Source organism: Ostrinia furnacalis, unplaced genomic scaffold (genome assembly GCF_004193835.3).
Source record: "Ostrinia furnacalis isolate ACB-3 unplaced genomic scaffold, ASM419383v2 OfSCF2585, whole genome shotgun sequence".
Classification (NCBI taxonomy): domain Eukaryota; kingdom Metazoa; phylum Arthropoda; class Insecta; order Lepidoptera; family Crambidae; genus Ostrinia; species Ostrinia furnacalis.
Genome location: NW_021132824.1, coordinates 237,966 through 382,144, shown reverse-complemented (window position 1 = coordinate 382,144; position 144,179 = coordinate 237,966). Strand labels below are relative to the sequence as shown.

The following is a 144,179-nucleotide window of genomic DNA, read 5'->3' as shown; positions in this document are numbered from 1 at the left end:
CAGGGGCGCGTCGCTGGTTCATAACAAACATTAGCATCTTTTACACGCATGCTATAATTTCACTATTTTACTGTAACAATAAATAACGATTGGTCTCTTTGTAAACATACCACTATACGAAGTTGCTTCACGATTAAGTAAATTGGATGGTTTCCTAAAAGTATCAAATCAACAACAAATCTTTACGCGTGGCTACAGCCACATGGATTTGGGTTCTCAGAAAATTCCCAGTTTCCAGTAAGATACAGAATTATGTATGAGATAATTCTACTGTTGTTGAGTTTACAGAAATCACCTCTAAAACAAAAAGTATCTAAAATGCATGCATTTTATGTACTAATCATTGTTATTAATAATACAAACATACTTTTTGGCCAAGCAGCAACCCAATAAATAAGCGTCATTCTCAAAACGAATCACGGAATTAAATATGCTTGTCTTTCGACTCGCTCTAATTCCACAAAAGAACCAATAGAAACATCCAGAATATATCCACCAATCAAAACAAACGATTTCGCTGAATCTAATTGGCAGCGTTGACGCAGCGATGTCGCCGCGACAACGATACGAGACTGAAAAATTGGTTTACAGGAATTTAAAGAGACTTCTGGTGAAAGTTTATTTGACGTGCCGAGTGGGCGGTGCAAGTTGTTGAATGTTGGCGAGAATGTATTTTGACTTCCTATTTTCTTTTCTTTGTTTTTTTTGCATCCTCTAAAATATTATTATAATTTTAAAATTGTGACTGTGAAAATGAAAAAGTTACACGATTCTTTATAAATAAATCACATAACTCCTGAATTTGTTATTGCAATGCAATTACTGTAGGATAATCAGAATTTTGTAATATAAATTAAAGATTTTCGTTATTCAAAAGTACCTACTAAAGTCGTTTAGACTTTAGAACTTGCTCCAAAAGTTTACCGACGTATCAATAGTTCATTTTGGAAAACGAGATTATGTTTATACTATGAAAGACAGTATCATATTCAAGTTGTTACTTATTAACCATCACGATTATTCACGATATAAGGAAACTGTACTGCGCATTTTTTTATTATTCACTCGACGTTAATTTTTATTTATGCAGCCGCAAAAGTAGTGTTTATGATATGAATTTAACTGGTTTATGCTAACACCGCTTCCGCCCTCATCTCAAACCCGCCAACTTGCAGGGACATTCTATCACCCCGCTTATTTGACATGCCACTACACACGGTTTTCCTCGTAATATAGACAAACTGAATGTTTTTCACATGAAATCTCCGGGAATTCTTAAGTTTTCGACAGCTGACACTTTTATTTTCATTTGGCGATATATCGCTTCTGCGTAAGCGATTAGGCAGCTTATAGCGTTATAAGAGTGATTTGTGTTTCTAGTTTTGTTTGATATTTGTCGTGTTTGATGATTTTGAAACTGGATTACGGATTCCTGTAAGAATTTATGGAGTTATTGTTTTGACTTTGTTTTTAGTTGAGGTTTTTTATTTAGTAAAATAGATCAGAAGTCGGTGAAGACGGTTTCGAATTCGTTGATATATTAAATTGTTATAATGTATTATTAAGTCAATACAATTCCTTCCAGTATTTCCTCCTCCCGAATAAGCGGATTATACCTTCTGTAGCTGCCCTTAAGTCGTGTTTGTAAGAGTTTATACGGGTCCTAAGTGAATTCGCCGTTTACTTCCATCATGTACCTAAAGTACTCGCAAGATTTACGTTTCATTTTGCTTCTTGCTGTCTCATATGAACCTCATTATTAATTTTATAACATAAATTTTAGATACCTATTCCTAGTATTAGCTTTTTATTTCTTAGATAAAAGCATACTTATCGATGAACTTGTTATGCTATTTCTCATCACTAGTTAGGTAGACAATACCTGACAGAAAATCTTAACAAAAATCTAATTTTAACCATTCATGCGATAATGCTTACAACCAAAACTATCTCTACAATATTCAAAGCAATTTGCCCAACGATCCCTAAAAGGAAAAATCTTGCTTCCCGAGGGTTCATTGCAGACAATGCTCCCCAAATTGTAACGTGCAATTGATCCTCCGATGGAGGCGCGATAACGCACGTCCGCGCCGCGCGCCGGTAGACTGATGACTGGCATTTTTTTGGAGGGTGCGTGGAGGGGGTAGCTTGAGATTTGTTTTAGGGATTTAACAATAATTTCTGACAAAAGGGACGTTCTCTGTGGATACACGATTGTGGTGTAAGTGTATTTGTAGTGCTGTGATTTATACTTAAAGCGATATAAGAGTGTACTATAATAAGGACCTGTAGAGATGCAATAGAGGGATTTGACAAACAACTGAAACAACAGTAAAAAAAAACTCAAGTCAAAATTACAAATGAACAGCATATTTTACCATAATTTCTATCATAATAAATTCATAATAATCACCATAATAAATACAACAACCTTACAAAAGTAAAATATGAAAGTATGGTGAAAATTCGAACTTAATTGACAATCGATTATCATAAATACATTACCTATATGGCATAAGTAGAACATGATTGTAACTTGCCATCATCATTATTCGTGTAACAGAAACTTTGGAACAGTTTTTGACAACCGTAAAAGACTTATTATCTTTATCATAACACAATACAAGATCAAGCTAAACCGTCTTGGCCTCCCAAATCCAACACCATAATACCCTTAAAATGGTATTCAAAAAACAGTCGTAAGAATTTTGATTGAGTACACAAGAATGAATAAACGGTAGTAATCAACTCCGAATAAATGTCACTTGGAGCCGACGTGAATGCAGCGGGGAATCTCAATTAGACAGCCAAAGGGTTGGCGAAGTAGGGTCGACAAAACTGATTCGTTTAATTATTTAGCGAAGTTTTTAAGGCTACTTTATACCTACTTATTGAAGGATTTGACACACTGAATTCGTTTTGCGATTAGATCAAAGTGAACGCAGCCCGCATTAATTTGAACAATATTGTTTGACAAATCTTTATTTCTGACCCATGTTTTGACTTCTTCACTACATAGTATAAAACAAGTCGCTTTCGGCTGTATGTTCCTATGCATGCTTAGGTCTTTAAAACTGAAGGTATAATATTACATCTATACTTACTGCCCGTGCAAAGTGTTTATTTTACTCATGAAAAAAATCCAGTCACTGTGGTGTTACAATAATTACGCAAGTGTTAGTGACTTAAAACTCTACCCTTGAGAACGCCATAATGATAAATCACAATCCAGCTTTTTAATCCAGTTACTACCAGTTATCTCCTTGTGGATGTTGTTGCTGAGAGGTGGTCTCCATTCGAGAACCCGTTTACTCCACCTTTCGCCGGTTCTACGTCAGATTTGGCCAGCCCATTGCTTGTTACTGTTATTTTTATTTGCCTTATTAATAACGAAAATAATCTGATCTGTAATAACTGTAAAGTTATTTGCTTTTTACATGGTTTAAATTTCTTATTTCTACAAAAATCACATAGCTACCTACTTAGTATTTTAACGAAAACAAAACTTAACTATAACAATACCTACTTCTTTCCCGATTTTTTTATGCGTAGACATAGATGCAATTTTTTTACCAAACTTGACAACCCTAGCTTTAAGGGGCAATTTAACCCTGCCCATAGTGATGTCTATTGAAATTATTTTAATTGGCATTTTTTAATTTAGGCGACGTTTAGTTGTTCTTTGGGGTTCTATGGCAAACATGGACGAGGGTTGTCATACAACTTTGAATGGAGTTTGTGTTGGTTTTTATTAATTAATGCCATTATCATTTGGTGCGTTTCTTCTATGCCCTTGTTTATTTTTGTGTATATTTAGAAGCTAAACATTGTAGAGCTTTATGTAGTTATTAGAGAGATTATGTAAATTATACTAAAAAAAAGAAAGAAAGATTATACAAAAATGTATAATCTGATATTGTGCTGTACATAAGATCGCGTCACATATTTTATACATAGGTCAATAACTAAATCATCATAATATTTTACTAACACTCGTAGCTAAATCATCTCAAGCTTCTTATTTAGTGGCAAAATTAGCTATCTTAAAACCAAAAATGTATAATATTTTTGTTTTCAAAATAGCTTATTTATTCTGAAATATGTTGACGCTGTTGATTGACTAAAAAATTTTGATAGATGGTTGGAACATTTTTGTTATTTTAATTTTCAAGTATCTCTATTAATAAAGCGATCTGTTTCAAACAAGTAACCCCATAATCGATCAGCATGATAAGTTTACCGTCAAACTACTAACTACTACATACTAATCTGATTACAACATTGTTTACTAATCCACATAGCTTTGTGCCTAACCACAATTCGATCACATAACTGTGGTCGACTGTACCAACGTTGCGACAGTTATATCAAACGGTTGATTGAAACATAGTATATGTTTCAATACATAATTATATCTGTATATTACATATGAAATTGTAGAGCTAACCGCAGGCATTGATATGTCTGAAGACGTTAAGATTATGTTAACACGTTGGATGCCTGGGATTTGCTTCAAAATCAAAACACTCACTAAAGTAATTGCCTAATTTAGCTTTGAATTTGGTAGAGGAATCGTTTGTCATTTGTCTGTAGAAAATTTACCGAATAATCTGTTTAATCACGAACTATAGGCCCGTATTTGTCTGCATTTCAGTCATATTCAAAACGTAAAACCAGCGTATTAATTGGTAATGAAGAATCAGTAGGATTAGAAAAAGTTTTAATTCGTAAAAGAAAATAAAAGACATTCCTTTACATTTCTGAATAGGTTCGCATTCAAATGTTAACAAAAGAGGTTGAATAACAAGATGTTACTTTCCAAAAAGAAAAATAAATCTGTTTTGGAACACTACATACTTACTGTTCAAAGGTAAAACATGAGTAAACAGTTAATTTCAATATTTAATTCATAAGCCCCATTAGAAGTCAAGTCAGCCTCCCATTTTTACATCGTATTATTAGTAGCTCAGTAGCTCGTGCAATTCTGTAATCCGTTTTTACATAAATTAATCAAACATGATTTTAATAAAAACATAAATTCTTATGTCAAGTGTATATTAACACTTCAATGTCGACATCTTAATTTATTCAGTTCAATAGTTTTATAATAGCTTTCCAAGAACGTATAGATATCGGTATAAACCGATCGACTGATATGGAAGCCGTGATATCCTACGGAAAGGACCACCGACGGCGAGGGTATTTGCATAAAAATTCAACGACACGCGCCCTAATTGATTATGGCGGTGTACAGGCGAGAGGAAAATGCGTTAGTGAAAAATAAGTGGAAGTTAGTTTTATATTTTTTGGTTATTTTTTGGTCTTCCTGAAACATCATTTATGTTGTACAAGTGTAATGCCTATGGATCACGTTTTCGTTCTGTTGGTGCACAGTGAAAGGTTTCAAGTGACTGAACTGTCTTTTCGCATTTCGCTTTAGCAATTAGGAATTTAGGAATGTAGAAAACCATAATAATATTATACTCCTCCTAGAAGCTCTACTCTGACTCTTTCACAAGGTTCTTAGAGTGACTTACATATATTTTTTATTTATTTATTTAACTGCCTCGCAATATGACTGCCAGTTTCTTCTGATAATAAAATTATGAAAACAAACTTTATTAACGTTATTCTTTACGAAGTAACAACAACAAAGTTGTGCATCGTAAAACACAAATGGCTATAAAAATTCGTGCCATATTAAAATCTTAACTTTTTGCAAAGAAGTTATATTCTTAGTTAATTGGTGTATCTTCTCATCATTTACGGTCATTAAATATGTTGACCGATTAATGTTACCTTAATTGACTTGTACTGTTGTATGTTGATATTAATGTTATTTATTTTGAATTTATTTAATGTAATTTTTTGCCTTTTTGTCACAAATACCGCAATATTTGAATCTGAAAACCAGAATCCCTAACTACACTTTTAAGTAGTACTTGATTACTTACAGAGACATATCGGAAAGATTCAATTGTTATTGAAAAGGCTCCAAAACTGGACCGATTTGAAAAATCTTTCACCATTAATGATTAACATTATTTCTAATGAACATAGACCACTATTTATTATAAAACAAAGTCGCTTCGCTGTTTGTCTGTCTATATGTATGCTCAGATCTTTAAAACTACGCAACGGATTTTGATGTGGTTTTTTTAATAGATAGAGTGATTCAAGAGGAAGGTTTTTAAGTACGTACCTATAATACATTGTACCTGTGCGAAGCAGGGGCGGGTCGCTAGTAAAAAATTAATAAATTTCCTTGTTTCACCAATTACATTGTCCACGCGAGTGTACCGACACAATTAGACTAAGCGCGCGCGCCGTAATTGTCGCCGCACCTACGCACTCCGACGCACTTGTTTTATCACTTTTTGCTTCAAGCGCCAACCGTTTTAGGGTATGCAATTAAAAGGCCTTTAAGACAGTGTTCAAATTAAATGCACTTTTAATCAAATGCATTTTGGGCGTTTCTAATGCGGGTGAGGTCGTGAACGCTGCATGTGTCCATCAATTGCGAACAGAAAGTAAAAGTCTGTAATTAAAGGATTATACCTACTATATCTACGGTACTGATTATGTACCAACCTAGCTAATAACTAGAGAGCTTTAACTCTAGCATTTCAGATTTGACTGCTCTTAGTAAGATCTCAATCTCATAAAGCGTAGCAGGAAAGCGCTGGATGCAGGCCGCTTCGCCTAATAATCGCCTATCTTCAGCAGTAGATGTCCTATGGCTGAAATCATGATGAGGATGATGAGTCAAGATTTGTAACATGTAGGACGTTAAGCAATATTTTCATATAAAGCTCAATGTAGTAAATGAAGAACTAGCATCGGAAGCTCCTTGTGATTGACTATAAATTCCGGGAATTTGGTAAATAATAGAGCATAATATATCATAACATAACATGTTATTCCAATAGTTTACACAAGAAGTTTACCAATAACAATTCGAAATATTTTCCAGGAAACAAAGTTAATCTCATATTGTACTTTACTGTACTACATTAATTGTACTTTACCGTACAATATTTAATATTCGCCGCACGCCTCTAACTCTACGAGGCATTGTTCCTAATTTAGCATTCTATTTAAGCCTGTAACCTTATCCTTAGACACCACTTAAATTCACCCGATTGGGCTAATTAACGCTTAGTACCTTGATTATCGGGGCTATTTTCAGTCTTGATTAAGGCTGGCTACTGACTCACGATTAGAATGATATTGGAACAAAAGCCGATTGAATTTAACGATCTTGTAATGAACTGTAGCAAACTTATTGATGACACTGAATCGTCAATGTGCAATATTGTGGGCAAACAAAGTATAAAAATTACTTCAACCGCTACTGAGATCTATGATCTAGATAATAAATGCAAATGTAAATTACTCTCTTGTATTCTCTCAATCTACTTTGTCGAGGAATGAAATGGCTTATCCGCCATGCCATCACTTTTGAAAATAACATGCTAAAAATATTTCCTTACGATTGACTTTAAATAGCAAATGGAAATCTAGCTTTGATTTTTAATAAATACATTACATACATAGTGTTATTAAACGCGAAATAGAGTACGCGGCGCGGGCGCACAAACAATAGCTTTCTGCACAAAATCGTTCATGCAAATGGGTGTTGAGTGTGTCGCGCGCCTAATGCACTTCCCTCGTCGCCTTAAGCTGTTTTTTTTATTACAATTTATAATTGCACTCAGGCATTTAATTTAAATGAGCTTAAGTGCACAAGCATTTGTTAAGTTTTATTTGTGGCTGCATTAATTGTCGCATCTTTGTGCCTACTTTGGTGGTCTGATACATAAATGATGCTGATAATCTAAAATTAACAATTAAGACAAGATTTTCGAAAATATTTGAACCCCTATTATAATATGTTCATTGATTTTAAGGTACCAAAATGTTGGTTTGAAAGTTGGTTAGTTGTTTTAAATGCCATTAAACTCATCAATGTTTTAATTAATTATTAGCTTGTTAATATGAACTAAATCAGTATTAAGTATAGGAAACTATTTCTAGTAGAGACATCAGGGATTCCCCAGCTCTTTATTTTCTGGTCTAATTTCTATGACTCTATCAATTTAATGAGTTGTCAGGTCAAACCATTTTTGGGTTTTTCACACTCATAATCATTTCCCCACATAAAAAGATTAGGTATCTATCTACCTTCGTAAATGTATACATACTACATTGCACCCGTGCGATTCCGGATAACTAGTTATTTCATAAAAGCAACCAACCTATTTTATACAGGGTGTTTCTTGTAAGGTGTCAAGCCGAAGGCAGGTGATAGGTGAGGACTAGACCTATCGATTTCACCCCCATGTATGTTTTACGATTTTTCATAGTTTAGAAGTTATCGTTAATTTTGTGATTTTTTCAAATTGTATGACCTAGTAGGCTTTAAATTTTTTTCAACTTTTTTTTGGGTCGACTTTTCTCAGATTTCTTTTTTTTGACAGATTCCCTATTAATTGCAGATTTTTGAAAAAAATAATCAACTTCCTATCATTGATGCAAGATACAAAATTTTTGCTAGAAACATAAAAAATATGCTTTCAGCGGAACATTCTAAAATTTTCAACTTAAAAGTTTAAAAAAAAAACAAAATTCCATAGGTCCAAAATAATTTTAAAAACTGCGCAGTTTTCTGAACTTTCATAATAACACAAAAAAACATGTACTTAATAGGCCATTATTTTCTGTAATCGCTCCACTAAAGTGGTAAGTCGGAGATTCCGTTACATGTTTTTGACTTTCTTAGGACTAAGTAATGTTTGCAATCCCTTAAGTTTACGTTATGTAGAACACATTTAGAGACAATAACTGAACAGAACATTGTTTTATCCACAACGAGGAAGCTCTTGCCCTTCATCTGGTATACAATAGGGAATATGAAAATATTGATGAACTGCGGACAAAGCTGACTGAAGCACAAAACCAAATTAAAATGAAGAAGAAGGTTTTACGAAGATTTTTTTTGCGTCGTTGTCGAATGTGCATTCAGGTCAACGGCGGACATTATGAACATTTACTTTAAAATAAATCATTACACCCATTTTTGCTCTCTCTCTCTTTTTTTTTAACTTTTAAGTTGAAAATTTTAGAATGTTCCGGTAATAGCATATTTTTTATGTTTCTAGCAAAAATTTTGTATTTTGCATCAAAGATAGGAAGTTGATTATTTTTTTCAAAAATCTGCAAATAATAGGGAATCTGTCAAAAAAAAAAAACCTGAGAAAAGTCAACCCGAAAAAAAGATAAAAAAATTTAAAGCCTACTGGGTCATACAATTTGAAAAAATCACAAAATTGACGATAACTTCTAAACTATGAAAAATCGTAGAACATACATGGGGGTGAAATCGATAGTTCTAGTCCTCACCTATCACCTGCCTTCGGCTTGACACCTTACAAGAAACACCCTGTATATCAAAAACCACGCGTTGAAACATTGACGCCAAGCAAAACAGCAATTAGCTGGCTAGCTCATTGAAATGCAAAACGAAAATGCGCGTGAGCAAGCCCGCTCTCAACGCTGATTGGCTGACAGAACTAGGCCGCCAAAACGCCGCGCTGTGATTGGTCAGCCGCTTTCCGCTTGAGCAATTTGGCAGCGGACCAGGTGGGCGGGGCGACAGGAAAAACTAGTGTTACAACGATTCTTTAAACACATTAATAACTCATCGGTTTATTAGTGTGAATAAAATGAGATGGAAATACATGCGTTTGTCGACAAATTGGTTTTAAATGTTTTGAAATTGTGGAATTTTTCATTGGGTTTATTATTAGGTTTTCAAGAATCTTATTTTATGTTAACAGTGTTTGTAGCTTCATTATTGCTTCAAGGTATCGAGGAGATAATGTTTCATATTAAATGTACATGAAGTGAACACACTTCAACATAGTGAAAAGTAGATGAGTATTTCTCAAAAAAAATGTACGTAACGAAATAGTAGTAACGAAATAGTAAGGCCATAAGGCTTGTTATACATTGGCGAAATATTGTGAATGCTCTTCATTTATTCAATTCGAAATATTTGTAAGTATGCACCCAAATACGGGGTAATATTAAGGGGTTAGAAATAAAATAAGGGAGTAATCATTCATACTATTTTAATAAAATTATTTTTGTTCCATCATGTTTATCCATTTTGAGTCGTTCTCTGTAAGCTTTTTGCCTTTCGGCATTGGTTTTTGGTGGCATTCCTAAAAAAACAAAAGAAGTAATCACATAAAAACGTAATCTAAATGATTTGATAATTTTTTGCTGGTGGCACTTCTGTAAAGCAGATAGTATCCAATCCTTTTGTTATTAACGCTCTATATTTTTTGAAATAAATTAAGTAGTGAATATTACTATGCTTAGTCAGGTAATAACAGTATACACTCAGCATTATGTTGTACTTTTTCGTAACGTAACGAAATTCGTAAAAAACGTAACGAAATATTAGACAAAATGAGATCAGAAACAAGTATTTTTTTGATAAAATTTGTTACAGCAAATATAAAAGCTTACTAAATGTTCGTACCACACGTATTACAAAAAATGGTTAAATGAAGACTTACCGTTCTATATAAAATCGCTGATTTTACTGCCTGTTACGAAAAAGTAATCCCACAAAACACACACGTTTTCACTAATTTTCGCGATAGATGTTATGGCGGAGACGTCAGGCCAACAGCCATTCAGAGTGCAGCTATTGTTGTCCGTGTAAAATAAATACGGAATTGTTCAGAAACCATGGGAAAGTAGAAATAAATCGTAACTAAAGAGTAAATAACGAAATAGTAAATGAGAGCGACTCATTTTGTTTTTTTGCTTTAAATTGCCAATTCATTATGACACCCCATAGAAAATCAATTTGATACAGAAACTGCGATTACTGTAGAACGATAATACAAAGAAATTTACAATAATTTAGTTACGTATCGCATTTTATGAAACAAAAACACATGAAAAAGCTAGGGTGGCAAACAGATTTTTGTATGAAAGGTAAAAAAGGACTATTTTTAAAATATCTAAATATTTGGTAATAAGTAGGATTATAGCTATAATTCTTCGTTATCTTAAAGATTAATATTCATCCTTCAAAATTGTGTGTGTGTTTTTTTTGTGTGATGATTTATAAATATAAAACTTTTGAACTGTTTCAAAGCACACTTTTTTTTTTTCAAAATGTACATTTTTTTTGAGAAATACTCAGATAGAACACACTTTATTGTACACTACATAGGAAAAGACAAGGAAAGAAATAAATATACAAAGAGACGGCACAATTTAGACGGTCTTATCTCTAAAGCCATCTCTTCCAGACAAGCTACAGCACAGTACAGTAATTTCTTACAGATTTTTAAAGTTTCACCAAAAAAGTAAATGGGACGAGTTGACAAATGAAATATTAAATAATATTGATTTTCCGCAACTCGTCCCAAATGGGCCGTAGGCTTGTAATTCGAGTTGGTGAATTACTCATTTTCTTCAATTCTAGATTAAACTGCAATAAAGTTATTGTTTTCAGTCGATGAAATGCGTATGACGCTAAAACACGCTCGAATTAAAATCATTCGACATTGCACTAAATCTCAAATAAACACTAAATTACAACAATGTAACCCGAAGGTGTTCCTCCCACTCTCTCTCAGAATAGTCCCTCTTCATAATTCGTTGTTGCATTAACGTACAGCAGCAACCTTCTGTTGCAAAGTCGGCTTTATTGCAACTACATAAAACCCAGTGTGAAGCTTGAAGTGCCGTTTGTAAAGTGAACAAAGTGTTTTATTTAATAGCGATTGGTGCTGCGCCAACTCGCAGAAGTGCTGCAATACTAGCAGATATTGCGATACGGTCAAGATGTAGAGGACACTGGATCTGATATCTGTTTGTGTCAGCGGAACACTTTTTTGTTACAAATTTGCAACGTCGCAGTATTGCAGCCAAGATGGAAACTAGTCGACATATTTTGATGCTACGACTAATAGTGACCAAACGGGAAAAAGGAAACCGGGTATTACTCAAATAAGAATTATGTAGGATGGTATTTCAAATTGAACATTATTTAATTCAGATAAGGGCATTTATGGTGCAAAGTATGTAAAACGCTAAACCAGCACTTAACTAAAAGTTAAATCGGCGATCAAACCGTGTGACACAAACCTTAGAATAAACGAGTCAAAACGTTTTGACTATACTTACAATAATTTATTAACGTCCGTATTCACAAACATTACTGTGAGGTCTCATAGTACGCGTGGACGCACAGGGTGACACACGAACCAATCACAGAGCTCTATTCAACGCTGTGCGTTAGATTTGCTGCTTCACTTAAGCAAGAATCGTTTGTGAATACGGGCGTAAAAAGGTTTTATAAAAAAGGTTGGATGTTCATATTCGTTGTTCTACCTATTATTTAAAGCTATGAAGTGAAAGTTTTTCTTCTTTAAGCTTTTCAATACCCCATAAATTGTAGATTAAAATTAAATAGTTTTATAAAATTCAGATTTAATTAACATTTAGGTTTGTTTGTATAATTAAACCCTAAGTCTTAGGCTGAGTTGCTGAGTCGATAACCTATGCTTTTTGAATGGAGTTTGACAGATTTTTGACATTTTTTAAGTTAATGTTGCAACTCAGGCTAAGTCTCCATCTCCATTTTTTTATCCATGGCATATCCAGTAAAATCTTATTCTTCACCCAGCATATAAGTTGTCTAGCACAGCAGAACTACATCAGAGTGGGTTGATATCAGCCTCGAGTGCTCGCTTTGATGCCAATTCGATTCCCGGTGAGTGCGCAAATATGTATCGTCTCAAGTGGGTTGTGATTTTGATGTTCAGGCATTCAATAGTGAAAGTAAACATAATTGACTCTAATGTGTTCAGTTAATTCTCTAAGGCTGAGTTGCACCATCTAAATTTAACCGTAGCATAACCATAACCGGTGTTTAACGGACACCATCTTACTTTAACTTTGACAAACGAAACTCTATACAAAAAACACCGGTTCGTACGGTCAAAGTTAGGTGATTCAACTCAGCCTAAGGCACGATCGTACATTAACAAGTAACTATAACATAACCGGTGTTTTTAAGAATAAGAATAAGAATGCATTTATTTGCTTAAAACACGGTATATACAGATGTTACACAGAAAAATGTTCAGTCATTTCTTATGGAGTTTGACAGACTTTTGACGTTAGTTAAACTTAAAGCAAAAATATTTTTGTATATCGATAATGCAGTGAATAGTATTCATTACTTAATTAAACATCCGTAATTAAAATTAAAAATTAACCGAACTCACTAAGCCGGGCAGCCATGTTGGATCAATATCAAAAACCGCGGACTATCAAAATGCGAAATGCTATGCATGAATAAACTATGCACAGGTATTTAAATAACCATTTATTGAATAACTGACCAAGCGGTTAGACTCTTCAACAAATTGCCAAATAATTTAAAGAAAATAAATAATGTTAATATATTTAAAAGAGGATTGAGGGCTTACCTGCTAGATAATAGTTTTTATAGTGTGGTGGAGGATTTTTGTAATATGTTCTAACTTTAATTTGACTTATTTTATTGATTTATTGTTGTGACATTATTAAAATGAATTTGAATTTAATATGAACTAGAATGAATTTAAAAAAAAATGTGACATGGTACTTATAAGAAAACATTTTTAATTTGTTTTTTTGTTTTTTTAATAAATCAAAAGTATTTTTGATACGCTAAAAGAATTTCTAAATACAAATAACTAATCGTTGTGACTGGTTTTCGAAGTGGGTATGTACTTCTTTTGACTTTTCTCTGGTTGGGTTTCATTGAAGGCCAGTCTCTGTAAATACTAAATACAGGAGATGCAGTGGTGGGAACTGGAGGTGGGAACCCGTTTCGTTCGTTCGTTTCAGCCAAATGACGTCCACTGCTGGACAAAGGCCTCCTCCAAGGTTTTCCACAATGCACGGTCCTGCGCTGCCCGCATCCAGACTCTTCCCGCGACCTTTACCAGATCGGTCCACCTAGTAGGAGGCCTGCCCACGCTACGTCTTCCAGCCCGTGGTCGCCACTCGAGAACTTTTCTGCACCAACGGCCATCGTCTCTACGAGCTATGTGCCCCATATGGAACCCGTTTACGAAACATTTATTGGTTCCTAATCAATGATAGTAAATATTTTCGCTTCCGTCAAATTATGCATTATACCAGACAATAAGCTTTTCGCCCGCGGCTTCGCTTGCGTGGTCTGTTGGTCTTGGTTGTCTGTGACACTGACAGAAAAACTTCATCGCGCGCGTGCCTGTTTCGAAAACCGGGATAAAAACTATCCTATGTCCTTTCCCGGGATTCAAACTATCTCTATGCCAAATTTCATCAAAATCGGTTCAGTGGTTTAGGCGTCAGACAGACAGACAGACAGAGTTACTTTTGCATTTATAATCTCGTATTAGTACAGATTTAATTCCTGCACCCTATCGAGTTTAATACTCACCGGAATAATTTAAATTGGCACTCGCGTGTAACGAGTAGCTGAGCTAATGAGCTGAAATAATGTGGGAGCGAAATGAAATATTTTTGCGACCCCGCGCACCTAACACGAGGGTGTAGAGCTGCTGGAAGAACCAAGTAATATAGGTAGCTCATAACTGCGCTCAATATCAAATTCAACATTTATGTTGTAATTCAGCAGTAATAATTATATCCCTTCAAGTACCAGCGTATCAGACACATCAATTACCGCCTAGGGTCCATCAATAGGTTATCCAAAAAAATAGAATTTGTGTGCCCAAAATCTCGTCATTTGTGTTTTATTTGGATTTACGTAGGTGTTTCATAAGAGGAAACAGAGTCCCCGCGTGTTTCGAAGAGAGGCCGCCTGCTAAGAGCGTCCAAGGGAGAGGCTGCAAGCAATGCGGCTGTAGCGTGCATGCACGAACGACTCCTTTGACTCGCAGCGTGCCCCACTAAGCGCGACCAGAGAGAGGGACCCGACTGGTTTTTAGTGGGTAAGCCCTGCCATTCTGGCAGGGAGAGCCCCACATAACCAAAACGCGATTCCTTTGCCCACTTCATTCTAATTCTGTCTTATCAAAAATCTAATTTTACAATTACATTTTTATTTAGAGGGCTTAACGAAGTGTTTTCAAAAATGTTCTCCAATTATTGTCAAACGAGTATGTCAATTACTAATTTTGGTATAGCCACTTCCAGTCGGCCGTCTGGTGCCATACATCCGCAAAGCTTTTGATCGTTCATACAGTATTGGTATCGAGTAAAACAGATGGATTATTGGATATGATTCCAGATTCTCTGTCGGCCGAACGATATCATGATTAATTAATTGGGTATTGCTGTGTTTACATTTGTTGAACCGATGGCTAAAGGTTGTTTAAATTATTTTCTGTTGTGCTGTTAATTTTAACTGAATTATCATCTCAGTGAGTACACGAATTTCGATTTGTTAGTTTTCGTCTAGTTTAGTCGGCCGTTTGGTGTAGTGGTTCGATACGGACTATTAATCTGGAGGTAGCGGGTTCGATTCCCGCACAGTACAAATATTTGTGTGCATGAACATATTTGTTTGTATTGGACTGGGTGTTTTCTATGTATAATAAGTATGTATTTACAAAAAAAAGTATTTAAGTATGTTTATATCCTTTGTCTAGTACCCACCCATAGTACAAGTTTTGCTTAGTTCGGGACTAGAAGCGCAGTGTAAAATGTCCAAGGGTAATTTAGTTAGTGAGAGTTATGCCCGTTTTCACCATCAATCCCTAATTTTTAAGTGAACCCTATAACAACAAAATGCTTGTTATGTGTCATCATAGGGGTCACTTAAAAATTAGGGATTGATGGTGAAAACGGGCATTAGGCTCTTTTAATTGAGTGATGGAAAACATGTATGATTTTCTTTCTTTCTTTACTTTGTTTATTTCATCTCAATATGAATTACGATTTATCATTTCTCGTAGAGTACCTTACTGCGGGACTCGATTACCTATGCCATAAGAATATCGTAAGCTTACTTTTCTAATTTTTTCAACAAGTCTGACATGACAAGCTTTCCTTCTGCAATTTTCACAACCCATAAGATAAAAGAAGATGTTTTACATCTAACTGCTTTTTTGTGTTTGTATTATATTGAGTACTAGTGGCCGCCCGCGACTTCGTACGCGTGGATCCCGTTTTACCCCCTTCATCTATCTTACGCGGTTTAGATTTTTTCATACAAATGTTTTTTTTCCGCTAACTCCCGTTCCCGTGGGAATTTTGCAATATCCTGTTGTAACTAAGCTTCAAGTTTACTAAGGTACCTGCATGCCAAATTTCAAGCGTCTTTAGAGTTTTCATACAAATGTTTTTTCCCGCTAACTCCCGTTCCCGTGGGAATTTTGCAATATCCTGTTGTAACTAAGCTTTAAGTTTACTAAGGTACCTGCATGCCGAATTTCAAGCGTCGAACTTAAGCGGTTCAGATTTTTCATACAAAACGATTTTCCCGCTAATTCCCATTCCCGTGGGAATTCCTAAGTATCCTATAACCTGCCCAGGAGTATGAAGAATAATTGTACCAAGTTTCGTTAAAATCCGTCGAGTAGTTTTTGTTTCTATAAGGAACATACAGACAGACAGACAGACAGACAGACAGACAGACAGACAGACAGACAGACAAAAAATTTACTGATTGCATTTTTGGCATCAGTATCGATCACTAATCACCCCCTGATAGTTATTTTGAAAATATATTTCATGTACAGAATTGACCTCTCTACAGATTTATTATAAGTATAGATAGAAGATGTAAGAATTTGTCGCTTAAACGTATTTCTTGGGAATTATATTCTTGGGACTGAAACATTTGAAAGAATTTCCTCATTTGAATCGGTATTGAAACATTTGAAAGAATTTCCACGTAAGAAAAAACAGTAAACATGCTTTTTCTTCATATTTTTACCAATAACACGAATTATAGAGACAATAGCCATATTCTGGTAAAACTTTTCATAAAATTTCATAAGAAACCAGAAGTAATTTATGTAGAGTTCAGCTTTTTTCAAGTGAATCAACTTTGATGTTATTTTAGCTGTGTGTGAGATTTGAATTGACAACTTGGAAAGGAAAGATAGTAGGCACCAATAATTGATTAAATAAAAGAATACTGAGCTTTTTTCAGCAAAAAATCACACCACACTGAGCAGAACTTGTATTATTAACTGATAAAAAAAATCTTTCCCAATAAATAAACAAACCTGGAATCTCTATATCTAGAACACGTGGTTTTACCACTACACCATAGAGGTTAAATTCAACTGTTTGCTTGAGTTTGAGTCGAGGTTTGAGTCTTCACGGGCCTTTTACCGTTTTCCATTGCTTATACAAACCAAAACATATGGATTCTGATGTTTACACGCACCAATAGTCCTGAATAGGTGTATTTCTGAACTCTTGTGTGAGTGATTTAATCCCTCTAATAAAGTCCAGCGAAGCGTGCCACCATAATATCATCATCAGGGCTGCCTGGCGTAATCAAAAACGTTTTTTAAATCCAAATAATTTATTGCTTACTAAGTGAAAATTTCTAATGGTGTAAATTACATTACAGGAGCTTAAAAACTTAGTTACCTGAGTTCAGAGGTTTATCTAAGACATGATCAGTATTGATCAGCTTTTACGATAATGCATTTTATAGATAGGCTATACGCTCCAGTATTTACAAACATTACTATGAGGTCTCACAGTGCGCGTGGACGCACAGGATGACACACGAACCAATCACAGCTCTATTCAACGCTGTGCGTTCGATTTGTTGCTTTCACTTAAGCAAGCATCGTTTGTAAATACGGGCGACAGACTCAGTTATACAGAGCAAGCAGTACAATCTTGTAATACTGAATATGAGGTACTCTTGTATTATGAGGGTACATAATACTTTACTATTGAAGGTAAACGATATTTCTCACATTCAAAATAAAAGAAAATCACTTACGTAGTACAGTCAGCCTCAAATAGTTTGTGACACCCGCTCGTACGAGTGGAAATCGGAAAATATTTATTTTTATCCACAACGAGGAAGCAGGAGCTTTACCCGGAATCCTCAACCACGGAGGAACTGGCTATCTTACCTCTAACTGCTGGAACACAATAATGCTGTTAACATTGTTGTTATGGCGACAGACTTAGGTAAGATGGTGGTAGCTAGCCAGGCGGACTTAGAACAAGCCCTACCACCAACCAAACCGAACAGAAAAATCTGCCCCCACTGGGAATCGAACCCGGGACCTCTGCGTCTGAAGCTGGTGGTCTTACCACTAGACCACAGAGGCGTATTTATTTATTAACTATTGAAAACATTAAGAAACATCTTCCAATGCAATTGAACTTTCTTTAGCACAGTTCACATTAAAAACATAGATAAGTTCATGCTCATCCATTCGTTTTAAAGACAAATTGATTGAACCTTCACCGTCAATCGACTTAACTAGTCACGATCCGCTTTATTATGGATTAATCGATCGATTAACTATCTATTACGATTACTGAGTATCGATCATGCATGAGTTAATCACTTTCACTAAGGTTTTGAATGGAATGTGTAGGTGGTAGACTAGTTTACTTGGGCTAAATTAGGCACATTGACTTTCCGAGTAATCAGGGGACATTTTGGTAGACCACCATAATTTAAGCAACGAGTCCTGTCATACAATGTAGGTATTTTTTTTATTTGAGTATTTGCAGGACACTGTTAAAAGTTCCAATAAATAATTTTGTAGTATTTGTAGTAAGTAATAAGTTTTAATAGGTGTTTCAAATTCTTTAATGTGCTAGGGCACATTAAAGAGTTGCTGTCCCTAGCAGCTAGGGTCGCCAATGCCAGACCACTTGAACACACTTATATCTATTCAGCTTGAAGAAACTTTATTATTTCATTTAATGGGAAAACTTAATACCTATTGCTTTATTGCTTTTCTTCGTGGGTAGTGAGTTTGATCCCATCACTTAAATCATTTAAATCGCATAATAGCGAATGGAAAACTTTGTTGAAACTTTTGGGTTTCAATTATTTTTCATTGATACATTCTGTGATCATATCTTCTAGTTTTAATTATTCAACATTATAATTATCTGTAATAGAGGAACAAAACTTAGATAGAATATTTCAAAACAAAATGATTTAATTAATTAAACCGCATTTTGAATGTACGGACAACATATCAAGGCAAAAACTGTTGTATCTTATGTAATTACAAAAGAGGTGATTTTCCAATGAAAATGTACATTCTGATTTGCTGTCGACTGTACCAGGAAATCGAAATCGCTTAAGAGGCCAACATGCAGGTAATGATATCAAATAGAGCGCTTCCCCTCCATTCCCGTCTCTCTTACCCTCAATAAGAACAAAAGGGACAGCTGGATCATTGATTCTAGTTGCCTTCATAGGGCGAGTCGGTGTCTTCAATGAATAATTGTTGGATTAACAGACTTACCTAACCATCGGCCTAGATCGCCGCCGACTGAGATAAGCTTAGTGATGGGAAATTATGAAGTCGATGAAACTACTATAATTTCTAATTATGAGGTCGATGAAACTACTATTTTTTGCTTAGTTTCTAATCATGAGGTCGATGAAACTAAAATTTTTTGCTTAATTTCTAATTATGAGGTCGAAGAAACTATTTTTTTCGCTTAATTTCTAATTATGAGGTCGATGAAACTACTATTTTTCGCATATTTTTTTTATAATTAGATAGGTATCTAATGCAGTCTTCAATCCAATGTGTAAACCTGTGATAAGTTCACCAAAAGCTTTACGATCTATGCTTTCAGCTATGTTCTATCGTGATTTAAAGGGGCCGTTCAAGTATTACGTAAGCAGATTTCTTACCATTTTTTACCCCCCCGCCCCCCTTGTCATCAAAAGTAAGCAAAACACTTACCCCCTCCCCCTATGCTTACGTAAACATTTTGTTATAAATGTTTTTTATATTGTCATTTTTAAAATAGGAAAATTCATGAAAATATTAGGTTTAACTGATACACATGACATAGAGTAGGAACAAAAAAATATAATCAGAAACAAGAACATAACAAACATAATTGCATTAATTATGCATCAACATAAACACAAATTATAACTTTCAATGCTTACAATACTTAGTATCCAAACAAAACACGCGCGCGGGAGGCCGGCCTCGCGTATAATAATATTTTATGCGGACTACGACTCTCAAAGAAGAACGGTCACGCCCCATACAAAAAAAAACCAGACCCGACAGAAACGAGACATACCTCAGTTTTTTTGTTACGTCTTAATTAGTTAAATTATATATTTTTTATATTCGAAATCTATGTATAACACCAAAATATTACCCTTTGTTTTTGTTCAGGCGTTATACAAAAACTAATACAAAATGCCTATTTATTACCAAAATTGGTAAATGTTATGTACCTAAATGTCTATTACAGCTGCTATGGAATGTATCTAGGTGACCTGGAGATACAGCCGGATTATACAGGGTGGTTATACATATGGAACGATAAGTGATCTCACTCGATTATTTCTAAACTATACAAGATATCGAAAAACAAGTTACTGATTCTGAAAGTGCTTCACGAGCTCTTTCAAATGGTACCAATAAATAGGTTACAGATTATGGAAACTGGTAACATTGAATTTTTGGATTTGGTAACTTCTCGTTTCCACACTGTATAATCCGGCTGTATCTCCAGGTCACCTTGATACATTCCATAGCAGATATTTAGGTACATACATTAATTTACCAATTTTGGTGATAAATAGGCATTTAGTATTAGTTTTTGTATGACGCCTGAACAAAAACAAAGGGTAATAATTTGGTGTTATACATAGATTTCGAATATAAAAAATATATAATTTAACTAATTAAGACATGACAAAAAAACTGAGGTATGTCTCGTTTCTGTCGGGCCTGGGTCACAGATGACCGTTCTTCTTTCAATGGGCAATGTCGTCACGAGAGTTAATTATTAGACAAGTGAATAGCGCACGGTAATTTCCCTAATGTGCGGTAATTCCCCTAATCAGTTCTCAAAGCGAGTCATCATCATCATCATCATTTCAGCCACAGGACGTCCACTGCTGAACATAGGCCTCCCCCAATGCTTTCCATGTTGATCGATTGGTAGCGGCCTGCGTCCAGCGCTTCCCTGCTACCTTTACGATGTCGTCGGTCCACCTTGTAGGTGGACGTCCCACGCTGCGTTTTCCGGTACGCGGCCTCCATTCCAGAACCTTTCTGCCCCATCGGCTGTCAGTTCTGCGTACTATGTGCCCTGCCCATTGCCACTTCAGCTTGCTAATACGTTGCTCAAAGCGAGTGCCTACGCATATATGTATTATTTGCGGGAATCCCCGAAAAAACGTAAATAACTAACGATGACGTAATCATCATCTAGACCCCCCTACCCCCCCATGTCATCAAAATAAGCAAAACAGAGACCCCCCCACCCCCCCTTGGTGCTTACGTAATACTTGAACGGCCCCAAAATGCGTATTGAAAATTTCAGCTTTCATCCCAAGACCAATCAGAACTTCTCTACGAAATCTGTATAGCCAGTTAGTAAAATAGTTTTCGCAAAATTTCATCCCCTACTTGCTACTTTTTCATATTGCTTGATCGCTTGATTAAATATATATTTTGATTAATTTAATTTCAAGCTCAATTTCCTCACTAATAAATCTTACTACAATTTACTAATAAATACTTACAATAATTTAATTACATAAAAACTTTATCGACAACTCCCCTGTCCCCTCACTAGTCAAAAGCCGGCACTAATAGGGTCGTGTACAGTGATCTCGCGAACAAAGCGCGCGTGATATTGATTGCCGCCTCGTCGTCGGATAAGCGCAATATTAATAGTTGTCCGCGGTCGCTCAAATGGATTGCAGTTACGAGGCCTATGAAATTAACAGCTTAAAATCTGTTTTTGTTTGTCTTCTAAACGCTTAATATGTTTTACGTGGATGTAAACGTGATCAAAGGAAATCTATTTTAACAAGTAACAGATAAAACATTGAAATTGAAATATTTTTGAAACGATTCATTTTAATGTTAATACGATTGGCTCAAAATTAATATGATTGATAGTCCTAAAGTAATTTTAAATCAATGCACTTAATGTATTTTTTTACTATTCTGATAGTTTTTCAGACCGATGGATTGGTTCCAGATGATTATTTCACGCTTTGCCGAAATCATATTTTGACCAATGTTGGTCAGATCTTGCAAAATTTTCGTGCAGTAGCAGTAAACTGACGTCATTTGGCTGAAACGAAACGAAACGAACGAAACTGACGATCGACTTGCTGAATTTATTTATTTATTTATTATTATTCAATCATCTTACAAGCTAACAGAATATTATATTCCAAAGCGCTTGTAAGACTAATTCTTCATAGAATACCAGGACGTGGACGTCGTAATTTATTTACAGTATGTCTATCGACAAATATTATCGCAATGTCCCATCCCTAGACATCAGAGGCCAGCGCAATTAGTGCGCTTTGACATGTAACACATAACTGTATTGTATCAATCCCAAAACGGGTCGTCTCGCTCTAACGCAGGCGCGATCGTACTTCCGTCCCGCTCCCCCGGGGGACTAATTCGCAATCAATAATAATTATCCTTATGTTTGCAAGCAAGTGGATTGCATTGTGTGATGATATGGCGTGCTTAGGGTTGCCAGTTTAAAGATCGTTAGTTTTAAAGTTACTTGTCTATGGGACCATCAAGATAGAAACGTTAGGTACTTTTATTGTGTTGCTTCCATGGTGTTTTATCTAAACAAATCATCTTTTAACGCTAAACTAAGGGTTACTGTCTCTATAGAGAAAATTAAAAATAACGTCTCTTAACAAGTTTTTTCTTATCCACAACAAGGAAGCTCTAAGCCCTTCAATTTCTATCAAGTGAGATGACGGAAAGTGAAGATTAGGCTGATGGTGGAAGTAAGCTTCACCCTGAATCCACAAAAATGAAAGCTTCTCTTCTCCAATTGAAATAAAATTTATGAATTTCTAATAGAACGTTTGAAAGTAAATTAAGGACATTGAAGTCCGCCCATAAAGTAATCGATGTTTTTCGCGCTTGCCACTTCCTTCCATTTACGTCCAATATTGGCTTCCACACAGCCCTTTTCAAATCCCTATTCCAGCTATTTTAATTGCTCGCATTTCCGCGTTGTGACAGCCCTGCATTAGTCAGTGTGTCGAGTCAAATGTCACATGCTGCCGGATTAATTTGCGAGGCAATTACACGCGGGACAACCGGCTGTTGTGTAATAAGATAGCGGTGCCAGCCCTGGTGGAAGAGAGCTCTCTATGCAAATAATATTTGTCTCTATCTTTGCACTGGAGGAAAACGAACCTTAACTTCAAACTCCTCTTATGTTCTTCTGATTAATTTCGTTTGCGAGTCCAATGACAGTTCAACTTTCGCCTGGGACAAACTTGACCTTCACTCGTTGGGTTTTTATTGGCGGTCAAGCTGTAGATCCTGGCTACACAGGAGTTGCAGCGATGAGAACGACAAGTGGGAATAGTCTCAATATCTATGCAAAGAAGATATTATTCTTGTACATGTGACTTTGTAGACAGATGAGAAAACTGTAATAAAAGAGAAAGCTTTTGTCTTATGCGAAAATAGCAATAACACTTAAATTCCAATAGCTGATCCTTAAACAAAAAAGCTTTTTCTAAAAGCGTTCTAGCAGTGACCAAAATGTCGGTGAACTTACAAAAAAGCTTATCACAGACTAAAACAGAACCTTCTATTTTAAAATCGGTTAAAAATAGTATTTTTTCCTTGAAAAGGGTTACATAAAAGCTGGGATATTTAGAAATAAAGAGTACTCTATATTAAAAACAAAAAGTCTGGACACTAGTATTATGAAGTATGTATCTTCGATCAAAATGGTTCGGAAAGTAAAATAATATTGTAAATGGTCAATTAAGCCATGTCAAGCGGTTTAAGCGGTCACGATGTCTAAAAATGTGAAATAGAGATAGGAAAAGGTGAAAAAAATTAAGGGACACTACAAAATAACGTTCTTGTGACGCTACGAGTATTCTCGGAAAACTATTAAACTTTTGAACTTACTGAAACTGAATGTTTAAGTGTGAAAATCCTAATAAATTCGGTTAAGGCAGTCAGATAAACAAAGCTTCAAAATTATGGGTTTTGATGTTTTTTTAGCGGCAGGTTGAATAAAGTTTTACTTAAAAAAATGTGTTTAGTAGTTAGGTTTAGTAACTATACATCAATTTACAAGTACTAGATAACTAGACTATAGAAACTTCAAGGCCCAATACCTTTAAATTCTAAACAAAAGCACAGTTAATCCTATGCCAAATATGAATTAATCCCATCCTTATCGTCCACCTGTCACACAGCGCGATCTCATTACCGCGGCCATACATCAGCTCACACATCGGTTTAATTGCCGCGCTTCATAACATCATCCTAACTACAATAATTTACAAACACTGTAGTCTAAAACACCAAATAGTCCAGTCAATAAAGCATTATAGATGGAAAACTGTAGAACACAATTTCTGACTTCAGGACTTTATTTAGACTAGTTAGGAGGTGAACATAGCAAAAGTCCCCGCCCTTAGCCCTTGAGCCGGCGGGGAGAGGGGGGTTTAAAGGTGCCACTTTTCGGTTTTTCGCTTAATCCTCGGAAACTATGCGTCCTAGTGACATGACTACTTTGAACCAAAAAAAGCATATTCAATTTGCTACAGGTGAGATCGACAAGTTTTTCTATAAATTGTATAGTTTTCGCGGCATCTGCTCTAGAAGGTCTGTAATATTGGAAATTTTATTTTTGTCTTACATGTTCCCATCAGGAGAAAATCGACTAAATCAACATTGAGCAATCATTCTAGACATGCGGGAGCATGTTAAGCCTAGTTCCAGCGAGGGGACTACACCGTGCGTATATTTAGACGAATCACTTTGAGCCACTTTTGACTCCTCATCACTCAAAAACTACTGTGCATTAACACTTCAAATTTGGCTCATGTGTTGAGACTTGCAAGATATACATCAGTTTCAAATTTCATAAATATGCCTCAAACGGTTCTTTAGATATTGACGTCCAAAAATCTACATGTCTGACCTATAGACCAAATTCTAACCACTTCCAGATGACCTCGAAGGTTCAAATTTGGCATCCAGAAAGGTAGTTATGTAAATACAAAGGAACAAATAAAAAACCAGTAAATTTTAACATTTCACATGTGATAGATAGATAGTAGTGCTCTAAATATCGATTTTTGAACGTCAATACCTAAATAACCGTTTGAGGTATATTTATGAAATTTGAAGCTGATGTACATCTTGCAAGTCTCAATACATGAGCCAAATTTGAAGTGTTAATGCACAGTAGTTTTTGAATGATGAGGAGTCAAAAGTGGCTCTAATTGGTTCGTCTAAATATACGCACGGTGCAGTCCCCTCCATGGAACTAGGCTTAACATGCTCCCGCATGTCTATAGTGTTTGCTCAATGTTGATTTAGTCGATTTTCTCCTGAAAGGAACATGTAAGACAACAATAAAATTTCCAATTTTACAGACCTTCTAGAGCAGATGCCGCAAAAACTATACAAGATATAGAAAAACTTGACGGTCTCACCTGTAGCAAATTGAATAAGCTTTTTTTGGTTCATAGTAGTCATGTCACTAGGACGCATAGTTTCCGAGGATTAAGCGAAAAACCGAAAAGTGGTACCTTTAAACCCCCCTCTCCCCGCCGGCTCAAGGGCTAAGGGCAGGGACTTTTGCTATGTTCACCACCTAACTAGGCTAAAAAAAGTCCCGAGGTCAGAAATTGTGTTCCACGGATTTCTCTCTACACCGTCGTTAAGGCATTCATTGACTGGACTAAAAGCCTTTCTACTTTTATAATTGTGAACGAATTCTAAACAAAAGCACAGTTAATCCTATGCCAAATATGAACTAATCCCATCCTTATCGTCCACCTGTCACACAGCGCGATCTCATTACCGCGGCCATACATCAGCTCACAATATGCGTCACACATCGGTTTAATTGCCGCGCTTCATAACATCATAAGTAAGTACTAATGGATGATAATGTATGTAATTGAAACGGTTGGTCTTAAGGCTCGTTCTTATGGCAAGCAAGTAATGCAGGATCTCAGGACGTCTCAATAACACAGCTCTATTGGACTGCGATGGCTTAAATTGGTATCCGGGTCGAGAAAGCCCAACTCTCATCTCCACTTTCCTTAGTTTTTTCTATGAACACAATAAGTAGGTAGGTACTAGAAGTTTCCATAAAGACGTACTTCTTACCTTTAGATGTGGTCCAAAGTAACCCAAAGATTGGCGCTATTGTGACATGTGTAGCCCAGTATTCGTATATACTTCAGTGTCTTTTTGCATAGTCGCAAGACTTCGTTCCGTTGTCCAAATGTTATCGTGTTGTGTGTGACTTAGTGGCCAAAGACATGGCTACTTAGTAGGCCTATAGTTTACACCTCACTACCTTTGTCTAACTTAATTACGTACCACACAACCACCCGTTATATCCCAAATCTCCGGACGTATAATAGCACTACAACAATAGATGGGTATAGGTATGTACCACGTTCGATGTCGAATTGTCGATAAGTCTCCGGCTGGATTAAGACATCCCTTGGGCACAGTAGACGCCACTGTTCTAGTTAACTATGGGCAGATTATGTTGAGCTGCATTAGTGCAGGACTATCTGGAATCTCGGTAGAGGTACAGTCGATTCACATCAGGATCAGGATAAACATTTTTGGTGCAAATTAACCAACTTATTACCACTTTAAGATGTCATAGTAACTATTACCTTAGTTAGAGTGCCGTTGTCTGTAAGAAAATGAAGTGTTATCTTCACTCAATAATTTCACTCCAGAAAAAGAATTTCCAGGAGGTATCTATTTTGGGAGACTCCTTGTCACTAATTAACATAATCTTACAAATTCTGTTAAATCATAAATAGAATGATGACCATTCTCTATTATTTTGTTTTAATCAAACCTACACAAAAAATGGAAAAGAACGCAAACTTTATCAATAACGTCGTAGAGATTTCAATAATAGCAAACAATGATAAGGATATAATATTTATGATGCAATTTCGAATTCCAAAAACACGGGACATTCAATACAGCCACAGAATACATAATAGTAGCAACAGAAATTGCACTCCTTTGTGTAGGATCAGATGCCGACATTTTAACGGTAATAATAATAATGCGAAATATCCAACGCACATGGTGCATTCGAAATCGCACCTTACTACTACGCTCACAAGAGCGCATTTTTTTTGTGTTTAGAATTGATCTACGTCACCGCTCAAGCGTCAGGGTTGTATGAGCAAAGTAAAATAAATAAAAACTTAATTTTAAGAAGCATTTATTGTATTTACGATTAGAAAACTTTAATCTAGTTTGTATAATCGTACCATCTCTAAAGTACCTATTAATAAACTTCAGTGTTGCGATAATTCGAAATTAAACAAACAGTTTTAAAAGGTGTAGTGTCGGAAAATAGACACGGTGAAGTAAAGTTAATGTTTTTATTAGCTAAAATAATTTTTTTGCTATAGTTTTTTGTCATAAGTATTTCAAAATAATTTATTATTTAAAAAGTGTAGTTTTTTTTTATTATTTAAATCACTAATTTAATTTAATTATTATTCCTAAATATTAAAATTTTTCATTAAAAAAGAATAACAGTGCTGTTGGAACAATAAACCTTGATTGCGACTATGATCGACCGAGCGTGTATAGATACGCGTGTGCAAACAGGCGCGTGGCGGCCCGGACTGATTTGCAACTTGAAGTTGTCGCGCGCTGTAGGTAATTATCTCGGCCGACATAGGCGAGTGACGGAGGCCTGATACAGCCCGCGACCGTCCCCTCAGCATAACAGAATTATTGATAAAACTGTTTTTCGCTAGACATCATAAATGTTCACCTAAAATACCGCAGGCAATCCCGACCGCTTTGTGTTGAGTTGACATTTGTCGGTATTTTTTATCGATAAAACATTTTGATTCAAGTCTTGAGATGAATGAAAGTTATTTTATTTTGTGTATGGGGTGCGTAAGTGGCAATACGTACCTGTGGCACTTAGCTATATCAAAGAAACAAATATACCTACATTTTTATTATGTGTTGAATTTAAAAACCAATTACATATTACTAAAGGAAAAGCATGGCCAGGAGTTTAAACATTAAAATAAGACTGTTTTTGTATTTGTAAAGTTAAAACTTAGCACGTTAGTTTTTTATGTTTTTACCCGACTGCGCCAGAAGGAGAGTTGTTTAAATCCTTAAATAAAGATCCTTAATAACATCGTAAAATCCATACAGCAGTGTCCCCTCACTACCCATCTCCCGGGGGCCGGGATCGATCAGTTGGTAATTAACTGTTTGTTAACCGATACACCGGGTCTCTGCGTTGCTCCCTCCGACTGTTACGCACTCTAGTGTTGCAATTAAACTGTCGATATTATCGATAATATTCGTACACGTGTGCTAGACGTTGACATCCTTAATTATATTCAAAACTATTAAAAAGATGTTTAATTTTAATAAACTTAAATTCTTGTTTTCTTCTATTCCAGGTAAAAATATGGTTCCAGAACAGGAGGACGAAATGGAAGAAGAAAGACAACATATCCAACGCAGAAGTGGCAGAATTCAAGCAGCAGAAGCCGACAGAAGAGAAGAAGCCAGAAGAAACGACGAAAGAAGACCCGTTAGCTTTAGACATGTCGAAGAAGAACTGCAATAAGATTCTAAGTGAAAAATTAAGAAGTACAAAAGTAGTCACTCAAAGTTTGTCTCCTAAACCTAGAAAGGTAGAGAAAGGGGTGGTTTTAGAAGGGATATGCGACTCGAACGATATCGAAAGTAGGATTTCTATAACGAAAATTACTAATAAATTGTCCAGTACGGATTTATCCGGTGAATCTGGGAAGGTTTCAGTTAAAAGTTTCAGTCCCGAAGAAGTCAAGGATTTGAAATTCGACACTTTGAGTAGAGATGTTGAAATGTAGTTGTAATAAGGTGGGCACTGAGTTTTATTGGTTGAACACTAGGAGATGACTAACTTATTTTAGGATCCACATCATGGTTTAAATCGTTTCATCCACGAAGACGCGCCTCACCAATTTTTAAAAAGGGAAGCGCGGGGTGCTGCGAGTTTAGCCTAGGCGCAGACCACCGATTTTTTATTGGCGGATTGTTTAGTCGGGCAGTTAGTCAGTATGGGCATGTATGGAAGTGCGCACATTAGACCGATTGATTCTTTATACAAATTAGAATCGGGCCCAACTATCGGCCGACTAACAATCGGTGGTCTGCACTTAGGATTTATCCGAGCAATCCGAGCGTCATTATTGTGGTGTGCGTGTGCACTCATGGATAATTAGCGTGTACCGATAACATTCAAACATTAACGGAAGAATGGTGGGGCGCGTCTTATTGGATGAAACGATCTTTAATGATGTTTAGTCATAACTGATTGTATGTAGGCTTGTAGATAACTAAGGAATGATGAGTGCCCTAACTTAATAGAAAACGCCAAATTAAAGAGGAAATTGTAAACTGTAGGTTAAGTATAAAGATCTAACAGAAGTATATTTTAATAAATCGGATATCAGACTCAACTTGTATCAATTACAGCTCCTGACACTCAGCTGGAACCTGGAAGAGTCTAAGTCTTGAGCTGGACCACACGCCATTGCCTGCGTAGATATCCTAAAGGCTGTCAATTTCTATGATTATTACAACAGCTGTACATACGAGAGTCTTAAAACTGTCTAGAGAAACTAATTCGTGGTCGAATCATATCGTTTTGTGTTCAGTAAAGCTCAGTGTAGTAAGAACTATTCTGTGTTCTTAACAAATGTTTTATTTATTTAAGCCTGTGTGTACTCACTATTATTTTTTATTTTTGTCTAGACTGCATTTCACTGTTGCAATAGGTTTTAATTTTAGATTGAGCTTTTGCCAAGTATTATTATGAGTAGGTTCGTATTTATACCATTGTTAGCTTTTTTAAGCTTTGCGCGTTCAATAGTAACTGTTAACACTTGTGCAAACTGACTTGAAAATTTACACCAAAACTAATTAATTAGCCTAGGCGCAGACCACCGATTTTTAGTTGGCCGATAGTTGGGTCGGGCTGTTATTCAGTATGGAGATGTATGAAAGTGCGCACATTACACCGATTTGGTATCGGCCGATTCTTCATATAAATTAAAATCGGGCCGTGTTGGGCCAACTAAATGTCGGTGGTCTGCGCCTTGGCTTAGGAGCCGATCTTTCAGTCGTTTGATGCTTTTATTCATTATTTTAACTGTTAATACTGTCAAATTATTCTTACAGCTTAATAGTTAGATACATTTGGAGATTGGGATATTGGCCCATTTTCTACTTATTTGAGATTCGCTGAACATTTTTATGCGTTTAGTGAATTTTGAGTTTCTCTTTTAAAGTGTAAAGTGATTTATTTTGTAAATAGTAGTGTAGAGTTTTGATTTCGTGTGAGAATAAGAATTTTGTATGTTTTTAAGCTCATTGGTGTTACAAAGAGTCAGTTGATTAACGTTGAGAATGAAAACAATACATAATATTTGCTTAGTAGCTCAATAATACTGCAAGCCTTAATGTGCCCTATGGTCTACTAAAACTGTATTGCAATATTTTGCAATCCTACTTTGCAATATTTATTTGCTGGTTATTTATAAAAACAAAATTATACAGTGTGAGTCACGTTAAAGTGTACATATGAAAATAGATGAAACTAGACCTATTTTTATCGACAAAAAAGAGGTCAAAAAATTTTTGAGATTTTTTTTAATTTTTTTAAAGAATTTTTTTTCTTCCAATTACTTATTCTAAAGGAAACGTAATAACTTTTAAACTAAGTGGTATATCCTGATAAAATAAAAACAGTAATAATGCTAAATAACAGGCGATACTAAAAAAATACACAAAAAGGCCAACAAATAATAAAAAATGATACTTTTTGAAAAAAATCTGCTTTAAAATTCGTGTTTTTTTGGTTATTTGATAAATTTCTCCAAAAAATGCCCTTATAACAGGTGGTTTTTATTACTTTGTATTATTTTCTATCGTATTACCTTCGTAAAACCAAAAATCGCATGTCTCTATCCCTATCACAACGTTTGCAATGATCGTTTGAACTAAGCCTCTCCGGGCGCGCCATTCAAAGCTTCGTTATCAACGAAACTGAAAATGGCTCTCGATTTGTAATTTTGATAAAGACAAGTTAGATTTCAAATAAAAACAAAAGATTTCGAAGAAAAATAAGCATTTTAGTTAAAATTAAAATTGTCTCTACCTGTAGCGTAGAATAATGTTGTGGCAGGCCTTTGTTCAAACGTTCATAGCAAATGTTGTGATAGGGATAGAGACATGCGAGTTTTGGTTTTACAAAGATAATACGATAGAGAACAATAAAAAGTAATAAAAACCACCTGTTATAGGGGCATTTTTTGGAGAAATTTATCAAATAACCAATAAAACACGAATTTTAAAGCAGATTTTTTTCGAAAAGTATCATTTTTTATTATTTGTTGGCATTTTTTGTGTATTTTATGTATTTTTTTAGTATCGCCTTTTATTTAGCATTATTACTGTTTTTATTTTATCAGGATATACCGCTTAGTTTAAAAGTTATTACGTTTTCTTTATAATAAGTAATTGGAAGAAAAAAAGTTCTATAAAAAATTAAAAAAAAATGTCAAAAAATTTTTGACCTCTTTTTTGTCGATAAAAATAGGTCTAGTTTCATCTATTTTCATATGTACACTTTAACGTGACTCACACTGTATTTTGTGTTAGCAAGCAAATAAAAATATTATTTTAGTTTGAAAATTGTTGAACTGTTTTGTGTTTATGCAATCTGAATTATTTTCAAAGCTTCATTTTATAAGTTCATTAAAATTTTAATAATTATTTTTTAAATAAGTACTTATACTTACACTGAACGCATTATTACAGGTGTTGTTACAATGCAAAATTCGTCCCTATTTTGTGGGAAATAAGGACAACAACAAAGTCGAAATGTTACGTTTGAAGAACTGTTGTATAACTTCAATGCAATATTGAAGAGTAGAAAAACTAAGTACAAATATTCTCAAAGTACCTACGTAGGTACTAATTAGATAGTGTAGGTAATTTTTCTAAGTATGCTACTAGACAAGCTTACTTTACAATCGGTTTGAATTTTCTTTTTATTGAAATTGTTATACGAGCCTTAGTTTGTTGATTACATCTGGCTAAATGAGAAATAGAGAACCTTTTAAGGATTCATTTAAAACAACAATATTAGATAGAGTACAAAGGTGAGCTTAAGTTCGCTTAAGACATTAATGTCTTAAGGTTTTCTTTTTCAGTCAACTTCGAGACCATAATAATATAATATCTTAATGATAAACGTTAACTAAACGTGTCTAGTAGTTACACATAATTTTTCAGTAGGTATAAGGATGGAGGAAAAATAAAATTTGGACTTTACAAAGGCTGGATGTATCATAATAATTTGACGACAAAATTATTAATATAAAAGTATTTTTGATTGAAATAGGTCATCTTTTATACCCCTAGCTGTTACTGTAGTTAAACCAAAACTGACGCCCGTATTCACAAACGATACTTGATTAAGTGAAGCAGCAAATCGAACGCACAGCGTTGAATAGAGCTCTGTGATTGGTTCGTGTGTCATCCTGTGCGTCCACGCGCACTGTGAGACCTCATAGTAATGTTTGTGAATACGGGCGTAAAATTGTTTGCTTTTTAACTTTTTAATAAAATAAACGAATTTAGATGGCATTTTCACTGACAATTTGTGCTTGTATACGAGTAATATTAGTACTAATGTAAATGTGTAAATAGATAGATTAGTAAGTAGATTTCTTTAGAATAATGTGCAAAAAATGATTCTGGTTTGATATGAATTCAATAAATGTAAAAATTTTAATCTTATCTTTCATTTTACCAAAATATAAGGCAATGTTAAATAGTTAATTATAAAATACCTACTTGTCAATTGGAAGACACCGTGGTTTAGTATTCAACTTCCCAGGGCAGTCCAGAGTTCGATTCTCAGGATACGTCAGGACATTGTGAGATTGAATTAACTTGAAAAGAAACAAAATAAATTAATAAGATTAATTTTTTTAAAAAGTCATATTTTGATGGCGTTGCTGACTCTACATCGAAAATATATGACATACCTAATATTAAGATAATAATGCCCGTTCTTGATAAAGTACCTACTTTAATTGCTTTCGTTTCAAAACATCACAGTAAGCTGCTGTTACTTAGAAATGAATATGGTTGCCAAGTCATATATGTATGTAACTAAGCATGAATCTTAACGTATGAAAACAATTTCTTATAACAGTATTATAATGGTTGGCCACCCCTGCTATAAAGTATGACCATGCCACCTAGCGGCCAAAACAGAAGCTAGCTTGTACTTGTGCCACTGCTTGCAATTCCAAAAGCGCCATCTAGATGACTCGTATAGAAACATTACCTACAAAGTGTGCGGTGCGTTTATGAGAAGAGTGGTTGTGCTTGTGGGACAGTTTTCAGTTTTAGACACGAAACAACTGGTGGCGCTACACGACTTCTTTGTCGTAGTTTCAGGTATTATGTAGAGATGTCGCAACCAGTTTTTCAGGAGCAGTTTATAAAGTTGAGACTAATTATCTTACAATAATAAATATTATGTATTTAAGGAAAAAAAAAATTAATTAAGTTGTATTCTCCTACAAAATTCAGTTTGATTTTCAGGATATTTATGGTTTCTATGAAAATAAATTGCCTGAGCTGTTATAAAAATGTTATTTATAATCTAGGTTTAATTAACTTCAGATAACTTTTATGAAAATATTAATTTATGTTTGTGTTTATGATTTTCAGAAGGTGTCTACATGTACCACTTTTCAACTAACTTTACTTACAAACTACAAAAATTACATACTAAATGAGGTTTGTAGAGTTATTTTTTAAGAGAGTTGTGCCTTTGTATTTTCGGTGTTAACTTCATAATTAGCTTATAAAAATAATTTCTTTATTTTAATTATCCTATATAAATAATATAATTAAACGGTCTTATCTAAAAGATAAAGTTTATTTTCCAAAAATGACAACTTTTACAAGGACGTGTGACGAAAGCCCAAGGCTCTACAAATTCGTTAAAATTATAATATTTGTCTTAACAATACGTTACAAAATCTGAAGAACCTAAGCTAGGATGGTCATTATCTAGGGATTACTTTGTTCGTTATTTAGTGGGAGCGAGAAGGAAGATTTTAAGCGATGATTTGCATGAGTGTGAGCAGGATGGACGTTGAGTGGCGCGTCAATTTGTCCTGTACAGTTTCAGGGAAAAACAAACATCTTGGGTGTTTTGACCACTGAGACTTTGGACTTTTAACATAATCACTTTATTTGTAAAAATTAAAATTTATAAAATGAATTACTTTTTGTTGGTTAATACTTATAAAGAGCACTTTCACACGTCCCTATATTTTTTAGCAAGAACCCCTATCTCTATTGAAAAATATTTACTGAAAAAAAATCTCGCCAATTTCGTTCGTCGTCTAAAAAAGCAGGAAAGGACTTAGTTTTTTTAACGAAACACCTCATTTTCTTCAATATCTTTGTCATCTCTAACTTACTTATTTTTCTTTTTCAATTCATTGTGGATCCAGCGTGGCTTTTCTCTGGGACAAAGGCCTGCATTGGTTGGGTTTTTATTGACTGGCTAGAGCCTGAACACTGATCATGTAACAGTTAGAACAGATAGTGTAACTCATTATTATCCCTTATCCTTACGTTACACTCCAAACCAGAAAAAGTTGCAAGTTCAAAGTTTTCTTACTCACCCAGCAATACAAATGTACGAGCCGAAGAGTGATCGCCCGATTACGGCGCGCGCGAGATTAGCCCCAATTTTAAATTGTTGATTACTTTCGCCCCCGCCCCCTCTTCCCGGCTCTACGACAAATTTGGCAAGATTTGGATGTAGCCTGAGTTGAAAAGACACCACAGTTTGGCAGGTGAAGGAATTTCAGTTACGACCGTTATGTGTCTCATAAAGTATGACTGAAGTTCAGTTACAAAAAAATGTAATGATTGACTTTCAGTAGCATTTTCGCAGATTAGCCCAAATTTTAAATTGTTTAAAAATTTCACCCCCGCCTCCTCTTCTTGACAGGTTAAGAATTTTCAGTTAAGTAAGACCGTGTCGACGATTGCTGAAATTCAGTTGCACTAATTACGCCTAATTAAATTTTTGACTTTGAATGAAGTTTTATACAACTTCCTAAAAAATTTTGTGGTTTTTTCAAACATCTGCTAATCTCTATTTACCTAAAGTATTTATAAATGGATGTTTCTAGTAGCATAGTTGCGATAGATGATATCATACAAGAGAAAATGAGATCGTATGTCGAAAAGCCTTATTCTATACCTGTACACTAGTATTATATTATCTGTGCCTGTACGATTTCTCTTTTTCTCATGTCCAGGTGCAAGAGCCCTTTCTCTCATGCTTAAAATAAAATAATGTAAAAAAAAACAAAATAATTATTTTTTAGAACTATTCTTACTTCACTATAAATGAATTCCTGTAGGTACCATTGTAAAATTAAAGAAAGTGGCTTATATTTTACACCAACAAAGAATATTTTATTTTGTGAGCTGGCGGTTCTCATTAAGTGGTTAGATTCAGATCTCGTGAATGACAGGCGTTTAAATTTTAAAAAGCTAACTTGGAATATCGTTGGAGCAAATTTGGCCACGATATTGGATATTTTTTGGAGTTTTATACAAAAATACTGAAAAAATTCTTTTGGACATGTTTTTAATAAAAACGTCAATAATGTTGATTTTAGTTTTGGTCTGATTTTTAAATCATCGAATAACTTGTAAATTATAACTGTAGAGCAAAATCGGCCTATTGACAGTTTTTGTATGGAAATAAATGACAAAATGTCAAAATTATTTTTGTTATAAAAGATAATTATCCAACGGTTGAGAAATCAGCCCTAAAATTTGTGTTTTTTAACAGAAATAATAAAAAAGGCTTTTTTCAGCAATGACCACCATTTATTACGTGTTCAGGTCAAACTCAAGGTGAAATACTGCCCAAACACTTCCCGTAGTCCACTTATCCTGTATTTCCCCTTAAGAGCGATTAGGCGGGAAACAAGGGTTAGTTCGGGCACCAGGGGGCGCTAATTTGCGGCGGTAAATCTCGCCTGACCACGGTTAATAGACGCTTGTTTGTGTTGTTCTAATGGAAGAACATAATAATCTGCTTTGGTATTAAATGTAATGTAGAGCAAAATAAAAAAAAATCCAGCGTAGTGTGATTACACGTCTAAGGCTGAGTTGCACCATCTTACTTTAACTTTGACAAACGAAAAAATCTGTCTAACTGCATACAAAAAGCACCGGTTATTGTTACGGTTAAAATAAGGTGGTACAACTCAGCCTAAGCTTTTAATTTATGTAACTTGAGTTGACAGTGCTTCAGACTTAGTACTTTTTTTGTTTAATGGCCAATAAATAAACCGCTATAAACACTAGACTGTCGATAATGGCGCGTAAAAAGGGTTACTCGTGGGTTGAGTTGCACCACCAAACTTTGACCGTAACTATAACGATAACCGGGGATTTTTGTATGGAGTTTGACAGATTTTTGATGTTTGTTACAGTCAAAGTAAGATGGTGCAACCCAGCCTTAGTTTGATGTGTACCTTTTAAGGCATATTCAGACCTAAGCGGTATTCGCTACCGTCTGCGGCAGAGAAAACCCAGTGGGTATGCGGTAATAATACTGTTCAGACCTAAGCGGTATTCGCTACCGTCTGCGGCAGAGAAAACCTAGTGCGTATGCGGTAATAATACTGTTCAGACCTAAGCGGTATTCGCTACCGTCTGCGGCAGAGAAAACCCAGTGGGTATGCGGTAATAATACTGTTCAGACCTAAGCGGTATTCGCTATCGTCTGCGGCAGAGAAAACCTAGTAGGTATGCGGTAATAATACTGTTCAGACCTAAGCGGTATTCGCTACCGTCTGCGGCAGACAAAACGCTCTAGCCGCGGTACTTGATACTAAATACCTGAGCGAAACCCGCGTGGTATGACCTCTACCCACAGCGGCAGCGAATATCGCTCAGGTTTGAATAGGCCTTTACCAAGCAGGAAACATTAATCAACGAAATATTCTTGCGAAAAAAAAAACCCTTTTAATTTAAGGTTGATTTAATTGATTTTTTATTTTAAAATCAGTCTGGGTGTGCGCACTATAAAAATATAGCTTCATTAATTTATCAGCAATAAATAAACAAGTACGGACATACACTCGGCATCAAATAAATCGCACCTCCCGCGACAAGCACATCTCAAACGCATGCATCCCCACTTCCCACCAACATTAGTACCATTTGAAAGCCTAGTTCTAAACTTCATTTCATTAAAGGAATGGTTTTTACCCCAAAAATGTGTCTTTAGAAGGATCCAGAATCATTTCTTCAAAAATAGGTAGTTACGCTTGAGCCAATTTTTATGGCTATAAAACTGTTAAATTGGGGTTAGTTGCTATCCATCTGTTAAAAAGGACACGTAAGATCATTATTTGGTTATATAACCACAAAAATTGGTTTACTTTGTCCCATAGGTGAGCCCCAAGTGAAGCCTTTTTTCAAGTCACATTTATGGTACCTGTTAATTGTTTATAAAAAAATTAAATGTGTTTTTCTTTAAGTTTATTTATTGGGCTTTCAAATAACACTAATATTGTTGGGGCACCATGATTGTGTCAGAAGAAAATGTTTAAAGAAATGTTTAAACGTCGCGGAAGGTGCGATTTATTTGATGTTGAGTGTAGTCCTCTGTTGCGAGCCGTTTAGTTCGCAATAAAAGTAATCACTCTCGGACCAGTAATCGTCATTGTCACAATCACAATGTCGGATAACAGATGTCCGATGACTAGTGATGTTCTTTGTAACAGTCAGTTATAAAAATAACGATAAGAATGACGTACCTATGTATTTCTATATCTATTTAGCTAATGGACCCAGTTTTGAGGCAAAACAGAGATGATGAGATTATGTCGAAGAATAGTTTTGGATAAGCATTGAGTTTCTTTTCCAGGAATTAAAAGTATTGACAGGATATAAAAGGCTATTTGATTCACAGCTCTCAAAATGTTTTCTGCATTAAATAATGTGGAACTGTAACGTGTTTTTGCTTTAATGAGCCTTAACGAGTCTATAAACGAAACTCCTGCTCAAATTAAAGTTATTTTGTACCGTTTTATTCTTCATCCCATCAATAGTCTATTCACAACTCAAAGTTCGTTTTCTTCGCATGTAGAGAATCTACGAAACCCCAGCTGAAATTAACGTTATTTTGGTACCGTTATTTATCCTCCGTCCCATCACTAGTAACGTTCCCGTCAATTTGTCACTACACAATGCGCAAGAGTGTCGCAGCAGATGTGTGCAAATAGAGAGAACGTTTAGCGATCACGCTCGTTGGTTTTCGAGTCATTTTGCAGTCTATTTACTGAGGTATTATTGTTTATGAGCAATTAAACACGGTGATAAGTTATTTATTGACGATATTATGTTTAAACAACTAATTGGTTTAAGGGCCGGTTTAGAAGCAAATGACTAGTAGTAAAACGATAGAAGACATGTAACCATATGTTTTCAATTAACGAACGTAAAAAAATGATTCTACTCTAAATTGAATGAGAGGTTATTGGTACACAATGCTTATTTGCATTAAGTCTGCTACAATTACAATCCAATCGTGCAATAAAGTGGAAAAAATAACAGTTATCGAGTTCATCGGTATTAATTAAATTGTTAGATAGAGACCATCATCATTATCATTTCAGCCATAGCTTAACACCCTCCCACAATGATTGCCAGATTGGCAGGTTAGTAAGTAGCGGCATCTATGCATTTATAAGTTCGTCGATCCACCTTGTGAATTAGTGACAATTTCACTTTTAATAAATCTGCCTCCAAGATGACTGGTCGATAATCAAACAATTTCAATCAAAGATCAAGCTTACCTTATAAAATGCACAACAAACATGACTTCGTTGGCAGATTTAATCCCATTCAAACCTCACGTACGTAATCGGCTTATTTGTAATAGATCGGTTCCACTTTTCACCATTTGTCCCTAAACCATACACACCCACAACTTCATATTCCTACCTTTCATACCTTATTTTAACATAAACACGACTGATTTTCGCACAAAATATAACTTAGTCAAGTTTGTCACGGATAATGTAAAATATCAGCCAAATGTTATTGATACCAGTAAACCGATTCCCGAAATTCCGTAAAATGACGTTTTTTTGACACTTGAATGACAGCTCGACGCGTCATTTTGGCACAGTTGCCGCTAATCTGTCGGATTTGGCATTAATTTTATCCAATAACCAGATGGTTGGAGCTTATTAGCAAATAGAAAATGAGTTTAATCATGCAATAACTATAGTTTTTTATGGTTTGGAATGATGAAAAAAGCTTAAAACTAAGAGCAAACTTATTTAGTTATTAAGTTTCTAAAAAATTGCAGTTGCACAATACTTTTGATAGAGTTGTATAAAATCATAATCTTAATTCATGTCTTACACTGCAGAATGTTAACCCAGCAGTTTTTTTCGTCAGTTTTAGACTGAGTTGCACCATCTTACGTTAACTTTAACAAACGTCAAAAATTTGTCAAACTCCATACAAAAAACACCGGTTATTTTAAGTTACGGGTAAAGTAAGTTGGTGCAACTCTGCCTTGTTAATGTTCAAAAATTTGTGTATTCATAGTGAGTTTCTATTTCCTACGTGAAAATGCTTTTTTAAGTAAAATTGTAGTTTTTGTAAATGTTGTATTATTATGATACAATTTCGACCAGTAAAGAGAAAAAATATTTACTCCGTACAATCAGCACTTGACTTTTCCCCAAACTGCATTATTATTCCAAACAAACAATTATTTTCACCACTAAATTATCATGAGCTTCAAAAGCTTGGCAGTGATGATCGATTCTGAACCTTATTGTGATGGCATAAGCAGAGCTTAAGGCAGCTGCTGACCGCTTGGCCGTTAGTCCAGCTCAGTAAGTGAGACGCCGCATCATATTCTTAAGTTTTAATCTTTAGGGCAGGCTTACATGGCGCTTACTTTGTTTTAAAATTAAAGAAAAAAATCATGCAATATTTTTGGCACCTCATACATCCGTATTCCCAAAAATTACTATAAGGTCTCACAGTGCGCGTGGGCGCACAGAGTGATACACGAACCAATCACAGAGCTCTATTCAATTCTTCACTTAAGCAAGCATCGTTTGTGAATACGGGCTATAGTTTCTAAAATAAAATCTAGCATATAGATTTCATTTGGTACTTTTTCGAGTAAGGGCGAAGTTCGTAGCCGACTCTACCACACAGCCACAGCAGACGACGTGTCGTCACGACACTACTGCTGGTTTTTATGTATTTCTATGAAATTGCATTAGTTGCAGTGACATGTTGTCTGAAAGTACTTTACAGGAACTGACAGCTATTCAAGTAAACTGAGGACAAAATACTATCCAAACTGCAGCATAGCAGCCGAAACGTCAAACCGTGAGTACATAATGTCGCGTTAAGACTAGTGTCTTTCTATTTTAGTTAAAATATTAACCGTCGATTACATGCTCGAGTCACACTACCTACTTTGGACTGGGTTTTTGGCACAGACTTCGATTTCTAGGTTACATACTATTGACTTTTTTCCGATGCATGACTTAGTAACTCTGGGAATATTTTTAGTGCATGTGCATTGAAGTTCACATCTCTATGTAAACCCACGACGAACCGATTGCATATAGTTACTGCTTCGACCGGATCGAGTAAACAAATATATTTATTTAATAACTTTTTATTGCCTTAATCTGAACATAATTTACGCTGATAAGCAGCTCAAAAAGCGCTAATATATTATCATTTGATATTCTGTCCGTTTTGTTTTGTTGTGCCCTGCCTTTATAAGCCTCACGCGTGCGGTTTAAAAAACGATACGGTCTCATTTCGAGGTGGTTTTCAAATGAAGTCGGGGTTTAAGATAATATTTGGTGGCAGTTTTTAACAGCAAGGACATTAGGCACTAGCCCATGATTGCACAATCATGATTAAACCCTCCAAAGTCGACAAAATGAGTGCACCATTCAATGTGCTAGATTCTGACCTTGAACACGGCTTAGCTTTTTCAAAAAAGGGTTTATTGGGGGTAAGTATTAGTAATTAAGTATTATTATAGACTTATCTATGACATAATAATAATATGGAACCTTTTGTAAGCGATTCCAAATCACTCATAAAAGTAAGAAGTTTATAAAAAACACGACACAACGTTTGTACTGGCTAGACTAAAAGCTTGTTTAACTCGCGAAGTTTAGCATAAAAAATCTTTCGCATAAAAGTTCAAAGCTGCATCAGCTGTCAATTAAATTCCAGTGTTAAAAGACCGTCAGCACATCAAGCAAAACACAGTGCTGTTTTATAACATTGTATTACAGGTTATTTTGCAACAAACATGTATAGTCTGACTAGATTTTGCCCGCGGCTTCACCCACATGAACTTTAGTTTGTCACAGATCGTCATAAATTATAATCTATATGTTATTCTGCGGTATAAAGAATAATACTCTAAAGTTTCATCAAAATCCGTTCAGTAGTTTTTGCGTGAAAGAGTAACAAACATCTATCTAGACATTCCAACTTTCGCATTTCGCGTAGGATGTGCTGTACAGTCAAATCCTTCGGTACACCCAAAGTAGCCAAAAAGTTGACAACACAACCTTATTCCATTGTAACAAAGATGTGTTCGGAATTTTTTGGCTACATTGGGTGTCACGAACTATTTGACGCTGACTGTACAAGATCGTTGATGAGCAGCGGTTCATTAGAGCAGGTAGCGGGTTCGAGGCGAGATAAATGACGGCCATTGTCGGCTACCGGTCTTGAGCTGATCCCCGTTGTGAGGATGGAGGGTTCAGTAGGTTAAATTAAGCTTAGATGGCAAAAATTTTTGCTTTAGAATGATAGTCTACGGCAAAAAATCATACAAACTTTGGACCCCCGTATTCCCCCTTGGGGGATGAATTTTGGAAAATCCTTTCTTAGGGATTGGCTCATACGTGCCGTCATAATACTGATAGATTAGGCTAGATTTCTGCGCAATCTCTTCAGTGGGTTGAGCTGTGTGTTGAGTTTTTGAACCATATCAGCTGTCAGTTATTGTATTCCAGCGTAAGTACAGTGACATCTCATCAGACTAACATTTTTTGTTGCAAATTCGCTCCTATTACACCTAAGCAAGACCCCGTAGTGTTTGCCTTGATGTGCCGTCATCTGTACAAGATCGTTGATGAGCAGCGGTTCATTAGAGCAGGTAGCGGGTTCGAGGCGAGATAAATGACAGCCATTGTCGGCTACCGGTCTTGAGCTGATCCCCGATGTGAGGACGGAGGGTTCAGTAGGTTAAATTAAGTTTAGATGACCACTGCCATCTAAACGTACTGTTTCTAATTCAAAATGTATCGCTAAACAGTACGGCATAAATTGCTAGTTTAATAATAACTGTAATATTTAGAAGTGGTGAGTATGTCGGACTACAAGATCAGTTGTCATAGGTTCAAATCCCACGACATGTGGGAAAGATAGAATTAGTGGTATTAGTGCGATGAAGATGAGTAGTGTAAAATATGCTACTCTGAAAAGTAATTTATTGATACGATATATTTCATGAATTTTAATTTTTTTTTTAAATGACAGCTACAGTGTAACCATTGGCGATCTAATAAGGCGTGTTGTTGACAAAGATGGTCATTATCCATCATCATTATCGTTTCATTGATCTAGTTTTCACTCCAGAAGATTCCATTGATATTGAGGATTAATCTAACAAAAGTTCAATATCAAACATGATAGCAACAGTCTCATGTACCTCCGAATGTATGGTCCAAGGCGCTGCCCACCGACCCCTAAAGTTATGAAAAATAAAAGAGTCCCGGCCTTTGTCCGGCGGTGTATTAAATGTTCAAAGTCACAGCGGGTTTATTGACACGACGCATATTTTACTATATCTTTTGGGACGTAAGAAGTTTGGGACGGCCATACTTTTCTTATGAAAGGTGATACGAAATGGTAGGTGTTGGGATATGATGTAAAAGCTTTGTAAAGGCTTAATTGCAAAAAATATATGACTTTTATAGACTTGGAGGTAAAAAGTAGTTTTGATTTCCAATTTAGTTATTATTTTGTACAGGTAAACCATCAGGCCAATGGTAAAGCCTCAGGGGCCAATGAAGGATTTGGCCTTCATTGTCCCACGCTGGCCAGATGGGTTGGAAAGGGTGCTCCATTTGTCTTTGGTATAAGGAGAGGGTCTGATTCCTGCCCTGGACACTAAGGCTGGGTTGAACCATCTTACTTTAACACTGACAATTAACGTCAACAATCTGTCAAACTCCATATAAAAACGCTGGTTAACGTTATAGTTACCGTCAAAGTTAGATGGTGCAACTCAGCCTAAATGATGACCAGTAGGTACAGAAGCCGATATGCTTCTATTGAGTGAATAACTAACGGAGTTTCTTTGCTAAGTTTAATCTTGAATCTTTATCCTCATTCCAAAGGAATCGTTTAGCAATAGCTCATAAAAAGCATGTCAATTCATTGAAGATGTCAACTACCCAATTGAACTTTAAAGTGGAACCTGCACCTATTTTGACAACTTGACCTGCACAAGATCGTTACATTTTCCCACTTCATTTTTTTGACAGCTGTCATTGTTTCCGTGTTGTGATAGGACGAGCCGGTGCCATAACAAAATACTGTCACGTTGACAGATCAAATGTCAGTGTTTATACTCCACTTCCTGTAATGTTGCCACTAATTGCCTATTTCGTGTGAAAATTTATTGTTTAAAATGTTGTAATTTTTTCAGGACTGTTTTGAGAAAATTAGGCTGGGTTGCACCATCTTCCTTTAACTTTGACAAACGTCAAAAATCTTTCAAACTCCATACAAAAAACACCGGTTATCGGTATACTTTCGGTCAAAGTTAGGTGGTGCAACTAAGCCCTAGTTAGGTACTTTTTATTCAAACAATAATTTAAAAAGTACTTTAGTTATGAAACTGGGTTAAAACGCAAAATTACGCTTTCAAAAAAGTTTAATTGAAAAACTTATTGCTTTTATAACTTTTAATTAATTATCACCATTGTGAAGAAGTGAGAAAAGGATCAAACTTGACGTTAAATATCCAAATAACACCAACTGTATCTGAACAACTGTCAAAAACTACTTATTCCGCCGAATTGCCTTCCAAATCCGTTTAAATGTAGGGCAAATCGGACCAGCTGTTAAAAGTCATACAAAGCAATAAGCATCAAGATTACTTTCAAATCCAATAACAACCAATATACTGGAAAACACAATACAAAAGGTGTCACTGCAATTTGCAAAAAAGGACTATTTCCTATCGACAAAGCGACGAACCGGAAACTTAGTAACACGTCTGAATGGACCAATATTAATGGAGTTTTTTTCCAATTCATGGCAACACTAAATAGTGTAGTCCATTCATTCACAACTTCAAACGTCGCGTAAAATTATTGGAGTTTTTGTACGAATTTGGTACAAAAGGTACGTGATCTTGGGAGGTGTTACGTTATAATAGGTTTGGTTCGAGTTTGAGTTTATGATATTGATAAACATTTTGTGCCAGATAAGCACTTTGATCTTGTTTTGATATGATGATGAAGAGGAGATCATTGCCTCACCTTGTGAATTAACGAGCAAAAGATGCAGAAAGGTATTTTAATTAAGAACTCGAGCAAAAACTCCTGTTATTTTAATTTATAAACCATGTTTGCTAAAATCAAGTCCGTATAGATTTACGATCATTGAAGTTGTTGTCATGTCGGAAAAGTGAAATTATTTAGGTACATGATCGAAGCTAAATAGGCACATACATAGGTAGTCAAGGTGTGTGAAGCTTAGCATTTGAGATTTTAATAATAAAACTCATTTATAACGTCATGTACTAGGTATCTCAAAATTAGATGAATTACCTTACTTTAAATATTTACCTAAAACATTCGTAAGCAATCCGTAACCTACACACGTCATCATCCTTAAAAAAGTTGTCATATTAACGTTTGTCGTCAGTATCATCAAGCATCATCAATTACGCATTTCCACAATCATTAGTAGAAATATCCATTTCGAGACACAAAAACTACCCAAAAAAATCCGTCGCAGACAGCGTGGCACCGCTCAGACGCGTCAACGTTACGTTTACTCGATCTACAAGAAAAACAATACCTTTTTTCGAAACCATCACAAGATGTTTCCACTCAAAATCCAACTTTAAATCATGACCATAAGAGTTCTATTCAAAAACGTCACTGGAAATTTTAACTTGCCCAGAAATTTCGTTGACAAAAAATTTTCAACGCAGTTTCAACTCTAAACTGAACCACTAAGATTTATATTTGAGTTTAGGGGTGTTATTGTATCGTGGTATAGGTGTAATGGTATCCATTTAGCTGTCAAAAGGCAAGGAATGCCATTCACGGTAATGGATCGGTGTAGGAAGGAAGTTGCAGGTAAACTCGCAGAAAAAACAACTGAATGGTGCGCGCGCGCCGATAGACAGGGGGAGGGGCTGTGGCTTTTGAATTTTATTGGATAATTACGTGGGTTTCGGGGAATTTCGACTTTTTGATTTGGGTCTATAAACCATTTATAGGATATTGTAAAGAGCTTACAGCTTATCGTCAGGGTTTAATTTAGAAACCGGTGTTAGAGAATTAGATGTCTGAAATATCTGATAGTTTACCTTTGTAAATTCCTGTATTTAATCTCCAAAATGAAGCATTTATCTAACTAAATCCAAAAAATATTTAATAATGACCAAAGAACTGGAAGATTTCATGGCTGATAGGAAATCAGATAATATTGAATATTGTTGTACTGTTAGGACTTTGGTAAAACCATTTTAAGATGGGACCGTAACAGTAACGGTAACCGGTGTTTTTTTTAAGTTTTGTATTGTTAAAGTTAAAGTAAGATGTTTGAAATTGAAATGCAACCTTAGTCTTTGATTTGAATAAGTACATAAGTGCAGAGAGTATTTTGCGAGTTTGATTTGATCTTATTATAATGAATAATTATAAATAGCTATAAATTATTGCATAGCAAAGCACCTTTCAAAATCTAACATAGAGCAAGTTAGCGCTTTACAAGTAATGTCAAAGTCATACTTGAACATGCTGTAGATTCCCTTCCAAAATGACACGGTGCTCACATTTCTGAGTTTCTCAGGTTACACAAACATGCTCATGTATTGTGATCTGCATAGTGCATGGTGAGACGGAAAATGTGTGAGAGAGACGGAAGAGGCTTTGTAGCGGTCACTGCGAGCGCTAATGACGCCTGCATCATTTATTAAATTATTATGATCGGTAGTGATGTGTCGTGGTCGACGATTTAGTTTAAGAGAATCAAGATACTGAAAAGAAATACATCGCAAAGCAAACATTACATAGTTATCTGTTATTTGACTTTGCGAGTCTTTATCTATTATTTTAGTTTTTTTAAGTCTTAAGAAATGCTTTGCTAACTCTACACTAAAAAGTAAGGTCCATAAATGTGTCCAGTTGTCGTGGTGATTACCTACTTTTCTATCCCCACAATCTTTTGTTCGCCATCACATCACCAATTCAGCCTAGTGTTGGACGTAGCTAAGCTTTTTCCTAGGAGCGACATACACGATACGTACGATCTCCCACTTTTTTCATCGCACCCAACTATCCGTAGTACAGTTTTCCCACTATCGATAGGTCGATAACTTCTCTTGCCCCATCTCTAAACTCTGCCCATCAGCGCTACATTTGATACAAAGCCTATAGGTAATCCTTTTCGGCTACCGTTTCTCACCAAGTTTTTTATAGCCACAGATTATAAGTCCCAATCTATCTTACGTTCCCACCTTCCCGTGACCTCTATGGTTAAAAAAATAAGGTTGATTTTGAGCTTTTTATTGAGTTTTTACGAATGGAGTTATTATAGTTATTAATGTTGGATTTATTGGTGTTTTGTAGGGTAAATTATTATATACTTTTTGTGGGCACCGGACGCGGGTTGGTGTTTAATGAGTACCTCAAATTGAATTTGAGTTTATTAGTGTTGGAAAATATTACGACGGATTTACTTTATTTAAGTTGGATGAGTGTAAAAATATTGTGTGTTACAGATCTGTCCTGTTGAGTAAGTTAGTTTTGGGAGATCTATAATATTTTTACTGGGGTGTGGTAAAATAGATTTAAAGTAACGAGTGAGTCAGTTATTACAAGTGACATAAGCTCACGTTTTCACCGACTAATAAGGTACTCATGTAATATGTAGAGATGATGAGACAATTCATTCATTCACCATTTCAAAACTGTACTTTTTTAAACCAAAATGTTAACGAATATCAGCAGTCTTTTCAGTAGAGTCTTCAATGGTTTAAATATAGAGTTTATTTAAAAAGCTTTGTATGTTTTACCGTTTGGCGTGAAGGTTGTTTTAATAGGATGCCAATATTTTAGGGACCGATGACAAATATCTAAGTTTATTGTAAACTAAAAACTGGTCTTGACAGATTTAAAATGCGTACCTATCCTCTTTGCTTGGCGGAAAACGTTTTGTTGTTATAAGGCTTTTTTGTTAACTTATTAAAAAATCTCTTATTTTAAGTTTCGTATGAATGGGATGCATGCATTATGCTTGTTAGTAGGTCTTTGAAATAAATATCTGTATCAAATAGGTTGGAAATCGAATTCACTAAACTCAAACAACCATGTGTAGTTGTCCCGGCAAATGTCCATCAAAAAATATCCTCATAAAACTCCGTATTCCATAGAAGAAAATAATCATTTTCCCTTATTTCACTGTTGGCAAACTTCTCTAATGATCCATCCTTAACTTTACTCTGATTTCAACGAATATTTGGAAAAAAAATTCCACAAACCAATCAAAAAGTTCACCTAATCATTTTAATTGTCAATTTAAACTCGCAAGAAGTTGTTTACAAATAATAGCGCGAAAATTCCGCTTTTTACAACACCTTGCCCTAGGTCAGTGTTCGTATAAAATACAAGTAACACAACTCATACAGCCATACTGGTTTATTACTAATATTAGAGCCCGTCCAGCCTTTAATGACCACAATGACATAAATACCGAAGGATTTATTCGTGTATTTATTTATTTATGTGTCAATTATTTATTGCCCATCAGTCTGTAGGTCTTGGTTCTTTTTGGGAGAAATTGACGTTACGATCGATGTAGAGGTTGCTTTGGATTAGTATAAGGTACTTAATCTTTGGTATTACGTGTGCTCGTATTATACAAACGATGGGATATTAAGCTAGACAATTTGATATTTTATGCTGTGCTAATAAGTTCTATTTTACAACAAAAAGTAGAATTTGCTGATATGTACAAGAAGAGTATAATTAGAGCACTTTTTTAATGTACTTATTTATACTTAGTGGTTGATTGTGTTGCGTGATTTGCTACCTTGTCGATAAAAGTCACAAAATAATCGATAATTGTACTAAACTAATATTAGGTACTAGCAGTACTAGTTAGGTACATCACTTTTTGTAAGTGAGATTTAACTATAAATAAAAAATAAAATAAATCATTATTAAATAAAATAATGTTGAAACCAACCAGCTTTACCTGCATAGTTATATAATGACACAGTTTTATAACTCTACATTCTTATATTTACTCGAGACTTTGATGAAGTGAATTTATTGACTGTCCTCGTCTGTCGCAGTAACATTAATTAATAGACATTCAATTGTTTATTTCCTTAAAAAAACAAAAGCACACAACTCACGTTTTGATTCCTTGATAAGCCGGAAAAATGTTTGGGATCGTTTACACGTTTCGATTTTATTTAATAAATGGTTATGTAAAAAGTTCTTAACTTACTGCTGTACGGCGGTCAGGTCAGAATACTATGCCTGCATAAAAATAAAAACTTCTGCTTAAAAACTACCTAATCGCCTAGTTTTGCAGCTGCTTTTTAGTTCTTTTAATACTTACCTTGTTATAGACATTATGTATCATATCATTCCTAATGATGAAGATGACGTCAGATCTTTCGAAGCTTATTAAAAAACTTTTGACCTTATACTCAGGTAAGAAATAGTTAGATGTAAGACTACGTATACTTCGTCCGTTCGTTTCAATCTAATGCAGTTCACTATTAGACAAAGGCTTACCCCACGGATTTTTTAAACAGCCAGTCTTACGCTGCCCGCATCCAGGTGCTTCCCACGACGTTCACCGTCTTTAAATTCAGTCGTAATGTAATCGTGAGTCGTGCGGTCGGATCGGACGGTGTAACCTTCCCCCTCAGAGGTCCATATAGAGTACAAACCTCACTCATTTACATGTAATAAAAAGTAGCATTAAAGAGAACCCTTGATAAATGACGACTCATGTCTCCCTCGTTAAACGTCGTTATTTATGACATTTTAAAATGTTTTAATGCCGTGCTTTATCGCGAGACTTGTGATCCGTGAGGTATGTTTTTATGTGTCGATGGACGGACAATGGAAGATTGAAATCTTTTCGACGGGTTTACAGATTTTAAAACTCTACACCATCTGTTAACTCTGTTATCAGAACTTTAAGAGCATCTGTAGGTGTTTGGCAATGCCCACTCTGTAGTTTTACCTAAATAATTAGTTATGAATGAGTTCATCAGTCCAAGGCTGTCCAGACGTGACTCACACTCACTACCCTTGAATTGGCAGTCCGATACTGATACCGGTAGACTATTGTCGCTGTCTTTCTCCAAGACTATAATCCGGGCTTTTTCAAGGCGAGAGTGAAAAGGCACTTACAGGGCAGATATGTACCATCCTAAAGTGCATGCCACTTAAAACTAGGTGCGATTGTGGTCAAATACCTGCCTTGCTATGCATAAAAAAAGTAGACTCCGGATTGTTCGGACAATCATGTTGATTACAACCTGCAATAATGTCCTAGCCAAATTGGAAATGATAACACTTTTTATGTTTTGATAAGTTGATTTTACTCTCGAATCGATCCCAAAGCCTAATACTACTAGAACACAAAGGTATACGAATGAGTGTGCCTCAAAAACTCTTCATTCTCGTTTGTGCTTCAACCAAAGGTTGGCTGGCCATGAGTGTAATTTTATTATTACGATATCTTTATAATTTAATATCACTTGATAGGTACATATTAGTTTTATTGATTAAATAGTACTTAAGCATACTACTTAAGCAGTAAAATTATTTCATGTAGAGTCGTCAATTAAGGTAAAAATAATATTGAAAGACGTCATGATAAGCATGCATGCAAAAAGGAATAGGTTATTTTGACATCGAAAGAGTTCATTTCTTTACACAAAACTCTTTAAGTAGGTAATGTAAGTTAGTTTTGCATGGCAATCGAATACCGCACTTAGCCTCATGATTGCCCATTGTCCGCGATGTGTGGTATATCTTCCTACTCCAACCACCCCAAATCCCTCCAGAAAGCAAGCAGCCTGTCTAGGCCGCTATAGGCCTCCTGCAGCGACGATGGTGATCGAAGAATTTAGAAGGTAATGATTTATATGACTTTTGAAAGACTAAGCACATTTTGGAAGAAACATCGAAAGAAATAATTAAGGGAACTATTAATTAGGTACATTACGTTTAGTAGACGTAAACTAATTAAAAACATTCCTCCAGTCAATAGAGAGTGAATGAAGGCGGGCGGTTTACAGCCTCATAAATAGTTTAGTGGCAAATGCTTTATTGTGCTGGCTCCGATTGTGGCCCAATATTGAGTTGTACTGTCACTCCAATAGGTACATGAATCTCTCGATTGTCTCGACTCAGATTTGTGATAGTCCGAGAGAGGACCGTAAGAAACCCTACGTCATTTGGTACTAAGATAGTAAGCTCCATGGCACATGTTCAGAAAAGTTATGGTAAGCTTGGAAAAATAATTATTAAATTTCGATTTGGCCGAAAGTACAAAAAAATGGAAAAGTTTTGTTTGGCATAATTATTATTTTTTCCAAGCTTCGCACAACTTTTCTGAACATGTGCCATGGAGCTTATCTTAGTATCAAATGACGTAGGGTTTCTTACGGTTCCCTCTCGGACTATGAGGTTGATTCCTAAACTACCATTTGGGTTGAAAATAATAATAATAAAAAATAGTATAGGCCCTTTACAGGGCACTTTACACCTCAAATGTAGCTTGCTCTACCATCACTTTGATACAACATTTGCTGAGAAGAAGTCAGTGAGTTTGGTTAGACTTCAATAGCTTTCACAATGGGTAATCTTTTTGTTTTTTCAGTTAATAGCCAACACTGTGCGCCTTATTGGCTTTCCATGAACAATTATAAGCGAAATAGGTATAGGCTATAGAGCCCTAAATCCTAGTCAACCTTTGGGCTAAGCAGAAAATAGAGTAAATTGAAGAGCAGAAGCTAGAGCCAATAAAAGTTGATTGATATTTTTTTTTTTAAATACAAGTAAAAATCTTAAACTCTATGTATTGCGTTTTTTATAGGTTCGTAAATTAGATGCCTACATTAAATCGTAATCATATTTTAATTTTTATCCTCTCCTTACATAATTGTCTTTGTTCAAACCTTTATTTGTATTATAAGTAATACCCCGGCCATAATAATAGTTATGTCATATAAAACTTCGCGCTAAAGGACAATGGGCAAAATGGTACCCGGCTCCAATAGATATGTGTCTAGTATCGTTTGAAAGGTCTTACCAAGATGAACAACTTTTACTATGACCACCAGCCTCAGATCTGGTTGTGTACGAAGATATACATACTTTTTTGCAGAATGGTACCCGGCTCCAATAGTTATGTTTGTAGTGTCATTTGAAAGGTCTTACCAAGACGAACAACATTTACTATGGCCACCAGCCTCAGATCTGGTTACGTTCGAAGATAAAGATACTTATTGTGTAACCTAAGTATCATACAGTATGAAGGGGGACGCGCTCGCGGCAGGGCAACGACGAGATGGTCGGACGCGGTGAGGAAGACGGTGGGCGGGAGATTGCATCGTGCGGTCCACACAGCTTATGACCGCAGTCTGTGGAGGAACACTATCTGTGGTCGCGATCCTCATCAGTGAGGGACCGAGGAAGAAGAAGAAGATGTATCATATGTGTCCATCGTATGGTACTTAGGTTATGCGAGGCAGGAAGGGTTTACTGCTCCAGCATCCTTCCTTGACTCTATAATTATTGATGAGGATAATTGTGAAATAAATATTTTTATTTAAAGAAGTACTACCCCCATAAAAAGTTACACCTAGGAAGAACCTTGGATTAAAATGACATTTCCATACCAAATGACATTTTAAGCCAGAGTTCAACTAGGGTGTAACTTTTATTAATAAAGGGGTTAAAGTTCTATTACTTCTTAAGGGTTTTATTATGGGTTGCTAAAGCGAATAAACCCACAAGACCCAATAAGTCTACCCACAAGATGGACCGACGACCTCATAAAGGTAGCGGGAAGGCGCTGGGTGCAGGCCGCCACCAACCGGCCATTGTGGAAATCATTGGGGGAGGCCTATGTTCAACTGGACGTCCTATGGCTAAAATGATCATGATGATGATGATGAAAGCGAATAAAGGGCTAATAGCTTGGGTAGTTCATCGTAGGTATAATCCTTTCCTTTTCAATGCTTCTTTTAGTTATATTATTAGATTGTAGTCATAATACATACTCGTATTCATGGATGATTGTGTTATACTTTCATTATAATACTTAGTGGAATTACTGCTTTCAAAACGTGAATTAGAACTGGCCCCATAGCAGACATTTTCCTACATCTAAAGGCCTTTTAAAATATATATTGGTTATGGCTATTGGAGCGGGTACCACTTTCCATACATTTGTGCCAATCATCCTTTGGGTTTGTGGCCAAAACAACATCCCAAAGAGGCGGTATAATAAAAAAACCGATAATCTAAGCCATTCGTCTTGTCATTTGATTTGTGATATTCTTTGTTTCACGGCATTTTCAATCACATTTATTGGACCCCTTTATGGCCCTTTCCAAATGTAATTTTACTACTATTTTAATATACAGCTTTGTTTTTTATTGGTAAGTTTTATTGAGTATGGTTTAACAATCTGTGTAAAGATTTACATGGCATTATTGAGATATTCTCAGATTTCGGAATTAGATGATGAGGAAATCAGTTTAAAAACTAATGAAGTTGTAGTTTTATGTTTTTAATTTGTTATCACGCTCGATATCGTAACTTTAAGACAGAAAACCTGCCAATTTATTCCATTTACATAAAACAACATAACTTTAGTAAATAGTAAAAAAAACTGTTAGATAATGTTTCAACTCTTGTACTATTTACGATTTTAAAGCACCTGTTAGTGCTTATAATGATTCAAAGGCCCGCGACTTTTATCACAGTAAACATCATTTTATTACTTTAGGAACTTGGAGCTTTTGGAGCTTTTATGTCACCCTTTTATTTTGCGAACTTGACTGACACACTGCTGTATCATTTTACCTGACAGCTTCACTCTACCACCTGACTCACCGTCACCTAGAAAATGAAAAACGGCCCTAACCAACACCAAATTGACGGTAAAGAATGCATTTTTAATTAGCGATCGGTGGCCGATGTGGGTGAATGTGTAAATCACTGATGGACAGACGGACGGCCGTAAATCTTCGGAATCAAAGGCGTGTGTAAATGTATCGGACTTATTTCACAAGCGGAAGGGGCTTATTCTGGAAAGGTACTGTGGTTTGGCGAGATCGAAGCGACGCTGGAACGATTTCACGAGATTTTAGTTGGTAATTTGTAAGGACTTTTTGTAAAGCTTTTGATGAAATGTTTCTTACAAAATTCGTTGCTAAATCCACGTTATTCTTCAAAAAATAAACTCTCGCCTATCATCATCCATACCCAGTTTTCATTTGACACAAAAAACGCTGGATTAAAAGAGCTGAAGATTGAGCTTTATGGTTCTCCTTTGAAGTCAAGTATAAGATGTCCCACTTCTGGTTGAACCAACGAGCTTAAGAATAAAGCTCGCAATAGCTGTAAAAAAGCTGAAGAATATACTGTATGACATCTTTGTACCTATATTTTAAACCAAATCATTGTACCTATCATATTCATAGCAATAAATGAAAGATAGAAAGAGATTTTATTTAGTCCAAAAAGCTGTCTTACTTTTATGAAACTCCTTGATCCAGGTCTACGTCCAGCAGTGAACTGTCATTGACTGAAATTGTCATTTTCCAGAATACCCCTCCCAATCACAGTGTGTGGCCGCGAGCTAGTAAGTGGAACAGTTAATGCGGAGTGTCACTAGTATTTTTATGCGCCTAATCCAATGTGGGTCCAGCTTTATTTTACGGTGTTTTTACTTCTTTATTTATCGCCGGTCATCGCACCAATTAGTTGGATTGTGTAATGTTTTGCGAGTATTGGGAGAGTCGTTTGGGCCTAGATGAGTATTGTACGAAGTGGGTGGTATCTATTGATTTGTCAACGTTTATCATAATAAAGAGTTTTTTTTTGTAATAGAAAAGTCCACAGCTGAACTACAGTCCTTTTTCAGTCGTTGTGTAATTATTAAAGCTGTACGTCCATTGCAAGTAGACTTACTACTTATTGTAGCTTGCAATATACCTAAATGTTACTGAATGTAAGAACTTCTTTACTACTTTTTTTTTATATCCACAACGAGGAAGCTACAGTTTTACAGTGAGATCTAATTTTGCCCTACACGAATGTTTCTGCATAAGTTTACCTACCTAAAACTTGTAGCTGCTCTACTAAAACTTTTCATAATTTACCAAGTCAGTGCTAAATTAGGTGCTAAAGTAGAAATTAGAAACAAATCAGTCATTTACAAAATTACACCTGTTCTCAACATGTTTAACTCTGAAATCACAACAAAGTTCAGGCTGTATTACATAATCTTCCACCTTACAGGTAGCACGGCGTAAAAGATGTAAATAGCAGCTTCTAAATCCCAAGACCTTCCATATAAATCAGCAAGTACATATCCTTATTTCGGCGGAAATCTCTCGGAGCGTGTGTGTCGACACGCGCCGATACGGTGTGGCCACAGTACACGTTGGAAAAGTAAGTTCAATGCCTTTAGACAATGTAACATTGGCAAGTGATTTGTCATGCTAGATTTGAAAGTGAAGACTTAAGTGTCTAGACAAACCTAAAAAGGATTTAGGACGCTATTTGGATCAAATATGTAATTGCTCAATAATGAATAATAAATAAATAAATAAATAAATAAATAAATAAATAAATAAATAAATAATAATTTATTAATCATCATTTCAGTCATAGAACGTCCACTGCTGAACATAGGCCTCCCCAATGACTTTCACATCGCACGGTTGGTAGCGGCCTGCATCCAGCGCCTTCCTGCTACCTTTATGAGGTCGTCGGTCCACCTTGTAGATTGTTGTTGAAAGTTTATTGCCTCTTCATAATTCAAAAGGCATGGCGTCATCATCATAATCATCACCTGACTTTAGGAACACGACCGTCCGAAAATCAAAATCAAAATCAAAATGTTCTTTATTTGTTTAAACTAATTAAATTAGTTCTTGCAAATCGTCAAATGCTCTTAAGGAGCCTATACCTACATGTCTCATTCTTTTTTTGCCCTACCAGCGCTTCGAGACAAACATTTGGCAAGTGCTGAGAAGAAGCGCCGCAACAAACTCAGTCACCACTGTCTGCCGGTTTAAAAATATAATATAGTGGTCCTATACTCTACATTTTGCTGTCCTAAAAATTAACTTACCTGCTCGCTGAACGTCCTCCAAAGAAGATAGCTGGCCGCAACTCGATAAAAAACAGGATCTCGTGCTTTGTGGCGTTTACTACTTTCTTTTGATACGTTCTGCTGCTCTTCTGTTCTGACTGCTTTAGGGCCTCTTGGATAAAATGTTAAAATTGGTTCGGAGTTAAAATACTGTGTCCACCTGCACTGTGACATCACGGACATACTCGCCCCGGTTTAAAATGGAGTCATAAATAAAAGGTGGGACGGCACCTTATCGGTAACATGTCTGTTGCCAGAATTTGAGTGTTTTACAGGACTTTTTTCGTGTTTGCGAGATGTAGGAGTATCAGGGAGATATTTAAGACTTTCATATTCTACCGTCGCAGTCTTTTATAAAATCCTGGATTTTTCATCTCTGATATAAGATTTCTGTTTGTTGAACATTTTGGTGCTATATTTGAAATGGCATGATGCCTTACAGGTTTTCATAGTATGTTTCAGGTAATATTCGTATATGCTCATATTCATCACAACACTTAGCAAAAGTGTATTGGAATAATTATTAATGCATTATTATTATGATGTACTTATCCGCAGTATCAGTCAACATCCTTCTTAAATTTTTCTCTATATGACATTTTTTGAATTTAATAAACCATTTCTATTCGTATAAGAGCAACATAAATAATCTAATAAAATTCAGTCGATTAAAGATAAAAATAAAACACTTTGCCACCGCATGTAAATAACGCGAGCGCATAATTATCCTCCCCTTTAAACACCTCCGCTTCAAACTACCCACGATTCCTCCTATTCCGTCACAGAATAAAAATTAGGTAGCCCCTAGCCGCAACAAATGAAAGAATATTACCCTTGCATCCCCTCCTTGTATACCCCTCTCTATCACTTGCATCCTCTCTTTCTAAAACGATGTTTTACATGTAACAAGAAGCCGCATTACAAGGTGTCCTCAACACTGAAAATTATACTTAGATGTTGCATCTTAAGGTAGCTTTCAGTTTGGAGGTCTGGTTGCTATAGAGACGGAGGGTGATTTTTGCGATTTTTGCCTTAAAGCCTCATAGCTTCAAAGGTTTCCATTCAATGCGAGGGTATACCTACAGTAATAAATATCGGCGCGAAAGAATTGCGCTGGAGCGTCCCGTTTGACAGTTTTGAGAAGATAGCGCCGAAATATTGGGGTCCGAATGCTCCTTATCAAGTTCCGCGTGGTTTTTGATGTCTAGTGAATTTTGCGGGATGGGATTTTTGAGTAGAAATCTTTAACTGATTGTGGAACAGACATAAGTTCGCAATATCTGGGAATGAGTAATTAGTTACATTTATTGTTTATGGACTAAGGTCTTCCAACAAGTGTATTATAAAGTCAACTTTATTATGTCAGTTTTGTTACTGACGTTCTTGCCTTATTTTTCATTGTATTAGTTTCAGGCTGATGTCAGACTTCATGAGCCATCTAGGCGTCTGAAATGAGTCATTCAGAATTCGTAAAAGCTTTAAACTCATAATCGAGAATTTATTATGGTAGCATATTTAACTTGACTCAAGTCTGTAATCTAGAAGCTGGGAATTAACAAAGTGACTGACTCTACATGGATATGTAGGTAGCTATAAAGAAATCGGACTTAGAGCCTCTGAATACCCAATGGATTAGGAAAGCTTTTTGCTCTACATATTATGTTACCTCTACCTGTTGTCTCAGTATCTACTTTAGAGTTACTTTTGTCTTTTATTTTGCATTTTTGAACAAAAAACCGTGTTTTGTCATCATATTTTATAGAGAGGGATAAATAAAATGACATGCTATTTTTTCTAACCGTTTATTCCAACCACATAATGTAGATTTTCCACGCTCGTGATCTAAAATACTGTTTCGATCGAGATGGGTTTATACACTTTTATAAGCGTCCTATTTCAGATTTGTGCATAGATACATTTCTAAGCGATTCTGTATTTTTTGAAGCTCGTCGACTATTTTAACTTATGACAATTAGGTTATCTTTCACACAATATTTATATGAACATAAATGGCACGTAAAAGGAAAAATATATTTGTTTATACCTTTTTATTTATGGCTGACATTAAGTTTCTAGCTTCTCTATAATACATGTATAAAATTAACTGAAGTAAACAATTCGAAATTTGTGTATACCTAGGTATACTTATACATTTATACATATTTATACAATATTTTTGATGATATAGAAATCACTGGTATTGTGTGAAAGAATTAATTAAAATCCATTTTGGCTTTTATAGTCAAATGTGCTCCAGAAAATTCTAAATACATTATTATATCGGATTAAAATTAAATTATTTAATATTTTGTGTAAACATTGGTTTTGTAAACAAAAAAGTTCTGGATCACATGTGACGTCAAATGACTACATTCTCGCGTGGTCTACACTACTCATAGTCTTAGTTACAATAATTAAATTCGTTTAAATATTTATTTACACTTTATCTTAAAATTTACAATATACATTACATATTGCATTGCTCCGATAGCGGCAACATTAATACACTCGTGAATTTCCATGAAATAGTGTTAAATATTTACAAAATTATTACATAAAAATGTCGATTCGTAAACAATATTTTACAAAATGAAGGTATTTTGAAAATTATACCTATTAATTTAAAGTGAGAATGAGAAAGTTTTAAAAGTAGTTTACATTTTGTAAACAAGAAAAAATATTATGATTAAAGAAAGAACGTTACGTTATTAATTTTGGAATAAAATATAATACTTTAAAATCTAAAACTACTGTTAGGAAAATTGGCACCGGGAATTTAATGTTCATAATGTACAATATATTAAAATTACCACAAATTCATTAAAATAGTACCATGTAAAATCTAACGGTAATAAATTACTTAACGTATCACATGACTAACCGAACTATGTACAGTTAAAAGCTACATTATTCACATTAAAAATGATAGTACGCGAAGTTGATCGGTTGTTCGTCAACATCGTTGTTCAAGTCTTGTTCACTGTCCACCTCACTCTGGTTCCGTTCGAACTTGTGCCAGTTCGAGAGATCGCAGGGCGCGTCGTCGTTTGTTTCTTTGCAGAACGCTTTTGGCACGACGTATTCGTTGAAGTAGTCGTATTTGACGTCGCTGACGCAGTTTTCGGTGACGTGTGGTTCGGCGCGCGCGCTGACGTGGTTAGCGTCGTCGCTCGCGCTTCCACACGATCACTGGCGGTGGTGGGGCATCTGGTGTATGTGCTGGTGGTGCATGTCGAGTCGTGGTCGTTTGGCGTCGTCCTCGTCGCTGCAAGCGTCGTTGTCGTGTTGCTCCTGGTCGTCGCACTCCTCGCCAAGCTCTTCTTGTTTGCGTTTCGCTGTCGCCATTTCGGCCGCGTGCTTTTTCCGCCATTTCGTTCTTCTGTTTTGGAACCATACCTGCGGACAAAGTTTGCAATTTAGTCAAAATTAACAAATATTGAGCTTGTTTAACATTTTCATTTTTATGTCGGAGAAACATAAATAAACAAGTATTTGCAATGTATTTTCTCTGAAACCATATCAGTGAAAATAATAATGGTTCAATTACAAAACAGTTAAAATATAAATTCCGAGCCTTTTCAAAATATTTTCCCAATAAATCTGATCATCTTGAAAGCACATTAATTGCTTTCTCAATTATGAAACTACGAAAACAGCACCATCTGTTTTACTAGTAAATATCTCTTAGAAGAGTTTCTTAAAGGTATTAACTCAAATTCCACTATCATTTCGCGCAAACAGAGGTGCTGGGACATCGCAAAGCGGTATTACGTATCTGAGAGCGCCACTAAATTTCCCTGTGTTTGCGTCCCAGAAAGCCAAATATAAAGAGAGGAACAAACAATTTTCAGCGCCATGTGAACCTAATCTGTACGGGCGACATCATAATGCCTCATTAAATACCGCCTTTTAAGTCGCTACGCAAACTTACAGCCATCCCGTTCGCTCAGCCGGGATCTTGCTTCATTAGATAAGGACGGAGATAGTAGCCATGTTCTACGGTAATTAAGGGTCGTTTTGCAAATTACACGGTACTTAACCAGCCATATAACGGTCATTAATCAGAGAGCTGGGTGTTTCTTGTCTCGCTCGCTCTTGGGGGATTGGTTTATGCTGCGTCCTTTTCGGACGGGTCTTCCAGCAGTAGACAAGAGTTTAATTAGGTCATAAATACATTTTCATGATTAGAGCGCCGCTCAGTTGGTCGATGTTGAATATTTGGGCGATTACCTCGGGAGCAGATGTCGGTGTTATTAGAAAGGAATCTGGAGGTTAAAATTAGGTCGTCGGTCGTTACGCTGATAGCGTCGCAACTAAGGAACTGTATGTAGAGCGGACAATTCACACTAGATTTATGGCTCAGTGAAGATGGTAATGTTATAAACTAGCCTAGTTTCTGACTGTATTTGCAAATTCTCTCTAATCGCTCTATAAGGTTCTGGTGTAATTATACTTATTTAGCGTGTAGATTTTTCTGGCGGTAGCTGTAGCCTAGATCAACATTTGAGTGGCCTGTATTAAATGTGCACCCCAGCCACACAATGCTAATGCCAGCCGATGTAGAATAGGTAGGTCAGTAATAGTAGTATAGGAGGATTTCTCTTCAGTAGAAGAGTAGTGTCACATCCCGAAAGATTTATTAAACTTATCTAATTCCAACATCATTTCTTGTAAATGGAATTAAATTAAGCCCTTCGTCTTCGTCTTCGTTTCAGCCAAATGACGTCCACTGCTGGACAAAGGCCTCCCCCAAGGTTTTCCACAATGAACGGTCCTGCGCTGCCCGCATCCAGGGTCTTCCCGCGACCTTTACCAGATCGTCGGTCCACCTAGTAGGAGTGGTAAATTAAGCCCTACCCCATTAATATCCTCGTACATGTGGCATATGATTTACTGCGTCTGTACAACTCAAAACTCCACGAACTTAATATTATGCACTCCCCGATCGACTGTAATACAGTGTGAGTCACGTTAAAGTGTACATATCAAAATAGATGAAACTAGACCTATTTTTATCGACAAAAAAGGGGTCAAAAAATTTTTGAGATTTTTTTTTAATTTTTTATAGAATTTTTTTTCTTTCAATTACTTATTGTAAAGAAAACATAATAACTTTTAAACTAAGCGGTATATCTTGATACAATAAAAACAGTAACAATGCTAAATAACAGGCAATACTAAAAAAATACATAAAATACACAAAAAAGGCCAACAAATAATAAAAAATTATACTTTTTGAAAAAAATCCGCTTAAAAATTCGTGTTTTTTTGGTTATTTGATAAATTTCTCCAAAAAATGCCCCTATAACAGGTAGTTTTTATTACTTTGTATTATTCTCTATCATATTACCTTCGTAAAACGAAAAATTGCATGTCTCTATCCCTATCACAACGTTTGCAATGATCGTTTGAACTAAGCCTCTCCGGGCGCGCCATTCAACGCTTCGTTAACAACAAAACTGAAAATGGCTTTAGATTTGTAATTTTTATAAAGACAAGTTAGATTTCAAATAAAAACAAAAGATTTCGAGGTAAATTAAACATTTTAGTTAAAATTAAAATTGTCTCTACCTGTAGCGGAGAATAATGTTGTGGCAGGCCTTTGTTCAAACGATCATAGCAAATGTTGTGATAGGGATAGAGACATGCGATTTTTGGTTTTACAAAGATAATACGATAGAAAATAATACAAAGTAATAAAAACCACCGGTTATAGGGGCATTTTTTGGAGAAATTTATAAAATAACCAAAAAAACACGAATTTTTAAGCAGATTTTTTTCAAAAATTATTATTTTTTATTATTTGTTGGCATTTTTTGTGTATTCTATGTATTTTTTTAGTATTGCCTGTTATTTAGCATTATTACTGTTTTTATTTTATCAGGATATACCGCTTAGTTTAAAAGTTATTACGTTTTCTTTACAATAAGTAATTTGAAGAAAAAAATTCTATAAAAAATTTAAAAAAAATCTCAAAAATTTTTTGACCTCTTTTTTGTCGATAAAAATAAGTCTAGTTTCATCTATTTTCATATGTACACTTTAACGTGACTCGCACTGTATTTCCTAATATTAGACACCTACTAATGGTATCTTTACTGCCTAATCACCTCATTTTACTACACTCAAATAACAGAAGCGCTTCCAAAAAGCGAACAAGCGAATTCTACGAGGTTATGTTGTGGCGCGGGCCTTAACGATCCCTTGTAAATACAGCTTTATTAAATATTAGGTGCAGTGCTCATTGATGGGTTAAGCGGAGACGGAGATCTAACAAAAGAAGATAATAACTAATAATAGGCGCTTCTTCTCAGCACTTGCCAAATGTTTGTCTCGAAGCGCTGGTAGGGCAAAAAAATAATGAGACATAGGCTCCTTAAGAGCATTTGACGATTTGTAAGTACTAATTTAATTAGTCTAAACAAATAATATCTTTATTTTGATTTTGATTTTGATTTGATTTGATTTGATACTAGTAGATTCAATTAAAGAAGTGTAAAAGTTGAAAAGGTATAATTTTAGCAACAATAACAATGTTTAAAAAGTAAGGCAATGAGATTAATAGTTTCTGTAGTGCAAGTAGGCATAAAAAATAATTCCTGCTGCAGCATGCCAAAGCTCTTACTCTTCACCACTTCAAACAAAACGTTATGTTACGATAAAATCGATAGATAGTAGTAGAAATAGATGGAGTCCCGGGAAAGGATATAGGATAGTTTTTATCCCGGTTTTTGAAACAGGGACGTGCGCGATTAAGTTTTTCTGTGACAGACAAAATCCTAAAAAGGCGAAAAGCTAGTATAGGATAAAAAGAAAATATAATATTGAGAAAGATGCCTGCTGAAAATCAGCGTTGTGAGCTTTAATTTGAACTTTGTAGCTGTTCATTTGTACTGTCATTTGCTAAAATATCTAGTCTAAAAACCTTTTGTCTTTGTTTTGCGATATCTATTTCAAACCGCTACCTTTACGCTCCATATCCACACCCCAACACAGGGATTAGTGTTGTAACAACGCCTGTAACGATATTCCGATGGCGGAACGGCGTGTATATTAATTAGGCCCACGATAAACACCAACAATATCGTAAATACGCGCAATAAGGAATCCGCCTTTACAGGCGTGTTGGCTTGTAAACGTTGGTGTAAATTGAGAGAGTTAATTGTCAGTTACAGGTTTGTAATGATTGGGTGTGATTATGAGTCATTAAAACGTGTGAGCTGTTGAATGTGATTGTATTGTACAGTTTTTTTTGGATGGAGTAAAGTGTTGTTTCTTGGCTAATTTGATAAGGCATAGAAGTTAAAACACGTTTTCACACAATTAGTTTATTTCATCCAAGCTTATTTGTCTCAAAAATAGTATTATTTTGCGCGTTTTTTTTTATTTTAGCAATCTACAAGATTTGTTTGTTAGTAATAAGTTTACTGTTCGTACAGTATAAAATTAACACATTAAAATTATCGAGGAAAAAGCTGATGAAAAAGAAACGTCCCCAAATTAATTATCATAAAGCGAAAGACATTCCCGTCAAACTTCCAAAAAACCATAAACGTTGTGTACAGACAGACAGTATTAATAAATTCAGCGCAATATCGCTAGATGGCAATAAAAAATTGTGAGATTGTAACAAAACAAGACATCGTACGTTACACGCATTATCATTGCGCCATTTGCTTTTATTGCCAAGGAGTTGACGCGAAACAATGTTTTACGACGTTTTTCGATTTACGCTCTTTTTTTCGATGAAATGTGTCACGTCACTAATTATGATCGACGAATTAGGGCAACGTTATACCTTAAAAATAAAACTGTATAAAAAAATAATGTGAAATATTAATTTGTTACAATGGCGGTGCTTTTAAATATAGATCAACGATAAAAAATATATAAATAAAAAGAGATAAATATTTATAGAAAAAAAAGTTTGTTACTCGAACGCCGCATAAAATAATCGTCAAATCACAAATGACAGATATCCAAACCTATTGACAATAAAGACCAAGCAACACTATCAATTTTAGGTGGTTGCTAAATAAATTCTTGACTAGTTTCTACGAAGACGGGCACGGGACATTGCAATTAAAATTTAAATCATGCAACAAGGAAACTCCCTTCCAAAGTCAGCCATGTTTTCTTATACGCTAAATCGTCGACAGTCTCGACTATCAAATGATGCCGAAGCCATCTCGTCCATTCGATAAATAATATACTTAAACAAGTTGGCACATTACCTCGAGGGCTCCCGTGCGTCGAACAAACACAGTGACGTATGTTTATTATTATATTTACGAGCAGCCTGTATAACTTGCGACCCTTTCACGCGACGCCAGAAATATTATGACTAGTATTATTATTTTGCAGTCTTCCTTTATGTCCTGACTTACCCGATTCCCCTCTATTCAATTACTTAAGTGCTCCGCGCGAAACCGCGAGAAATATGTATGTCTTGCTCTAACGTATTGCGGCGTCGCGCTCCACGCGAGAGGAGGGTCGGTAATTATGTGTATATCTATTATTTTTCACAAGAAATGTCTGTAATAGCCCGATGGGGATAATACGCTTTCAGTGGCAGCGAATAAAACCGTCTTCGTCTCCCGCCATCTTGTTATTCGAATAATTAATTCGGATGAGTTGAATGTTGAGTATTATTTTTTATTGTGTTGTTGTTCGGCCATTGAATGGGAGTTGTTGAATTATGGTTATTAGAAAACAGTTGGGATACAGTGAGTGAAATGGACTCTGTGTCTATGGAAAATTGACTTTGGACATTCGTTGCTATGCGAGTATATTGCTGGCTGATTATTTTATCCAGATATTTAATGTGCTTAGATGGTTCGATAGAAGTGTCTATTCGTATGTATTATTAGAGTTTTTCTATTAAATCAATGTGAGAGTAAAGGCCTAGTTCGCCATTTGCCTCTGGTTAAATCAGAAAGAGTCGTGCTCCTACAGTGGAGACCAAAATAAAAAACCTGATTATTGATAACTAGCTTTCCGCCCGCGGCTTCGCCCGCGTGGAATTTTGTCTGTCACAGAAAAACTTTATCGCGCGCGTCCCTGTTTCAAAAACCGGGATAAAAACTATCCTATGTTCTTTCCCGGGACTCAAACTATCTCTATGCCAAACATCAAAATCGGTTGCGAGGTTTAAGCGGGAAAACGTAACAGACAGACAGACAGACAGACAGACAGACAGACAGACAGACAGACAGAGTTACTTTCGCATTTATAATATTAGTTGGGATGATGAAGATTAAATCAAAGCTCTACTGCCTATCTGAACTTTGATTTTCCTTCAAAACGCTCTTGTTATTAATAGTGTGTACTATTAATATGCTAAAAAATGGTTACTGAGATACTTAAACCCATTGTTCTTGGTTAATCTTCAACCTTTTTTGGGTAAAGTGGGAACATTTCCACCTATTATTAGGATCAAGATGCTCCTCAGCTGTCAATAAGGATGATAAATCAAACAACTCATCCCTCGGGGTGGAACTTCAACCCAACAGACGTGACTTGATTTTGTACAATAATAAGTTTTGGGAAAATATGGGCGGTGTTCTTAATTTTAGGAAAATTTATTATCTTTTCTGTGCAAATAATTTAGAAGAAATACTTTTATTTCGTCTAATACTTTGAATTTAAAAAGGCTTTTAGTTATGTCTTTGAGGGAAATATAAAAATATTGGTGACTTATTGCTATACAGAGAATCAGAAGAAAATAGAAGTTCGAAAGTACAAATCGTCTTTCATAATGAGACGGAAAATCACTTTGAAAGTGCATCTTATACAGTTGTGATAGATGCTATTTTGCAACAAAAATTCGTCTATCTATGCTTTAATCCGTAACATTATGGATGCAATAAAGAATTTAGTATTGAATCCAACACTGCAATTGAGGCATCTAATCCTATTGCAATTCTCCAAAATGTGACTATATTTTTTAAGACCTACTCTACACTATTACACTCTTTAATCCATCTATCTTCAGCTACATAAACTAAGACCTAAGATACGGCCACTCCAGATAGCATACCGAGATTCATAAGAAAATAGGAGTTTTCAGGATATAAGTAGACAGACTTTCACACAGTGCAGCAGTGGAGAGCCTAAGAAAATCAATCTAAGATAGAGCTAAGATGGCATCAAAAACGGGACTGTGCGTTATCCCACACTGTGACTGCAGCATCTAATGCTATTGCAATGGATGCAGTATATCAAGAAAATGCGTCTGCATCTTTAAAAAGTCCCACTCTACACTCTATATTCCATCTATCATTAGCTACATACCAAATCTCAAGTCCACAGATAAGGGCAGTCCAGATAGCACGTAACCCGATCATTAGGGCCGTGCACACGGGCATTAGCGCGACAAATCGCAGCGACTATTAACCGGGCAGAGGGTGCGATAAGTCGCGCGTGACAAATGACGCCTCTAATGATGTCGGGATTTGCGCCAGACGGACGGATTCAGGTGGGAAAAGGCGTAAGTTTAATTGCAAGTTTGTTTCTTTGGAATTAATGCTTGGAATGATATGGCAGAACAACTAATACAGAATCTTATAATGTTCATCAGGTTTGGATAGTTTGGACAATTTTAACTTATTTCAAAACTAGGTATAGCCTGACCAGGAACATAAAAACCCTGGCATAGAGGTGCGTCAATTGCATTTGATAGTGCAACACTGAGTACAGTCGTACCTGTGTTAAATTAATAGGCTAACTTTATGTAACGGGGTTCAGGATTACGGGCTAATTTGATATTTTAATAAATTAACGAAAAAATATTATTATAGGTAACCTGGTTTAAATAAATTAAATGAAACCATCAATCGAGCTAGTAGGATTTATTTTATTATTCATCAATAATCAAATTCAGAACTTGAATATTCAACTGCAATGTCTGCTCATGAACGCTTCAAACTCGGTACTTCTTTCCCAATTCCATAAAATTCAACACTTAGAAAGTGACAAAAATTTTTAAAATAGGTAGTTGAAACAAACCACAGCTAATTTTCATAGTGGACTGTACTATACGATAAACATGTCAGTCAATTTGACAACCTTTGTCGGAAACATTATTCAATGAAAATATTGTCCGAACCCTTAGTATTTCTCTTCGACAAATACTTTAACACATTGTGAACCACTTTTCTTTCACGACTATAAAAAGATTTTAGCAATTTAATTCACAAAATCAATTGCGCACATTTAAAATAAAGTTTGTTTACACTTTGACAGCAATAGACTGACATGCAAGGTGACATGTCAATGAAGTTTTCAGTTACTGTTGCCATTAAAAGAAATTAGTACCATTAGTTTTCCGCAACATGGCGAGGGTTTTTATGTTCCTGGTCGGGCTATAAAGTAAGTACCTACGCACGACGACACTCATATGCTGGATAATATGATTATGTAGGTGATGTCCACTCTAGAGTTCAAATGAGAACATCAAAACCCACAACCCGTCAGATCAGCGTAGTAGTGTAGGTCAAATCCTCCACTTGGCTCTGGTAAATTACCGAGGGTCGTGCTCTTGTAGTAGAGACTAAATGAACTGATGCTGATGATGATGAACTTTACTGTTACTCAATAATCACATTAATTTCATAATCACTCATTGCTTACTGCTCGAATGCTGTTGTGAACAGGTTCTGTTTAAATGTTCACATTTAAACCAATGTTAGTAACGATACTGTCTTTAAGGTAGATCACGCCTATTTAATAAGACACCTAGCTTATTGCCTTTAACACTAAATTCAAACAAAGAGAGTTCTTAATATTAAGCTTCCTAATAACCAAATGGCCCACGCTTCACATCATGGGAACCAATTGGCTTAGGAAAGCCAGACATATACCCATCAATTGGTAATTAAGGCCAGCGCCCTACGAGCAATGACGCTAATAACTAAATAATAATTATTAATAAGATTCACGCTTCAGTTGAGCGACGCTTTGGTGAGCAAGCGCCGGATTATTGCCTTTTGTAAGGCAAGAATTGGTGGTTTAAGTGAGAAGAATAAAGCGATAAGAGCACTTATCGCCTTATTCGATAGATTTTTTTTGCTTCGATAGAATGAATGCTTGGGCACAATGCTATATCAGCTATCTTAAATAATTGTTTTGTAATGTTTCAGCGATTTAATTAAGTTACTAGAGCGGTGAGTAAGTTAAATACGAGAGCTTCTTCATAAAATAGTTATCCAAATCTTTTATCTAAATATATGTAACTCAAAGGTGACTGACTGACTGACATAGTGATCTCGCACATGCCAAACCAATGGACGGATCGAGCTGAAATATGGCATGCAGGTAGATGTTATGACGTAGGCATCCGCTAAGAAGATTTTACGAAACTCCACCCCTAAGGGGGTAAAACGGGATCCACGCGTACGAAGTCGCGGGCGGCCGCTAGTACCTATGCTTATAAATGCCCTCTACCTACTCCCAATCACACTCCAAATGAAGATTTGAGAAAAAAAATAGTTGTTTGACGAAAAACAACCAAAAGTCGTCATTTAGGAACGCTATAAAAATTTTGAATTTGAAAGTTTGGACCTTCTTTAAACTTTTTAACACCTGCTAACTGCTTACAAACTGTACCTCTATAACGGCATTAGTGATTATGTTTTATAACTGCAATTAATATTGAATTTCGTGCGATTTCCTTGGAACTTGTTGGGCAATATTATTGAGTGTTGCCAGTTTCGCGGTTTCGCAACAGATTGATCTGAATTGAATGTGGATAATCTATCATTGTCAGTTAAATATTTACTGTTACACAATGGTTTACACTTTAAACTACTGTAATACGCGTTAAGTATCTATGTATATTATTACGATTGTAGTGGTCATGATATTCATATTTCATTCGATTAGCGGCTGCGTGCATTGAAATTTAATTATAGTATTTAATTTACCCACCTACTTTTTACTTTTAAATACTTACAGTCAAAAGTTTATTTTCTCAGTGGGGCATGAATACAATGAAGTTACTTTGTGTATTTGTTTTTTAGAACTAATCAAGTTAGTTGAATTCTCATTAATTCTAAAAACTGCAGACATCTATCTAAGCTGTGGCAGTATCCTCAGTTGTCAAAATGTGGATACTAACTAAAGAATACCAGAAACAATCGTGGTCATAAATTAATTAAAAAAGCATACGTGTTAAACTACAATTAAAAGTTTTTCACAAAATAGTTCTTCAATTCCAAACATATTTTCACCCATACCATAGGTAGTTTCCACTAAAAACAAAGAAAACTGTCAGAACAGCACGCAAAATTCCCGCCAAAAAAAAGAAGCCGCATAAAGTTTAGTTTTAAAAAACCGCACGGCCATATTTCACAGACTTCGTAAATATTAATCAACGCAAATAGGAACGCATCCGGGAGATGAAAAACCATCCGATACGGTGTTGCCATTGCCAATTTATTTTTTTTACTTTATTCGTTGGACAGTCGTTTTGAAGAATTTGTGGCCGATAGGTAAATTGGAATTGTTTGCTTGATCGATGGCCGTAGCACACTAATGGACCCAAAAAAACGTTTCATTTCATACAGGATACGTTTCGCCTGTTGATTGATGATTTTTAGATATTAGTGCAGTGAACTAGAGCTGTTACATGCGCTTATTTTTAGTGCAGCGGGATCATTTGCGTAAATACAGCTCTAGTTTTGATGGATGGTCTAGTGTTTTGACTCACTTTTAAAAAAATATTATTTTGTTTATGGAATCAGTAGTTTTTTCAACTGTACTGCGGTACTGCGTTTCCCTTTCATGATCTAATGTACAGTCAATAGCAAATCAGACTTATTTATGAAAACTACATAATTTTGACATTCAAAATTATTTAAATAGATTAAATAATCACACTCAAAATACTGACAAAATAAACATAATTGGTTAGATGAAAAATTTAAAAGGTTTCAAACAATAAACCTGAACTAGGTCTACCGAAGCGATCAAATAAATACTCGTAAAAGTTAACTGAGCATAATTCCTAATTAAAATACAAACAAACCGGCGCCGCAAAAAGGGTTAAATCAATAAACAAACGGGGGAGAAAAATAACAAAAAAAAACTTCATTATCCAAGTATCTCTGCCTCGCCATAAATCATAGAAGGATTAAGGGTTGCCGTTGCTAAAAATTTGGCGTTATTAAAAAAATTCATTTGCAAATTTGGTAAGACAAAGGATGGTATGGCGATAAAGCTGATTGTCTTAAATTTGGACTGTCCCCAGTGGGTGGTAACCCTTTCTTCAGTTTTGGAGATCCGTGGAAATGTTAGGAGAAAAAACTCTACTACGATGCACTATTACAGCAATTAAACATTTGTAATTATTCACATGATTTCTTCTACTTTTTACATGGTGTAGGTTGAGGCAAATTGAGACACTTTCAGAACGATAATAGCACAAACGTTTTACACGAATAAATTGAGAAATTATAACCATTAACACAAAAATATTTTGAAAGTGTATTAGAATTAGAATCCATCCAGATCAAAGCAGTTCAAATTGTCGGCTAAATGTAGAGCTAGTAATATTATTTGTAATTATTTCCATTTATTTGAAATTGACACCAAAAATCAACCTGATTATCTTGACAGCTACAAAAAAAAGCTAAATATACTAATTTTATTGTCATGTTAATATAATTTAAAAAATACGGTTATGTGTTTTTAAATACATGAAACTCTGTAAGTTACTGATGACGTTCCACTTTTCAGCGACTCGCTCTTGGCCGTTCTTTCCCAGACTATAAAAATGTTAATGTGCCACTCTTAGTGTTCTCTAAAAGGATTATTTTGTGGGGGTTGTTAGACATTTTGCATTTAAAATGGTCGTTAAATTATATTGACGACATTTAGCCTGTGCTCTAAAGAGATTTATGAAGAGAACTCTAGCGACTTCATTTCCTTACATAATGTCGACTGCATTTTATAATTTCCATGTGTGTGTTAGCTGTAATGGGAAATAGAACAGGCAAGTTGAAAAAAGAACTACTTTTTTTTGCAATTAAGCCATTTTTGGGCCAATCAAACTTATACTTAAAGTAATAGTTTCAAAGCATCAAAACATATATCATTTTACATTTGATTAAAAAGTAACAGGGTTTTCAGTGCAAGTTTTACATGTTGTTTTCCTGGATAGAATAGATAATGAAACAAAATTATAATTAAATAAATAGCACCAATGACAGTTAAACCTATTTGTCAAATTCTAAAGTCCGAAAAAACAATCAAGCATTTTCATGCGCACGACCAACCTGTTTTCATGACAGATGTCAAAATGTAATTTCTTCTTTTCTGGCTGCATTTGGCAGCAGCAGGTTGTTTGTAAATGAGATAATTATGTCTCATCAGTGAACTGACATTGATTAGCGTCAACTATTTTTGTTAGTCTTTTGTTTTTCATTCTTTTATTTTAACTAATGAACGACTCATTTGAATTCCTAATTTTGCCTACTCTGATATGTAGGTAGTTAATCTATTATTTCATGAACGCAGTAAACAGTAGGCACAACCCAAGTGTGTCTTCTCAAACCCAAAATGTTTATTGCCAGTTTCACAAACAACGGTATCACAGCAACAACCCCAAACCGCACAACATCCTGGAACTTTGCGAATTAAGAAAAAGTAATTAGAGCCTCCCTCCCACCCCCCACAGGACATAATTAAGGCGAATCTTGTTGTAATTTTGACGTTTAATTTTTTCCCCAAACTCACCTCGCCCTTATTAATTAATTTAGAAAGAGCACCCCTAAAATTTAATCTTTCGGAGACATTTTTTGTGACCGAATGAAACGGCGGAGATTTTTGATAGCAGCTTTTTTGTTTTAATTTGAAGTTACAGGTCTTTTGATAAATGGATTTGAACAGTTTTCTTATTAATTTTTTCACAAGTTCGGATTGCTTTTTTAATCTACTGTGAAGGTGATATATTCATTTGTTTAACAAACGAAAGAAGAGCAAAGGATAATCACTAATTAGAAAAAAGTCTCAAAATGTATAAGTACTTAATTCATTCTCTCTCTCTTCTTGAATTTGCTACACCCTTACTTTAACTTTATGTAGACTTATGTTACAATACAGTTGTAACTGTAAAAACGAGCCAAATATTAGATAAGACGTAAATGACAATTTAACTATGTGTCTTAATAATTCGTAATTAGGTTATTTAGTAATGTAAGAAACTTAAGATTTGCAATACCCTTACTAGGTCATAAGTTGAGACTTTTAGTTTAAGATCACCACCTATGTACACTTATGAAGCAATAAATGATTATGATTATGAAATATTAGTTTCGTCAATCAATGATGTCAAACTCTCCACATTTTCGTAAGTTACCTACATAAAACTCTATCCAGAGATTATTTTACGCACGCAATATTTGTTTGAAATAATGTCTACCTAAGTGTATAAAAAGCCTTATCTTCTTATACCCCTCAGTGTAACCACAGTCTAACTATAAACTGTAGACAAACATATCGCAACATTTACTGGCAATTTAAAAATGCACCCTACAACAGATAAGGCGGGCGGCTCAGTGAAAACATCCTTGTAATGCCTTAATTTAAATTTAAATGACACCGGCCGATACCATCGCGTCATTGCCCACTGTTGGGGTGATGGATCGGGTTTTAGGAAACTGTGTGCTTACCAAGAGTTTACGTCACTAGCGAGTGTGTCAAAAAATCTATGAAGATCTTAGTCCTTGAAATGAAAATAGCCACTAGGGGCGCTGTAAAATTTGTCATAATGTCACTTTTTATTCAGTCGCTAGCGAGGACAGCTATCGTAAACTCATGGTTAGCACATTCAGTTTTAACGTGGAAATACAAAACATAATATGCCAGTAATAAAAGCACCTCCTAAAAATCAGTGTCTTAAGATAAGAGTGAACTGATGTACTAACAGGGAAACTTTTTTAGGGCTATTTAATAATGTACTAAGTAATTGTTTCCTAATACATGTTACTAATTAAAATATTTCACGACATCAAAAATAACTTTAACAACCGTTAGTAATCGTATGCTATCCATTTAAGCAACTTAAGCCCCAATTCTCAACCGTAATTACATTGATACCTAATTAGAATAATTATGCGAAAACATTGCTATGCCACGTGACGACCATTTTAAATCTCAAAAAGCCCTGATCCTAGTTAAAGTTATCTAAAATCTGTAGCCGAATTTTAAAGTGAGGGTGCGTGTAATCCCCTCTTATCATGTACCTAAGCTAACTCATCAAGTAGGTATTAGTTGTGAGGCGCAGTCTGGCGACCATAGAGTTAAGGTTAGTTTGGTTTTACAAATCGAGTTTATGGTTAGTTGCTGATCTGTGGGTTGGAACTGTCAAGTGATATTGACAGATGATATTTCCGTGGTATCGCGTGGGATGATCTAATTTAAACTTATTTGTTGAGTAAAAAAACTAATTAAACGAAATAGGCCCCTCAAGGTCGAGTACAAGGTTTTTCTTTGCTGAAAACTTAGGTAAGAAAGTATCAAACTACTTTTCACTCCTCGTTCATGTGTCAAGTAGGTAAAAGCGGGAAAACCAGAGAAAAGAGAATACAAAACGGATTCACAAAAGAGACTCTTTAGTGAGAAGAAGGTTAATTAGTGAGTTTCTTTCGTAATAAAAAAATATATTTCCAGAAAAATCTCCAAGCCTTTTTTATGCACAGTTGTACCTATAAATTCAAATAAAACCCCTCCAAAAATCTCCAAATAGTCCATAAACAACACTGTCGCCGCGCCCATACAACCAATTACAGTTGCGGATCCATCAATAATCCCGAAAAGTCGCCCTATCCCCAAGGAAGCGATAGCCGAAACAAATTGAAAAATACCCATAAAAACCGCGTATCAGCCTGGATGCGGTTGGGCGGGTGAGAGATACGTTTGATAAGTATGTAATCTCATTTAAAAAATGTTGTATTTTTTTAATTGAGTAGGAAATAGACAAAATCATAAATATTTATGTGAATTTGTTTTAATCATAATTTTATAAAAGTTTTTGGGAGTTTGTCTTAGTGGAAATAAAGAAACATAAATTAAGAATCTTTTTAGGAAAATGCTTTGTTACTTTTGGATTTTCCTCGATGATAAATAGTAGAGATACCGTGACTCTGCTTATTTTTAATATTTTAGAGTTTAAAGATATTATACTGCGCATTTTAAAATATTTTTGTTCTTTTTCGTAAGGACAGACGACAGAGAAGAAAACGATATTTTAAGACAAAAATGTATAGTCTTAAGTGTTATTGACCGCACATTAAGTATGTTTAGTAATTTGAACCTTTGTTTTACTGTAATAAATTCTCCTCATCAAAGTATTCAATTAGAAGCAATCACAGATAAAAAGTAGATAAAAAAGTATATAATATCATTCGTTCATATTTATTCCCGATCGGATACTGGCAGCGAGTGTTTTATTTTTAATCCGCGAACGCTATAAATCTGCGCGGACAGAAAGCAACATGGCGGCGGTTTTTTGGCGCGAAAAAGAACCGCGGAAAGCGGGAATGAGCGGCAGATTAGGCCCGGATAAGTCCCTGTTATTAATGGACCCCAGATATACACGACAAAATGGATAACAAATGGATGTGTTTTAGAATTTTTTTACGTTTTTGTAGCGCCGCTTTTGGCAGGTTCGCGGTTTTTTAATGCCGGATAGAAAATAGGCGATTGGGAGTTGGTGAAATATTTGACTATTTAATACTTCTACAAATTAAAATTCTGATTATTTTATGTCATTGATTTCTTATTTCTTTGTCATTATTCATTTTCTCTACCTTGTTAATTGCTTTTATAATGCTAAAAGCATAACTTTTTAACTAAGCTAGGATCTTCATTCCTAAAGTTTCATCATCATCATCATCAACAGTCCATCATGCTGGAAAAGTTTACAATAAACTTAAACTTTTTAAGAAACAAAACATTTTTTTATTGGGATTTTTGAGTTCGTAATGCTAAAATAACTTCAACTAAGTATACCAATGTCTAGGTTAGTGGTTAGAGACCAGTGGAAGTTCGTGGGTTTGTATCCCAACTGAATTAGACGATCACATTTTCTGGAAACTCTTTTTAACTTTACATTTAATAACAATCATATTCCTGTCTGAGGTACCTAAAGCACCTATAACAAATAACATAACAACATAATCATACCTAACATCATCACGTTCACCTAAAGACCGGAATGCCTCGTAAAAAACATGCCGAGTCGGCAAGACGGTCACTGCCTACGAGCGACTGAACGTGTCATTTCTGTTTAGGGCTCCACGTAATAGACCATGGCGAAAAGACATAAACGTCATTGATTTTCTGCAAGAAGACTTTTTTAGACAGCTTTTCCACGTGCCTGTGACCAATAATCAGTATATTTTTAAGACCAAAAAAAGATTGTTTCTATACTCACTCTTTATACACCTCTCTTTTTACTCCATCTTTCGTAACTTCAGGTGAACCTAAGTGCTCTTGATTATCACTCTGAGTATTACAGCATTTTCCACTTTTTCATGAAGCTTCAGATTTGGTGAGAAAGCTTCGGAAAGCACGCTTGAAAATCGTTTAGAATTTTGATAGTAAATAGATACATACTCTTTTTTGCACACCACACAAAACTGACAAATAAATACAAGTTCGAAACAGAACAATTTAGGCAGCCTTATGGTAAGGAAGCGATCTTTTTCAGACAATCCAGGAAGAGGACTGAAACCACTGGTTTAAAATTGGTTTCAAGCGTTTCAAGGTTTTCTCTAAAAAACAAAACTTTACCATCAAACGGCTACACAGCCTCTACGATGTGTAGTCTACAACTAAGCACTATAAAGCGCTTTGAAGCAGTCCAAGCAGACGCAAGTTTTCCAATAACGTCGCTGTATAGTCGCAAAAACTTGGCTTCGGATATTGAAACAGTGGTTCGAGACTTTAATGATCGTTAGGATCTCTAGTGAAGGAAACGTTAACTTGTAGATTAACTAGTCGATAGTTATGTCAATATAATTGTGTACATGGTACGTTAGATATACTTAATGATACCCTAAGTATTTAAAACTTCATTTAAATCAATAAAATGAAATTAAATAGTTTATTCAGTACACATGCCCTTTCCAGGGCACTTATACACGTCCCAAAATAGCTTGCCATAATTACCACCACTTCGAAACAACTTTAAAGAATGGTGCGGAGAAGAAGTGGCCGGAGAAACTTCACTTATCAGCCTGTTAACCCACTTACTCCTACCAGGTGTTATAACACCGCTAAAAAGTAGTTCGGAATATCCTCAGATAAATTATAAAAAAATCGAGAATTTATTTACTGTTCCTTGTATTTTCTCTTCATTACGAATCAAGCTGTAATTGAGTATGTTCGATATCGCATATTTGCTTATTTTGTTAGTATTTTACTATTTTGAATTCTGTTATTTAGTTTTGTGCAAAAACGTCATATAAAAGCTAAGATATTTCATAAACTTGCTAGTAATACCTCAGATTATACTAGTTATTATTTTAGGTACTACTGTTAGCTACAAAACTATAACCTTATGTTTTTGAAAAGCTTTACATTTTTGAGACTTTTTATTACAAAATTACGATCGGTGTTTTAACACCTGGTCGCATAATCGACGTCTAACTTGTATATTCATTAAAAGTTTAGGCCACGATATAAAAGACCGCTGAGACTTCACGAAACAGTGGAAACATTAGAAAACATTGACGACAATGATCAGATACCGAATTACATAGCAATTTTACCACCAGAAAATGCTAATGCAGAAGCAACAGATGAAGATTCTGGTGAAGAAGACCACGTTACCTTACAAAATCTTCCAGGTTAGGCTACTTCCGTTTATCTAACTATAGTTACTTATAGCGTGTAAGTTTTCTATTACTATTTTTCGTGAATTACCAGGTTCTCAACTTAGAGCCGAGGCAGAAGTACAGTACGACAAGTCTTCTTCAGACAAAGAGGATAACATTCCGCTTTCTGAATTTTTTAAAGTAAGACGAAATGAATCTAATGATGCCTCCAATGCAGCTAGTTCTTCTGCCATGAAAGTACCTACCGCAATCACAATTATTACAACAATGCAATATAGTGCAAGTACCTTCTGTTAAAGTTTGTGCCAAACAATATTTATGAAGAATGGCGCCACAACCAGGGTCTACGGAGCTTAGATCCCTATGTACATACATAGGGATGTAAGCTCCGTAGACCCGGTAGACCCGTAGACGAGTACATACTACTGTACTTACGAGTACTACATGCAACTGACATGTAAAATTTGCAAGAAAAAATCAATTTGGTGTAAAAAATGCGCCACGTACTAAAGTATCCTGGGTTATGATTTATGTCTCCACCATCCTCCTACCTCCTCTGAATAAGATTTTGGTATTTTTTAAATAAATGTGTATAACTTACAACTCGTTTTTAACTCTTAAACCTAACAAAATCATAGTATAATTTTTTCACGTAGTAGTAGTCCATTCTCCGACCAGGTGTTAAAACACCACCCATTTTCCGGCTTTTCCAGTTGACCAAGAATTTTTCTAAAATTTTTCTGTGGATACTTGACCTCTATTTAGAAACATACTAAAAATTTATAAAAATTGACAAGGATAAAAAGTTTCAGGAGTATCTGGGTTAAAGATCATCATAGAATCTGAGATGAACAAACAAGTGTATTATTGACAAATATTTATCAACTACGTGATGCTAATACAACAAGCGCTCGAACCCAGAATACAATATTAAACACTAATACATTTGCTATGCTATTCATCATATAATGAAACAATACAGACGCATCATATCACGAGGATCGAGAAAACATAATCAAAATAAACGTATTCATTATTCGTTCGCAGTGAAGCGGCAATATATATTCATGAATCGATTCTATTCCGCAATCGAATAGATCGAGAAAGACTCGTCGTAATATCGATATGATGGCGCATCAAATTTCATGCGCCCGATATCTGCTGATCGCACACAGATTTTTTGTTTGATAGCCCGATTGTAAAACTTTGGTTTGGTTTATTTTTCAATTATTGTAATTTTTTATTGCCAGTATTTACGATAGCATTATTCACGTTAAGCGTTTTTGGATAAAACGAGTCAATTATGGTTTGATCTGATAACAAAGTAAAAACGCAATGTAAAAATAAATACTCTCCTATTTTGATTTTGATAGAACCTAAACAAAGAAGAAATAGAGGTAACACTAAAGTAACTAATAACACATACTGCATTAGGTTTTATTCTTTCATTCGTTCTTGAAAATAATTTCAAAAGTCACTCACTGCAAAACGAAAACTCTGTAAATAATAAAACAAATCCCAATAAATCGCGTCTCAAAGAACAAGAAAACGTAACAATAGTAACTTAAGCTACTATCGCAAATATCGACTTGTTACCGATGTTATACCGATAATATAACGATAATACAGCGATACGTATGCAGCCCGCGCGATCCTTTATTATTATTTCCACATATTGACTTTGCGTTGTCTATTTCGCCCCCCTTTCGCCCTGTTTCGTCCCCTGGTGGGGGAATGGGGGGAAGATGTAGTCGAGAAGTAGACACATGTAGCGGTCGGCATCGATCGGCTAATGCGTTTAGGATTGGCCCGGTCGTTTGCAGTCTGTGCCCAAGACACTTGTGCTCATTTTTTATATTGTAGAGAGGACAGTTTTTAGAGCTTGATTTTAAATTCGGAATGGTTATGTGATACTACTATAATTGAGCCTTTTCAAGGCGAGAGTGAATAGATAGGCACTTATTGCGGTCAAATACCTGCCTTGTTATGCATAAAAAAATTGTAAATTTCGACTAAAACGAATGAGTCGCAGAGCTACAACACTGTAGGTAGAGCAAAGATTTTGATAGCGTCTCTAAAATTGAACTTAAACGTGTTGGCAGTAAATATAGCAGTTTTAAGGTAAGATTTGACAAAGTTATCGGCAAATATCGTGAAGGTGAAGCCATAGTATAGAGGTTAATTCATCTTTGAAGTTGGGATGTAGGAGTCACAGCAATGAATGAACTTACTACTTGGCTGCCCTGGTTTTGTACCTAGCTATGAAGCCAGATGCCATTGTATTATAATATTACGTCATAGTTTCCCTTGAGATCTAAACCTACTTACTTGGAAAGTATATTCAATTACTTAGATAGACTGTAGTCTATTCTGCCGGTTATTACATAAAATACTAAAAGGTAGACTACCTTTTAGTAAATTAAATTTAAAAAAAAGATAGACTACCTTAAGAATACTAGTACCTAATTCCGTATTACCTCTATAATGCTGTCTATTACCCGTATTCCCAAACATACTATACTACGCTCAAAAACATTACTATGCACGCGCACTGTGACACCTCATGGTCTCACAGTGCGAGTAGACGCACAGGGTGACACACGAACCAATCACAGAGCTCTATTCAACGCAATGCGTTCGATTTTCTGCTTCACTTAAGCAAACATCGTTTTTGAATACGTATACGTGTAAGAGCTTTTGTAAGCTCTATGTACAGTCACGAAATGAAAAGGTTCGTCAGTTTTCAAATTGATTCCTTCAACGAATCGCGAGCACATATCACTTTTTGAAACTATGTTACAGAATAATCTCGAGTTAGAGAAAATAATCTTTAACTGTTCGTTAGTAAAGTTCAAAATTATTCAGATCAAAGTTGTTTGACGATTTAACTTGTCAAGAAGATTATTATTATTGATAAACTAAAACCTTCTTGTTGGTTCCACCTGCCATTATCTATTAAATAAAAAAACATTTTGTAACATTGCACTGATGGGATAGAAAAATAAACAAACAAAACCTTATTCGTTAGCAAACGTCATATTTATTTAAATGTTAGCAGAAATGTTTCTTGCACGGTTATGTTGGCAGGTTTGACTCTTACAGTCCCCAGTTCAAGCGAAAACCGACACTAAGGTGACGAAACTTTTCATTCTGCGACTGTACATAGAATTCCTTCCTGTACAATCAAAGTCCTTCAATCATCAAATACAGTCGTCAGCACATAATAACTTACATTTTGTTGCAAAATATTTTCTATTACGACTACATAAGGGCCATACTGTAGACATGAAGGAGACGAAGGTAGCGGAGGCATCATCGAAGGCATGCGAGCGCGGACACAATCGATCGCACATTATTCATACGAGACGTGTGTTGCGACGAACAGGGAATGGCATAGAGACGACATAAAATATTTTTTATTTATTTTTCACTTGTGGAGTGGAGGCCGCGTACCGCGAAAACGCAGCGTGGGACGTCCACTTACAAGCGGCGATGGACGCAGGCCGCTCTACCAACCGGGGAACATGGAAAGCAAAGGGTGAGGCCTATGTTCAGCAGTGGACGTCCTATGGCTGAGATGATGATGATGACGATGATTTTTCACATACATATTATGAGCAACGAGGCGGATGGCATAGATACGATAATGTTTTGTATATTTTTTATTCAGAAAAGTGTACTGCCTACTTTAAATGGGACTTTAAATGTCAGGAGTGAACTAACGTAGATATTGATAACCTCTGGAAAATTAAAAATATTGACTTACTATTACGTTACAGGAGACAGTCGAATTTTTCAGGCGGATTTTGAGTGAAAATTCATATTTGAGAATTTCCCATTAAAACTAGACTGTATTTTTTATTCGACCTAAGTCACGTTTGACCTATTTCACTTGATTATAAGAACTAATATAATTCTTATTAAAAACATCTTTCAACTTACGATTTTAAGTCATGCTGTCTACTCTACGCCACCTCTGTGATAAAACTACCCTACAAGACCGTAAGATGTTCGCGTGAAGACACGACACGAGATATTGTCTATACTTGTGTACATTTTTTGCTATGGATTTCAAATTCTGATTATCTATTCTATTTACATATAACTATACTAAGAATCTGAAAAAGCATTAGGTCATGAACTGATAGAGTTTGAAGATTAGTTAAGCGAAAGCTCTTTAGCTCTATTTTTCCCTTTTTTTCCTTTTTCTCTATCCATTCCGACTATATTGTGTAACCATTTAAATGGGTAAGTTTACCGCTTTAGAAAAGTACAAACAAAAAAAAAATTTAAATCTTACCATCGTGAATTTCAAATTAACTCATATCTTTCTCGGTATTCCAATTTTCTATTAGAGTCTTCAAATAACAAATATTAATCAAGCCCATCCAATTTCTAATTAAACTCGCAAGCCAAATCAATTAAGAGCACGTCAGTACTCGTGGCTAAACGCTCAACTCAACCGCGCCCGATAAAGATAGTTTTTATCTTAATACCATCCAGCTTAATATATCACTCGATATACTACAACACGGTTAATCTGTCCGTCCGTAACGCTTGACAAATGGAAGCCAAGGAATCAAATACGACCGATAATTATCTTTTGCTCACAAAGAAATATCGCATCTAAATCGTAAATGAAATAAATCGAAAATTGAGTTGCAACCTCTTTGCTGAGCTGTCAAACCGTTCTAATTTCGAATTTTAAATTTGAATTCTAATCAATCTAAATTAAACTTAAAATTACGAATGATAGAGTTTAAATTGGCGCGTAAATGTGGGTGTGGATAAAGGCAAGTGTACACGGATAGTCGGTTGTGTCAAATGATAATGATGGCGGGCGACAGGCCGGAATGCCGTTCGGTAGCGACTAGCGACGATTACATTAATGTCATTAGGTACACTAATGACTTTTTGAAGCCGCTGCAGAGGCGGCGTTTATGCTGTGATTTAGTCGGTGGAGTAGAGACGGTATATTAGATTAGGAGAGAATGTATAGACACCAATTGTTGAACGTTTTAAGCGTAGTATTTAGTACGAATTGTAGAGTTTAATTAACATTAACAAGGTATTAATTAGACTGAATATACATACATATAGCCTAGGACACCTATCCTATAGTTTGAGCATTATTGAGAATGAGCATGGTAGAATTTGAAAGATGTTTTTTCATTTGAATGAGCTTTATTAAGCTTTTTTCAGAAGTTTTTTTTAATGCGCTTATGCTTGTCTCAAAATAAAGTATTATAATTGCGTCCTAAAAGTGAAATAATATGAGTATAATTTACACATTTTTTACTCGATTATTTGGAGGGTGGACTTTGAACTCTTCTATTTACATAGATACAAACAACATTTTGTGCTATCCAAATTCAATGCGCGTCCAAAAATTCTAATTCCCATGGTCACCGTGATTAGATTTTTAATCAACGATTATGAACACACCTTTACAATTTAATACGGAGCTTAACTTTTTTTAATTACTGTCGCAGCGCGAAGGCATTACTTTATACGTCATTCGTGATTGCCCGCGCGCATGATTTCGTAGTTCGATTGATTAACGGGAGTGCGTATTAGGGCAATTGCTATGGGAATAGATCGTCTCAGATAAATCAGTGTGCCTACCATGAGTTTACGTTAGGTGTGCTCGCTAGCGACTGCGTAAAAAAATGACATTTAAATGTATGACATATTGTGCAGCGCCCCTAGCGGCTACTTTCAAGAAATAAAATCTTCATATAATTTTTTGACGTATTCGCTAGCGAGCTCACCTAACGTAAACTCATGGTAGGCACACAGAGCTGTTTATTGATGGAGATAAATTAAAGGATGTGTAGGCAAATTAGAATTGCTTGGTTACTAATTGGTTGTTATTATTGGTTAAGGTATACAGGCTGTTCAAAAACTAGGTGAGTCTTTAAAATTACGCAAATGATAAACTATGTTTTTTTCAACTTTTACCATCTCCAGTAACAAATTTATTGGAAAGCTATTGCTGTATACTCTGTATAGATATGTATATGTAATTATACAATAAACAGGTATTGTAACTACACTACAGCCCTCCAAAACAATTGGCAAAACGTAACAGTTGTAATGTCGAAAGGAATGCCTTTGCTCCGGCATTTTTTGTATGGAGTTACATATTGTCGCTCCGTGAACGGATTCAATTTTCGATTTGATCAAAAAGTGCCATTTGTCTAGCTAGACCTACAGATGTTAAACTAAGCCAGTGGGTCTAAGTCTAGACAAAGTGCAAATTATAATCGCAAACCAGTCAAAAAGTGGTCGAAAAGCCCCTTTTTTGTATGGAGTTTTGACGGATTCGATTTTCGATTCGATCAAAAAGTGCGTTTTGTCTAGGGGGGCTGATGTCACNGAGTCCGTTTTACTGTGATTAACATAAGATAATAAGGATAGACAACGATATGAGAGTAGGCCTGCAACATTAAAGTGATAGCTCGCCCAATCAGTCGATCAGCTAATCGGCTATCAGCTGTGACGACTGCTGTGAGTTGTTATGACGTGAGTGTAAACAACAAAAAAGTGTGCAGTGGTAGTGAGCGTTGTGTGTGTTGTGTCTCGTGTTCCTGTGCAGAATGAATACACTACAGCTTTGTTGTGTGAGTAAAAAATACAGCATGTTCCATTATGTAAGACGAAATGAATTTTTATTTTTGTTAGAAAATGTAACTTTGTAAAATCATTATAAAACACATACTCAAATTTGGTGAACTTGTTCAGTGTACCGTATAGATGCCCCCATTAAAAGGAATGTAGCTAGTTTAGAAGGACCCTGTACTTGACGACTACATGACGTAAGTGCGAGAAAATAAAAAAAATAACTGTTTAATGTAAAAGGATGAATAATGGTCTCATCTTTTTCTAACCACAAAGTAAGGTAACTTAAGCAAACATTGCCGAAGTAACTACACCTCCTTAATATCACCTCCTTAAAGTTAGGGAAAAATTCATACCCATTTCTAAAACCAATGTAAGTGTTGCGACAACATTAATGGCAGCAATTAATTGAGGCCAGAATTAAATTAATACAGTTCGTAAGAAGGATAAATCGCGGCGGTTCACTTTATCGCGACATTAATTAAAATATTAATTATTACCGTGTAAAGGGTTAAGTACTGGTGACAAAATTTGTAATTATAAATTTAATTACCTTTTCAAAAATTTGTAATTAGAGGGCTGTTTTCAGAAGGGTCCTGACTTGAAGATTTCATTTTATTTAACGTGCATAATATTATTTAGCTATATTTGGCAATTGTATACTTAATTGAATAAAGATTTTTTACTAAATAATTCTCAAGACTTTTTACTTGTAATTTTTTTTTATTTCATAAGTACTTTACTCGACTTTAACGTGTAACGTGTAATATAGTTGTTTATGTAAGCATCCAATTACTTTATAATTGTTTCTGAGTAAAGAGATAATATAAGTTTGTGATATTACAGTAAACGCTACATAATCGTTAAAATGTAGAGCAAAGCTTTTAAGAATCGAAATTGTATCATCAAATTGTTCTCCCTCGTTAAAACCACACAAATTTCGTTAGTCCCACTACAAAAGTTTGATTGCCATCAAATCCCGGTCGCCAAAAACGTCGAAACAAGCCGATATTCTAATTGTCCTTATAAAACGTTCCGAATAAAACCCTCAAATCTGGGCGATCAACAGTAATTGCTCTGCGGACGGTACTTTAAACCGGCACATAAGCTCGAAGACGCGAGCGACATCTGTCGGCGTAATTGAGGGATTAGGCAGATAATTGAAACTGTGCGAACGAGACGAAAACACCGAAACACAACGCGAGAAAACGAGACGGCAGACGCCACTCGACGCCGCCGCTCAGCGGAACGGTTAACAACGTGTCTTCTTGTATATTGTATTATCTTACGTTTTATGCCCTATTAATCTTGCTCGACTGTAGACGGATCACGCTAAACCAAATCCAACTTTATCTGCTACTCACTAAAGTTGAAATTCCGTTGGATGGCGACAATATATACAGGGTGTTCGGCTGTTTTCGGTGCAATAAATAATTGTTTTCGCGCGTAAAACTGGAGTTGTCGTTTAGTCGGCTGTCAGGGTTCGTCTGGTATTGTTTTATTTGAAGACGTTAAAGGTAATCTGGGATAACGAGCCGTTTGCAACTTCAGGGCATTCTCATAAACGCCTTGTCAGAATTGATGGATATGTCTGTTTGCATGAGTTTTCGCGCGGTTGCGAGATTTTGAGACAGAACACAACAAGGACTCATAGTGGTACTACGTGCGTATTATTGCACAGATCGTAGGAGACGTATTTTTGACAGCAATCCTACAAAGGATTGGCTGTTTCCAAAATTATAGTTTGACTAACTTTTTCCCACGGTTTTGCTCGCGTGAATATTTGTTTGTTAGAGCAAAACACTATCACGCGCGTCCAAAACCGGGATAAAAACCATCCTATTAAAATATCGATAAAAAATGTCCTTTCCCGAAACTCAAACTACTTATCTCTATACCAAATTTCATCGAAATCGGTTCAGTGGCTTACACGTGAAAGCATAGAAGACAGACTGCTGCATAATCGTTAAAAATAAATGTAGATAGACATTCATTTCAACACAATCACAATTTTCCTTGAAACTGTCTATGTATGAGACAAGAGCCTACCGTCTCTCTCTAGTGTAGCTTAAGCTAAATCCGCCTAATAAGGACATTAGAGAATGGGGCACGTATTTGCAAGAGTGTTTGAACTTCCAAGACATTTCACGGCGTGACGTATGGTTTTTGCTGCGAGTTATTGTCATGACTAGGAAGTGTTACGAACACCTTAATGCCATGGTCAATGTAGCCACCATTTTATTTGTAATTGTAATAAATTGCGATCGTTTTATACTTGAAAGGCAACGGTCACGATCTTTCTGCGTTTTTGTTTCCATTCCTTCATAGGTATTTCAAAAAGTGTCACGTTTAGAAGTCTCCGAACTAGCAACGACACGGATTTTCAGTACAAATTATAACTGTATAATAGAGTTTCAAGGAACAAAGCATTTGGAATAAGAAATCAAAACAATAGCCAGAGTCTTGTTTGGCAAGATTTTGGGAAGAAACTTAATCATTGATGATCTCATATACAATTAGGTATAACGAACATTGTAATAGACACCCTATATTTTATTTAGATATTACGCAAAAAGCCACCTGTTCAACCATTGATAAGATTTGACACCCTATACCATTACCACATAAAATGGATTAATAAATCAAACGATGAGAAATAGGACTACTGGTATCGATTAAAAATTCAAATCGATCAAATCCCTATCAGCTTATAGTTTCACTCGATTAAATATAATCGACTCACCGATTCTAAGCCGGAAATGTCAATCGTTGGGTGACAATAGTTAATTAAAACTTTAATGAGATTAACAGAGGTGTTTTTGTCTGTATATCGATAATTTAGCATTATAGACAGTGAATGGCTGATATAACCTATTCAAATATTGGAAATGATCGCTCGAAGAGTATTTTGGTGAGTCTTTTATTAACATAAGTCTAAATAGTTTCTAAGTGAATATTGTCATTTGAATTTCATTAATTTAACACAAAAATATTCTTGCTAAGAATCATTATTATAAACTTGGAAAAATCGACTGCCACACGCAAGCATAACTTTGTTAGTTCAATTCTCACTAGTTGTGGTTGTGGAAACGTTTGGGAAAGCCTGTCTTTTGGCTAAAATAATGCACACCTACAGCAAAATGACACATTTTCTTAGTTGATTCAGAAACTCACACAGACGATACTTAGTTTAATTTTGATTCAAGAATTGGTTATTTTAAAACCGCTTTAAACCGATTTAAGGTAAGTCTAATACGAGTTATCATTTTCGTATTATATGATTGTCATAAATCCGCTTTCCAAAGCCAACTCATTCCAAAAGACGTGCAATTCGAAACCTTCCAGAGTATCCCTTAACACTCGAGTTTCGCGAAATCCCTCAGGTTCCTTTGGAAAACAATAAACGAATAAAACCCGCAATAATAAGGCGCGAGCGTGATTGATACAACGGCGAATCCCTCGCCGACAACGCCATTTGCATTTTTATGAGAGCCGCCCTAGAAGCCCGCCCTACCGCGGACAGTTTTGAAGGCGGCTGTCGCTGTTTTGTATTTTTAGCATGTATTTGTTGAATGCACTGAATGAATACTAGTCGCTATAGTCGGAAGGAAATGTTGCAACTTTTTAATTTCATTATTATTTATTCACCAATCTCACTATTTTTCTTCTAATCTAAATCTAAAAACAAATATAAAACTCAAAGGTGACTGACTGACTGACATAGAGATCTATCAACGCACAGCCCAAACCACTGGACAAATCGGGCTGAAATTTGGCATGCAGGTAGATGTTATGACGTAGGCATCCGCTAAGAAAGGATTTTACGAAACTCTAACTCTCTCTCTAAACCCCTAAGGGGGGTAAAACGGGATCCAGTCGCGGGCGGCCGCTAGTCACAAAATATTTTTAGAAGCTTTGTAAGCATGAGAACAACTCTAGTAACCCGCCTTACTTGTGATTCAGACCACTTTATAATCGGCAGCAGTTTATTAAGTTTGTGTAAGATGTATTTGTTGAATGCACGTAGTAAATAAGACCACTTTTTCAATGGCCGCCCTAGTGACCCGCCCTATGAACACGAACAACTCTGAAGGCGGGAGCTGCAGTATGTATTTTCTTATTTACAGCATGTATTACTGAATTTACTGGATACTAGTTGTTATGAGAGCTGCCATACTTATTTTTTATTACACATGTAAGGTCTTAGGTAAAAGGTTTCGCAGTAGAGATGGATCACCTTATTATTTCATGTAGATGTTTGTCTGAGTTATTAATTAATATGGAACTATAGTTATTATCAACTCATTCAGGACTGCATCAACAAACCACCATTTATAGATATGAAATGCAAACCAAATCTCAAAAAGTCACGAAAATAAAGCTCTTCATGATTAAATATAAATGAAAACACCCAAACAATGAACCCATGTGCGTTTACCACATCATAAGTCCCTAATTCCCAATTATACGACACCAAAAGCACAATTACACCGCAAGCATATTGGGATAGCGTTTCAATAGCATCTGGCGTATAAATCCACCATTAGCGAAGGCTATTGTGATGTTAATGCAGCGGACAACAGTTGCTGCTTGATGCAGGAATAATGGCCACGAAGCCGACGACACGCCTGCTTCCAGTTTTGCGTAGTCATTTAGCTGATCAATTACTTTTTGGATTTGATTTACGGAAAGTTGATGTATTCCTAAATGCTAAAAGTCCGGCAGTGGTTGGGTTAAATTTGAAATCCAAATTTTTTCATATTTAGTGGCGGATTACCAGGACAAGGACCTATTGTGGCGTTAGAACTATCTCAATGTCTGTAAAGTTACGGAAACCTTGTCATTTAAAGTTTTATCTGCCAATATTTGTAACAAGGAGCCAAAGAATGGAATTACCTGCTTACGTCAATGATCATTGATACAAACTCAAAGCTTTCAAGTTGTGGAATGGCATCTATTGGACAAACTTGCTCTATTGTAGCCATTGTAGATCCCACCCTTTGGGTGATATTGTGATCAAGGATTAAGCTAAAAGAATGCATACTCTTAAACATTGTATCAAGTTATTAAATTTTTAGCGTTTGGAGTCGCATCTCAAACTAATTTGAAAATTATAAATAACTTGAAAAAATCGAACTGCCTAAGGCGGGAATTGAACCCACGACCTTCCGCTTTCCGGGCGACTGCTCTTCCAACTGAGCTACTTAGACACTGGATAAACCCGTCGAAATTTTCAAGTGTAATACGCTGTTACAGCCAGCGTTTGTTTCATCAATGTTAAGTATACCTACCCTACATCTAACAGAAATATTGTTGCAAATATTTAACTGTCAGTTAAGATGAAACAGCTCTTTTACATAGTTATTAAATTTTTAGCGTTTGGAGTCGCATCTCAAACTAATTTGAAAATTATAAATAACTCGTGGGTTCAATTCCCGCCTTAGGCAGTTCGATTTTTTCAAGTTATTTATAATTTTCAAATTGTATCAAGTTGTTGAAAAAATAAATAAAGCTTTAAAAGCTCCAGCTTTGATTTCGTTTTGAGAGCCACAGTTTAAGTCATCTCCGCTCTCTTATTCAGTTATTTACTAGTTATCCTAGATCGCGTGAAAAATCTTTGAATATGTGTCATGCGGGAGTGAATTTTAATACGTTTTATTTCTAAAAGATGCCTCGCCCTTGTAAGTTCTTCAATAAAGAAAATACAGAGCTTTTGACTATCTTTTTAAAAATAGTTGCCAACTATTTTAAAATATTATGCTGTCTTTAATCATGACATGATTATGCGTCGCGTATTAATATAGAATATTCTTTATTATTTAAGATTCTGACCTTTATGACTTTTATGATTTAATTGAAAAATTGTTTGTGATGTAGGTGTATTTTCTAAAAAATGCTTGGCCCCTGTTGGTCCCTCATTCATCCTGGCTGGCGTCGTGGCATCAGCTGCGCGTGATTGATCCCGCCACACATTAACACGATCATCCAGTGAATGCGGCCGGCCTTTTTAATGCGTATGCAATGACAGACATATTTCATAGAATAACCGAGGATTTGTATAAACCAGGAATTACTGTAACATACCAAAAGTGACTCTGCCTAAGGATTCTGAGTCATGAATTGATTTAGAAATATAATACTGAATTTCAAATGGAAAATACCTAATTCAACGGAATAAACAGCCTCATGCAGGTTTTAGTGTAAAAAAGTTTTACATTTAAGAATACCTACATTCTTTGGGCTGAAATTTTGGAGCTTAGATGCAGATCATTGCGATTAATAGCAAAAATGTAACAATGTTTTATCAGTTTCTGGGAGGAAACCATTTCTCACTAATTATACGTTACGGGTTGGAATAATTGACTCTATTGAACCTTGTAAACTACACTTTTATAAGTTTTTAAACCATTATTCCTTTAGTTAAGTATATCAACCAACTGAACCTAAATCCAAGCAGGCAAACTGCAAGCAAGTAGTAAATAAAAATAAATGAAGACACATCCCCAAGAAAAATACGGAACCATTCGGCATTATCACCATTGATTAAGTCAACAAAAGACCTGAACAATCGCGGAACGTTAAACTAATTTATAGACTATAAATAAGGCTATTGCAAGCGCTGCCTACCGAACCCTAAACGCTGTTAACGGTCCAATCTATTAGGACCCCACAGGGGTGTATCACAAGTGCTACACATAGGTAATTATTGGGCGTCAGTACTTTTCACTTCGGAGTTTTTATGCCTATTTCCTAATTCGATCTCTATCTATGTTTATGAAATTTCAATATCATTTAAAAAATGTTTAGTGATATTGTGTTATGAGCTTAAAATTTTAAATACTTTCTATTTTATTGAATTTCAAATAGTTGCAAAATGGTAGAAGACATTCCTTTACTTACTAATTACATTATTTCAATGTAATTGTTGAAAATGGCATATTTATGGCCATTATTTATTTATGTGCTAAAGTAATAAGTCTGTCGTAACCTGAAATGAAACAGTTGAAATTAGTATATTTATCAAATCTGTTAAATTATCGACTGACTTTAACAATTTAACTATTTTGTCAGGAAAAGATAAATTGAAGAACAAACATCGAGCTTTCAATTATTATCAATTTTTAATATTGAAAGACACGCTAACACTTTTTTCAGCCACTAAACTGTAATCAACTCAAATTCAAAGTACCCTCAAAACATTTCCATTTAGTGAAACCCATTCGACTAATGACGTCAATTAACGTTTGCTCACTTCTGTCATCAAGAATCGATGTAGAGCAAACAGTCTAACGACAATCAACTTTAAGCTCTTACAATTAGGTCCAAAATCACTTTTGATTATACCCAACAATGTCATTGGAAAAGCAGTCATATAGGTTAAAACATAAGGGTCAAATTCGAGTGTGATGATTGTAGGATCGGTAGCGGTGTATGGAAATGCCATCGAAGCCTGGTCGATAGATTTAGGCGGGAATTTAGGCGGATATATGTCATCGAATGTCAATAGAGGAATAAACATGGCGGTTTGATCATACGCGTTTGACAAATTGTGCGTTGGACAGATTAAAATTTACGGTATGTCAGATGCGAGCTATAAGCTTAGGCCGTATTTCTGTGGACGCATCAAACTTGCAACCGCTTGCTAGATAGAACAAATACAGCATCAATTTGTATGAATCAATTGCGCTGTGGGTACACCAAACTGGGCTTTAATAGTCCCAGAAAACCTCGCTCAAAACTAGATTCAATTTCAGTCATAGGTTCTGGCCTGAGATTTTTCTAAATATAAAAACTTAAACCTATCTTAAGACTACGCTACGGCATTTTAACTAAATGCGATTCTTACAGCTTGTAGGTTGTTCAATTAAGTCTTACCATAAAACTCAACTTTAAAAAAAAATAAGTTATCGCTCCATTACGAAATCCGTTCGTTACGAAATCACTGAGCATGGCTGTAATATGATCGCTCTATTTAGAATGTTTTGTTTGAAAGGAAAATTCTTTTTCATTTCAAGAAATTCACCTGTATTATGTAGAGGTACTACAGGGTATTATTATGGTTTCCGTAACATGTCCAAGTTTAAAGAACTCTTAACTAAAAATGTGATGTTCAATTTAAAGTTAGTAAGCACTATTTACACTTAGCTATCGGCACCAAAGTCAATCTAAGTCTAGGTCGCCGGGTGTAAATCCCCGGCAGCATGTCACACATGTCAGGCGCACGGGCGACATAATTAAACGACGCTCTCACCCTCGATGATGTTGCCACTATTTACTTACATGCACGTATGGTAGCACATCAAGGTAGAGTGGCATCTTAATGAATTTAAATTGGTGCGATTTTGCAACAAAAAAGTATAGTTTGATACTTAGGCTGAGTTGCACCACTTAAAGAAGAACGGTCATCTGTGACCCAGGCCCGACAGAAACGAGACATACCTCAGTTTTTTTGTCATGTCTTAATTAGTTAAATTATATATTTTTTATATTCGAAATCAATGTATAACACCAAAATATTACCCTTTGTTTTTGTTCAGGCGTTATACAAAAACTAATACAAAATGCCTATTTATCACCAAAATTGGTAAATGTATGTACCTAAATGTGTATTACAGCTGCTATGGAATGTATCTAAGTGACCTGGAGATACAGCCGGATTATACAGGGTCTAACAGGGTGGAAACGATAAGTGATCTCACTCGATTATTTCTAAACTATACAAGATATCGAAAAACTAGTTACTGATTATGAAAGTGCTTCACGAGCTCTTTCAAATGGTACCAAATAATAGGTTACAGATTATAGAAGCTGGTAACATAGAATTTTTGGATTTTGTAACTACTCGTTTCCACCCTGTATAATCCGGCTGTATCTCCTCCAGGTCACCTAGATACATTCCATAGCAGCTGTAATAGACATTTAGGTACATACATTTACCAATTTTGGTGCTAAATAGGCATTTTGTATTAGTTTTTGTATAACGCCTGAACAAAAACAAAGGGTAATATTTTGGTGTTATACATCGATTTCAAATATAAAAAATATAAAATTTAACTAATTAAGACATGACAAAAAAACTGAGGTATGTCTCGTTTCTGTCGGGTCTGGGTTTTTTTTGTATGGGGCGTGACCGTTCTTCTTTGACCGTAACTTTAACGATAACCGGTGTTTTTTGTATGGAGTATGACAGATTTTTGACGTTTGTCAAAGTTAAAGTAAGGTGAAACTCAGCCTTAATGTCCTGTTGAAACACTGATTTTGATGATAGTGTTTCTTGACTCGAGAGTTTTCGGTTCTATTTCTTTGTAAGGCACAACAAATGTAAAGTTACATTGTATGGAGGCAGAATATGTAGACTTTGTGAAGCTGTTTGTCTAAAAGTAAAGAATATAGTCATTCGTGCTTCGATATTAAGATTGGCATTCGCAAAGATTCCTAGAGACAGATTCTATCATAGATGATGTCAGTTTTTACAACCCGCACATGATCAAAGAAAATCTTCGCAAAATGAATCACCGAAAGATATGTAAAGGAATTTATCTGTATAGTTTATCAGTTTTATCATAATTTAATAGACTAGTTTAAAAAAGGTGTCAGTTTATTTGACCGATTGTCTGTGATAATTTTCATCATTACTGCTTTTAGGTATTGTCATTAGTTTAGATAGATAGCGTTCGCGGCTATAATATTAATTTAACATTACGAAAACGAATGACAATAGAACACAGAATTTAACACGTCTGCCATAACTATGACGAATTAGCGATAGCTTTAAAAACATCGCATCAGTGAACCCATTATGCAAACGAGATCGTCCGTTCGGAGCCAATCGCAAAAACGATCTATCAACGAAACGTTTTTCGTAAAAAGCGACGTCACTGCACTATCTAAACGCATCTCCATTCAATCCAAATTACATTTAAATTGCCGTTCAAAAATAATGCTCCCAGATTTTGCATTCACAAAGCTCTATTTTATCAAAACATTAAAATTAAATTATAGCGCCATCCATCAAAATAATTTAATATGCTCAAGTGGCGCCCTCTGCGACGAGGGTGCGTATCAATAGTCATCTACATGCGTTTAATGCCGTCCATCTTATCTCGTTAGCTGCGCACGCTCAGGGTAATTTAATTTGGACCGTATAAACATTTTCGTAATCACAGAAATGAGTTTTAATTGTGTGTTGGCAGTTTTTAATTTAATAACGGTGACGGGATGTTTTTAATTTAATAAATGTGACGATCACAGAAAAGTTAGGATAGGAGCGAGATTTTTAACATGTAGCGTTTTAGTAAGTTACTACGACATTCGTCGTTATTTATTTTGCCAATATTTAATAACATCTAGAAAAAGAACATGATTTTTCTTATAAAATATTCAAGGTTATAAAAATGAGCCAATTATTCATATTTATCAAAGCGACTCTAGGTACTTAGATCAGATGACGGCACATCAAACTAAACGCTAGCATCAATTCAGTTGTAGTAAAAAATCTGATTACCTGCCGACCGACTGCATATTTTTCAAAAGCTTAGATCTCAATTAGGCATTACAAGATCACAAAGCATACTGCAGTAAATAGTGCCTACGTTACTCAAACTTGAAACGCCAAAAATGTCAGACCCATGGGAACGTCGCAACTCCCAACAGTCCCAACTATGCGAACTAATTCGGCGCAGCTTTACAACGGCCATAAAAGGAATGATAACGATACATTCAGATTTGCATTTTAAGTACGCGCGAAGGAATTATGATATGCTATAACCGGGCCTGTTGTTATGACGGCTGTATATCAACAGTATAATAGCTGTAAAGTTTTAAGGCCCTGCCTTCGGTGACGAACAGACAGACTATCTAGATCAGTGGTTCTCAACTTGTATAACAAAGGTTCTAGTCTAAATTTTACGCATACTTGGATACACTTGTTACTTACATCTTCCTGCTGAATTTTACTATTCTTTCATGTTATTTTGTGCGCGTATTAATTTCTGAGAGTCAATCCAATTCTTCTCTGATCTTAATTTTAAACTTTATGAAAGAAATACTTGATTTATTTTCATTTTCCGTTTCTTCCTTTGTTGTTGTTCAGGTTACGGTGAGCTAAAATGTTTCCTTGTGCGTTGTTTCATATATCTCTTCTAATAATCTTGATGTAAATAGTTTGGGAATCGCTGATTTATATGATGCTGGTATTTATTTCAATAGTCGACTGAAATGTGGTAATTGATCAACTTAATGATATTCACTGGTTTATGACTAAAATATTAGCTTTGTTAATAAGAAGGAAATTAGCAGACATATCTTAATCAAGTCAAGATTACGCAGAATAAATTTAAATTACTTATCCTATCATTTACGTTGATGAAACAGACTTCACATTTTAAGATGTGAATTTTTTATTCACATTAAAACAAAGCGTGATAAACTGCTCCACTTTATTACGATTTCCCAAAATATTTTTATTGAATAAATAGTCGTCAGTCAACAATTAATTTCATTATGCATTCCCATTGCACCGGTGCAAGTCACATGTGTAAACACCGCACCCTCCCTTTAGCCATCCTGAGGGATTAATTTTATTGAATGCCAAATGAGCTATGCCAGGGGAATCATCTCGACCTACAAAGCTACATTACACATCCACACCGCTCTTAATTTCACCCCATAAAGTAGACTATCGTTTGACAGAAACGCTAATAACTTTGCAAGGTAACCTCCCGCCACATTGGCTTTTGAGCCCAATTTGTGAATGGAAGCACTCATTTGTTCGGCCAGTTAGTTGGCTATAAAGGATTATAGACCCATTTGTAATGGGCTGTGCAATTGTATGTGATGCTAATCTAAATCTAGACAATAAAGTTAGCCTAATGCTAAATGTTGCCATACAATTTAACACGTGTAATTGCTTGTTGCATTATTGACATAAACAAAACCAGTTTCAGTTTACTTTAGTTGTGAAGCAGTACAGAGATTAGGAATTTTAGTATTTTGAGCGCTACATGGATATCTTAAATGGATATACTCTCATTTCCATCTAATATTACAATACTCAAATCATATATTTTTGAGAAAACTACATCAAATAATGCAGATCGGATTGTAAAACGCTCCCAAATGTAGTTTTTGTGTTATGCTCCAGTTTGCTGTAAACATAAACCTATTATTTTTACGACGTATACTTAGATGATGTTATGATCATGTCTTCATTCACATGAAAAATGTAATCAAACATCGTAAAGTGTTTTTATGCCTGTCACATCTCAGAGCGCAGTGGGTCGGAAGATCAAATATTAGAGTTTCGCAACTGTTCACCCTGATGTATCGCGCATTAATCACGTATTCGCTTGATTTGGCTCCAACTTTCAGGACTGATACAATTTTATAGTCATAGTCATAGTCATATATGTTTATTGCATCATGTTGGTACATTTGGATCTTAAATATTAATACAGAGTCCCGAAACATGGCCCTGTAAGGGCATTGCAACATTATAGGTACATACAATATTAAAATCTAAATTATCAAAATAACAATATTACAGACAATTGCTTAGGTATATTTATTTATTTATCTAGATTTGAGATCAAAGAATTCTTTTAACGTGTAGAAACATTTACTTAGTAGCCATTCTTTTAATTTTTTACAAAACAAATTATCTTTTTCAATGCCTTTATTGAGAGCACTATGCGCTTTTATTTCTAGGGGTCTGTTAATGATTAAGTCTGAAAAGCTTAATTTAGCTACTGTTAGTTTATATTTACTTTAAATAAAAAAAAAATCGTTTATTGCTTTACTTTACCTAAACCATTGTTCAGTCTTCTTTATGATTGAAGCTTTGAACTTTTTTATGATCAAGTATATTTTTTCTACGACTATGTTAACAATTACGTCTGAAAAGCGTTACATAGATTAGCTACAGTTAATCCACTTTTGATTTACTTTAGCTGAACCTTTTTTCTATCTTTTTTATCATCTAGCTTTTGAAGCTTTTTATTATCATGTTCATTGTTTGTGTTTCTGTCTTTTTTATCATTTACCTAGTCTTTGAATCTTTGTATGGTCATGTTTATATTTGTCTTTTTTCGCGTTTATTTTCTATTTGTTCATGATGTTACTCAGATCGACGTGTTAAATGGCTTCAAACAAATACTGTCATCTTTAATACTCCTCAAGTTACGCTATTCGTTTCAATTCTGTACCAAATTGAACAGTTGCCTGTTAATGGTACATATCACTTACTGTAATGCGATTTGGGCAAACGAGTCATGATCTACGATGAGGGTGACTCTGGGGTGTTTCGCGTCTGATTAGTGACGCGTCATTACCTCCAAGTAATAATTACTGTTTCTTTTTAGGCAAAATCTTGGTTACAAATGATTGAATTCGCTCATAGTTTAAGAAAATGAAGAAAATCACGATAGATTCTCTCTCCATGATGTTAGACTTATAATGTTACATTTCAGATTTGAACCATCATAATCTTGTTACAGAATATGATAGATAGTCCAGTCATTATAGTAAGTTCACCTCGGAATTCGAGATACCCAGCTGTAAGTCTGTAAATACGTGTATATTGACACCCTTAAAGTTGTCTCAAAACCTACATATGGTAGGGTGTATGCAACTATTAAATTTCAAGGTCAACGGTCACAAAAATCGTTTTTTTGCGCTTTTTTTTTAAATATCTCATTTCCTATGGGTTTTTTGCTATTTGTATTTATTATCAATATTGTAGAATACTAAATTCTCTACAAATTTTGTTTTAAAACTTTTTTTATACGGTGAACCGTTTTCGAGATAGAGGGCGGAGAGCGCGCGGTCACTGCATCACTTCAGGTCTACTTAAGCGGTTTAGATTTTTCATACAAAAGGATTTTCCCGCTAATTCCTGTGGGAATTTCGGGAATTCCTTGTTGTAACTAAGCTTTGAGTTTACTAAGGTACCTACATGCCAAATTTCAAGCGTCTAACTTCCGTTAAGCGTTTAGATTTTTCATACAAAAGGATTTTCCCGCTAATTCCTGTTCTCGTGGGAATTCCTAAGTATACTATAACCTGCCCAGGTGTATGAAGAATAATTGTACCAAGTTTCGTTAAAATCCGTCGAGTAGTTTTTGTTTCTACAAGGAACATACAGACGGACAGACAGACACAAAAGTTTCATTGAATTCAGTCAAAAATTGAGTCAAATCATTCAATAAAGTGTTGATATCACCAACGTCAGATTTAAACGATCCGCCGGAACAGTTAAAACAAAATTGGCTGCACAACTGTACAGAAAATTCAATAATCTTTTGCTATGGCGAAACACCCAACAGCCCGTGACCACAGAGGGCTCGCCCTCCGGCAGTTAGCGAGGGGCGAGGACCACACCCCAATTAGTTTAGAATAAAAATTTGCCTTTTTACGCCTATTTTGCGTAGGGGTTTAATTGGAAGTGTCGTTGTTTATCGTTTGAGTGAGTATCAAATTATTTTAAAGATATTTTTATCGCATCATGGATTATTGACAACATTTTAGGAAATAAGGTACATTGTTTGTACATGGGTAAAGTAAATACTTGTCGTTTTTGTTCTCAGATTTCACTTGTACAAGCCTCTATTTTCTATGACCTCGTCGAGGAAGGTTAACACATTTTTTGACGATAACATTTGAAAAGAAAACATTTGGCATTTTGTTTTTCTGAAAAAAAAAATTGTGTTGGCAATATCGAATAAAAATGTGTATTTTTTACTCTAGAAACTAAGACTTTCTTCTTGTCTATGTGTGCAACGAACGTGTAATGTGCTATTATGAAAGTCGTCAATAAAATTGTGAAGGTAGCAGGGAAGCGCTGGACGCAGGCCGCTACCAATCGATCAACATGGAAAGCATTGGGGGAGCCCTATGTTCAGCAGTGGACGTCCTGTGGCTGAAACGATGATGATGATGATGAAAATTGTGAAATTCATCAGCGCCTATAATTTTATGATAAAGAAGCCCTGCTCTTTAAAAATTGAAAAACTCGTAGGCTATTGCCTATTAGTTATGTAGGAAGGTACTCCAATAAAATGAAAGCCAAAGTATCATCAATTTCAATGCGTTAAAAATATAACAGTAGCACATACCTCCGTCACCAAATGAGTCAGCCTCGTAATAAACAATGCGCAGTCGATACGTTCACATGTGGCGCGCTTTTAATCCTGGGGTTAACTTTGGACACCAATTCGATATACTCGACTATACTCATCCCTTTTGCTTACCCAGACAAGCCTATATGAGTGAGGGAGAAGGGTAGAGCAATACAGAAATGGTTTCACAGAGTAGACCCCTAATAGAGCGAATCGTTTGATTGCGCCGACTGACTAAGTGATTGACTTTTCAATCTGTATAATCCGATTACGACATTAAAGCTGCATGTCCACTAGATGCGCGATGAAATAGGGTATTTTTACCCACATTCACTTCTGTGTACCGTCCTTGCAGGCTCTATCTTCATAATGTGAGGGGTTTGATTAAGATAGGATTTTTATAAGCTTGGACGATTTTCAACAGCTGAAAAGGTACAAACTGATAGTGGAGGACTGGCTGGAATGAGTTTTCTTTATGATCGGCGCAATTGCACATTAATATAAAGTTCATTGAAGATACCTACTCGTAGATAGATAGACAATCTTCTGTAAATACTATACAAAACTGTCAATCACCGCATACACAAAAAGAACCGCACAATTCAGCCGAAAAACTCAAGAAAACTTAAACAAGAATGATGTCCAGTCACACATCATCATCAGGTCATAATTATAGTCTCCTCTCCACCACACTCTCCAATTTACGAGAGGTAAATGGAGGATTTGGCCCACACTGCCCAAGCCAGGCGGGTCTGATTTTCATGTCTCATTTTGTAGCCTTGCCTCCACAAGAAGATTCCTTTGGATATTCTGCCCCAAATAGGCTTGAAGTCTGTCCTATTCTGCTGGAATTACACAGTAAATAGTAACAAAAATCCTCACCTTAACTTGTGACTCTGTCATGCCAAGCGCGTACGCAAGCTTGGCTCTTTCAGGCCCCGCCAAGTACTTGGTCTGTTCGAAGGTCTTCTCCAGCGCGAAGATCTGCTGCCCGCTGAAGGTGGGCCTCGTGTGTTTCTTCTTGCCGTCCTTGTCTACCCCACCGGACTGTGCTGCGCACGCGCTTAGCGCTCCGTTGCTCACTGAAATAGAAGGATGATTTTAGAAAACTCCTGCTAGTAGTAGAAACTGGCTAACAATAGTCTGCCAGTTTCTACTACTAGCAGGGACGATTTCCTAGACTTTCCTAGACTAGAAAGGACGGTTTCCGCAGAAGTACATCTGCTTGTTCTGGCTATTGGACAACTTGTAAATTCATACTCATACATACTACATCAAAATTTGTTAATTTCTCATGTAAGTGACTGTAATGTTTTTAATGAGAAATAAATGTTCTTTAAACCTAAACCTAACTGTCACATTTATCTCAACTGCAGTATGTGCCTGGAGTTGCAGCTATGGGAACAAGAGGTGGAAATATTCCCGTTTTATAGGTATACCTACTGAGTTTTGTAATATAATGATGTTTTGAAATCATGAGAATTGTAGTTTTCATATTTAATGCTCTCAAACATAATCTCAACATATTAAAAAAAGTTCCTACAAGGTGTTTTAGAATGCCTCTTAAATTAATTTCAATTGCCTTTTATGTTATGGCGTTACATTATTTTCCACTTCTACGTTCAGTATGACAATAAACAAAAACAGTAACATTAAACAACCACAAATAGACTTCTATGCATTCTATTATTGTTGTACCTAGAAATCTTTACAATTACATAATCAAATAACAACAAGGCTGTATCCTACATCTTTACATTGCCATTTTCCAGCCCACGGACATAGTTATTTACCTATCGCAGTACATATCGTGCTCTCGGTACGGCAGCGAGAATCAAACGCCCCCCGCTATCATTACTCTCGTTTCATTTTTTCGCCACCCCCTCCCGAGGGCGCCACCGTCGCTCACCGGCTTCATCAAAACATTTAAACGAATGAAAAATACGGCAAAATAAAGCAATAGAATGCGATGGCTCCGAGTCCTGGTTTGTAAAATGTTGTTTTTATTCCGAATACGCTTTTGTCTGGGGATTTTTGTTGTCTCTTTGTTCGTTGGAATTGATATTGTGGTTATTTTTGCGGCGTAATTTTGTTACGTTTTGTTTGATTACTGTTTATACGTAACTTAGGCTGAATTTCACCACCTAACTTTAACCGTAATTAAAACGATAACCGGTGTTTTTTGTATGGAGTTTGACAGATTTTTGACCTTTGTTAAAGTCAAAATAAGATGGTACAACCCAGCCTTTGTCTGGATAGAGTTACAAATGGATTCCTATATTTTCTTTACATTATTGCCAAACTACATTAATATCTCCATTAATATTGATTCATGTAGGTCTAGCTGTTTTTACAAGATAAAATATATGTTTTCAATAAATTATACTACTATGGTTAACTACGGGGATGAGTTTCAGAAGAATACGACAAAAGTCATTTGCATAGGGCATACTCGTAGGTAAAGAGATACAACGTAGATAAATAAATAAGTTAGAAGTACTAAATATGGGTCATAAATTGTCTAAGGCAGTAACTCTCCCAGATACATAATTTATTATGTACAAATATACAATAAATAACATACCTCCCGGTAAAAGTCATATTAATATTAATGTACCACATTAACCCTATGTCTGGAATAGAGTTATTACTATAGCAATAAATTAATGTTTATGTTTTGCTAGCCACCAAAAATAAGAAATGGCTTCTTTTAACATAAATAATTACCTCGATTGCATGAATATTATCACGATAAGTCTCATAAGAAACATTGAAAACCATATTTATTTGTTGACTAACAATAATTTCAATTAATGAGTGTGTCCAAATAAAATTAAACCAGTAATTGAAAAGAAAAAAATATAGACAAACTAGAAAGCTAACTAAAGATTTAAAAAAACAACTGTAGATTTAAATTGAGTTCTAATTTCAAATTGTCAAACACTATCCATAACGAATTAAACTAATCCGCCTCGAGGACCAATGATCAATACTCTTTCACGTTTAACGGGCTGAAACGTTCGTTCGTTCACTGACCGCGCAAACTTATGAAAACACCGCCCGATCCACACCAAACCGGACTTTATTACGTACACCATAAAACTCGAATTCCATTTACTGCCAACGGACAACTTCCCTACATTGTTCTGAACACAGTCAACTGAATTTCAACGTTGTGAGTGTGTATTTAAAGATTAAATTCGCTCGTAGCTCCCGTTGTGGGTATTTGGAGTAAGTTTAGCTGTACTAAGTGAAATTCATTTGGTGACTGCTATAACAAGGCAATGTTTGTTGTACAATTGTGCATTACGTATTTACAGAGGGAATTTAACTTGGAATTGGACGTAATTCTGAAATGTACAATGTTTAAGTTTTGTTTTGTTTGTTTAGTTTTATAGGTAACGGGTATATCTATATATATAAAAGAAAGTCGTGTTAGTTACTCCACTTATAACTCAAGAACGGCTGAACCGATTTAGCTGAAAATTATCAGGGAGGTAGCTTAGAGCCAGGAGAAGGACATAGGATACTTTTTATCCCGTTCGAAATTTAAAAAAAGTCTGTTTATTTATTGCCATTAAGGCGGAACAAAGTTCGCCGGGTCAGCTAGTCTATATATATAAAAGAAAGTCGTGTTAGTTACTCCACTTATAACTCAAGAACGGCTGAACCGATTTAGCTGAAAATTATCAGGGAGGTAGCTTAGAGCCAGGAGAAGGACATAGGATACTTTTTATCCCGTTCGAAATTTAAAAAAAGTCTGTTTATTTATTGCCATTAAGGCGGAACAAAGTTCGCCGGGTCAGCTAGTTAGTAATAGATGCGTATGTAGAGCAATGGAGTAGACTTAGGCTGAGTTGCACCACCTTAACTTTAATCGTAACTATAACCGGTATTTTTGGATGGATAGGTATTGACAGATTTTTGACATTTGTTATAATTAATGTAAGATGGTTTAACCCAAGCTTAGAGAGTAGGTAGGTTTCCTCTAACATGCCTTTACGAAGCTTTATCTCTTACTAAATATTAAAAGTAACTGAAATGTCGAAACGCAGACATGACCCTAATGTCATGTTCATCGTTTATCTCATTACTTACGAAAGTACCCATTTGTTTGCCAAGGAGTCACACACAACACGGACTTTTTCCCCTCCTAAACAACAGATGATTTTTCTGTAGAGTCTCTATCAATTCAAAGTATCTTCACAACCAATCAATCTGGTCAAAGTCCTTCAAAAGACTTAAATATAAATTTAATTTAATACCATTTCATTTAATGTGCTAACTTATTTTTAACAAGACACTTTAGTGCTATTAATTTGGCCGCTATAAAACTTTACAAAACCATAACAAGAGTCATCGTGTTCTTGCCCTCAGTTCAGTGATTAATTTTAATTTCGCGAAATGAAAACAGATGGAGTCTTTTACAGCCTTTAATTTATCGCTGTAAGGCTTTAAATCTGCTATAAACTTATAAAGTGTCGGGTTTGATGTCTATAAACCACGACAGTGCCGAATGTGACGACCTTAATGAGAATAACGAAGGAATTGACCATATTACTGTTCCTTATTTTTATCGGTGTTAATACCTGGTAACTATCCATAATTGGTCGATATATCGTTTAATTACAATTAAAATGGTAAAAAGTACATTTTAATAAGAAAATATGACTCAGATTAAGATAATTTATCTTACGCGCCCTGTTAAGGTCATCTTTAATTATATTATCAAATGAATGAATTTTCAATGAAAATCTTTTCCCTGGCATTTTAATGCCTGTAAACTGTAAAGACAGGTGTTTAAAGAATATGTAGTTATTACCTATCTATTTATTACAATTTCATTTAAGTAATGTCATCATCATGAGGTCATTTAATGTCCATGAGAACGAGCCTCTCTAGTTACCAGAGGCAAATCAAATGGAGGATATAGCCTACACTCTCCACGCTGGCTAGATATTATAGTTTTGGGAGACATGTAATTAAATTAAATTAATATACATCATATATAAAATCTTGTTCATGTGATTTTATTTTCTATGTATTTTTAATACTAATTAGGTACTATTGACTAAGCTTATTAAGATTCTGGCTGCATTTCCTCCCTTAAAGCTTCTATGCAAGGGAAGACATTTTTTCGATTTTTTAATTACTTTAAGGTAACTGGTCCTATACATATATTAACTTGCATTATTATGTACTCTAATGCCCGTTTCCCTTAATCAATCCTTGTCCAAATCCGGATTTCAACTGTCAAAATTCAATCAGTTTTCGATCAAAAATCCACAATTTTTGATGCGTTTACACTTTAATATTGTTGAAATAGTCTTATAAAATATGAAAATGTAAAAACATCGAGAACCGTACATATTTTTACCAAAACATATTGTTTGACTGTTGACGGACGGATTTGGATTAGGATTGAAAGAAAACCAGCATTGTTAAATCTTAACCGTTCTTATAAGTTCTAATAACAGCCTATAATTTGTAGTACACAAATATACATAATATACCCCACTGGGGGTCAGTGGATAGTAAAAATGCGGCTGCACCCGCCGCCATATTGCGGATGCATAATGCAACATGATATTGTCCCACTGCGCGGAATAAATTTGGGTTTCGGCGAATTTGCTAGACTGTTACACTTATTGTTTCGAATTTGTTTCGGGAATATTTTTGTTTGCGGGAGGGCTGCGAGGAATAGTGTTTATACTGAGAAATTATCTTCGCAAAGCAGTGTAAAGCATTCGTTTTATGTATAGTTAAGTGCTATTTACAAAAAAGTCACTAATTTAAAACAATGGAATTCATCGTGCTTCGACTTTTCCAGATTGAGTATTTTGTCAGGTAGACTGCTTAGTTGATCTAACACAAAATAAGTGTTTGCAGTAAAATTAAACGTTATTATTTCTTAGGCATACGAGTATCAGATGCTTAAGGCGATTTATGAAGTAAGCTTAAAGTTAACAAGATATACCTACCTACATGAATATTGTATTAATGGATCAATTTTTGAAGACTTTACAAGACACCTAAACACCCAGATTTAATGGATGGTTCACACCACCAGTGAATTGCCTGTTAGATTTTGTGTAATAAATAAGAGGCTAATGATGTTAGTTATAAATCATCCCAATTGACTAAATATTCATTGATTTCAAACCAATTAAAATCTGAAATTTTACAGGTAATAAACCTCTTTCACAGCATCCTAACAATCAAAACAAAGGGTGTGAGATTTGATAACAAAATTAAGATAATCGTCAATTTGGACCCCTAAAGGGTTCCGCCAGCCCCGTGGCACTAAAACACAAAATAACAATTATATCTATACGGGGATAGTCCGGCAAATCTGTACTTCGGGGAGCTCTGTATTCGAGAGGTGTTTTTTGGTAGGGTGCCTGTAAGATGATGAGTTTTCAGGATCTCAGGCAAAGGCTTTAATGCAACAATTGCCTAAATTATTAAATGTAATCTCTGACTCAAGGGTTGGACATTATTTTGGTCTATTTCACTTTGATTGAATTTGATCACCCAGGTGATCAAAGCGAAATCCAAGCGACATTTTGTTGTCCTTTGGATAAGTCTACCTTAATCACCTAGGTGATCTTAGCTGTGTGATTAAAGGACACCAAAGTGTTGCCTAGAATCCACTTTGATCATGACAAAGTTGAAAAGACCATAATTTTACCCTATTTGTCCACCCATATTATCCATATTTGTTGAAAAGCGTGGATGTGTAGTGAAATAGGTTCTCGAATGGAGACCACTTCTCAGAAAATGTGAAGTAAGAAGACGCCCTCCAGCTTAAAGGTTTTTGGGTTCATCCGCCATCTGTCTGGTCCATGGCTGTCCAAGTTAAGTCATAGAAGCTTTATTTTTACAATTGTTTTTGCTAGAACCTTCATAACATTATAATTATCAAAGGTCCAAATAAATCGCGAAACGGAGCTTCAAATGCGCAGCCATTATTTAAATTGTCCATCATTGTCCCATTAAATGCACCCGCGTGGTCACCTCGGTGCAGCCTCAACCCCTTGGGGGACGGGGTTGGGGGCGGGACCCCTCGTGTCTCAATTTGTTCGTATAACGAGGAGCAAACTACACGCACGCATGATCTGGTGGACATTTTGGATTTTTGTTTTGAACGTGTGTTTAAGGTGTAAATGGAAGAAAATTTTGAGGTAATGAAGGCGCTTTTAGCATTGATGATAAAGGCAATGATAGCTTATTAGAAACCTATCAGTCCGTAAACCTGTTGGTTGTTTTAACTCTGGCGCTCTTGTTTGTGTGTAAATACATAAGACATTGATAGTACATATGTATTTCTAAAACACGATTACTAAGGTATGATATGGATTTCTTCATTAACATTAAAATATGCAAATACAAATACTAAATTAGTTTATTCAGTACATAGGCCCTTTCCAGGGCACTTACACGTCCCAAATATAGCTTGCCCTACCACCACTTCGGGACAAAATATGGGCTGATGCTGAGAAGAAGTAATATGCTTTTGATTTTCCAAATACTTAGATATTCTGAAGTTTACTCCCAGTGAACTAATTTTCAACTACGCACCTAACTCCCAACCGCAAATATTTAACTTTCCTTTATACGATGCGTAATATAATAACACAGTGAAAACTCAAGTGAATACAAGGGAGTGCGGTCTCTCCCCCTCCGAGGCATTTATTCGTACACGATATAACAAAGATTTTGCTAACATGATGCTGTGTATTTGTTAGAATTCAAAAAGATGACCTTCTGAGTCCTTTGTCAAAGTAGAGATTTGATTGACAACAACAACAACAACAAGCAGCCAACACAAGCTGGCTTGAAGATTTAGTTTGGCTCAAAACGCTCAAAGGCTATACTCAGCATTAGTACGAAGGTATTAAGTTCTAGGAGCGCTTTAGGTAGGAACTTTACGTTTTTCCTATAACAGTGATCAGTTATCTCTCCTCCAACTAACTCTGCCCCTGATAGTTGAAAAGGAGCATTTAACACAAACACAGCTAAAAATTACCCATTTAAATTATTTGAAACTTTTTTATATTCGTTATTATTTGGTGTTAGATGCGCCTTTTCAACTATCCAGGACCGAACTACCATTCAACGTTGACCAGTGTGTACCACCTGGTACTGTTAGAGAAGGTTGAAAGAGTGACCTTTATTTTTCTATTCAACCTAAAGACGTCCATGGTTGGACAAGGCTTCCCCCAAGTATTTCCGCAACAACCGGTCCTGTGCTGGCCGACTCCAGGCGCTTCCCGCAACCTTCTTCAGGTCCTCTCTATAAACTGGGAGATCTGCCAATAGGTATTACGTGTTACGGTGCGTGATTTCTACTTATTTTACTTCTACAATTTACTTGTTGATTAGATGAACATTTTCGGAAATTCTATTGAAGTTACAGTATGTATACTTAATTCGATCCTGCCTGAGTCATGAAGAACATGCGGAGTCCATGAAGCACCTACTATGCAAATGCGACGAGTGAGAACTATGATGAGTTTCCTGGGGTCGGCGTATCCGTCACCAGAAGACTATAGGTACCTCTCACCTAAGCACTTGATTAGTCTTATAGATAGGATGAATGAGAGAGAATAAAGGTAAAGAGAAGCCCAAAAGAACCCAATGGGTCAACGTGTACTGCGCTTATGAGCGGCCCTGAACAAGATAAGATATTTCGATCCTCGATTGTTTGAGGAATAAACAGCGTATGTCTCTGGCAACCCTTGGAATATTCGCAGAATTGGATCCATTGAAAACTTTGCCCTTTGCGGTGACATTCCCACATCAGCTTTAATTGTTCGCGCGAGGCCTTAACTTAGGCTCTACGGTTAACAAACGTGTGTTTGTCTGAACTTCGAGAGCTTTTTGGAAAACTTTCAGCCGTTTATTGTTGAGATAATCAAGCGAATTGCTTAGAAGTTCGAAGTGACTTGTCATAATAATTGTTTGGAATAATTATACGTTATACACTAAATTGGGAATGTAAAAAGTTACAGGATTAATTAAATTAATCATGAGACGAGTCATCAATAAAGACTAAGTTTTTTTAGTTCTTCTATCTCTGCTAGGTATATTAGGCAACTCGTCATGATGCTTATCTATATATATAAAAGAAAGTCGTGTTAGTTACTCCACTTATAACTCAAGAACGGCTGAACGGATTTAGCTGAAAATTGTCAGGGAGGTAGTTTAGAGCCGGGAGAAGGACATAGGATACTTTTTATCCCGTTCTAAATAAAAAAAAGTCTGCTTATTTATTGCCATTAAGGCGGAACAAAGTTCGCCGGGTCAGCTAGTAAGCTATAAGTATACCATAACGGAGGTAGAAGAATTTAAAAAACCTACAAAATCTTGAATGGTCACACAAAACTTGACGTTTAACTTAGCTCTACATGGGAGAATAACACACGACATTTTGCATTCTAAGCAACTGCTCTTATGACAAAGCTGATCCCCATGGGAATTGAAACCATCACTAAAAACATCACCAAGCATTTCTATTTTATACGATCCACAGTTCCAAAAAAAAGTGTTTCTTTGACGAACTAAAAATACTCGAGTGAAGCCACTGGCGAAAACTATATCAACTATCCCTAAGGATAAAGCCTGTATCGGACAGGAATAATATTGTAAACAAACAATCTAATCGATGTTGAGGTAAGAAGGTACGGCGCATGCGTACTTATACGGTGAAACAATGGCAGATAGCATTATCTGCTTTCTGCCCAATAAAAATATTTCCCTACTTGAGGAAACTCCGGTTTTCTTTAGTCGACTTCCAACAATAATAAAAAATATCTCTCCCTTGTATCCTATTTTGATAATTTAACGATAAAAAATAGACGCAATATTCGAGGAAAGACTGAATTCGTTGAAACCTGGAAAAAATAAAGAAAATTCCCTAAAACCTTTAAAACTCTCGTTTTATTTTTTTTATTCAACTGATTTACAGAACGAAATTAGTCGACTCTACCAGTGCTATTTGTGGCTTAATAAATAAAGTTTCGTCCATAGTTAATTTTGTAAAACGATAATGACTAAATTTTAGTTTGTAAGCATCATTATTTTTCATTATAGGCTCAGTCTGCTTTTACTTTCATTACATTATATGTTCAAAACACATATTAAACGTCACCACATAATCTAAAATTCAAATTAACGCTTCCAATATCAACTACAGCCAAATAAAGCCATCGACACACGAACATCATGTCTACATTCATGACACGTCGGCAAAGTATTGTAATAATCGTAGCGTACAACAATATTACGCACAAGATCGCAGATACCGTATCACGCGCCGTATGGCGCCGACACGCGGCACACCTGGCTGAAGATAACGATAGGCCGCCTGCACACGGGCGATATGTCGCTGCGATTAGTCGCGGTGGAATAATTGAATAGACTCAAAATAGAAACACAGCAACGTCGTGAAATCTTTTACTCTACAAACTAGATTTATTAGCAAAAAAGTCTTCTCTGGGAGCTGAAAAATAATACATTGTAGGTAATAATAGTTTGATGCCAGTTTATGTAAAGGAGAAACTAGTAAGTAGAGTTTGGAAATAAATGTTTGACTTATAATTTCATTGTAATCGATGTGGTGACTAAACATGTAAGCGCTTTAGGTTTTCTGTAAGCTTATTATGTTGCTCATTAAATAAATAAATAAAATAAAAATAAATAAAAGGCGCAAAATCCATAAAGAAAAATAAAAGGCGCAAAATCCATAAAGAAATAAAGTGTCGTTTTCTTTCAGTTAAATAATAAACATTTGCTGAAAAATATAATTATCTTCAAATACTTACTTACTTTAACAACGTTGCTGGACAAAACAAACTTTTCATTGTTTATTTATTACCACACTATCCTATAAACTGGTAAATAAAAGGCAATTTTCCGAAAATTTTCCGACCAAAAGTCGCAAGTGTGCGAGCAACCTAAACTCGTCGACCGCGAACGAGCGTTATCCTGGCGACATTTGTTCATAACCTATATTGAATGTAGCGGCCGCATCAAAGGAAAACCCAGCAGTTTAGGGAATTTATAAACCTGTATGGAAATTGAAGATTTCCACTTGTATTTGATCCAGCTGGCTTGTTAGATAGATTTTATTTTGGTTAAATTTGTTATAGATATCTGTATCCTTAGCCTTCTAAAGGTACCTACTGAAAGCCATAGTTGAATGACCATTCTAAACATACCTTTAGTTAGACGATAGTAATGTAGCTAGAGAGACAATGTAATCACATTAGTGATAACGAATATTGAAGAAGTAATTATTTATCTATGCTACTTTTATCGCGTAATTAAAACATGTAGGGGTGAAATGGGGGATGAAATTTTTTTTATGTGATTTTTTATACAAATTGTGAGAAATTTAGCTCTACCAACTACTTGTATACGACCTCAAAGAATTAAAACGGTCATCTTTAAAGATTTGTAAAACAGCCACGCTCACCGCATGCCACTCCAAAAGTCTCACGCCCGTTTTCACAAACATTACTATGAGGTCTCACAGTGCGCGTGCACGCACAGGGTGACACACGAACCAATCACAGAGCTCTATTCAACGCTGTGCGTTCGATTTTAAGCAAGCATCGTTTGTGAATAAGGGCGAAAATGTACCCGCTGTTTGCCATAAGTAAGCCTATCTTACTTCTACCTATTATCATTACATACAAACATAGACAGTCTTTCTGTCCGTCCATCGTAGTTTTTGCGCCATCTGACAGCGGTTATAACAATTTAATAACTGAGCAAGTTTTTGTGGGCACATTGTTATGACTATGGAACTTGCTACTATCTGCGTAAGTTTTGCTGATGATACGCAATAGTAATGATATTATGCGATAATGTAGAGTTCGAATTGCTTCCAAAGCCACATTTATTTATTTTTAATTGATTATTAAAAGCACAATTTGCTGGTGTGTGCTAAAATCTCAAGTTCATTTTGTTTTAACTAATAACACAGAATAATAATAAGTAGGTACACTAAAAGTAAAGCTATATGGTAGTACATTTCTACTTGTGCTATATTATCATGCCCATATTATTATTATGGGCAATTAAGCAGTTCAAACTTGGAAAATGGTGTTTTAATTGATGAAAAGCAATGGTTCTAAATACCTACTGCAGTATTGTATGCCATGCCTCAAAATAAAATTATTTGTAGCTACTGATTTTGATTGCTGAGTTACGAATATTATTGCTTTGAAATCAATAGTTATTAGGTACCTATTTATTTTATCAAAATTAATGATAACTTTACATGTGACTTAGTTTGTTGCGGCGCTTCTTCTCAGCACTTGCCAAATGTTTGTCTCGAAGCGCTGGTAGGGCAAAAAAATAATGAGACATGTGTCTATAGGCTCGTAAGTACTAATTTAATTAGTCTATACAAATAAAGATAATTTTGATTTGATTTGTGATTATTCTTGTATTTACACTTTCGCTGCTTTTTGATAGCATATCTATGTTCTTTAGTTATATTTTCAGGAGAAAATATACAGCTTTTAATGCTTATAAAAGCCTCCACCTATGCCTGCGCTTATCTATTCAGATTTGAGCATTCCACGCATCGACCCCATCCGGATGGGGTTCCATAATTTTATTAAAACGCTTTAGCGCCGTTCCACGCAATCAGACACCCCATCGAGCCTTGGGGTTGAATATGAATTTGTTTTGATGGAAATGCGTAGTATTTCCACAGATTTATAAGGTTTACTTGGATTTGGCCGCTTTCAATTGTTTTGCTTGATGTGTTTTTGGAAGGAATTATTTGGTTTTCATTGTTAAAACCAATGAATTACAATGAAATTACTTCATACACTTTGGAACTTATGAACGTCAAAAAACATACAAAGAAAAAAAGCCAAAGGTTCTTTACGTGTCTTATCTTTTGGACCCTAGACCAGAGACAAAATTATATGGCAAGTGCTGAGAAGAAACGCCGGAACAAACTCAGTCACTGACAGTTGCCAGTTAAGAAAAAATCTAAATTCGGGTACAATAAATATTATTATGTAAGCCTTACCTTCGCGTTGCATTCAGTTTAACGCCCGTATTCACAAACATTGCTATGAGGTCTCACAGTGCGCGTGGAAGCACAGATTACAGGGTCACACACGAACCAATCACAGAGCTCTATTCAACGCGGTGCGTTTGATTTGTTGCTTCATTTAAAGCAAGCATCATTTGTGAATACGGGCGTAAATCTTACATCAGTTTAAACACAAAATATTATATAAATATAATAATAATAATAATAAATCTTTGGACAATTTCACACAGCGCCAGCTAGCCCCAAAGCAACTTAATGCTTGTGTTATGGGTGCTAGCTTAACGGATATACTACGTATATACTTTTTTTTTCTATAAATACATAAATATTATACATAGTCACACCCAGACCCGTCACAGAAATTAAATTATGTACTCGTACTTATATGAATGAAGCAGATAATAATACTCTGAGCGTAATCAAAAAAGAGAACATTACGCGCATTTTCAGTGACCGAGAGATACAGCTGAAAACAAAGATGGCGGCTTGGGGCTGCTCTAGGGTTTGCACAACACAAGTTATCATTTTAAAGTTCATGAATTTGTTATTTAATTACGAATTTTATTGAATGTGTGAATGAATATCATATTATTTCTTTCATAAAAGCAATATATTGAGTTTTTTTTTTGGCAAATAAATTAATCAAAACTGTATTAAATAATAAAAAATGGTACTCACTGAAATCCCATGTACCTTAAAACAAAAAAGAATTCATGAAAACAAAATTAAAACGTGTTAATAAATAAAAAAAGATGTCTAACAAAATAATACAATATGAATCTATGTTTTTAGTAAAATGTTTTGTGTTTCTTTCTATTATTTTTAAGATTGAAGTTTTATACTATGTTTTGTTTCATTACCTAAACTGTGCCATTTTAGCTTAGACCCTTGATTGAAATCATCACCTTTAGGTTTACGACAAAGACTGTTTATTTAATATGTACTTAATATCTAAATTTTTAATGTTTTATGAGTTACTTTTGTCTTTTTTTTCTATGTTCTTTTTTCGTTTTTATAGAAAAACAATTATTGCGATGAAAATCATAGGATTGTTTCCTTTTAATCATTTTGACTGTGAGACACAGCCCTGCAGCGTAAAGTGTAAAACTGCGGCGGTGTTGCGTATTTCTTCATTTAATTTCATTAGGCGCGGAGATTGCTCTCGGCCGTAATAATAATTGCTGGACCAAATTGTTTAGCGTTGTGTTTCTGTTTTAGACGTTTTTGAGTACATTGTGTTTTCCTAGAGACCTTACAATACACCGTAATTTAACTGTAGGTACATTGAATAGTATGAAAAAAAATGGGTGTAATAATCGTCATAAGATGGGGATCCCTAATAATGAGGTAAGTGCATCAGGGTTCCACTTTTATGTATAACAATGTATGAGTTTACAACTTATTAATGTTTGATTTTATGAGGTAACAACTACGAGTAGGTCATTAGTTTCTGACTAGAAGTATATGAGCCAACATAAAAGCTTTAGACATAGCTTATAATAGGACTCTATTATCTATATCTAATCTAGGTTGACGTGTGCTTAATGTAATCATACTGTTTTTGGTCAAGTCTTGTGCTCTAGTTAGAGACTTAAATTAATAAATATTTAAAAAACTCAAAAGTAAAATTCAAAGCCTTTGGTATTATTATGTACTTATCTACGTTAACGAATCGGCATTTGGGAAAATTATTATCAAAGTACATTACCTACTTTATTTAGTTTTAGTTTTGATATCATTTTCTTGATGTTGTTTTATGTCGCTGAATAAAACATTTCATTCATTCATTAAAAGTAATTATATTGGATGAAATAAATATGAATAACTTTAATTATTACTAGGTATGGATTATCCGACCTTAATCCACAATACATGAGGTGCCATTGGGCGTTGAGTCCAAACGACACCCACTGGGACCGGTCCCACCCACATCCCACACTTTTTGGCTGATTAAATAACAAATTGAAATGTAGCTTTAATTGCGTCATTTTTACTGTATAGATATGCAACAAGGTGTACATGTACATATCTACTCGTACTTATGACACTTATTTATCTCTTTTTTTCCTTTGTATTTTCAGTTTTGGTATTATTAATTAGTTTTTTTGGAAGGAGAACAGGAAATGCAATGAAATTAATATTAAATTATTCAATTTTAATATTACTCTATTAATGGCTGATTTTTCAACCGTCGGATATCTTTTAATTGAAGAATAATTTTTGGCACATAGACTGTTTTAGCATGAAAAATATGTCAAAGTAGGTACCAAGTTTATTCTTCAGTTAAAAGATATCTGACAATTGAAAAATCAGCCCTAAAACTTTTTGCAACGTTCCTCAATCAGTCATTTTAAATCATCAATCTACTCAAAAACGCGACTAGATACCTATCAGCCAGTTTGGCTGAAAATAAAAAACAGTTTCAAAATTAAACTTTTTTTAACGTAATGTCATTTTCCTCATACGTTTAATTTTTTTTCATCTGCTCACAAAACGCAGTTGCAGAACTGGCCGAAAACAAAAAATAAAAGCCGTTATTGAAAGCGGCGTTCCAAAACTGCATTCAAAAACTGAAATTTTAATTGCTGCCAACATATGCAGCATTTGGCGTGGGGGGAGGGGGGCAATCATACATGCCCACATCCCCACCCGGGCGGGGTAATTAAAAAAATGTGTCTCACTTCATTCCGGCCAGGGCTACCAACTGTCCCAATTTATGAGGACAAATTGTTTTAGAATTATTTTTTAAACTCCATTTAGAGGAATTTTCAGTAATATCTTCTTGCTCTATGACAATTAATTGTTAAACTATGTCGCATGTTACAAACCATTATTGTGTGATTTTACTGCGTTGTTCGTGGAAAAAATAACAATGTCCTTTTTAAATGTCAGTGATTTATTATAATATGCTGTAATTCGTATTTGTATTAAATTAAGGCATAAGAGGAATAAATACACAAATATAGCACTTATTTTTATAGTATTTTTGAACGTTTAATGTGTACTGGTATTATAATATCTGTGGTATAAATAAAATACTTAAATCGCAGACTTTTCTACTTATCATTTTAGTTATTTATACATATAATAGCTGTAGTGTAAATAAAAATATTTAAATCCCAGACTTTCCACTTATAATTTTTTACTTAAAATGTTTAATTTGCATAGCAATAATTTAATTTTATCTTGTGTGGCAACCCTACCCGACTGCCCAACTAATTAATGATTGGGCCAACCCTGCAAACGGTTTGGGATTTTAATAATTGTCTAGCGTTCTTTGGGGCCAGTGCTAAATACGGTTTTTACGGGCCGCAGAGACCCAGCTTCGATTCTCCAAATTAATATTTGGAGTTTTGTTTCGGTAAAGGGTGTTGGTATAACTGTTGTGTAATTAATGTTGGACTTTATAAGGGCTTGGGTTTCATTGTTTTTCATAAAATTAATATTGTTTAAGTACATAAATACTGCTGTACAGAAAAGTCTTAAGATAGTGGTGAGAATTTTCTTCTATTTTTTGAGTTGTCACATACACTCAATCAGACTAGGAATCTGAATGAAGTATCTACTCGCTAAATTAAATAATCATTTTTATTTTCAGGCAAAGATTCATTCAAGCCTATAATATCTAGGAAGCAAAACACTTAGGCTTAGTTGCACCACCTAACTTTAACCATAACTATAACAATAACCTGTGTTTTTTGTAATATAGTTTGACAGACTTTTGCTGTTTGTTATACTTACAGTAAGATGGTGCAATCCAGCCTTAGTAATATTACTCTATGTGTGTTAGAATGGAGATTTAAACCACAGACTCGGAATCATGAGCGTTCCAAGTCAATAATCCTACGGTCCAAGTAACCTAGCATTATCTCAAAAAGTATAAAAACACGAGCTTTTCTTAACTCGTTAGCTTTACATCAAACCCTACTGGTTTTTCTAAGCTATCTAAATGTAACTGTCAAAAAGTAATTTGTCTTTTTCAGTTGTTTAATAAAAGAAAGTAAATAATTAAGTTTATATCCGTTATCTAGTATAGTTACGGCAATTCACGAAAGCGTGTTTATATGTGTGGAGGCTTGCTACTATTCGTCTATCAAAAGTTTTGATAGACATTACATTATCGTTATGTGCATGTACACGTACACACATAAGTAAGCTCACTCTCCTTCGTGAGTACTTAATATTACAAGCTTAACTTGGGACTAGACGGCGCAGTGTAAAATAAAATAATATATTGAACTGCGTTCAAACATACTACTCATAGTTATACCACAACTTCATACAAAACTATAACATCAGCAACAGCATTATTATCATTCATTAAACATTATTACCTGATCAGTTATCAGCTTATCAGTTAATAAGCGGAGGGACGCGTTTATTAAAATCACCGTCCATCCGTGGCGAGATATTATTAATTAATAACATAATTTGCTTTGGGTTCCTTCTAAAAGAGGTAAAAATTAATAATGATAAATTAATCAGGTTAGAAATAATCGTTTTTCTTGCGTTCATTTTCATAAGGGGTTGAATTAATGATGACATAGAACAGTTAGATGAGAATTTAATCGGAAACTCGCTCTACATTAGAGCGCATTTCAATTATTTCGAGGAACTTCAATAAAATAAAATAATTAAATATGTGTAAATTTAGTTTTTCTGAGACTGAAAACTGCGTTTCATCCATTCGAAAAAAAAACATTACGGTTACCATGTCTAAATAGCTGTTACAACACTTGCGTTTATTTAAATGTCTGATACTCTCGTAATCTTTAATAGATGTCTCCTGTAATGTCCCAAATACAAATATTCACAAAATACTTAAATTAGATTACGAATATAATTCAATATTTTACGTAAAAGTATGTGAACCGTAACAGTTCGTATTTTAATTGATCGATCGGCACGACACAATAATTGCAAGTACCTACCTTGAAAACGTCAATTACTCGCTATCTCAAGCACCAGATTACAGGAATTACAGCTGTAATATTGTGGCGCGGTTTAATAATATTACATTCCTGGATTATGTCGATATTGACGGAGCGAAGTCGGTGATAGTGATAAGCAAATTTAATTGGATAGAAAAATTAGGAATATGTGTGTACATAATGTGTACCTACTTGTTACTTAATTATTTAAATTTTCAGTAGATTTTTGGGTCTGCGACTTTTTTTATCATAAACTAGCGGCCGCCCGCGACTTCCCGTTTTACCCCCTTAGGGGTTGAATTTTGCAAAATCCCGGCTTAGTTTTTAATAATTAGTTTCTGAGATTTCGTGATTAGTGAGTGAGTCAGTCAGTGACCTTTCGCTTAGATTCTTTCTGAATTTGTTATATTTTAACATCAGCAGGGATTGAAAGGTCGCTAGCTTCAGCAATGCACAGACAACAGTTGATAGAGCTGCACTGAACTGGTTACAATTAAGGTTGTCAAACTTAATAAGCCGCTATGGCATAAATGGACTGACACGACGTACCCTCTGAAATAACGTGCCTATAACCGTGTACACATTTCGTATTTTATATGCCTAACTTAATTTCTAAATCGCAGTTTTTGAGTTTTGTAATCGCAGCAAAATAAAAAAAACAAATGAAAATATACCTAAGTATATTTTCTATAAAATACCGCTAACGGTATTTTTATTCGAGTTGTATTACTTAATAAAAACATAATAAAAGAGCAAACCCAAACTCGTATAGGAATTGCAGATTCCGTCGGCCCGACTCTACACAACAGCGCGGCAAGATATCACAATGTAAAATATCATATACATACATTCATCGATAACAACAACCTGAGCTAACAAATTCACGTTTCTTATATTAATTGATCAAAATCAAATCAAATAATTTTATTTGCAGAACAAAATGTCATGATAATATAAGAATAAGTATCAGAGTCAGTTTCATTTATTTTCTTATTATTATTAATACAATAATATTTCATCATCACCATCATCATCATTTCAGCCATAGGACGTTCACTGCTGAACATAGGCCTCACCCAATGATTTCCACAATGGCCGGTTGGTGTAATATTTAATTTTATTGATTTGTTAATAGAAAATCGTGAACAATGGATGAAATATTTGTTTTAATTTTATTTTTTTTAATTAATAATTAGCCCCTCCTTATTTAAAAATGACCGCCACATGAGTTTCTTTCTACTAAAAATTATTTGTATGTAAAAATTCAAATAAATTATGTAATCATAAATCGTTTTTGGCTTTTTAATGTAAGCTGTAGTTGGCAATTGTTCATTGTTAAGCAATTCCAACTTTAACGTAAATTAATAAAACTATGTTTTATCTTCAATGACAATACCTTATTAGAATTTTATCTTGTTATCTATTACTTGACAATAAAATATGTTTTGCATAAAATATTGTTGACCAGTCAAAATACTCACAATTACTTATTACAAATTGAACTTAAACTCGTAGGTATTATCTTTCCGACGGCGGCGGCGGCTGGGGCGGGCGGCAAAGCGAGCTTTTTAAAGCTTGCGTATTTTATTTATTACCTAAGTATTGGTTTTCTTTCCCATTTAAGCTTTTAAGTTTTATTGATTTTATACCTTATTTAGCATAAAAAGTGTCAATAAGTTTATTTAACCAAATGTTTTCTCATTATCTCGTCATAATTACAATTTAACAAACGGGGTTATTAAATTACGTATTATAAGTTACAAATACAACAAGTGTTTTTCAATACCTGTTTCATAAATCATTAAAAAAGTCAATAATTTGTTATTATCTTGATCTTCAAGACTTCTAGCTCGTTGATGTCTTTTTCAAAGTTGCAAATTAATTTACTATTTTTAACAATAAGTTTAATTAATTAACTAAACATAAAACACCTAATCCTAAAACTTTAACACCGCTACGACTATGTCAAAGTTTGTGTACATTTGACTTTTATCATTACAACAACAAGCCTGTTATGTCTCTTATAGATTCATTGCATTATAGGCAAGCTATACCTTGGATTTATGGTTGGTATAAAGGCAAAGTACTCACTAGACTGCAACCGGTCTCTCCACGCCATCGGATTGGAGACCAGCCCTTGGAAGCCAGGCCAGTAGAGCGGCTTGTGCTGAAGGTAGTGCGCCATCCCCGCCGCCGCAGCCGCAAGAGACAACCGAGGCGTCAACAGCCCAGCACCCACGTTAGATCCCACTGCTGGGCGCGACAGTATATGGTCAATCCCGTGAGGATTCGGCGCTGGAGGAGGCGCCTCCGCCAAAGAACTCAGTGCCGCCAGCGGAGCCCCAAAACCACCCTCCAAACCCCGCGACATCGGAGGCGAACCACGCAATTCGGACATATTCGTAGTCACAAACCGAACACACGCTCCAGCAAATTAAAACATCTCGAATACCGAACGGCGAACGTTCGACCACTCGCGCGCCGCGACACCAAATGAAAAGCGAGCTCCTGGGCGCAAACAAAAAAGTGAATTGAGAACGCCCAGTCAATCTAAACCTTATATCGCTGACGCCGCCCAAAGATGAAACACGCACAGAAATACGCTCCTCTCGCTCCTTCTTGTATCAGCCAGATAGAGACAGACTGCTCGTGGTGTTAACACGAGAGCGTAGATTTAACGAATCGCTATTTGATGGCGCTTCTTGTCTCTTTATAATTAAGTCGGGTGCAGTTTTTGCGGTCCCCCCGCGCGTGCATTCCCCTCTAGCGTCCGCGCTAAAAACTATTATGCGATATAATAAGGCAGTTTATTTTGAAACGATAATAGCAATAATGGCCGGAAGGATCGTTTGTCGTCGTATAATTTATGTGACAAATATTTTATTAATTGACAGCGCCGTGAATGGCACTCGAGGTCGGAAGGAAGCGAAACACCCATTGAATTAGAGACATCTGCTGGGGTTCTGAGATCGTGTAGATTTTATGCTCCATTACCACATATTGGTGTATTAAATTAATTGATATGTACCAGTCAATTAATTTTAAAAAGTACTTACTACAATAAATTTTAATCCAAGTTTCATTAAACTTTGTATTAAGTAGATTATTTTTTACTATTACAAAACTTCGTGACCGTATTTTTTAGTTATCTCTGTCTGTCTTATGAACTTAAAAATGTAAATCAGTAAGTACTCAAGAAAAGATTCAATCATTGGTGTACTAAATGCTGAAATTCGACCATTCACAGCTATGTTTTCCTGTAAATGAATGAATTATCTGATCTCCTCGTATGTATAAAACTCTATCTCTATGTAACAATCTTAATTTTTAATTTAATATCTGCCCCTTAAATCTACTTTACATACTGACTCTTTATATTATTTAATCTGAATCAAAAACACGTTACAAGATCAAGATAAAATATAAAAAAATATTAAATACACGCCTCAAACCAGTTCCATCCCCAAAGTCATAGGAAATGAGACTCCATTCACACATCCCATCAAAACACCGAAATCAATTAAAGAAACTCGGTATCCGGTCCATTCATGACCAATCCCATACAAAAAATGACCAAACCCATACAAAAAACTGCCTCAGAACAATTTATGCTCGAAAAATATGACCACAGAGTTTATCCTAGTTTTTGACTTTTTTTGATGATGGTTTATGGAAGCTTATTGGGGTAGTCATAGATTTGTTTTTTAATTCTAGGATTATTTTCCTCACTTCAACAACAGAGTACCTAATTAACTGTGGTATCGAATGAGGGCTGATTCCTCAATATTAGTTACCTCTTTCTGCTTCTTTCTTCCTTTCAATGAACTCTTGGCCATTTTATCAGACGTCAATTATTAAATTTTTCAAGCAAAGGAAAATCAGTGGTAGTTAAAAATCAGTCCAAAGCATCTTTTCTATATCTGGATGTAATTTTTATGAGTTGATAGAGAAAGAAGTTAGTTACATTTCGTCAAGCTAAAGCTCATGCTGTATAACATAAGCATCTTCCAAGCCGTCAATTGTAGAGCATACTATACATACACTCTTTAGAAAAATATTTTAACAAAGAAAGAACAAAAAAAAACATTTTACTTGCACAGATCAACCTGTCTTCAAAGAAAGAAAAGCCTTTATTATCTGAGGTCAACCTGTCTTCAGGATGTAAAAATCTATTTCATTGATCAAAATCGGTGATTTCAAATTACCTTGAAATAAAACTAAGGCAAGTCACTGCCTCTATGATTTATGTAATGTGGGAAACACATTAATTTTTAAAATTAGCTTCATACATTTTAATGAGCGCACACTACGTAATCAATTAATAGTTAAAGTCAACAACTATAGCTAAGATTAATGCCAATAAAGCTTAAATACAGGGTTGCAACTAGACTATGTACGGATTGTAGCACATCAAGCTAAATACTGTGGCACCTTAACGTGTTGTAATACAGGGTATTTTCCAACAAAAATGTATAGTTTGATGTGCCTACACATACGTTTATCAACTGTCAATGTTTGCCGCACAAAAGTCAAAATCCATTGAGGGTATCAATTACTCCCTTCTATTGACGCAGTCGGGTAAACGATTTGTACCGGCCGGATGTGACATAATACCGCACTACAGGACGAGGTGGGGCCTCAGTGTGAGCGGGAGATATGTCAAAAAGTCGTGTCAAGCTTAAAGCTAAGAAAAGACGTAACTAGCCAAGTTGATAGCCAAGAAAATACGGGGCTGGGCAAGATTAAAATCAAGAAATGACAAGCTGGCCATGTTTAGAGTTATAATAATTATAAGCCATATGAGAAAGAGGCTCAAAAACTGAACTCCGACAAACGTTTCTTCGTCATTATTTAATACTAACTGGACTTTACTGAGACACTACCCTACTCTAACAAAGGTAAAACGCCTTTGTCCAAGTTCAGTGGGTAAGCTTTTCTTACTGTTAAAACGTAACTACTGTCTTGTAGGTTGGTAGGTACACCTAATTAGCAACTTAAACTTAGGGGTAATATTTATTTAAGGGTAAGACAAAGTTCTAAACAACGTTTTGTTATCCAAAATGGTATGAAATCCTAATTAATAACAAGTAAACTATTTTAAAGAGGATTTCATCATCGAGTTGTATCAGTGCCCATGCAGTAGTACTTAATTTATTATTTTAAAATGTTTTTTTTTATAATCTATGCTCGTGTTTAAATAGTTTCGTGCTCTATTTCATAATACAGACCTTCGCTCGCCTGCAGTGAGGCCCCACCTCACCCTCTTCCCTACAAAGGGTGCGCTGGCCATTCATCCCGACATCAATTAGGGACACCTTTGCTTTGTCCCGATTTTATCATCGGTCTATTATAAGCTTATGATAGGGACATCTTTTGTTCAATCCCCACAAACAATTTTAAACTTTATTCACAACGAATAAATCTTAATTACGTGTGTGATGGAGTTGGATAAACAAAATTTAATTTTGATTAATCCACCACCGTTTAATTTAAAGAAGGATTAAATTATTGCGACAAATTACCAATTTGTCTGTAAGTACTTTAATTTAATAAAGGGATTATGTAGGACGTTAATTAAAAGAACAAATTAATATTATCATATAAATAATTTTCATTTTCAAATGTTTGTATTTAAGTAGCAATGAAACAGGTTTAATATGAAATGGAATCAAACTCAAACAGACGGCTAGAAAGCTAAAATCAACAGCTTTAAAATTTTATCTCTACAAAAAGCACATAACGAACTTATTACATCGGAACTCCCACCACATTTAATTCGGAGAACGTATTGCGGCCTCCATACTCGCGAGCTCCAACTTTAAATGCCAATAAAAAAATAGATTCAGAGCTTCAGGAATGAAGAATCGACTCCCGTAATCTACGATATAGAGCGGGACGCCGCTAGCGGCTGATAGAGACATAAAACAAATGCGGCGCTCTGATTGGCTGTTAGAGATTAAGCCACGCCCTCCCCACCCTCTTGCGCACGTGTTTTTGTTGCACACACACGATATTCGGACTTCGCAGCGAGCGGACGTGCCACATCTATGAATGAAACTTTCATGAATTTACGTTTCCATTTTGTACACAATATTTCATGTGAACATTTTATATTGGAAGCTGATAGCAACGTTTGGGATGTTTCCGTTGTTTGTCTTGGTAGGGTGACTATGCTAGTGTGAGGATAAGGATTTATTTAATAAAGTTTGGAATTTAAGTAAATGCAATAGAGAACGTGTTATAATAATATATTTCAACTAAGGCAAACTAACATTAATGATGAACAAATAGTATGTTTTTATATCACCGACTCTATTCATGTAAGTAGGTACTGTCAACTTTATCATGGGTACCTAATTAAAGAAAAAAGGTATCACACTGTTAAGTAATGATTTATTTCAGACCCGGGTTGTCTATTTTTTAACTAATTTTAAAAATGGTCTCTCTTAACTATAGCTAATGGCTGCAACAATATACTGCTGCAATATACGGCTTAAAGTGCTTGAGATCAAATTAAAACTTATGGTCATTAATTTTGATCCTTTAATATTAACTAATGACGTATCTGACAAAATAATCACACTCACTCGCCCTACAAACCGTGTTAAATTCGTCACTTCGCAAACTGCACCATCTGAGCAGTTAGTTTTTAATCTCCAAATGCGAGCACTAAATCAAATCAATCGCCTTAATATCACTAAACAAACTAAATTAAATCATCCGTGCCCTACAATGACTCGAGGGTGCCATAATTATATTATTTGGGGTGCCATACACCCCTGTATTGACAACGCCGTGACCGTTATTATTAAATAAATTAAATGGTATTATAACGCTCCATTTACTTTCAGTTTTGAAACATTCGGCTAAATGAAATTGAGTGTTTCGTTATTCTATTCATTTAATGTAGCGATGTTAATTTAATTTTTGAGATGACACCTTTTTAATGGGTGTTTGTAAAATCTTAATCAAGGGTAACGCCAATAAGTAGTTAGTGTCAAATATTTAGAGTAAAATAACGACAAAGTGCTTAGTAAAATTATTATTACAGGTATAGTACTTAAGAGAGTAGTTCTTACAGTAGTAGAGTGGTAGGGGAGACCGAGGAGAGTTGAGACATTGACGATTTTTTAAAACTTATTAACTACTAGCGAGCTCGTAGCAGTGCGCGTTTTTAGTTCAAGTCTCGAACTAACAAATACGTGCTGTTGCGAGCTTGCTGATAGTTAATAAGTTCCAAAATAATCCTCAACGTCTCAACTCTCCTCTGTTACAACTCTCCTCGGTCTCCCCTACATTACAGTGAAATAAGTGCTAAAATAATAACTAGCTGACCCGGAGAACTTTGTACCACCTATGTTCATTTAAAATAATGTAGAATTCTAATGATAAAATATTTTTTCAAATTGGTCTAGTAGTTTCGAAGCCTATTCAATACAAAAAAAAACAAACATTGAAATCTTTACTTTTTTAATATTAGTGTAGGTAACAAAACAAAGTAGTGGTTAATAAACATATTTTGTCACTCAAAGTTGGAAAACTCCTAGTGGTTGAAATAAGCGAACGGAAATCAAAAGCACACTTTAAAGTAAGTACTTGCCGACAAACAGTGAGCTAGACTATGAAGTTTAAAAATATATATTTTACCAACAATGAGCTTTTAAGCTCCTTGCATTATGTATTGTCGAACTCTTTTTCAATACAACAATTACTTACATGATATTCAATCACGATTTCAAGACTTTTACTACATAGCATAGAGTTTTGCTAGAGTTCAAAAAATTAAATGTATTAGAGACAGAAAAATATTGCAGCTAACTGAAATTTTTCTTCCATACTTCAACCACGAATAAGATTGTTGTCGATGGATAAATATCCAAACAGAATTATAACAAAACGCAAACAAATCTGTAATACCTTCCATTGAAAACAATCTCAGATTTCCAACCTGTAAATAGCCCGCAAATAATTTCGTTACAAAAACATAAATACACCCTGCTTCTTTCATTTCCTCGACCCATTGGGGCTGTGACTGAACCTTATGTGGTGGAGATAGGAATGGATTTAGAGGAAGAAAGCAGGAATGAAAGGTGAAATACAATAAACATGGTACACAGGTGTATCGGCGGCTATTGGAAAACTTGTAGAATTAACGGACGCTGCGAAACAGGGGTCCGAGGGATGAGGTAGGTGTAAAATTTGTCGAGTTGTCGATAAGATTAAAACCTTCCTCAAATGAAAATATTTTCTTTTTTATCAACAACGAGGAAGCTTTTGGCCTGCATCTCAACTGGTGGAAAATGATGATCAAACCGAAGGTTGGAAGCGAACATCACCCGGAATCCTCAACCACAGAGGAACTGGCTAGCTTACCTCCAACTGCCGGAATGCTTGTAGTTATAGTGACAGACTTAGGGCTCTAAATAAATAACTAGACACAAGACAATAGTTTTTCTATTGCTGCCTAATATTTTTACTAGGCACTAATTCAAAACCTAGGTCTTTAAGGCCCAATTCGATCAAACTTTTATCCGAGAATAACTCTTGGTATTTAAGTAAATCAAAATGTAGTCAAAATGTCGAATAAATGACGATCTATTCTGAGATTAATATTTATTTACTCTTGTTTGGTCGAATCCACCCTAAATCATTTTAACATTATTTGATGGTTTAGCATGGATAGATAATTATGACTGTTGACATGACAACAAATTCTGCATCTCACTCTTGAGAGAGTGAGAAGCTTCACAAGTCGATGCCAGCAACATTCCTAAAATAATTATATTTTTCTAAAATACATTTTTTCTTGTTTCTGTTATCGACAGTTGGAAGCCCACACCGCCTCAAGCGAGTGCAACACCTAAACATTAATTTTATAGCTCACTAGTGATTTCCCGCGGAGTCGCTTACACCTCTTTATCGGGCACCTGAATTAAAAACAATAAATTGTTCACCGAACGAATGAAGCCAAGTTTCGATTAAAAAAGTTCACCCACTGTTTATTATTTCAATAAATAACTCGATATTAATAAACGACTGTTGTTATGTAAGAAAAGTTTGAGATTAAATATTTTTAGGAATATGTATTATTATTGGAGACAGTTTTTAATGTTTTGTAAAGGTTGACATGGCAAAAGGTTATTAAAAAATATTTCGCTGTCATCCAACTTACACAGGCATGCAAAATTTCAGCTCATTGGGAAACCGAGAAGTGGATCAATTTTAAGTTGCAAGATTTGACGACACTAGACATGTAAAGTAAATAAAAACTTGTAATATCAAACCATTTATTTTCATTGCTAATATTATTATTATGTCATAGATGCACTGTGCTTAAAATATCAAGCAGTGTCAAACAAGCAATGGTGAACGGTTAGAAAATCATCATCATCATCATTTCAGTCATAGGACGTCCACTGCTGAGCATAGGCCTCCCCCAATGCTTTCCATGTTGATCGATTGGTAGCGGCCTGTGTCCAGCGCTTCTTTGCTACCTTTACGATGTCGTCGGTCCACCTTGTAGGTGGACGTCCCACGCTGCGTTTTCCGGTACACGGCCTCCATTCCAGAACCTTGCTGCCCCATCGGCCGTCAGTTCTGCGTACTATGTACCCTGCCCATTGCCACTTTAGCTTGCTAATCCATCGGGCTATGTCAGTCGGTTAGAAAATATTGAAAGTAAAATGTCTGCTTTCAGTACAAAATTAAAACCGAATTCATACGGGCAAAACCTAGGGCGGCGACAGAAGCTAGTCCATAAATATAATAACACTGACAATTATAGTTTAAAACAATAACAACAATAATGTCCACCAGAACAGCTGATGCCTAACGACCCTCCATCCCTACTCAGTCGTTCCAGCAATTAACACCAACTAATTATGAGTCGTTTGAGATCGCGATAGCCATTACACTCAGTTTCCATAAATATGATAGCCATTACACTCAGTCTCCATAAACATGATGGCCATTAGAGTCGTTTAGTCTAAATAGTTTGGTCAGTTGATCCTCAGAACTCAACAGCTCGGTCAGTTTTGAGAAAATCTAGATGATGCCAGGGTTATCCCTGTATATCTGTTACGGCTAAAGATAGGTGTGAACATAAACTTAAGATTAGCCGGCTAAACTTAAGTTTATCTTCGACGAGGTGTTAATGTTAGTTTCTTCTATCTTTAGCCGGCTAAACTTAAGTGTAACCGCAGACCCCTGGCTAAAAATGTAGAAGGAAATGGAAAAGGAAACAATGTTACTATTTTGACACGAAAACTTTATTAAGAAATAATCACTTTCATTACACATACTTTTATGTAGGTACCTATGTAGGTATTCAAAATTACAATTATTACAATAACAAAATATTTATTACTTAAAACAATATCTACCTAATCATTAAAATAAAATAATAAGGAACCATTTGGTCATTACAGAATCTTCTGTAGGTATTTAAAATTACAAAATAAAACTGCGCGCGCGTTGTCTCCCCACCGCTCCCTCAAGCCCTCCGCCGGCCTGGCGCGCCCATCGAATACATTTTTAGCCGTTTCGTTTTGGCTAATGTGCACATTAGCCGGCTAAAGATGGAATATCACGACGCAAACTAACATGTTATCGAACTTTAGCTGCTTCTCGAAGATAAACTTAAGTTTAGCCGGCTAATCTTAAGTTTATGTTCACAACTATCTTTAGCCGTAACATATCCATAACTTTATAGTTATGAAATTCAGTGCCCGTTTTCACCATCAATCCCTAATTTTTAAGTGACCCCTATGGTGACACATAACAGGCATTTTGTTTTCATAGGGGTCACTTAAAAATTAGGGGTTGATGGTGAAAACAGGTATGAGTTGAGTATATCTATCTAATTTATTTAATGTTTTCAACCGTGTAAGTTGCATAAATTGCAACACTTTGTACATATTTCTGTTATGGTGAATATTTTTTTTATTATTATTTTAATATTAAATGCTGTTGAGTTTCTTATTATATAAAGCAAATAAATCTAAATAAAGTAGGCTTTATTTTTATAATATGTTAAGTACAAAATATGAAATATGTAACGCAATGTTACTAAAATAGAAAGCGTGAAACCTAGCTTTCGAGTACCTAAAGCTCAACATAATAATAATATGTAAATAATTTATTACAAGATATTAAAATATTTATTTTTTGTTCCACTAGTATTTGAAGATCTTTGGCTATTAATAGATAAACCAAACTTTAAGTTAATTAAACTCTACTCTTTACTCTGAACACCTGTGTAAACTAAGGCACCATGAATTGCTACTGAACGGAAAAAATACCGACTCATTAAGCCTTTAAAAAAGGCAGAACAATTTAAATACCTTGGACATCTAGTGACCTCTGATTTGAAGGATGATGCGGATATTGAAAGGGAGCGCAGGGCACTGTCTGTGAGAGCAAATATGATTGCCCGTAGGTTTGCTCGCTGCTCAGTGGATGTTAAAATCACTCTCTTTAGAGCTTTCTGTACGTCCCTATACACGAGTAGTTTATGGATAAATTACACTAAAAAGCAGTACAGTGCCTTGCGTGTCCAGTTCAATAATGCCTTCAGGGTGCTGTTGGGGCTGTCTCGGTTCTGTAGCGCGTCCGGGATGTTTGCCGAATTCGGCGTAGATTGTTTTTACACAACGATGCGAAAAAGGTGCGCATCCCTGGTGCGCCGGACCTGGGGGAGCTCAAACAGTATCCTGAGGCTATTCTCTGAGCGTTTTGACTGTCAGTACATGAATCATTGTTGCATGATTCATGTGCTGCCTAATTTAAAATAACCATGACATTATTGAAATTATTATTGAAATTAATGTAATATGTAAATTGTAATGTTGGATTATTTTATTGATTTATTTAATTTAAAATTTTAATGTAAACTAACCTTAACTAATATGATCCCAATGTGATTGAAATAAATATTTATTTATTTATTTATTTATTATTAAACGCATAACATTTTTTTACTAATCTACAAAAGGAACCAATCAAGTAGAAGAAGTTACAATCACGTTACATTGCAGTTTTCTACACTAGCAAAATGTTTAACAACACAATAACAATAAAAAAACCTTATCAATTTCTTTATCACTTGCGAACTACTTTTTTATCTCATCAAGTAGCGATAAACTATTGATTTAAAATTTTGTACATGCTAACACAGTCTTCGGTAGTATAGTGGTCAGTATCCCCGCCTGTCACGCGGGAGACCGGGGTTCGATTCCCCGCCGGAGAGAAATTTTTGTCATTTGTTTTTTATTGTAATCTTCGATTTTGAAAAATTAAACTGTCATTAAAATTCTAGTTGAGACACTGAATACTTTGGAGCAAGATTTTATAAAATTATTTTTGTGATACTAGGTACCTACTTGATGAGTCTTGGGTAAATATCAATATGTAGACTTTCATGAAGGTAAACGTATTTGACTTTTTGTTCTAACTTTACGTTGACATTAATTTATCGAATCTAATTGAGTTTTATCAATGCGTACACTACAGTGCCATCTATTGACGAGAACCTAAAACTTAGTTCCTATACTCAATTTAATATATTTTAAGTATTAACAGAAGCTATACATTTATAAATACACTTCGCAAAACGACCATTTTCAGTATAAAACAAACATCCAACTAGCATCAACTAACACCATATTTTCGTGGACGAATCTAGAACGAGACATTAGCCGAAACCGCCCCGTAAATCTTGTCAATTAACTGGCACTTACCCCCTAACCCCCTAAGGGGAGGGGGACAAATTGAATTTGTTTGACGTTCTCTTAATGTTAAGGCGCTGTTGTTTGCGAAATTAGTTTGTAGAACAAGCGATAATCACTTGTTTCGATGGCTCGGAGTTGCAATTGATGGTGTTTTTATGGCGTAATTATGAATCAATTAGGTTTATTTCAAAGGCTTACACAAGGGGTTTATATTACTCACTACATAAGAACTACTACTTGCCTTAGAATAAATATTAATATTGGAACTAACTATGAGTAAGAACCTATACAAAACTATGGTCGTCACCGTCATAGCAGAACGACGACAGCTCATCAAATTAAAAACTGTGTTATCATATTTATGAAGTTGTAAATAGGAGCTATTTTGCAGCATAACTGACTATAATATTTATTACCGAAATCATGTCTCATGGTTAATTAAACATAACTTATAATAACTTATAATTATGTACTTATAATCTATTGATGTAGATTACAGTTTAATTTTCTGTCGACTCTGCATACTTGTCTGCTTAGTGCAGGACTCTGAAAATATCCGTGTAAATTTTCAGCCAAATGACGTCCACTGTTGGACAAAGACGTCCCCCAAGGATTTCAAAGACAACCGATCCTGTACTGCCCGCACCCAAGTACTTCCCTTTGCGACCTTCATCATCGTCATCAGATTAATGCGACAAAATATTATAAAGAAAAATAACCATTCACTATTACATGATAACAATGTAGGTAATTATCTAAACTTATGCCTCTAGCCTTTATCATAGGGCTTAAATTATAAAAACTGCCAGTCCCAAAAATCTCAATATTTTACCCAATGAAAATACAATGTGTACGTTAAGTAGCAACTCCCCGAATCCCATTACCATCTTTTCACAAAACCATACTCTTTTTGGCCACTTCGTATGTTCAAGGGGGGAGTGGGGATAATGGTACGAGACGATTAGCAAATGTTGTTACTGAACGTGACAGGATGTGGCCGGAAGTGTTAAAAGAGTAGACAGGGGAATGGATAGAAGGGGCAGTATTTTAAATTATAATTATTTGTTCTGGCGCTTTTGCTATGGGATCCAAATATATTATACAGAGAATACCCGTACCTAATATAAAATTGAGTAGTTATAATTACGAAACCTTTGACATTAAAAATAAGGTGTTTTGGAATTAGGGGCAAACGGGTTTAACGTCGTTGAAGTGACAATACCTCCTAACTTTAGTATTTCTGTGGCAGTGGGCAGGGCACAGCGTTGGGGCAGAAAAGTTATTGAGTGGTGACCACGGGCCGGAAGACGTAGTGGCGGCCTCCCACTAGGTTACACCTTTTATGTATATTTTTGCTTCACATAGTTATCTCTGGCTTAGAATTGAAAAAGCAGGCCAGTCTATACATTTTCAGCTCTACATCGGCAGACCAAAACCGTCGATCTTTACATGGCAGTAATTCCCAAATTGCAATTTACGGCGGCGGTCGCACGCGCGTCTTGCCGGCGCCGGGCGGTTAAAACACGCCGGTTATTTACTACGTGGTTATAGTGAAGTTTCTTTCTACAAATAGAAGGCACTATAGGACTTTTGTTTTGTGACGTAGAAGTGATTATTGTAATGTAGAATCAAAATTAACTCACGTAACGCAACTCACCTGAAGAACAGTAGTTAATAGATTCAAAAATATTATAGAGTTTTTAAAACTAAAGTCCGAGTCCCAATAAAAATGTCCATCTTTCTGACTAGTAAAGACGAATTTAACATAAACACTGAACTGTCTAAATCTCGAATGATTAGATTTAAACTTATTTTCGATTGAAAAAGTGAAGGATAAGTGATTCTGAGGACATTTCACTTCTGCTTGAATAAATGTTCATTGAAATACATTTAAAAAATGCCTGTGTCTATTGACTGACTATACAAAACTTGTAATGTAACACCATAATGAAATAATGAGGGTTTTCGCGAATGAAAAATCCGCCAGATGGCAATACGTAGACGCGATGTCCAAATGCTACATGATTGGTTATTTTTGACATGAAATTGACAGATATGTCAAAATCCACCATTCACGCAGCAGTCAGACCCCACATCCACATCCTTTCACGGATCTTTCATTCGCGAAAACCCTCATTGTGGATATAATATTAAGATTTAATAAAGTTCTGAGCATTTCAGACACGGTTCTAAATCGACATATTTTTTGTCCCGCAAAGGGTGTAATATAAATTAACGAAAACACTCAAAATATTACTTAGTCCCATTGACTTATAGGTACTTCATGTCATGCCAAAATGTTCGCGGTTACGTTGGACCGCTTCCATACATCGGCAAATGGCTAAGTAACTGCTAATTCCACTATCCTTCATATGGAAAGCTAGCAAAGCTTTTAGTTCTTACGATAAAAAGATAAGGAAATGTGGGTTAATACGAGTGGTATGACTTGAAATGATTTATTTTGTGGTCCATATAGAGCCTGAAAACGGAAGAAAACTTGTTTTTTCAGCAAATGGGACATAATCTAGAGATATTAATTTATTGAATAACTAGCGGCCGCCCGCGACTTCGTACGCGTGGATCCCGTTTTACCCCCTTCATCTATCTTACGCGGTTTAGATTTTTTCATACAAATGTTTTTTTCCGCTAACTCCCGTTCCCGTGGGAATTTTGCAATATCCTTTTGTAACTAAGCTTCAAGTTTACTAAGGTACCTGCATGCCAAATTTCAAGCGTCTAACTTAAGCGGTTCAGATTTTTCATACAAAACGATTTTCCCGCTAATTCCCATTCCCGTGGGAATTTCTAAGTATCCTATAACCTGCCCAGGAGTATGAAGAATAATTGTACCAAGTTTCGTTAAAATCCGTCGAGTAGTTTTTGTTTCTATAAGGAACATACAGACAGACAGACAGACAGACAGACAGACAGACAGACAGACAGACAGACAAAAATTTTACTGATTGCATTTTTGGCATCAGTATCGATCACTAATCACCCCCTGATAGTTATTTTGAAAATATCTTTAATGTACAGAATTGACCTCTCTACAGATTTATTATAAGTATAGATATTGGATACGAGTCAAAAGAAGTTAAAAGGTATTTCTCTCTTACCTAAGTAGGTCTACCTAATCTTACGCCCGTATTCACAAACGATGCTTGCTTAAGTGAAGCAGCAAATCGAACGCACAGCGTTGAATAGAGCTCTGTGATTGGTTCATGTGTCACCCTGTGCGTCCATGCGCACTGTGAGACCTCATAGTAATGTTTGTGAAAACTCTTGTATTGTCTTCTACTTTACTCCAATTTACCTACACTGAAATTAAGTTCAAAATCAAAACAAAAACTAATCCTTTTCAATCTTAACCCTAACAAAAACACCATCAAGTAAATTAGAAAAAACGCATAGTTCTTCATTAGTTCCCGTAATTAATCCTTTAAAAAGCCCTTCCCTCGATTGCGAAGTGGACACTAAATCTCCGCTTTTCCATAATTCATCTGCGAAAAAAACACCTCATCTACCAAATGGATCCCAAATAAGTCCAAATTCTTCAATTCCAATTTCGGACAAAATTCGTTCCGATATTTATTGGAGATTGGGATTAATCTTTAATTCTCCCCTCCACCGATCCGTTTTAAAACGCGCTTATGACTATCACAACACAAAGTGATTCCAACTTTACATGTAGAGGTTAAAGCTCAAATTAGGATGCCCCGAATTTGAGGGTAGCAGTAAAAGTGGGAAATATTTATGAGCTTTCGAAGGAAATTCTTTCTGAATGTTTGCATTTATGAAAATATGCTCGAATGAAAAGGGGACCGGCGGGCACAGGCTGATGTTTTTGCTGTAAGTCTTGATTACAACATGTTAAATATTACTGCTTGATAATCTCTGCGAGTTCCTTTATTCATCTGTACTTGTAAACTATTGTTTGCATGGTGATTTCATTAGGTACATCATTACTTTTGTAAAAATACTGCCCAAACCAAACAATGCAAGAGCATTTGACGATTTGTAAGTACTAATTTAATTAGTCTACACTCTACACAAATAAAGATAATTTTGATTTTGATTTGAATGAATGTGATCTCACCAACACCAGGACCTCATTGCTAAAATGTCACTGTTAATTACTACCTATCGAATAATGATTTCAAAGACGGTTCATTAATCATTTAATTTGTCCTTGCTTACATCCATGTTAGTTCTTCAGGGTATTACATAGTTTATGAATCGAAAATTGTGAATCTACAGGGTACAGGTTCTTAATTATCGATTTAAGTAGTTTTTGATTGTTTCAATCCAACCAATAACAGGCTTGAATCCAGGTAAGTATGCTCGAATTTATTTCAATAAAAATACCTTAAAATGCACCACCCTGTACGCTCTACAATCGTTTCCGATCACAGTGTAATTTATACGGGATCAAGTGGAGGCCAATAATGTACCCCCCTACCCCCCACTATAATTACTTGGCCACTCGCTAAACTTTCATAATCATATTTTGTAACGGCTTGAAAAAAATCTGTCGCAAAGTACGCTGGGCCTTTTTTGTCTACGTTAAGTAGTTGGNCCCCGGGACAAACTTGACCTTCATTGGTTGGGTTTTTGTGGCGGTCAAGCTGTAGATCCTGGCTACACAGGAGTTGCAGTGGTGGGAACGAGAGGTGGGAATAGTCCCGTAAGTAGTTGGTTTTCTTTTGTTTCTCGAAAAGTAAAATGGAGGATGCGTTTTAAACGAAATTAAAAACTTTTGCTATAATAATTCTACTTTGTATTTAACTTTATGTAGGTTATTTATATTCTTTATTAATTTGTTTTTATGTTTTTGTTTTAAGAAATCACAAAAATTTTAAGGGCATCTTATTTATTACATTTTACTATTTTTAAAATACAAGGTAGGTATTTACTTCAGTATAATTTGATTTATAATGTTATTCCATAAAGGCTAGGCTAGTTCTGACTGACTGACAATCCTGAAATATAGCTTGACCCCTCTACTGAACGCAGTGTGACGCAGTCATATTTAAATGAGAGGTCAGTTGACTTGACAACTAAATGGAAAACAATTTTCAATCATATTAAAATTACTATCTTAACTATTTTTTTAATTTGTCGTAAAAAAATAATGTTTCCAAATTGGAAGTATCTACCCTATTTTTTCAAAACAAGACAAGTGTTTTCCAAAAGTTTTGACATCGTAAAATTAATTTCCCAATACTTTCAACAAGGCAAAGACATAAATTCTATGGGTATTAATATTACAAAATCACTTAGCAATAATACCTATACACAGCATCTTTCCGCCGTTTTTCAAGCCATTTATCTTTTTTTGAACCGTGTGCTAGTCCGTTTAAGGTGTATATTCGAAGTTATAGAAAAATATGGCTGTGTTCTTAAAAATTTTGATTCGTACCGTTTTTCTTTTAATAAGTAAGATGATTTACGCGATGCCAAGCGCACTCGGTGCTGTGCCCCCCTAATTAGGGAGAAAAAATTCACAATCGCACCTTAACGTCATTGTCAAGTAGTTAATGAGATAAAGCTGATTGTTTTTTCGAGTCAGCGCCATTTTAACGGCGCTTTTTTAGCTGTGCTTTTTGGTGTAAATTGAAACTGTAGTGACTCTACATTATATTAATTTGAGGTAAAGGTTTTAGTTACTTGGAGATGTTTAATGTTCTCATGACACGACTCTTCTTAAGTGAAGAGAGTCTCATGGGATACCTACTTAATTTATACAATTTCTCCCATATAAATAAAAAGTTACACCATACATAGTTGAACCTTATGGTTTTCAAAGTGACGTTTAGTATGGAAATGTCTTTTTAAAACTATGGTGTAACTTTTTTATAATGGGGATTTGACTTTAAAAAAATTTGTCAATGTTAACAATAATTTACTTTTCGAATCAAATAAGTACAAAAACGACTTCAAAAACTTAGCTACACTTCGTTCCAAAACGGCTCTCCGCAAAATGGCCGCCCAAATCAAAACATGCAGGTGAAATATCAAACAAGCCCATCCACCTCAAACTGCCTCATTCTAAATAAAAACATTGCTCCCAAATCGTTTCTATTTCCCTGGCATTTGTATCTGCAACCACTTTCCACTTATACCCTTTCCACACCACTTTCGACTCTAACTCAAAGTTGATAAAGCTTTTGTATCTGCACAGAAAACTTTGCAGCATTATAAGTATGAGATTGCTAGAGTAGCATGCGTGGTACCATTAAGGCGGATAAAATTTAAATATAGCAACAAGGAGTGGGATATAAAAGAAACAAATAATATAAGGTGAAATTGAAATAATGCTGATATTGTTGCGGCTGTAAGTGTATGAGGTGAATAAATAAGATTTTTACGTAGCTTAGTTGACTTTTCTTTCTTATTGTTTTAATACAAAGCACTATTCACTACCAAAAATCAAGAAGCTTATAGATAGCTTAGCAATCTCTAACTAGGTATTGAGTATTATGTGGACAGACAAGTATTGGTCTAATAGCTATAAGAACTAATTTCTTTATTTGTTCAATATAATAATATTAAGGCCTTTGTCCAGCAGTGGCCATCATTTAGCTGAAACGAATATGAATGATTTAATAGCATTACAATTTCCTAACGTTAAGGAGTGCAGATGCAAACTAAGCTATAGTGAACTTGTGAGATGGAGAATTTAGAAGATGTGCCTCTTCACTCTCACCTTCGAGGTCTTGGGGTTGTTTAAATTCAGAAACACGCTAATTAAAAATAAAGGATCATCATCAAGATGGTTTATGTATCATCAACTTAATTCGATCTCTATCCATATTGCAAATGTACAAAGAATCCAATAACACTGACCAACAACTTCGATCTCAACGTTTATAATCCAAGCTTACCGTAAATTGACTTTCAGAAGAATCAATTGCACAAGTAAGTAAGCAGTATTTGCATTAATGTCGGCCAGGTGCATTTTAAGGGAGGTAAATATTTTTACGCGTTACAAGTAACATTGGGCTGGGTCGTATTATTCAAATGTGAACCAATAAGAGAGCATTTATGGCCGAGCATAAAACTACAATCGAACCGAACGAATAAATATCCGACCTCTGTAACTTATAACCTTGTGTACGTGGATGTGTATGTGCTGGAACAACCGATTAATGTTGATGTCTTAATCGATTCTTGATTATTTTGGAGACGCGATAACTAGACATTATTTAATTTGAAAATTGTACTATAGTTACTCTTTCGTACCGCTTCTTTCCATCAATAAAAACTACAAAAATGTCGTATGATAATTATGTCTTTTACAAAATTTAGAGACATTAAACATACAGGGTGGAAACGATAAGTGATCTCATTCGATTATTTCTAAACTTTACAAGATATCGAAAAACTGGTTACTAATCCTGAAAGTGCTTCACAAGCTCTATCCAACGGTACCAATATTAGGTTACAGAATTAACTGGATCTATCCAAAAATTTAATGTTTTCAGCCTCCATACTAAATGTATGGCAGCCAAACAATAATAGAAGTAATAATATTTTTTTATTAAATAATAAACACTTAAAATGAACTCGTAAATTACATTTTGATATAAAATTATTCGTGGAAAACATTGGTTTTAGGCTTTACTTGCTATAATATTAACAAGACATGAGTGCCATGACTGTGGCTGTACTAAATGTATGGAAGCTGGAGACATTGAATTTTCGAATGGATCCAGTTTATTTTGTAACCTATTATTGGTAACGTTGGATAGAGCTCGTAAAGCACTTTCAGGATCAGTAACCAGTTTTTGAATATCTTGCATAGTTTTTAATATTTTGTGGTTTTTCTAAATGTATGGACGCTATAAACATTGAATTTTTGGATAGATCCAGTTTATTCTGTAACCTATTATTGGTACCGTTTGAAAGAGCTTGTGAAGCACTATCAGAATCAGTAATCAGTTTTTCGATATCTTGTATAATTTAAAAATAATCTAGTGAGATCACTTAACGTTTCCACCCTGTATAATATCAATCATTTCCTGAATTGATATTTTCATTACAATTTTCATATGGGTGCTGTCCAGATTAAAGATTAGTAAGAGTAGAGCTTCCGTACGATCTCTAGGAGGAAATTGATACATATTTGTCAAAAACTACATATCAAAACACCACGTTGGGCGCCAATTTTCATATTGGCGCCCAACATGGTGCACTTTCTTAACACAACTAGAAAATAATTACATAACTAATCATTATGACTACATTAGAGGTTAATCCTTGTCACTTCCAAGTTTACTCTATCCGTGTCCAAGTTATAATAATACAAGCCATAACGCACGGGTTATGGGTTAGGTCATAACCCGAAACCGCCGGCCGAGGTTAATTCCGCACCTGTACTTATTTGTTTCGCGCACTCCATCATCATAATGGAACTTAGTGCTTATGGAATACAAACGGTTTTCGCTTAATTAATCGTTCGTGACATTGGCTATGAATTATTAGTGGTAATTATCGGCTGACATTTTTGCTTGGAGATACAAAATGGATTCTTGTATTCTCTAAGTCCATTTTACAACATACATATATTTTATTGATTGCCTACATATAATAAGATAAGTAATGTATACACATCATAATAAAAAAAAACTCTTTGGATTTGTCTCATATTTGGGGAATGTACCTACTAGGTATGATCAGGAGTAGTGTTATTCTAAAAGGATGCCAATGATTGAATGATTTTTTCCTGTATTAATGTAGAGTTTGTCTAAATAAGCTAATAAGTAACGGCATTTATGAGTGATAGCTTGGGGTATTATACAAAAATTTAAACTAAATCAAAAATTAAACATTGTATGAAAACATCCGAAAGTTTCAATAGAAATCGACAAGAACTTACTATAAAAGCAAGCCTTTATTTCATTCTTATTCTTGAACCGTAATACCATCTTAATACAAGCTGGATTCCAATGGCATGTTCAAAATGGCGTCAGATGGAATGGTTGTAAACTTTAATACTTTTCACGGAACCTCTTACTCCGATTATGACATAAAACCAGGCTCTATGGTGCTTTATGTATCTTTGTGTATAGTAGAGGGAGATAAATAAAACTGCACTATATTGTAGCTTTAAGCAAGTTTTTCGGTTGAAATCTTTGTTTTGCTTTATAATGTTATTTTGAAGAACTAAGCTTAAGTTTCATAAATTGAGGTTTATGTAAAAAGATAATATCTATTGCCGTATTTTTGTGGTGATTCGATTTTTGAACCCATTACTCTATAAGTACTTAGGTGAAGGAAAGGATGAGGGGCATATCAGTAAAAACTTAATCACATAAGACTTTTAACATATTTCGTTAAAAAACAGAATTCTTCTAGTCCTCTAATGACTTTTTAGTTAAATCCTTTAATAGTACATATTGACGAACTTAGTAACTTGCCCAAGTAACAACATTGCATTAAACAAACAATGATGCCCAATAAATTAGGGGGCCACTTAAAGCTTTAATTCCCCCCATAAGTGTACGCATCACTTTAGGCGCAAAGTTTTTGTGAGGAGGACAAGTGTAACCCCTACTATTTGTGTTCGATAGTTATTTGAATAATTTTGGGGTACAGTCGGGTTGGAAATATTCCTTATTACACGTTGTATGTTTATTAATTATTTGTTAAAACTTATTTTCACGTCCATAGAGAACTTAAACCAATTTGGCATTCTTCTCCTGTTAACCTTATTTCTGTCTTAATGAGGGTTTTCGCGATTGAAAAATCCGCCAGATGGCAATACGTAGACGCGAGGTCCAAATGCTGCATGATTAGTTATTTTTGACATGACATTGACAGATATTATGTCAAAATCCACCAATCATGCAGCATTTGGACCTCGCGTCTACGTATTGCCATCTGGCGGATTTTTCAATCGCGAAAACCCTGAATGAGGAAAAATCTAGAAAATTCAGGTTAGTTGCATCATTTCATCTCAAAAACAGCTAGATAGGTACTAACATAATAACCTATACCAATTTTAAATAAGTATCTTTGGTTTCTTTGATTCTTCTTCGCCTAAATTTATGAAAACAATTAAGAAAATTCACTTTTAAATAATTAGACTTGTAATTTTCCGCAATTGAGAGCCCATGTCACGCAATCTTCTCAAATTTAGATATCATGTCATTCATAGAAGTTCGCGGGATCTGCTAGTTATTTAAATTACTGACTGTACCCGCCAGTGTCTGATACAAAATTGATGGCCCGACTACCGACGACCGTCTTTCTTGTGTTATTCGCGACAACTTCTTACTTACGGTATTAGCAAGTTACATTTAGCTAGTTTTACATACTCTCAAGTTTCTGCAATCAATCATAAATTATACGCGGCGTTATAATTCGTGTAATTCCCATTTAAGTATGGATATTAAAACTTTTGCATATCGTGTTTGTGTATTCTATATGAACAATAATGTGAGTTGATAGGTATTTATATTTTCCTTGCCAATTTAATCAAATACGTTTTTGGTGACTTTGAAATCTTGAAATCAAATATCGCAATAAGTTATTGGTAAAAATGCGATGACAAAGTCATATAAATTCATATTATTTTCATTACAAATTGATTGGGTTTTAAGTTTATTAGCTGTCTCGTTGTAATTTTTAAGTAACTAAGAACACCGCGGTGGGCGCCATAATTAAATTTTGGCGCCCAACGTGGTAAAATACAACAGGTTGAAACTATTCTTAAAATGTCATTTCCAATTCAGTTATAGACAAAAATATAGCATGTACCGCTAAATTATCAAGCAGGTCACAACCAACTGCTAATATTGACCGCAAAGTCAACAACCTTACAATCCCATAAGCGTGTCATTACAACGCAAACACCATGTAATAAGTATCTAATACGGTTTGCTCCGCTTAATTAAACCGCCCGCGAGTCGCACGCGCATCGCACGTGGCCCGCACGCGTCGGGCACGTGTCGTGTTGTAGAACAGTGTGACAACACACACGTTGTAATCCTGAGTGTAAAATGTTTGTGTTTAATCTAATCGTGGGTTAAAATATAAATTGAGGGCATTAGTTTCATCTGGGTTTCTGTCTATGGTGATCTAAAATTAGGGTGTAATTTTTTGTTTTAAAAAAATAATTAATAAGATGCATTGTTTTCGTTAATCAATTCAACTATTTCCTACAGAGACAAGGAAATAGATATGTTTAAATCTTACCTATGTTCATTATCTTAAAAAATACATAAACTTCCTTCATTCTCTTAGCCTCTCTACTGGCAGGCGTTCGCGCGCGCCTACAAAAAACCTAAAGAAGTCCCTACACCGCTAAAATTTGTTTTTTTTTTTCAGTAGGAAAAGGCAAAAGGCATAAATCAGAGAAACAAGTCTTCAGTTCTTTTTTTTATTAACAAAAGTTGTGCTTATACACAAAATAAAAAAATTTAGTCCTCCTCGTCTAGTTAAAAAGTATTTATTCAAAAAGAGAACTCTACCATCTACCACGCACCATGACACGCGCCGCGCACGCGTTTACAATCCATGTGACCAGTATCGTCAACGGTTACACCACAGAATAATAACATGTTACACGCACAATAACTACAGTTACTGGCTGATGCGTCTAACACATTGATAATCACGTTAACAGAAGATTAGTTGAATGATCGATGCAATTGATCTATTTATCGTGGTGTAGTTCTGCTTGATCATAATTATTTTGATTTTCGTATTGACATGTTTTTTGTTTAGTTTGTGCCAGTTTTTTTTTCATTCTTAGGCCTGCTGGGCTAGGATGCGCGCCGTGATAAATTTTGATCGATGATTTAAGACATCAAAATGCTTATCGATAAAAAAACGATCGGTTATCGCGGAGCATCTCTACTGGTTCAGACACGTGCGATAACTGTGTGATTTCTGGATGATTCTCATTGGCGACGCACATTCTTAACTTTAATTTCTTAACTAGTTAGTCGGCATCAAAGCTAAAAACCACAATCATGAATTTAATAATTTAACAAACAATTAAAGAAACCAGACCTCGCAGATAAAAGCAAGTGACCATAATCCATAATCAAACGATTCCATAAAAAGATCCCTTTTAAAAATATTAAGTTGATAGCAACATCAAATCTGTAAACACATGAACAAACAACCCCACACCACTTTGTCATTGTAATTGGTGCGCAATCCGAAATGTTATTCTCCGCAGATCAAAGCCTATTTGTTTTATCTGTCTACCCATTACCTATTCAACAGATACCACGTCACTGAACAAATCAAAGGAGGTATTTGAAATATAGAATCGTTTTGTTTTCCCCCGCGAGATGGCACTGCCGTCCGATGATACAATTTCCGAACGAACTGAGAACAGTCAAGAAGTTTCGCCCTTTCACAATTTTCGAACGAATCGCGCGCTGACCGCGGGAATCATGCGGAACGTGGATAGAGTGGATGCGCTTTTGTTTTTATTTTTTTGCTTTTTACATTAAATTTTCATTTTTCCTGTAGGTTACAACTCTAGCTAGGTCATAGGTCTTTCTTTAGGTACCTACCTACCTACTAATAATGAAAATGAATACCTAATACCGAACTTTTGATTGGTTGTCTAGTGGTGAGACCACCTGCTTTAGACGCAGAGGTCCCGGGTTCGATTCCCAGTGGGGGCAGATTTTTCTATTCGGTTTGGTTGGTGGTAGGGCTTGTCCTAAGTCCGCCTGGCTAGCTACCACCATGTTACCCAAGTCTGTCGCCGTAACAGCGATGTTAACAGCATTGTTGTGTTCCGGCAGTTAGAGGTAAGATAGCCAGTTCCTCCGTGGTTGAGGATTCCGGGTGAAGATCGCTTCCACCTTCGGTCTGATCATCACTTACCATCAGGTGAGATACAGGCCAAGAGCTTCCTCGTTGTGGATTAAAAAAAGTACAGTGATTTTTATAAATTAAGAAAAACATGCTAAACCAACCTGTGTGTTTAAGGTAATCCTTCTAACCGGTTGCTGCCTATTCGGTTTGAAAAAATCGAACACCTTCAAAACGTTACATAGTATCAAGTCATGTCCTCTACCAGCTTTCGTCCAATCGTTCGATTGATATTCAATTCTGAATTGCAAGGAGAAAGATCGCCCCGGGACAGCGCCCAATTGAATTTGAAAACAGAACATCAGCCACCATACCCCCCTCTGTCCGCCGGCGATGCCCCCGCCTTGGTGCACCATACAGTTGTTTTAAAGAAGGACAAAATAAGCATGTCTCATTTGTCCATCAATCTCGCTAAAAACCTCATTTTAACTCAAGCATAGATGCTAGCGTGGTATTGTTTATTTTACATTATAGGTAGACACATCTCACAAAACTGGACAACTGAAATAACTGCAACTTTTCAGGGTCTTACCGCTAGAAAGCAATTTATTTTAGAGACCCCAAGTAGAAGACAGTCAATTCTTAACTAATTTATTGATTTATTAAAACGTTTACACATAAAAGTAATGTACAGCGGCGGACTTAATGCCGGATGGCATTCTCTACCAGTCATCCACGGGTCAAGCAGAGAAACTAAGGCGGTGCAAAAAAAAACAGTTTGGTTAATACCTACTTACTTAAGATTACATAAAATGTTTCAACAATTTAAATAATTTAATAGGAACAAAGATTTACTTAAATCGCTCGTTATGCGTAATATAAAGGTAAAAGAAAAGATAAATCAGTAGCAGACATTCCGCGACGTGGTCACCCTAGCTAGCCCCTGCCCAGCGCGGCCATTTTCCCGGCCATAGACAACAGTTTTATTGTTTTTATATTTATTTATCCGACGCTGTTTTTGCGTTGTTCTGCCCTATCGTTTTTGGCGTGTGTCTTTATGACGTAGCGAAGGGAGGACGATATGGTCAGATAGGTTTTAGAGATATGACTTGCAATCATTTGTCCTGAAATTATTTTCAATTGTCAAGCTATATCTTTTGAAATCTATATATATAAAAGAAAGTCGTGTTAGTTACTCCACTTATAACTCAAGAACGGCTGAACCGATTAAGCTGAAAATTGTCAGGGAGGTAGTTTAGAGCCAGGAGAAGGACATAGGATACTTTTTATCCCGTTCGAAATTAAAAAAAGTCTGCTTATTTATTGCCATTAAGGCGGAACAAAGTTCGCCGGGTCAGCTAGTAAGTAATAGTTTTACTTTCTGCTGAGGATTTATTAATAAGATTACACTTATCGCAAAAACAAAATTGCCCCTTCAACACAAATAAATAAGGACAGAACTAAAAGGAAAAAGTCAATAAACTACACTTGTTTTATTTATTTATTTAAAACTTTAATGCCAAAATAAAGTACATAAGGCGAACTTAATGCACTAAAGCATTCTCGACCAGTTTACCACTTGTTATATTCTAAGGTCATGTGGTTATTTATTATCACTTTTAGCATTTAACAACCTACTTACTACGGCATTAATTAGCCTAATTAAGAACATTTTAAATCCTTGCATTAAATTATGAGCAACCAAACTTGCAGTGATTAAAATACATTTGCTAGTGCTTGTTTTGCAGGCGCTATTACAATCAAAAACCCAAACCACGTAATTCTGACCTTTCATTTCATGTTTTCATTCCAGCAGTATTTTATGGTATCTAAACAAAGTAAAGTCCGTATTTTGCCAACATGGTCAGGTGAGCTGAAGGTCCGGCTATGATTCGTCAGCACGATTTAGAATAGCCACCCTCTTTTTATCGTAAAACCTTTGCCATCTTATTGACCACTGAAAACTTTGCACCATCACCCTTACTGGGATGGTTTAGG

The 144,179-nt window shown here is 35.3% G+C and overlaps 1 protein-coding gene and 2 non-coding genes across 4 annotated transcripts; 1 reads left to right on the top strand and 2 right to left on the bottom strand.

Annotated features, from left to right (window-relative positions):
- Window positions 1-58,851: 58,851 nt before the first annotated feature.
- On the bottom strand, window positions 58,852-119,161 carry HGTX (HGTX homeodomain transcription factor). Of its 2 annotated transcripts, XM_028309001.1 has the most exons (4): window positions 118,765-119,161; window positions 112,421-112,435; window positions 99,544-99,743; window positions 58,852-59,483 (listed from the first exon to the last, which is right to left on the bottom strand). In XM_028309001.1, the coding sequence occupies exons 1-4, from the start codon at window positions 119,069-119,071 to the stop codon at window positions 59,274-59,276; spliced, it is 732 nt and encodes a 243-aa protein (XP_028164802.1). In that variant the 5' UTR covers window positions 119,072-119,161; the 3' UTR covers window positions 58,852-59,273. The 2 variants fall into 2 exon arrangements, with proteins under 2 accessions (XP_028164802.1, XP_028164803.1); XM_028309002.1 differs by lacking the exon at window positions 112,421-112,435.
- Window positions 88,686-88,758, bottom strand: TRNAS-GGA (transfer RNA serine (anticodon GGA)). Its single transcript has one exon. It is a non-coding gene; the product is annotated as a tRNA-Ser (tRNA).
- A 9,687-nt stretch (window positions 119,162-128,848) lies between the features above and the next one.
- On the top strand, window positions 128,849-128,920 carry TRNAD-GUC (transfer RNA aspartic acid (anticodon GUC)). The gene has a single exon. It is a non-coding gene; the product is annotated as a tRNA-Asp (tRNA).
- The last annotated feature ends 15,259 nt before the right edge of the window (window positions 128,921-144,179 follow it).

Coding starts and splice junctions, on each gene's coding strand:
- HGTX (XM_028309001.1), bottom strand. CDS start 119,071: ATGTCCGAATTGCGTGGTTCGCCTCCGATGTCGCGGGGTTTGGAGGGT. Junction 59,484..99,543: donor TGACAGAGTCACAAGTTAAG/GTGAGGATTTTT, acceptor CTTTGTCCGCAG/GTATGGTTCCAAAACAGAAG.